The sequence below is a fragment of the Lutjanus erythropterus genome, chromosome 17 (assembly GCF_056507025.1).
Source record: "Lutjanus erythropterus isolate fLutEry1 chromosome 17, fLutEry1.hap2, whole genome shotgun sequence".
Taxonomy (NCBI): Eukaryota; Metazoa; Chordata; class Actinopteri; order Lutjaniformes; family Lutjanidae; genus Lutjanus; species Lutjanus erythropterus.
The window spans coordinates 14,691,443-14,802,029 of record NC_139333.1 but is presented as its reverse complement, the minus strand read 5'-3'; the positions used below and the strand labels follow the sequence as shown (position 1 = coordinate 14,802,029).

Sequence of the window (110,587 nt, the reverse complement as noted above, 5' to 3'; positions counted from 1 at the left end):
CATTGGCGAGTGGGAATTTGCTGTTGTCAGATGTCGAGTGCTGTTTATATTTTCTGCTACTGCAGTTGATTTTTTTACACTGTGAGCTCTGGAAGGTCCTCTTTTAAACAAGGTCTGTTTTCTAAACAGGTGTGATAGAGTCATGTTTATTTACAGTATTATATATGATCTGTATTCAATGTTCATTATTACAACAGAGCATTCACTTCACAGAAAGCCACATGACTCTTTATCCATCATTAAGCCGATGACGTTCCTTTTAATATCATTTTCATATTCAATATCGTTTATGTCTCAGCATGTAACACTGTTATGCAATTGCTATTACATTAAAATTGTGACTATTTTCCCAATTTATAGATTAATCGTTTGGTCTGCAAAATGTGAGAAAACAGTAAAAAGTGCCCATCACAATTTCCTAGAGGCAAGTGACGTCTTGTTTTGTCCAACCAACAAAACCCACTAAAACCCAAAGACAATCAGTTCACTATAATATAAGATGAGGAGAAGCAGAAATTTGTCACGTTTGAGGAACAAGGCTCAGTGGGCGGGAATGTTGGTTGGTCATCCACGTCTTTGACTGAAATACACCAACAAGTACTGGATGAAATTTGGTACAAACATTCATGCTTCCCAGAGGATGAATCTTCATGACTTTGGTGAACTCCTAGCTTTTCTTCACCAGCACAAGGTTCGTATTTTTATTTTTAATTTAGACTTTTCCACAACAGTTGCATGGATCATCATGAAAATGTCAGTCTCTCCAGTGCTTCGCTTTAACAGCATTCCCATCAGTTGCAGCAGAACCTTGTGTTTAGTGTTAATTAGCAGATGTTAGTATGCTAACAAGCTAAAATAACAGTGAACACAGTAAACACATTAGCATTGTCACTGTGAGCATGTTAGCATGCTGATGTTAGCATTTTTCTCCAAGCACTCCTGTACTGCACATTATATCGCACATGTGATTAAAATTACGACCATTATGTTAGCAAATGTTAGCATACTAGCACTCTTTTGCCTGTCTTACATTACACCTAATGTGATAAACTGATTTGGATTTTGGACTGTTGGTCAGATAAAACAAGATATTTGTGTCTATGTGACAAAACCATAGACAGAACATTTTACGTTTTATTAGAAATTTAAAGTACCAAGTTTCATTGCTCTGGCTGTTGACAGCTTAGCGTCCCTGACTGTTAACTCCCAGGTAATCCAAAATTTGGAAAAGAGGTGGAGCGTATGAAGCAGCTACATAGTGGCTAAGCATCTGTGACGTTTTACACCTGTCAGTCAAAGCGGTCGCTCCCCTAATTATGCATAACTTAAAGCCTGAATATAATTTAAACAGGTGAGTTATATAAAAGTTCACCCCCACACAGTTGTCATGAGGGAAATTAGCCAAACCAAAACTGCTTTTTTTGTAGCAGGATGTATTTAATATTTATGTCTGTTGTAAAGTTGGACGGTTTAATGTTGCGGTCTGTGGAGACTGACCCACTTTTGGAGACAGCCTCAACTGGCCATTTGATGAACCTGCTGTTTTTGAGACTTAGATGTTGGCTTCACTTTCAGCCCTGGAGGTTGCTGCTTGGTCTGTGCTCTGTGTGTGTGTGTGTGTGTGTGTGTGGTGTGGAGTAAGTTCAGTCGGATTTGGATACAAATAAATGATTCCATTTACAATATGGACTTTTATTATAGATATTATTAATGTATTTGCCTGCAAAAAAGTTCTACCCACCAAAAATTTAACCAGCAGACATCTCATCAAGAGTAGCCCACTTCCTCTGGAAAACCACAGACCTGGCAACCCTGCTTCTAGGAAATTATGATGAGCACTTTTTGTACCTTTTTCTGGTGTTTTATAGACCAACAATTAATTGATTGATTAATCAAATGAATAATAAACAGATGCATTAATTTATCAATAATGAAAATAATAATTAGCTGCAGTCCTAATTTTAATGTAATAGAAATCACAGTGCAGTGATGTACAGTACAGTACAGCAGTGCTTGGAGGAGTTTAGCATATTAGCTTTTAGCTCCAAGCACTGCTGTGTTTAAGTACATCCTCAATGAGCTGCTAGAATGGCTGTAGGCCTTTAAAGGGATAGTTCACCCAAAAATGAAAATTCAGTCATCATCTAAACACCCTCATGCTGCTATAGTTTGATGGGAAAACAGCATCGCTGGAAGAGAATGGTGACTAGTTTTCAAACTTAAAAAAACAACAGGGAGAGAGAAAAACAAAACAAAACATAAAATGCCTCCATATTGCTCATCTGGTGTAATCCATGTCACCTAAAACCCCAACATGCCAAGCTGACTTGAAAGATGTCATTTACACCATGTTTTAAGCCAAAATCTTCACTGTAGATCTTAAGCCTGGACACATTAACGTGTGTGTGTGTGTGTGTGCACTGTCTTAACAGTGTGTATAGCCTGACGTGGTCCAAACCACATGCTGGGACTGTGGAATATGCCAGATAAGCAGGAGGCATATTATGTGTTTTTTTCCATTTGAAAACTGGTCACCATTTACTTATATTGTTCGAGAGATTCTGTAACACTGTTTTCCTGTGAAACAAACTAAAAAACTAAACCCGACCTTCAATCGGCATAAGGGTGAGTAGATAATGACTGAATTTTCGTTTTTGGGATATTGCAGTGCAGAACAGCCTTCAAATGTTCATTACTGCTAGTTTGGATGCATAATTCTCCTATAAAAGCAATACTTAAAAAAAAAGATATTCCAAAAGAAATGGCTCTTGTTATGAACGCTCTGAAATAGGACAACCTGAGCAGCCAATAGTAACAGCCTCTTTAAGGGTTTAAAAGACCTCAGAGAAAATAATTAGGGATATTTTTTGCTTTGATTTTGCTGAAGTCATTGGAGGCTTTAGCTCTCATTACAGCCGATCACACTGTGTATTTCTTTGGCTCGAGGCCTCTCCCTCCAGTGTTTTGCTCTTCCTGCTGTCTCCGCTCCGCTGCCTGACAACAGCATGCACTTTAAATCCCTGCAGCTTACACACTATCACAGTACGGACAACTGCATTAATACTTCCTCTTATTTTTTTTCCCCCTCTCATCTGCTAAACGGAAAAACCCAATCTCTCCTCAGTGACTAAGCTCTCTGGATATCTCTCACTTTTGACACTCATTCTCTCCCCACAAAGGACAAAATCTCTTTAATCTCCACTGCTGCTCTTTATCTCTGCAGAACGACAATGAAAACATGTTGCATGCATTGTGTCTTTATTATGAATGTGCTGCAGAAGTATAATATTCCAAGTGCCAGCTTTTCTTTGTAATTTTTCAACTTCTATCATCATACATTAATAAAAATCCACAACATGCCAATAACCACAAAGATTATAGAAGCCCGGTGGTGATACAATGACTGTCAGGAGGCTAGCCGACAGCTTCTGTGCCTAACTACTTATAATGCTAACTCATATCAACTAGAGAATTATCACAATATTGAGATTTATATCTGCAGAATACATCAACCGTTGATTACAATTAAATTTACATATTAAGTACTAACAGAGGGAAAGAAATGCCATATTAATCATTACAGAAAATTGTCTGCAGGTGTTAACTCATGATGAGAAATTATAGTGTTTCTGTACATGATTCAAAATCCAGGATATAGTAAATAAATAAGGAGATAAATTGATCCATTCTTGATGAAACCCAGTTGTTTCAGATCACAGTGAGAATCACAGGTAGATAATAAAGATTAGAGGTTAGTTACGGATACACAGGAGCTATAATAATAATAAACAATCAACCAGATTTGAAAATTAGCTCTATTCATATCTCACACCCATAAAACCATGGTCCCCTGAACCAGTTCTACAAACTAACCATCAAAACATCCTACTGTGTATCACAACATAATGGGCATATTTTAAAGGGATTGTTCAGGTCTTTTGAAGTGGGGTCCAGTTCGGAGAAGCAGTGAGGGTCCCAGTGAAGGAAGCTACGCTGTGAACCACTGTGGACAGGGTCAGCAACTAAATGTATTTTAGCCCCTTAAAAAAAACATCCACCTAAAAAATAAATAAATATCAGTTCAAGATATTTAGATATTATCACCGCTTCACTTTGCAACTGATATATAAGCCAAATATTTAGGGATGGATCTAGTGAAATTTTCATGGAATGACATGTCGCCTTTAAAGGGTGGCAGAAATACATATATGCTGATTTGATTGCAACAAAATCACATAAATCAATATATGCTTGGAAAAGCCCACAAATGAAGACATTCTAACTCAAAGTGCTATTGTGGCACATAGAAATATCTGAAGGTGGCATTAGAAAATCAATTAACTGTTTTATTTCCAAATCTCATTATCCTGAATACATGCCCTTTTTCACTGAATATAAGCCCATCACTTAGCTTAAAATTTGGCCACAAGAGATCATTAAATTATATGCATTAAACTTGACAGCCCATAGATCCTCTATGCAGTTTTTTCCAACAGATTTCTGAAATACAATTTAAAGTGATTCGTATTGTCAAATATTGCTTTCTTTTAGAAGTTAGGAATTGGCTTTTGGACATCAGAGTTTCACTCTTGTAAATTTCCAACCTGATACAACTTTTCATTTTAAATATTTTTGAATTAGACTGTCCAAAACTTGGGTGGTAGCATTTTTTGAACCCAAACTATCCTTCTAATATACCGAAGTCAATCAATGACACAATTAAACTAATTGTTCTAAGCAGCAGTAGACCAGCAACTCCCATGTTCTGCGAGGTAAAATTACTCGGAGTCTCGTTGCTTTGAGAGAGCAACATTTGGCTTATAAAAAATAGTGGTTTCCCATCAGAAAAGGGTGTCTCAGCAATGAAAACCAATTTCTTTTGTTAGGCAGACCTTTTTTAAATGGCAAAAATATATTTAGCTCGTGACCCTGGCCACAGCAGTACATTACTTAGCTTCCTACACCAGCACTCCTGCTGCTTCTCCAAACTGGGGGCTTGTCGACTGCCATCTACTGTAGGTAATAGACTGACTAACGATAAGTACCTCATACAACTCCACTTCAAAAAATCCAAACTATCCCTTCGATGTGTTCAGTGCTGTTTAAGGAGTTTGTCAATGGTCAGAAATGCCACAGTTTGTTTGGTTTGAAAGTCCAGGCTCTCTGTGGATGCAGACAGAGGCTGCAGCCACATCTTTGACTGCAATAACAAGCTATTTAATTTGTTAACCAAATAGTGATGCCCGTATGCACACAACACTACCACCATCCGTCAACTGCGGCACAGCACTTCAAGAGTATCCCACTATGAAATGGTTTCTCTGTTTCAAAATTATGTTTTACAAACATTATCAAAAGAGGAGGTTATAGATGACATAGCATAATTTAAGTATCTTGCTACAGTGAACATGTACCCTTCCCCCCGGCTCACAGTGGTCAGTGGTGTAGAGCAGATAAACAGTAAAAGCGCAGCAGAGTACAAACATTTTTGATGTTCCTCTCTACAACAGCAATTCTGTGATCAGAGTTGGGTCTTTACAAAGCAAGAAAACTTTGCCTCTAAATTCTTTTTTGGCACATATTTCTTCCTTGCAGTGATGACTGTGCCGTCCGTGTGAGACTTTCCATAATCCCTTCCATTTTAGCACCCATAGCTAGTCCTTGGTAAGCCTCTTTTTCATCCTCTTTTTGCCACCCGTACGCTCACTCTCAAACACAAGATGTATGGCAGGGAGTCATGAGAACCACACAGAGGAGAGGAGAGAGTCTGAAAACGAAGAGGACATAACAGTGATTCAAAGTGTTTTCTTCTCTGTGAGGGTGAATTTATGCTCTGTGATTCCAACGCAACACAAATCCCAGAGCCTCTCCACACGTATCCGAGGGGATTTAACGGCAAGATGAAGCTCTGATGCTGTCCTGTCGGTGCGGTGAAGGGTGGACTTTTTGGCGGACATTTTGTTGGCGCTGAAGCTGGGAGGCCATCCCGCCCCGTTTCACGTTCTGTAACCATCTCCACTGGTCTCCCCCGTGCTCCAGTCCACCTTGTCTGAGTCAGTTCTGCAGGGTGATGATGGGTTTCTCTGAGAGTTTGTGTCTTTCTCGAGAATCGTTCTGAATGCGTTGACCAGAATACGAAGGGACTGATTAGACTCCCTTCTCCATCTAACACCAGACGGACATACCCCCCCACCCCCACCCTCCCCGATTCAGAGCAGCAGCATTTGCATATTTTATTTTCTTCCATTAGCAAAAGGGATTTATATAGATTACAGAAATATAAGTAAGCACTGTAATATCGGGTGCATATTTGTCACACATCCAGGTAATGACTAGGCGGTAAAGACGGTGGTGCAGGTGCGGGCCAGACGGTCAGTTGTCATATCCAGTTTCATCCTGGGATGAAACTCAGGTTTTCACATTTACTAAAAAAAGGAAAAGGAAGCGTATTAGTTGAAGAGTGATATATTACTGCAACTTAATATGGATGTATAAACTTTCACAGACCACAGAGGACAGTTACATAATGAGAAAAACAAGGATTGTCGAGTCCCAGAGCCCTTAAACTCAGCTTGTGTGTACAAATGCTCTCCCAGTCATTACGATAATTAGGACATCTCTTTGCTTAATGAGACCTAACAGGCTGTGTGCATTCAAAAACAAAGTACAGATCTGCTTGAACTGAAATGAAAAGGCAAAGAATCATTTAACTGACTGACCCTTCATGCTCATATTCAAAGCGACAGTTCAAGTGAAAATCAAAAACATATTTTTTACTCTAACTATTTATCCATCTAGATTGGTTTGGGGTGAGCTGATGAGTTTTGGAGATCTCTACATGTCTGCGTTTCTTGAATATAATGGAACTACATGGCGCTTCGCTTATGGTGCCCAAAGGTTAAAAAAAAAATACATTTGAGCCGTCTCTTTCCAAAAATCATGACCTGGTTATTCAAGCTAATGCACAGACCTTGTTGTGAGCAGTTTCATGAAGGAACTACTTTCTTTCTACCAAGTTCCACCCTCCAACCATATCACCATGGAGAAGGAAGCATGAATCTACATTCTAAAAATTACAAATCTAGAGGCCTACATAACTATAGTTTTCAAAGTCAAAGTGTCTTAGTGTTACATCTGATCCCACCCTCTCTTTTGATCAACATGTTATTGGGACATTGCTCCAATCAGGTCCTTACTGTTCACGGGAACGCAGATATCTTAATTCACGCTTTTGTTTCACCCAGACTTGATTACTGAAATACTTTGGTATCCGATGTGTCAGTACCAGAAATCTTCAAATGATTCAGAGTGCTGCAGCCAGAATTTAACTCACAACAATCTCAGCTTCACTTCATTGACTTCCTGTTCATGTCAGATCACTTAAAGACTTCCTATCTCTCTGGTCTCATTAAACTTTAGGTCCCATCACCCTTTAGGTGCTCTTCAATCTCAGATTACTGGCCTATAATATCTAAGAAGATGAATATTGTACTTGTAGTATTAAATTAAGTACTTAGATAAAAGTAAAACACAGTATTCTACATTATTACTACACTACTTTCCCAAATAATATTTGGATTCAGCTGCATTCCTAATAGATCAACACTTACTTCTATGTAGTGATTCGGTTGGCAGCTGCAGTTCAGTAGAAACAAAATAGTTCCTATATGAAACTGCTCACAATAAGGTCTGTAGATTATCTTGAGTAACTGGGTCATGATTTCTGAGAGGAGACATTGCTGTTGAGAAATACACTTTAGTCCCTGGCTTTTATAGAGCATTTGCCTGAGAATTCAAATGAAATGCTTTGACAATCTGTCATATCAAATATTATAGCCGATATTTATATTGGCAACAAATTTACAATATGTCCAAAATTTGACAACTCAAACAAAAACAATCTAGATGGATAAACAGCACTACAGTTAGGAGAAAAAAAATATATTTTTGATTTGGGGTCAACTGTCCCTTTAAATATATAATGCTGCAAAATGACAAATTACTATTCCCTGTCTTTACAAGTCACTAATAAGTAATAATCACTGATCTGTTATCAGAATCCCTTTATTTTCCAGGTACAATAAATGTACATTTATTTGTCTTGTGAGCATGTCAACAACTCACACACTGACATACATTATATATAAGATATGTATACATATGGTACAGGGACAACAAGACTTCACATATTGTACAAGCAAACAGGGCAAGGCATACAACAGACAACAGACTACACATATCACTCTACAGATACACACACAGCAATCTGAGGCATGCAGTCGGTTACAGCTCGAGGCTGGAGGCCACCCGTGCAAACGGAGAAAAACATGTCATAAAATGTAGATTTGACTGATGCAAATGTGATTAATATGTTCTGATCTTTGTGTAGCGCTGTCATAGTTCCTACAGGCTAAAGTGCTGCAGTGTATAAAGACGTGTGCAGGCATTGTAACTAGTGCAATGTTGTGCAAACATGGATGGCCAGAATCTCAGTGAATACAGTCAGATTGTGCAAACAGAGCTAAATGTTGTACTGTGATGGGATCAACAGAGACAGTAGCAGGTTTGTGGGCCAGGAGGATCAGGATTCAAGAAAAAACAGAAAAGGAGGAGTTCAGGAGGACAAGTCAGTACACAGGGGGGCAAAGAGGGTAGAGGTTAAGGTTTAAAGGTCAGATTTGGGACACTCACTGGCCAGGTTGACAATGCAGGCGATGATAATGACCGTCCCTCCTACTAGTGACACCATGGAGAGCATCTTCGCCACTCGTCCCAGACGTACAGCACCATCCAGGTTTCCCTGCTCGAGACTGTTCTTCGACTGATGGAGAAGATTGAACCATCTGTTAGCTTGGGTCTGACATGGATGCATATTTTAAAAAAAATCAACAAAAAAACCTGAAATTCAGTCCCCATTAAAGGACCAGTGTGTGGGATTTAGTGGCTTTAAGTGGTGAGCTTAGAGATTGCAAACATGTTGCCTCACCCTCCCCTTCCAACCATGTGGGAGAAACTATGGCGGCCGCAAAAACACAAAAGGCCGTATCCACAGTAGGGCCTGACCAATACTGTATTTTTGCATCACAGAATACAGAATATACAAAATAAGCTCTGTAGACTTTAAAAGCCAGACTTCATAAGAATTCTTGTTTCTTACAGAAAGTCTTACATGAAAGCAGCATTTTGTAAAATCTGGCCGGTCAATTTTCTTTTACGGGCAAAGGCAAAAAATAAGTGAATGAAAAAAAAAAAGAAAAAAATATCAGTTTAAGACAGAGTTAACGCTAAAGGGCCGAATTTATTCTTTCCTGACAATTAAAAGTAACATTAATACTGTTTTAGTATTATTGGAATAATTTTGTTGTGTTCATTCTTTAAATGTCACCAAAATGCAGGAAACAAAGTCTCTGAAACTCAATTTTTTTGGTATCAAAAGCAAACACAAAGTTTAATTTTATGTTCATCAATGCTAACAGCAGTCACAAATATCTCAAAACAAATAACAATAATAATGATAAAATGATGTTTAAATATAAAAAATGTATATGAATCAGTATCAAAATTTATGTGCATTACTGGCAATTTATGTTGCCTTGTATACAACTATATGGATAGTGATGTTGCACATACTAGTACGCTAGCTCACTGCATTTCTAATTCATAAAAACCTCACAGTTGCAAATATTTATAATGTAGATAATGTAAATACTTTTATATATGTATTACAATATATTCTTTATAGTGTATATTTTATAGATATTGTATGGATATATATATATATTATTATCTAAGGGTATATGTTTCTTGTACTGTTTTAGCAAGCTAAGAAGTGAACATTTTATTTTATTTTTAACTTTAACAATAAACTTTATGGTCCAAAATGACATCGGAGTGATTAAACACTAAACTTTCACTGTATTTTAATAATTTTAAATAACTATACACAAATAACAGATAATAAATGTAGATATATAAACCTGAAAAGGTTTAAAAGCATAAAATACACAGAAAATTCTGTCTGTAGAAGCAACAAATAAAAAGAATCTGCATGATTTTGTGTTTAAAAACTACAGTTTTCATACAGGCACATATGCTTATACCAATATAGCTGTGACAGAGCAGTGTGCAACATGGCGGACCCCATGGAAGAGGACCTGTGCCCTCTGTAGATACAAACAACACAATAATTCTTATATTTAGGTGATTATACAACGATTGAAAATATACTTCCCCCATAAATCTCCATAAATGTTACACACTGGACCTTTAAACAACAAATCTACCATTATTGAAAATATAAGAACAGTCAGAAATAACAATCCAAACAAACAATCTTGTTCTTACCATGATGGAGTAGACAAATCCCACGATGTTGATGGGCCACACGGGGCAGAAGCAGGCCAGCACGGATAGGAGGAGGTAGTCTTTAACTTTGGTCCGGTCCAAGGGCGGGTTGGTGGCGATGCTGGAGTGGCGAGAAAGCGACGGCCTGGGTGAGAAGGCGGTGTAGCCGATGGAGCTTGCCCTGCTCCCCTTCCTGGTCTTGCCGTGATGGGGGTAAGAGATGGAGTGCTGTCTTCTGGGAGGAGAGGAGATGACTGGGGAGGTGCTCTCTGCTGGCGCTGGGTGGATCCCGTTACCTACACAAGGGATGAAAAGGACGGGGAAATGTTTGACACGCTGGAAGAGGTAGATGTGTGTGCACTCTCTCTCTTTCGTGCACTGGAAACTGACTTGCCCGGGGTTAGCTGACTCAGCAGCTGTTTTACCCCCCTCCACCACCCTGCTGCCGTAATATGAGGTCAAACTCAGTCACTTACTGTTCTTCAGCTTCTCGTTGATGACTATGACTAGCTCTCCTTTGGATTTGCTGCGGGGAGGCCGTGTGCCGGCCGGGCTGCTGCTGCTGCTGCTGATGAGTTGTTCACCTCGGACTGGTAGGCACGACTCGGAGAGGGGGGCTTGGCTCGCCAGAGAGGCCTCCTGGTCCAGCAGCGACGGTTGTTCCTCCCCTGGCCAAATGGCAGGACATGCCATCATGTTCACAGCCATGCTGACAGCAGAATCAAGCCTCTCTGTTTGTGGTCCAGTCCTGTGTGTGCTGCCTGTGGTTACACCTGGGGGCAGAAAATGCTTTTAACCATCTTGGTAAACAGAAAGCTTCACACTCCAATCTGCTAGGAACCATAGGAAAATAACTGGGGTGGGTTGAAAAGGGAGGGGCTTGTATTTTTTCTTTTTTATCAGATAAAAGGTGTGTTTACCATGAGGACAACATTTCTCTGTAGATGTTTAAATTTATTAAACTAGAAGCTAAAATCATCAATGTGTCTGTTTTGAGAACCAAAACAGTCCTTGATCGTTTTCATTACTAGTGAATTAATTTGTATTGGTAGTGTGAGCATCCAGTAACTCCTAACTTGACTTTTGACACAGAACAGAGAAACAGTAAATCAATCTCAGAACCCATTGGCTATTGTTTGACATCTATTTAGCCTCTGAGGGCAGCGGCCAGTGTTTCAGGCTTCCAGCGAAGCCAGCAGATATCCCGGTAACAGATACCTAGACTGAAACTTCCTCTTGCGTTTACAGTCTGATTAACAACTTGAGATGCAAGAAGGGAGTTGAAGGCTAATCTCTATAAACAGATAATTGTATATAAATGCAAAAAAGCTAAATCATCATTAGGCAGTAGGTGTTAGATCCCAAGATTGCATTTCAGCCATTGTTCCACCTCTTTCGCTCTCCACGCAGGCTGTTTACCTGCATGTAACCAAAGCTCAGTCAAACATGATTGGTCAGTACAAACCAGAATGCTTCCAACAGGCTACTAAAACTGTGTCCCTTTCACACAGATTCTGCATTTATATGTAGATGTATAAAAAATGTTAAATGTGTTGTAGTAAGCCACAGCTCATGGTTCAAAAATAAATAATGTTGGTGGTAGAGGTCCATTGTGGGTAATGCAGGTTGCAGGTTTTGACCAAAGAAACTATAAAAAAAAATAATTTATTGTTTACTTGGTTTTGACAGGGAAGAAGGAATGTGTCTTATACCAAAATACAATATCTCTGGTTCTGCTGCATCAATTTTGAGCATTATTTAACTGTTCAGCTCGAGTCCAATAAGAATTATAGTAGTGACATTCTGAAGCATTGCTTTAAATCACAATACACTGCATGAAATTATCATTCAGTAATGTGGTGTTAGTTAGAAGTATTGGGGGAAGGATACTGCAGTTTTTTTATAAGTCAAGGGGATGTCCAAGGTTCAGCACTTGCTTCTCACTGTAACAACTGTTATACAGTCCCAAAACACATTCAGCTTTAGCCGATTTACAGTTTGGATCCAGGCTCAATATCACGATAAGCCTCTTTATAATCCACTCTGACTTCAGATAACATTTATCCTTTTTTATATATATATATATTTAAATCATTCCTTCTGTCTATTCAAGTGTAAATAAACAGACTCGAGGCAAACATAAAAAAACACGCATGTCTCACTGTAAATCAGGCCTCGGGGCTCTTATTAAAATAGCAGATGACTGGCTATATCAGGTAACACAAAAAAAAGCAGGTCACAATGACATGAGGAGTACAAAGGCATGGCAGATGGAGGCAGGTTCCTTTGAAAGGATAGTGGCGGCCATGGTCTCCGCGCAGGTGTGTACATACCATTATTCCTTCATGTGTACACAGGCGCTAACTAGCATATGGTGGCCAGGTTGGTGAAGGTAAAACAAAAGGTAAAAGGACAGAGCAGAGAAAGGAGGAAGACAAAGGAAAGATAGTCGGGTGGACGAGTGAAGGAGGAGGGGTGTTTATTAATTAGCCTGCTGCTGCTGCTGGTGGTGATTTGGATTCAGTGGATGTGAGCTGCTTCAGTGCGATGATAAGCAGAAAAATAACATGCAGCTGAGCTTGCATTTAAAGCAAACTATGACTTAATTGTAATACAATACACGATTATACAGGAGGGAAATAAGGTGGCTATGGAGATAACTCAAACTGACCTTTTTAATCCAGCCGGAGCGTCCCTGGATTTGGCATCGTGGTAACGATATTCTCAGGGGAAAAAACACACAATCAGCATCAGACACGACCAAACATCTCCTCTGCAGCTGAAATATGCCTGCAAACATGCGCCGTTTCGACAAAAACAAAAAAAAACAAAACAAAAAAAACCCCGAGAATATCCCGTGAAAAACTGGAGAAACGAGAGTGCGCTTCGGTAGCGTAGTGCGCCGTTGGGATGGATGGATGGAGAGGGAGTCTCCTGTTGGATGGCAGGGTGGATCAGGGAGGAGGGGTGTGTGTGAAATGAAAAGTGAAATCTACCAGACTACGTGATGTGGGAGAAGGAGGAGGAGGAGGGAGCGCTGGATTATAGCATCCTCCTCTTTCTCACCCCCCCGCCACAAAAATAGCTTCTAACACTGAATATTTGTCCAGTGATTCTGCAGAACAGTAGACTGTGATGCAGAGTGTCCTCCTGTCTCCGCCTCGCAGAGGACAAGAGTTCACAAATGAGCCCAATTATGTGTTCAAACCAGAAACAGTTGACAATAACTACTGTAGTCTCTACAGACGGTGAGTGATCAGAGACGGTTCAGTATATATGATGGTTCTGTCATATGAGAAACGTGTGCAACATTTATTTATGGTCATGAAATAAACACTCAAACATTCAATGACATGTGAGACATTTATTAAAAAGCAGTAGCGCGCCATCAGCTGGAACACAGAAGTAACTACAAAAATATCATAAAACCAAGTTTACATGACAAAAGCTTCTCAAAATAGAAATTATATACATTAAACATAGGCATGATAAAAACAAGAATTAAAAATCATTTCCCCATGGCACTCAGGATGTTCGCCTGAAAGAAAAAAAAAGAAAACATTAGTGCTAAGCAAAAGCAAGATAATCTGTAAAGCTGCACAATAAGATCAGTCTTTATTGATCCACAGAGCAGGAATACATACAGATATAGAAAAAAATAATGGGAGGCGTGTAAATACAAGAAAACAAACTATACAAGAGCAATTAAAGACAAAATCAAGAGGTAAAGTGATGTGATTTATAGCAGCAGAGTCGACAAGTCTAGTATATACAAACAACGTACACCAGACTATTAATTAAGCAAGTTCTGATACTTAGTGTTTGTTTGTATTAATATAGAAATATAATAAGGTAAACAATCGAATAAGGAGGTATAACAAGTATAACATAATACAGTATTATATAGTATGCTATACAGGATACAATATAAGTAAATGTAATATAGAATGACAATGTTGGGGAATTTAACATTTCATATCAATGATATTTAAGTACTATATAATATACTATAGGACAGTATAACAACAGAATATAATGTCCTAATATTGGCCATCCTCTGCAATTTCAGTATGATCAAGGGCAGGGTTTCTTAACCTTTTTTACACTACTAAAAATAAAAAAAATTAAAAAAATAAAAAAATCAGAGGACCACCGTCCCAAATAAATGTGAAAATAAACTGCACTGTGACAGAATTTCACCACATTCAACACATTGTGTTTTCTGCACATTTGCTCACCACATGCTTTGCAGCTTTTAATTTTGCAGGGTTGTCTGTCACATCCCTACTTTCTTTCAAAAACTGATCCATTTCGTGTCATTGCATGTTTGCATCTGAAGGTTAGCTCATTAACAGTGGCAAAACATGTTTGTCTCTTCCCAATGTGTCACAACTGGCACAGTGATATTCAAGTATAACTGGTCATAAATATTTTAAGTTATGCTTTCACTTAAGGTGAATTCTTCAGCACATTTAGATATAAAAAATAACCCTTTGCACAGAACCAAAGAATAAATGCTTTTTAATTTAACCATTTGGCAGTACCAGTGCCTCTGCAGCCCTCTAGATGGCGCTCTGAGACCCATCAGCAGGCTTAAGGCTATACTGAGGCATAGTGAAGCTGTAAGCTAATTGCCAACATACAGATGTCCAGCAGTTGCAATGTTTACCATCATAGCATGTTAACATTTGCTGCTTTACTCAAAATCAAATAATTTTTAACTGGATAATGGAAGATAAGAAAATGACAACAAGAGATCATTAAACGTATTACAATTCATTCTGTGGAGAACATGGATTTAATGTCTAATGTTTGAGACATTTCAATCAAAACCACAAATGTCAACCTCACGGAATTGTTACGGAAAAAAAAAAAAGGTAGGATTTGTTCAGACTTTCATGACAATCCATATGATAGTTTTTAGGAAATTTCAGTCTGGACCAAAAGTGGTAACTGACCAAATATCACAGCTAATTAATAAAATCTGCAAATATTTTCCTGAAGACCTGGCTTACCTTCATGAAGGAGGAAAATCTTTTTTGTGTCATACCCTCAACTTTTTCCAGATCTTCCACCTGCAAAATAATAAGTTACATATTAAGTCACAAGGAGTTAGTGAGTTACATGATAACACAAGATCTAAGCTCGACATTTTCTCTCCCAACCTTTGAAAAGTGGCCATGGATCTCCCTCCAGCCCAGGATGAGCTTCGCCTTCTTGTCACCAATCTGCTGTAGACCCTTCAGATCTTTGAGAGAGCCGGTATTGAGAATCTGCAGTATTTTCTCTCTGGACTGCTCCAGCACCGACGTGTCCAGCTGGGACTCCCAGCCATTCTCCATTATGTTTTCTTTACCATCTGGAGGCTGAGAGAGAAAAGAGAAATACAGAATATAGACTTGCATTTTATACAACTATACAATGTGAAAATCTATTTTTAATTGTCAACATTTATTTGTCTATATTGGTCTGGAAAAGGAGGTTAATTTTGACCTAATAAATTTGAGATCTTGCAGAGTCTGTTGAGTCAAAAAACAAATTGGAGCTAATGCACTACGTCAGCTTGTTTCTGATGCTTGCAATTCTGCAGATGTGTCAAGCTAAGCACAGCACAGTGGAGGCTTGGATGCTGACCTCAACCTGGTCTGAAAGCTTCCTCTCTTTCTTCTTGACGCAGACGGACTGTTTCTTGACCGCTGCAAGCTGCTGAAGAGGCTGCAGAGCCTGGACCTGCGACACTGATGGAGGAAACCACATATCCAATTAGTGTTTAATTAATGTAATGCTATACAACACAATCTGTTTAACAGGGAAAATTTTCTCACTGAGGGGAAAAACACTAAATTTTAAATCAAATTTCATATTTTACTTGGGGTTTAATGCCGTTTCAAAGCCAAATGTGTGAGTCAGGTACTAAGGATCTGGCTCACTCTTCAAGCTGCTGAGGGTATAAAAATAATTCCTCCTCATCGTCATTTGATACATTCCCTGGCTCCTATATTGTAGACTGAGGCCTCTTATCACATTGCAGCTCATCAATAGCTCCAGTGATTCAACATGACAGAATTAGTGAGTGACACAAACAAGAGGATTACATAATATGACAAAAGTTTTCCAAGGGCATTTTTAAATATAGCACTTTCTTATTCAAGGGTATTTTAAAGACAGTATCTCATACATCTGTAGTCTTAATTTTGTTGCATTATGTACCATTAGATGATGATCAGAGTCAGTTCCTACAAATAAATGTGAAAAGAAAAATCTATAAAAATTGAATGAACTCATCTATCATTTTTGAGTCACCTTGTAGGGGTTGGACCACAGCCTGCTGCTTATTGGGTTTTGTGGCAGCTGACTGTTTTCTCTGCAGAGGAGCCATGTTGTTCTTGAAGACAGGCTCCTGTTTGGTACTGGTCTTTTCTCCAGCCAGGCGATTGAAGAGCATCGCCTTGCTTTCAAACTCCTTCTGCTTCTCTTTGAGCTCCTGCAGGGAAAAAAAAAAAAAAAGCTATCAAATATCCATGAAGAGCTGATCAATCAGTGTGAAGATCAGATGCTGTCAGCATTTAGTACATCAAATGCAGCAGACAGAAGAGACAACAGTTGGAGCCAGGGCAGATATAAATGACCAGAACCCATATTATATGCACCCCCCCCCCACAAGTAGATAGTCAAATTTTGATGTAGAGGTGTGTTATTACCTTGATCTCCTTGCGCGACTGGGCCACATATTTCAGCATGCCTTCTTTGTCCTGGCAGCTCATCATCAGCTTCTCTAAAGCTATTAGTCTGTCCATCACTGACGGTTCTGACAGGCTGAAAGAGACAAGACAAAATCAAGACAGAGAAAAGGGGTGGAAGGGGTCGGTGGTATGGTCAGTTGCTTTGAAATGCACTCTGATTAACCCTAGGAAAAAACATAACTGGGGATATATTTTTTCAAGAACTGTGGTATCTGTTATTTCTTTCTTAGAAAGCTTTTCAAGAGGTGATCAATGATGGACTTGAGCATTTTCTGGCCTTGAGCCTTATGATATAGATATACCATAGATTATAGACATTAAATTATTATTATTTACAATTCTGTCACTGTTCTTGTTTTTCAGTGCAGCCTCAGAAAATATACTTGTTGTCTGAGTTTTGCTTTCTTGCTTGTCTGTCTGTTTTGGTTACTTGGGCGTAAGGAGGTGGTGGGATGGAAAGAGGGACATGACTAAAATCAGTGTATTGTGTGATGCTTTTACATTTACCCATTTGTACATGGTCTTGTACACTATTTGTAAATAAAATATGTTGAAAAAAATGCGCTCTGAAGTCAAAGGGGAATCACAAGTTGCCGAAATTCACAGTCCAGACAGACTTGTACAACTAATACCAGATGGCAAGAAAGCAGTGCTTGTATCTCTCGCAAGCAGATCCCAGTAGGCACAGCAGCTGTAGCCAATGGGAGCGCTGCAGAGAATTGCTTTCAGCACAACCTATAAAATCTTGGCCCACATTGCTTTAAGGCTTTGGTTTAAGTTGTTGTATGGATTGAATTCGATGTGGTAGCTCCAGGAAGATGCAGATGCATTTACTTCAGTCAACCTTCACAGACCCTCAGTCTGATTAGCCAGACAAATAAAATGTGTGTGTGGTCTAACCTGTGAAAATGTGCAGAGGGTGAGGAACCGTCTTGCTCAGTTTTCCTCTCCTCTTTCTGCCTCTTCTTCTGTGGCTCAGTGCCAGAGCCGCCTGCCTCGTGGTCTTCTCTGGCCCGCTTCACTGGAGATGAAGGCAGGAGAGAAATTAACAGTTTAGTATTCTGTGCACTCGAGCAACACTGTTTGTGGGGTTCTCTAGAGTGTAAAGCAATTCAGATTAAGATTGCACAGCATCAGTCGAGGCTGCATTGCAGAGACTGAATTACAGCCAAGGGAAGACCAGCATCAGGAATGTATTTAAGACAAAACTTTGGCAAAGAAAATGTGTCACAACAGCAAACTGTTACATTTTAAAAGGACAACTATCATCTCCAGAGACAGCTGGCTGTTTAAACATCTTCTGGGATGTGGCATTGGTGCCCCCTATTGGCCTTAGATCAAATTCTGTCAGAACATCCTGTCTCTGCCTGACATTTCTTTCTATACTGACAACAGTATTTATGTGGGTTTCAAAAACGTTTACATTAGTAGCTGCTGGTTCAGTCATTTAGTTTTGTTATTCATCGTGACCAATATTTTTTTCTTCTTCTCCAAAACGCATTTATAGGGTTCCTGAAGTCAAATTCAAGCATTTCTCAAGGTGCATTTTCAAGCTTTTCCTGTAGCTGGCGTAAAATACATATTTATATACATACTGTATACATTCAAAATAATTTCACTTCATCACATCAAATCACACATTGTGCTATAAACAACCATATTGTTTTGTGGTAGCATTCTACAGATACGACGAATTAAAGGAAAACAAAGTTTCATGTTTTAAAATTTGTCATACTCAACTTATTTCTAAAAAAAAACGAGGAAACCTATGAAGATAATGAAAGTTATGCAACTACAATTACAAGTAGTTTATCCAAAATTCAAGAACTTTTCAAACCTTGAAAACACTGTTAAAATGAACAGTTTAACTGTCTTTGTTTTCAAGGATTTCAAGCACCTGTACAGATCCTATACTTAATTTTACTTAAATAAAGTTGCATTAACTTCAGTCTCTGTTTTAAATTCATGATTCAATCAATTATTAATACCTGCAATAATCGTATTTTAAAATGTTTTAAGGCCGAAAATTAAGATAATTGGAATTTAAAAACCTGCAGAAGCCCTCTGACTGAAAAGTAAACAGCGCATTTCACACTAAATTTCACTCACCTGGCAGCACTGGCACAGCCACAGTTTCACGGGTGAAGGGTTTGTTCACAATGAGCTTGGATTTGGCAGCAAAGTTGAGAGCACTAAAGGTATCAAAATAGTATTTGTACTCTGGGGCAATATTGGTAATCATGACAGAGTGTGCTGAGCCGCCCAGAGAGTCCTGTAGCAATCTTGTCAGTTTACTGTCTCTGTACGGCACACGAACAGCAGTGCCCGAGTTAAGGGAGTCCACCACTTTGCTGAGTGTGAAGAGAGACAGGTTGATGGCACCACTCTCCTTCAGACGGATACCCTGGTTGCCCGTGCGGCGGTTGTCCTCGGATCCGGCCAAGTCAACCAAGTACAGCTTGCCTGTCTGCTGTCTGTGGGGCAGAGCACGCTGCGTCCGCACAACCTAGATCATAAAAATAGATTCCAATTTAAGAAGGTGCAATGACGCAGAGGTCAGAAATTAAAAACATACAGAGAGAAATTAAAGGTATGATGAGGCAGCAAGAGGCTTTCATGATAAACATGACAATGTATTCAGCAATACAACACAAGAAGTGAGAATGTAGAAAAAGGACAAAGTTAGTACAAAAGCAACAGACACTAGTTTGTTTCTCTCCCATTATAGTCCCAGAAAGCCCAGAATTTGCTAGCGGGAGTGTTGCAAGAGAGACTTGATTTTAGCATCAGCTACCAAATCCTGGCCTACTGCTCAGAGGCCACGACCCGTTTAAGATGCTGTTTGACCGTCCACTAGACATCCATGCATAGAACAACATAAAGAACCAATCAGATTATATGTCAAACCTTGATGAGGAGGACAGCGTGGCTGCGGCTGGAGCGCTGGTTTAGTTTGGTAGAAGCTGTTGTACGATTGAGGTTGGCGGGGACAAAGTGTTTATCAAAATCTGAGAAGGATGTGATGGTTGTGTGTGTGAGGCCAGGGATAAGGATGTTCTTGTCCTTGTCCTCTCTGATTGGCAAATCCTGAGAGTTTGGTGATAGAAGATCAAGCACCTGCGACAGAGAAAGAAGGAAGCATTGATGGATTGCACAATGTCAGACATGAACCAAAGACACATTAAAATAGAAAAACAATTAGATAATTAGACAGGCACCAATCCTAACAGCACAAATGTGGATATAAAAAGGTATTTAGTTCTTTAAAGGTCAAGAGACATTTAAGGACATAGAGAAGGGAGTAGTTATGAGAATTGTTTGAATTAAATTGAGGAGAGAGTTTTTTTTTTTAAGAACAGAGAGATAGGGTTTCAAGTACAGGAGGTGCATGAGCTGTAGAGCTAAGGAACTCCTGTGTACTTAAGTCTTTTTCATACATTAGTGGTTTGAGAACGGAAATGTGGAGCATTAGGATTTGCCTGTCATTTACATAATCAGGAATTCCGTTGTTAAACTAAAAAGGGATTTTAATCAGTGTTTATTTCGAATTTGTAGATGGCAGAGCATGCTGCGTCTGCTGCACAACCTACATCAAAGATAAGATTACGTTTTGAGAAGGTGCAATGACACAGAGGTCAGACATGTAGAAACACAGGGAGGACAAAGGAGAAATAAATAGTTAGATGAGGCAGCAAAAGACACATTTATGATAAATGTGACAATCATGTATTCAGCAATACAGTACAAGTAGTGAGAATGTAGAAAAAGGACAAAGTTAGTACAAGAGCAACAGATATCAGTTTGTTTCTCTCCTATTATAGTCCCAGAAAGCCCAGAATTTGCTAGTGGGAGTGTTGCAAGAGAGACTTGATTTTAGCACCAGCTACCAAATCCTGGCCTACTGCTCAGAGGCCACGACCTGTTTAAGATGCTGTTTGACAGTTTACTGGACACTCATGCACAGAACAGCGCGATGAACAAAGCAGAAGATGCATCAAACCTTAATGATGAAGACAGCTTGGCTGCGGCTGGAGCGCTGGTTTAGTTTGATAAGTAATTTCCCCCCAAATTCAATACAAAAACGCAGCGAGTTGAATTGCATTTACATTTGTAAAAAAAAAAAATTCTTAAGGTAATCCATTTCTTAACAACACATAAGAAAATGCCCCATTTTTACTTGAACGTTTATACCTTCTCATTGTAAATTTCCAAATAAGACATGCCAACGCTGTAGTCCCATCCTTCATCCTCTTCCTTAGCTTTGACTAGATTGAAGACCTCACGCACAGCTCGGGGGATCACACCTGGTTGTTCTGGACTGCCCAGCATGGTGTGGGTCTTACCTATGAAAAAGACGTAGTGAGTTAGCAAGGAAAATGTAGGAAACTTAGACATTTATATAGAAAGGAGTAGAGGAAGCACTTAAAGTACTCAAATACTGCAGAGATGCCCTGTCCTACAACTCCAGTCCTCCAGATATAAGAATTCGTGTTTGTTTTGTACAGAAAACAACAAATGTCACATCATGATTTTTGACTGAAAATGAAAGTGCTGAAACAAAATTGTAATTCCCACACAATCACAAGTAACATCTAAATCTGTCAAAATAATCACAATATGATTTGTTAAACCATATTGTGCAGCACTTATTCAACTTAATCCCATCTACTGAACAAGCCTGTCAATATCTCATACATTCAAAGCATTGACACAAATGTTAAGTGAACATTGGAGACTGTTGTGTCTTGATTACTATCTGTACCATGCCCCCGAATAAACAAGGAACCTGGACAAATACAAAAATTGGCTTTACATACCAGCTCCTGTTGGTCCATAAGCAAAGACACTGGCATTTTGTCCTTTCAGTATGTGTGGTAGAATGGGCTTCACTGATAAGAGGAAAACCTCTTGCTGGGTCGTTTGCTCCCCATGAAAAGCGTCGAAGCTGAAACGACATTATTCAGTACTTAGATGTTAACAACAAAATCGTTCAGAAATAACAACAGTAAAGTCATGCTGAGGACACTGACTGGTATTTGACTGATTCCATGGCGTTCCTCCAGTTCACTATCTCCAGGTTTTGTGAATCCAGGCCTCTCACACACGGCCCCTCGTCTTTATCGTCTTGCTTTCCCATACGGGGCCGCAGACGAACTGCTACACGAACCCTGGTCGTTTTCTTGTTTGAGCCATCTGGCAACGCCACGCGCTGAGCCATGTCTGAGCTCTTAAAAATAAGGCCTGGACAATAACAGAGGGAAAGTTAGCAAAGCAGAACTTAGCTTTTATAAAACTTAAGTTACATTAAAAAGTCAGTTAACTAATGCAGACTATAAAGAACTCGCTTAGAGCTAGCTTAGATGTCAATTGCCGATTAAACACAAACAACTGCAATAATGAGCACAGTTTTAACGTTACTTTAACGTTTGCTAACCGGCTAACAACAAGCTAGCTACCTAGCTAACATACGCCTTAACGTTAACGTTACTCTTGCTGATCAAACTAGCCTGTCGTTAGCTACGGTCAGTTACTAATGTTTCGTTGGTGCTTACCGCTATTATTTGCGGACTCCTCGAATAGTAACTCTATTATTTTCCAAGTTTCACTTTTCGCAACATTGCGGGTACCGTCTTTTAACAATAGCGGTCGACACTACTAAACATCTAACCGAACACTTTTCAAACGAGGAGCGCTGCGACAGGAAACGACCATTAACCAATCAGAGTCTCTGGCGCCTCTTTGGCGTCACCCGTCCGTATTTTTCTTTTATTTCTATTTTTTACTTTATGATCGAACATAGTAGTCAACACTATGCTATATGAACATGTATGTACATTTTTTAAAATAAGTAATCAACGTGAATAGTGAAGCAAAATATGCTTATTTAAATTTCGCCTGATATGCGCTTAGTCATGTGTGCGCTTGCGCAGTGCGCAGGAAATCAAGCCAAATGTAGATCTCTACTGCATAATTCTAACTGCTGTGGTCTGTTCGCATCGTAGATGGACTATCCATGTAATGTTTGATCAGTAGGAAAAGTGCAGTCTCGCTGAACCAAGCAGATCGTCACACAGGAGTTCTTTTCGTCCAAAATGGCGCTATGTTTACGTCTCTACATAATCGTTCATTATCCCTAGCAAGTCTCATGGAGAGGTTTGGTGATTTTATTCACAAGATTTAGCTACAGTACCAGTGATCCTTACTAAACGGGACATTCGGCAATGACAATTTAAGGTATGTTATTTATCTAACTGTATTTTACTGTGTAGAAACAGCTGCCGTTTAGGCCTGATGTTAGCTAGCTAACTTAGTTAAGTCAGATTAGGACAAGATCACGTTCAATTTGTACCTTCGGTTACTACTTACCATTTAGCAAGGTTAAAAGCTGTCTTTAAGTTATCTGTCTAACGTTATCGGCGTGATGTTATTCTTTGCTAGTGTAACATAGTTAAATACGGTTCATGTTAAATGTAATGTTTAAATTCCGCTAAATGGGAACACAGTGCCATCTACTGTTTTTCATCCGTACCTGCTGTTAATGATAGCAGCAAGGGATTATGGGTAATCCTCAAAGTAAGTTTAATTGTGTAAAATCTTTGTTGAGTTAACTACGGGTTTTTATGTGTTTTATGTCGAGTAAAAGTACCGCTAGCTTAAAGTAACGTATGCCGTCTTTCCAGAGAGAGAAAGCATGCGCCGTTATCCACAAGCAGTGGTGATTATGCTCTATCATCCTTTGTCTTAACTGCAGGTACGTGTGTCCCTAATTGTTTTATATTGTTGTTATTATATTTCATGAAATTAAGTAATATTTTTTTTAAGAAAATGTTGAATTTATTTTGTGTTGAAAAGAAAAGAAAGTAACAGTCCAGTAATGAGATCTATTGTAAATTGTATGTATGTTTTTAAGCAATAATCCTAAAAGTAACGGATGATTTGCACTGAGAGAGAGAGAGAGAGAGAGAGAGAGAGAGAGAGAGAGAGAGAGAGAGCATGCGCCGTTGTCCACATGCAGTGATGATTATGCTCTATCATCCTTTGTCTTAACTGCAGATAAATGGAATAAATCTGACTGTTACAACCAAAGAAACAGCTCCAAGAGATTTGTTAAGAAGACATCACACACAGAGGTCACACTGGTGCCATGACTCGTCCATGACTGCGCTGGACCAGGCTGATGTCTTCTGTCTTCTGCTACTGAATCCTTTTGGAGCTAAAGTTGTTCTTTCAGTGTATTTTATTGGCAAGTTTATTTAGCTTATAGTAGCCATATTCTGTTGTGATTGACATTTTATCTGAGTGTGAATTTTGATCCTAAGTATGAGTCTTAGTAAATATAGTACCTCTGATAGGACTCCTCTCAATATTGGTAGGGGTAGACGGCTTCATAGCACTCCTGTTCCTTTTTCATTAAGTGACTATCAGGTGGGGGATAAAAAAAAACATTGTTGGTGATGGCACTGTCCATTCAAGTATAGGGATGTAGTGATATCTCAAAGCCAGCCTACAGTTGAGTTACATCCACCACATAACACAGGCACATCAGCCCCAACCGCACCCCCCCCCCCCCCCCCCCCCGATGATGTGAGGTTAATTGCCATTACAGTCCCAAATGAGCGCTATTGTGCAGCAGATAGGGCAGCAGCTAGCTGACAGCATTATGTCTCACCTCAACACATCTAGCTCTCCAGCTACTGTACATACAAGTCATGAAGAAGAATGCATTAAAAAAAGACTCCTCCCCCAGCCACACACTGGATCTCTCCCAAATCCAGCTGGTCACTCAGAGAGAGGTTAAAGACCCACCTGTATTCCGAGGAGAGAGCTCAGATGCACTGATTGTTGATGAATGGGAGGAATCAATGAAAAATTACATCGGGAAAAGTGGTGTTCAGCTGGAGAATCAAGCAGAGGAAATCCTCATCCACCTGAGAGGCAGGGCAAAGGATGTTGTGAGGTGTGGATTAAGGAATGGTGAAATTGACGTCCAGCATAACCCACATGCCATCTATGGACTCCTTCGCAAACATTTCAGCTCCACCCACTGCTCATCTGTGCCTTTAGCTGATTTTTATTCCACCCTGCCAAAAGAACAAGAGGATGCATATGAGTACTGGCTAAGACTAAACAGAGCTGCTGATGTTGCTGCAAGTTGTCTTAAAGAGCAAGGTAAAGTGTTTGACAATCCCACTGTTGAAGTCACACGCATGTTCATAAGACACTGCCCCAGTAGAGACCTAGCTCTTACATTTAGGTCCAAGACAACTGATAAATGGTCAGCTCGTGAGGTTCAGGAAGTGTTAGATGAATATCATCTGGAGAAGGGGCTCAAATCTTCTGCTGAGAGGAGTAGCAGAATCAACATGAACAAAGCTGAGCTCAACTCTAATGCTGCTTCACCTCCTGAAATCCATGAACAGAAACAATCTGTGAGCCGAAGACACCTCTGCTCTAGAGAGGCTAATTGGAATGCTGGAGAAAGTGTTACTTCAGAGTCCAACTTATGCTCAGGCCAACAAAAAGCCGCATGTCAACAACAGGCTTCCAAAAATTGAAGGCTTAAATGACACACCATGTTCCATATGTAACGACAGTTCTCACTCTGCCCTCATACACTGCCGAGAGAACAGCCTGTGTTTTCTTTGTCACCTACCTGGCCACTCAAGACGTAACTGTCCACAGGGGGGGCGTCCTCCTCTCCATGGTCAGCAGGGAAACTGAATGATCTGCGTGTAGGGGAAGACAGTGCAGATCCAGTGAGTGAGCCTCCCACCTTGGATTTGACAGACATTGATGACTATGAATCATTGTGCCATACTTACCGTAGCATAGTACCATCACATAAAAAAACTGATTGTGCAGGACCTGCAGAGACTCTCAAAGACTGATAGCTTATTCTACACAGATGTGTCAACTGATAGTGCACATGTTCTCAGAGCATTAGTGGACAGTGGATCTATGGCATGCACTATAAGTGAGACAGCTGCCGCAGAACTTTCAAAGTCTATTCCTAACATTGAAAAAAAAATCAGCTGAGGACTTTGTCATTGTTGGCTGTGGGGGTCACCTTACCACACCCTCTGCCATTTATGACCTCGCTACAACAGTTTATGGCTATAAAATGATCATTCCTGTTTTAGTCGTGCCAGGCCAAACTGACGACATGGTCCTCGGCAGCAATGCCATTAAGTGGCTCATTTTGCAAATGAAAGAGACTGTTAGTGACCAAAACATCACATCTCCAGTGAACAATGCTCAGAGTGACAGTCTGCCCCATTTACTGTCTCTGCTGTCCAGCTCATGACTTGTCTGAAGCTGCACGCATTGCCCGGCAGAACAGTCAGGCAGAGCAGTCTCGCCAAGCAAAGAATTACAACCGCAAGGCAAAAGGTTCTCCCCTCATTGTTGGTGACAGAGTGTTGCTCGCAAATCGTGGTGAAAGGGGCAAAAGGAAAATTGCAGACAGATGGGAATCCACAGTTTATGAAGTGGCATCTGTTGCTGGAAGTGGACCATGTGAGCCAGCGGTTCCTGTTGACATACAGGACAATGAAACAAAGACAATAACATGGCTTCTGAAAATGAATGATGTAGGTGATGTGGACACTACAGCCAGTCAGCCTGATTGTTCCTCTGTTGTGACTGTGAGTGCCCCGCCCTCAGAGACTGAAGTGACTGCGGTCCCACATGCTGTGTTTGAGACATTGACTACCCCTGATTCTTCAGTACATGCTGCACAGTGGCCCTCCCCTGAACCCCCTGCTGAACATGTTATATTCCAGACTGCCCCCTCCCAGTCCTCAAGAGCTCACCAAGTCCCTCCCCCTGTACATGCTGCTGTCACACTGTCAAGTACACTCACACAAGACCAAGTAGTCTGCACACAGCCAGCCCCACTTTACACTAGGGCAGGTAGACCTGTAAAACCTCCAGCTTGGCACATTTGTGAAATGAATGAACAGATTGTGGATGATTCAGTGTCAGCAGTTGATTCTTTGTTTTCTTTTGTGAGGAACATGTTTTCTGGATAGATTGCCAGATGTTTTGAGAGTTTTTGCATTAGCCAGAGTATCTTGAAGTTATCTCTTTTATAGAGCGATGTTTACAATATCAGAGGTGTACACAGCATCTTTGGTGTCTTAGTTAGTATGGGGCTTGGCCAACCCCTTTGCTAGCTTATTCCCTAATGGAAGGTTTCTAACTGACTTAAACAGAGGTATGCTCTTATTGTCACACACTGTTTTGTTTCCATTGTGTTTTTCCATTTAGCAGAATTTAAGGGGGGGTGCACTTCAAAACTTAAAGCTGACTGTGTTCCGTTTAATATTAGATGTTTAATTTTAATTGTGTAAAATCTTTGTTGAGTCAGCTACAGGTTTTTATGTGTTTTATTTCGAGTAAAAGTACCGCTAGCTTAAAGTAACGTATGCCGTCTTTCCAGAGAGAGAGAGAGCATGCGCCGTTGTCCACGAGCAGTGATGATTATGCTCTATCATCCTTTGTCTTAACTGCAGGTACGTATGTCCCAAATTGTTTTATATTGTTGTTATTATATTTCAGGAAATTTAGTAATATTTTTTTAAAGAAAATGTTGAATTTATTTTGTGTTTACAAGAAAAGAAAGTAACAGTCCAGTAATGAGATCTATTGTAAATTGTATGTATGTTTTTAAGCAATAATCCTAAAAGTAACGGATTATTTGCACTGAGAGAGAGAGAGCATGCGCCGTTGTCCACAAGCAGTGATGATTATGCTCTATCATCCTTTGTCTTAACTGCAGATAAATGGAATAAATCTGACTGTTACAACCAAAGAAACAGCTCCAAGAGATTTGTTAAGAAGACATCACACACAGAGGTCACACTAGCACTTTCAAAGATCTCTTAGCCTCACATACTCGTTACTTTCATTTGTACTAAATGTATTTTCCACAATGCTTTTGTTCAGCAGGTTTGTAGTTTTAAAGTTCGGCAGCAGAAAGTATGCAGGCTGAGGCCACAGACTCTTCGCTCAGAGAGGACGTAGAGACTCTGGCTGTGAAGGACACAGACAAACCTGCAGCAGTCACTGAGGGAGAGGACAACACAGAGCAACAGGACACTGAGATGACTGCTGCCACAGAGGAGGAGGCAACAGCCAAGGATGAAAAAGGTGACTCTACTAAGAAACATAAACAGACACACACTTTGTAAGCAAACTTGGTGGGCAAGAGGTGTTAGCAAGAAGGAAAAAGTCTTTGTTCAGAGTCTGAAACATGCCCAGTACACATACACTGATTAATATCTAATGTGACAAAAAAAAAAACAGTAGTGATATGTAGGGAATAATACAAAGTGATTAACAGTAAATAGTAAGTAAGCTATAATTGTATAAATAAATAATATGCAGGCTAGGTTAAAAAAAAATGTGTGTTCAAGTCCAGCAAAGTACAGATGTATAATGAGCAAAAATTGCAAAGAAAGAAAGAAAACGGTGCACAACTGATGCATAAAAACACTATAGAAATAATGAAAATATAGTATTATAAATGAAGTAAGTTAAAAGATATTAATTATGCAAAAGACTGAACATCTAGTAAATAGCATACAAACACTGTCATAATGAAAATTAACAATGAACAACTATTGGAATATAAAGTAGAATTTCAAATTTTGTGCCTGCAAAAAATCACATTGCATTTATTTCGAGATATGCAGTATGATTCCTGATTAGTGCAAATGATCATTTTTGTGTTACAATTTAATTTAAATTTTCTTTAAATTAACTGACCTTTTGTACATTTTTGCTGCCTGTGCAGATGGAGACACAGATGCAGTGGAAGAAGAGGAACACAAGGATGAACCTCAGGTGGACACAGGGGTGGATTGTGAAGAGGGAAAGCAGGAGGCAGTAGTGGACGGCGAATGGGAGCTCCCATACAGTGACGAGGAAATGGAGGACCCCAAAAACTGGATGCCCCCTCCTGCTGAAATCAAAAGACTCTATGGGCTCCTCGCTAAAGGGGAGATGCTGGAATTGGACTTTGTACCCCTTCCGAGGAGGCCCCCTACACCTGAACGTACTCCGTCACCGGAAAGAGATGACGAGGAAGAGGCGGCGAAGGAAAGGGAGAGGGAGGAGAGAGAGCGCAAGTCAGTATTACTGTCTATTATTTCTCCTTATTTCATCTGTTAAAGGGATAGTTTGGATTATTTGAAGCAGCGTTATGTGTAATTTATTGATAATCAGCGTATAACCTACAATAGATGGCGATCGACACACCCCCAGTTTGGGGAAGTGGCAGGAGTACCAGCATGGAAGTTAATCAGTGTACTTTTGTCCATGCTGGTGCTCCTCTCTGCTTCTCCAAACTGGGGCTGTAGGTAATACACAGACTATGGATGAGTAGCTCACCCCACTTCAAATAATCTGAAAAATCCCTTTAAGGATGTTGGTTTGTGTACAGGTACTGTATATAAGAAGACTCATTACTTTGTTTTTCATTACTGTTTTTTCCCAGGCCTCCAACTCCAACTGAGTTTGATTTTGATGAAGAGCAGATGCAAGCCACTCCGAAAAATGCCTTCATCAACAGACGCAGAACACCGGGTATGACAGACAATAATTACTGAGATTTGAGCTTTAAAATATGCACTAGTTAACTACATTAGCTAATTATTTCTCTTTGCTCTTCTCTGTTGGGGTTTGTTACTTTATGAAAATCCGGATTTAATAATATTTTGGGTGATTTAATGGAAATTGACGTTTGTTGTTTATCTCCCAGGCTCCTCAGCCCGCTCCTCTGTGAAAAGGGAAGCTCGGCTGGACAAAGTGCTGTCAGACATGCAGCGCCACCGTAAAATCGAGGAGCATATCATGCGCACGGGTCGAGATCTCTTCAAGAGCGAAAAGAAGCTGGAGGAGGCTCTGTCTCCAAACAGCCAGAAGGAGCGGGAGAAGGAGAGGGAACGAGACAGCAACCCCAACACCATCTTCTCCCCAAGACAGAGGAGATACTGAAGTATTAAGAGATGATGAGGACTTGCCCAGAGGCAAATAAGGCCAAGAGTTTCTCTGAGGCTTTCTCAAAACTTGAATTTTTTATGTAACGAGTTTTGTATGTTTTCTATGTGTGTTTTGTATATTGGCAATAAACATTTTAACCCTGGAGAATGTTATCTCATCTGTTGTAATTAGTGTGGAGTACGGGTGTGGTGGGGGGGGGGGGGGGGGGGGGGGATCCTCTGCACCAGCATATGATCATGATATCAGCATTGTGAAACACTGAAGTTTGTGAACCTTCATGGATTAAATAAGATAAGGATATACTTTTCAACATCGGTAAAATGTAACATACACATTAAAACAGCAGTAATAGTAATCCACAAACATCACATATAACACAATGACAGGTATAGGGACTAAACTTGCACTGCTTCCTGACTCATCAGTACTGAAATATCTACAAGTTCCCTGACAAACAATACTTCTATCTGTATTTATGTAAGATTACATAAATAGCTGACGGTGTAACATTCAATAGTGTGGGCTCACTTTACTACATTTGATGAAAGTGCAGCTAAATGCAATAACTTGGGAAACAATAGAACTGTTGTTTAATTTTTCCACATCTTTTTATCATGTTTTATTTATTTTTTGCACCAAATTATGGTGAGTAGTATCAATAAGAGCACTGATAAATGTTAGTACTGATTATCAGTATCGGTTATTATTATCAGTATTAATAAAATTCAACAATACCCATTCTAACTGATAATACTTTAGTACTTTTACCCTAGTTAACTCAAGGTCTTTTACTTGTGGTGGAGTATTTTCATAGTGTGGTATTGCTTTATGTGTACTTAAATAAATGATCTGAGTACTTCTTCCACCACTGACTAGCACACCAAGAGATATTATAGGAATATCTATCACACTATAAATGGTGTGGTAAAATCCGACATAAGACATCTCTTTGTCTCACAGTATACGTATATATATAGTTTTATGCCTCAACCCAGTGTGGAGGCAGTGTCCCTGATGCTCCTAGTCCTCATTTCTATGCCATTTTTACAATAACGTGGAATACCCTTCATAAAACAGCCCATTAAAACCCTTTTCATATTGTAGTTAGAGCATCATCTGGGTAGATACTGACAGTAAAGTATGAAAACTGTTACATAAATTTGTGGATTCTGGTGCCCTCTTGTGGCTCACTTTTACTTTGTGATGGGGCAGAGACCTCCAAATTCAAAGTTTTATGACTTAAAAAGTAGTCTGATAAATTCTAACAGGTATTTTTCACAGCAGCCATACTGACATTAAAGAGTATGGTAATCACAAATGTTACCAATGATACTAATTAAAGTCCAGCATGCACAACAGCAGCAGCCTGACTGACTTGAATGGGATGGGACTTCAAATTAATATAACTGCTAACACCCGTATTTACTATTTTATGCCGAAGTGGCTGCTGTGACAAAGTCTATTTTGAAAACATTGACAGAATGTAAGTAAAAAAGACTCAAGACAGGCTCAGGACAGAGAAGTATATTTTAGCTAAGTTTGAGTAACAATACAGCCTTCACATAAGGCTCAGAAGCATATAGTATATGTATGCATAAATATGCATTCAAAACCACAAACCAAATAAATAAATAAATAAATACTTACAAATAAATAACGAGCATTTTGTGGAATATACAGTACATCATTTGAAATGTTTTTAGTATTGTCAAGAAGCAGTACCTTATGAATTAATGGAACAGGGGAATGGATATTCTGTGTTCAACATGCCCACAGTTGTCCAGATGTTTTGGCACACGCTGCCCTGTCTTATGGTTTCTGAGCTTTTTGTTTTAGTTATTTTTTAAGACCCATTTCCAGGACAGTGAAGCTGCTTTGAAACAGACATAAAAAGGTAAAAGTAGCCAGTTTGTTCATAGGTTCATGGAACCAGAGGCTCAAATAAACGGCTCAATGAATCAAAGCAAATCATACACTTGAAAACAATTTATAGACTCGATAATGGTTAAAAAGTAATCACCAAAATAAGTTGCCATGGACAAATGTGCTGCATGTCAATCACAAGGGAATGCTTCCCCACAAGATTATTTTTCACTTTTGTTTCCCTTCAAACTGCAACATTAGAAGTCCTCTAACAAAGCTAGAAATACTCATGGATCCCTTAGTGAAACATTCCAGCCAATCAAGTTAATATTGAGATTCACATCAGCACCAAACTTAACAAAAAAAAAAAAAAAAAACACATGTAAAGTCATTTTTAAAAGTGACTGCTACTGTGCATCACTTCCTTGAATGCAAAAAACACTTTGTGATACCAGTAAAATGGAATGAGGTCATATCTACACTGAAACGAGACGCGCTGCCGAAACGTTTGGGGGTAGTCTGCATACACTAAGCTGTAAAACTGTGAAATGTTTCAAAAATGAGGTGCAGAAATGAGACAAAACCTAAAAAAAGAAAGAAAAATCAACATTGACCTAATACTGACATGGAAATAAGGACAATTTTACATCAGCTATGTACACCCGTCACATGTTTCTGTCTGAGGGAGCCTCTTCCTTCTCCTCTGAGGATAAAAATAAATTAAAATGTAAAGAAACCGTAAAGAATGGGGGGAAAAAAGGGATAAGGCAGCAGAATACAGTCGTATGAGATTATCTCCCTTCTAAAGGTGAGTCAGTCTGCAGGTTGGTTACATTTTGTTAGAGTGACAGTGACTACATAGAGGATACAGATAATAAACACTAACAAGTCAAAATACTGCTTAGCCGGGATTTTTTTTCTTTTTTTGAAGGTCTTCTTCATTACTAAATTGAATCAGGCCTTCCATCTACAGCAAATGTACTAACATACAATATAATACATTCCTATTTTCCTGCTCTTCCTATACCGTGAGGCAGAGAGGACTGAATTTGATCTACATGAGAGAAATAGCCACCTATGCTCGCTATACATCCAGGCAGATTCCTCTCAGGTCAGTGCATGTTCCTATCTGTCACAGTGCCCGATGACATCTTTAAATACTGAGTGCACTAACACTCGTGTTTCCTACAAACCGAGAAGCTGAAGTGCTGGAAGCCCAGCGACCAAACACTTTAAAATTTGACTGCTGGACTCAAACACTTCAGCACTATCTGAGGCCATCGTCTGTAGCTTTCATCATATTGCTACTTTTTTCAAGTCTCACTTTTTCCCTCATTAGCTTTCTTTCCTTTTCATACTCATTGGTACATTCGCCTTCATTTCCCTCCCCCACCCTCCCCCACCACTCTTCTCAGTGAGTGGTCAGCTCGGGCTCTGTAGAGCGCGCACTGTAGCCGTTGGAAGGCTGGGGCAGTGTGTTGCCATCCGTCTGCCGCTCCTTGGATGCGCCTGAGCTTGCGCGTGGTCTCTGAGAGCGGGAGGTGCCCATGAATAGTCGCAGGGCGCCCCTGCAGATTAGGGAGAACCAGTAGAGCTGGGGGGCCATGAGCAGAGCAGCGCCGAGGTTACAGTGCCAGGGCACTGACAGGGGGACCATGTGGAAGGGAATGGACGCGTACCTGGAGTCAAACAGAGCGATACATGAAGGATTTTTAAATGCATTTTAGAGCTGCATCTAACTATGATATTCATTATCGATTCGATTCGAATCTGTTGTAGAACTTCAACAGTTCAACAATTGAATGAATTGATTATTAAATTAATCACCAACTACTTTGATAATCGATTAATAAGTCTGAGCAAATTTTTTTTTAAGAAAAAGAAGAAAAAAATCTCAGATTCCAGATTATAAAATGTAAACATTTTCTGGTTTCTTTCCTCTATGACAGCAAACTACATTTCTTTGGGTTGAGGGCATTTGAGGATGACATCTCTGGCTTTGGGAAACACTGCCATTTTTCACCAGTTTGACATTTTATAGATCAAACAATTAATCGATAAATCATGAAAAATGGTGGAAAATCTTTGCAATGTATATTGCTGATTTATTAAGAAAAATGAACACAAAAAAGGGGAAATGGTAAAAAAAATACTGATCACTGCACAGCTGAAAGTTAATATTTTTTTCAACCTGCCCAAGAAAATTAATATAGGGATGCAATGTCTACAAAATGCCAGAAAATAGTTTAAAAAAAAGTCCATCCCAGTTTCTCAAAGCCCAAGATGATACCTTTAAATTTACTGTTCTGTAAGTCAAAAACTCAAAAATATTAAGTTTATCATAATTAAAGAGGAAAAACAAGAAATTGTCACATTTGAGGGGCTAAAAACAGCAAGGTGACATCTTCAAATGTCTTGTGTTGTCCCCAACCCAAAGATGTTAAGTGCATTGTGATAGAGGACTAAAGAAATCAGTCAATATTCAAATTTGAAAAACTGTAATCTGATGATTTGGTCATTTTTTCCTCCAAAAATGACTCAAGATGATTATCAAAACCGTGGGCAACTAATAGGTTAATCAACTAATTGTTGCATCTCTAAAAACATATTCTGAGTCTTGGCTCCATAATCCATGAGATAAGAGATGCGAGTTAGCGATCCAAGCCCAGCGAGACAGCAGAACATGAGAAAAAACAGATGGAAAGACAGACATACCTTCCATAGACGTAGTAGAGGTAAGGGAAGAGGAGGACTCGACAGATGAAAAAAGTGATCAGCATAAGAGCCCCATTCACTTTGTGCAGGAGAGTGTGTTGCTGTTTGTACTGAGAGTGGAAAAAAACAGAGGGAGAGAGAGAGAGACAGAGAGAGAGGGAGGGAGAAAGAAAAGCAAGCAGCACAGTTTGGTGAAAGCTGACGGTGTTAATCTTTTTTTTTGCCATTGTTATTTTGTTAATACTAACATTGTTACACTCAACAAAAATATTTTTTAAATTCTGGTTTTTGCTCCCATTTTTCATGGGCTCAAGACTTCTTCTTGCACACAATATGTTTATTTCTCTCAATGTTTGTTCACAAATTTGTTCAAATCTGAGCACTTCTCCTTTATCAAGATAATCCATCCACCTGACTGAACAGCATGATTGTTACACAGGTGTACGTTGGACTGGTCACTCTGAACAGCCACTCTAAAATATCCAGTTTTATCCTGAAAAAAGACATTTATTGGGCTACAGATACCAAATATTAAAAAAAGAGAACCAGGAGAAATAGGGGTTGTTGAGTGTTCTTTCAATCTGCCTCCTTCAAAGTGGAAGACAACCCCACCAAGTGGCTGGAGGTGGTATATCCTCACACAAAAGTACTTCATTGGCTCTCCAGGTCATGTATGTCTGACATCTGTCACTATGGCCTTATGGTAAAATAATTACATTGCCAACATTAACATGCATTCTTATTTGTGTGACCAGGCTGTCCTACTGTTTAATTAGCATCTTCATATGCCACACCTGTCAGGTGGATGGATTATCTTGGCAAAGGAGAAGTGGTCACTAACATGGATTTTGATCAAACTTTGAGAGAAATACACAATCTGTGTGCACAGAAGAAGTCTTACATCTTTTAATTAAACTCAAATAAAACAGGAGCAAAAACAAAAATGTTGCATTTACATTTTTGTTGAATGTATACCGGTTACGAATATCTGCACAGACTAATCAAGTGGTGATGGGAGAGCACATGTTGCCATGCAGCTGGTTGGACCCTGGCTGGTTTCTACAGGAGGCAGGGAAGCAGTCCTTTTTTTTTTACATTCTCATTTGTTTACTTAATTTTTATCTTTAACAGTCCTGCTGCGGTGAGATAACACACAGGAAAAGCTTGCAGGCATTTCTCTAGGAGAGATTTTCCTCTTGTCCATTCACTAGTCTCATATCCTAGAATTACATGGCAATAAATACTCCATTGTTTCTCTTTGTTCTATTATTCTACAGGTATAAGAGGATGGTTCTACCAGGCCACAGCTTTTAGCCACACTGTTGTTTATCACATGCACTGTTGTCATGGACAGGAGGGGCGGGGTGTCGAGTGAGGGTAGAGGGACAAGCTGATATTGTATCTGCTCAATATCCCGTCTAAATACTAGCAGCTATATTCAGAGGCTGACAGCTGTGGGAGCCCCAGATGGGGGACAAGCAGAAGGCAGTGGAGGGGAAACCTTCACCCGGTCACTGAAACATTGTACACACACCCACACAGACCTAAAACAAATACAGGGACGGGGGCGCAGCTCCTACAGTGTGTATTCAAGCAAACGGTGTTACCAACTGATGTTTCTGACAGTGCTGTTCGTTAAGACAGTCAACAGGAGCTGATGGGCATGAACAAGCTGCATGCCAGGAATGACCGGAAATATATTTTCCATTGAAAAAGGGAAAAGAGAAGTGGAGAAGTGCAGAGGAACTTTAGTGCGACACATGCACATGCAACAAATGCAATCTTTGAGGCTCAACCAGGACACTTACCTGAATGAGTATTTTTCCTAAGCAGACAGATGGAGTGCTGAGCTCAGCCATGAACATTATACCCTGGAAATAATCTCCCTTTCCTTGTCGCCAAAACTAGAGAGAGAAAAAGAAGCAGGTTATTTGTCAAGAATGCAATTACAGCTTTGTGAACCTTTTGGTACATTTGCAATAAATGGTGCTCTGTAAATAAATATCTGGCTGGAGCCAATAAGTAAAATATTTTGAAGGCTTAATTCTAGAGATGCCCAATAATATAAGCATGTCACCAATATCAGCCAAGGACTGATGACTTTAAAACGGACGGTAAAGTTGCTATCTTAAGAACAGTCATTCTGATTATTCTGATGAATTAGTGAAGAACAAAGAGAAACAGGCATCAGCAAAAAAAGAAAAATGTATCAGTAGTAGTTACCTTATATTTGCACAATGTGTACATTTTGAAAAGCATTGTATTTTATGTTTGCATCTCCAAGTGAGCCATCACAATAAGGCTAAGCACAACAATAATATGTTAATTCCACTACAACAGAGACATGATGTTCTCTGCAATTAGGTGGAATAAAATGTACATATATTATGTTGGAAATTGGCCAAAATAAGGTGGAAAATATCTGCAACAATCCAAAATTGTGCATCCCTACATAATTCATAGTTTTCCAGTCAGACAAACCTGTGGATGGCTTTTTAAGTCATCTACAGGCAGTCTAAATGCTTATTGAACAGATGCATTTGCATAACTTGGGTTGTTTTAAACAGCAAATTAGCAATTTCTCTCAAAGAAGATAAGTATATTGTTAAACCTCTCCAAAGATGGAAGACTAGTCTGATGAGTTTATGTATAAATGACATTATATCACACTTCTTCTAAACCATGTGTTAATATGTACACACTGCAACAGTGCACTGCCACAGCGAATAAATACAATGGATATTATCATCAATCTATACATTATAGCAATACTGTGTATTCTATGTCTATACTGCTCTGTACTATTGCATCATTATTAGTATATTATTATCATAATGTGTATAGCCTATTTGCACTGTATGCAATACAGTATATAACTTTAGTAAGCATTGCTGCACTGTATATTATGTGTGTTCTCCTCTTCTCGTGTCATATTTACACATATTTAGTTTATTCCCTATATTGTGTTTCTTGGTAATTACTACTATAAGTGCATTTGTCGCAGCCCATCAAGACAAATAAAGTTGTCTGAATTTAATTTAACAATTTAGAACTGCATCAATTAGTCAATTTAAAGTACGTTCCAATTATTTTTCCATCAACTGACAAATCCTCTTTCAGTCTATCTTTCAGTTATTTTTAAGCAAAAATGCCAAAGTTCCCCAAATGTAATTTTCTTTTTTTGCTATTCCTTGAATTAAAGTAGAATAAACTGAATAGTTCTCTGCTGCTAACTGCAGACCTAATAATGCAATTATTTTGGAAAAAGTCATTCTGAATATGATGTGGTCTTCAAGTTCATTTCCCAGCTTCATTTGCCTGAGTTGGCAAGGTTAATTACACCACTCTACATACCTTCATACTGCACACTGAGACATGGAGGTATCCATTTAGTTTGTATCAATTTGGATAAAAATAGAAAAACTGGCACAATTTCCCTATAACCACATTGTTCCTTTAAAGATGATTAAAACAACCTAAGAGTGGGTAGTTGCATATAGATAATTCAGTGCTATACTTTCCCCTTGCCTCAGCCCAGCAGAAAGAGCAATGTGTGACAGTTACCACAGAGACGGGGAAGCAGACGGTGACCATGACAACATGGTGCAGCACCATGAGGAACTCGCGACGCAAGTAGCTGGTCAGTGCTGAGCTCATGTGCTGGGGAGCTGCCGAGGCCTCCTCGTGCCCTTTGACCCGGATCTTGTACCAGTAGCACATGAACATTGCGTAGATGTCGTACACGAAGTAGGGGACAGCGAACATGATGTAAGCGCAAGTCAGCCAATGCCTGTGTGGAGAGGAAAAGAAGCCGGCTTTTAAAAACATAAAGAATAGATATCATAAGAGCCTGAGCAGAGAATTCACTCAAAGCTCACTCAGCTTTCTAATCAGTAAGAACACTTCTCTAATAGCATGTTTGCCTGTTACAGCAGTAACTTAAAGCAAGAACATTTGACATAAAAACCAGTGCAGCTACTACTCTTAAAAAAGAACAGCTTTCCCCCTCTGCAATCCAGAAAAATCTCAATGGAATCCGTCTCACCGGAATTTTGAACCATCTAAAAAAGTGATAAAATGCTTGGGGCAATTTAAGGACCAAAGACTTCAAGTAAAGCTGAACTAAAAACTGCTTTTACACTCTTATACAGTGCTTGAAATTTGCAGCTACATGTCAAGTTTTGGCTTATATTTGTAGCTGTATATCATGACAAGTCCAAATCACAAAGTGCCTCTGCACGGTGCATTTTAAAGCCTTGGAAATCACATATACTGAAAGCTGGCTTGTTTCATAAATCAACAGACGGGACCAGCAAGCCGATTGGGATGGAAAATTAATCTGAGGTACATTTCATGACTTACTGGTCCTCGATGATGTCCTCGCAGGAAGAAGCAATGATGTAGCCAGCTGAGGAAGCCATGACTGCCTGAACTGATGACACCAACCTGGGAGCGAAGAACAGATTCAAGATTCAAGATGTTTATTGCCACACCAGTTGTACAATCGTATGAAAAACTTGGATGCTATGTTACATAAGAACAGCAAATTAAGTAGTATAAGACAGAATAAAAATAATGATAAAATATACAATAATAAAATAAATGTGCATTTATAAAATAAAATATGCAAAAAAAATGCTTTTAAAGAAGACATAAATACAAGAACAAGTAAATGTGAAAGGATATAAAAACATCATCTACAGTTAGAATATTGCAGAGGTTGGACTGCAATTGTGTGTGTCGGGTGGTAATGTCTGTGTGTGTTAAACTTTGCATACAGTTATTGGTTAGAATATTTATTTTACTTACTAGAATGACTAATAAGCAAATGCTTTTCTCATTAGCCAATGTGGTGAAAGTGCTGAGACTGCATTTAACACATGGTAAGAAAGTGGTGCACTTATGCAGAAACACCACAGCTGAAAGCACTTGGTAAAAATGACGTAACTACAGCTGCAACAACCTGCTATACTTGAGAGTCATGAAAAGGAAAAAAAATGCACAAGTTTAACTCTCAAACAAACTTAAAGGAATTTTGGAGTTCACAGTATTCAGATGACAGCATATAAAAGGTGCTCACACGTAAGACCATACAGAAACAGAAAAGCACATTTTTACAAGGTCTCACCTGGCAGATACAATAACTGCATCTCCTTCGCTCCACCTCAGTGCTGGGATTGACTTCAGGCATTGTTTGGAAAGCAGGAAAAGGCCTGGAAAGAACACAGACCCAGCAGCTAGGATGATCAGCATGGTCCCTGGCTATCTGTCTGAGAGGTGAAAGGTTTAGTGGGCAATCTGGTCCTTGAGATCCGTCACTCTTTCCCCTCTCTGAAAAACAGAAAGAAACAACTGGTGAACAAACAGTTCATATTGATGTCTATAGCGGACACTCCCATGGGCATACATTTGGCTGCAGTTACTGAGATAACAAACAAAGCACGCTATCAAAGTCCAACATATGTGGCAATATAGCATTCTAGCGTCATTAAAAGTCTTGGTACCTGCACTAAAGGTGTCAAAAGTATTGATAGAAAATACTTGCAAACTAATCAATTAATCGTTGCAGCTACAGTCATCATACCATGTACATTCGGATATCTATGGTATTATTTTAAGAAAAATTAAAACAGAGTTTATATCCAGTTTCACATCTGTCATACTCCAAAATCCCAAGATGATGCCCTCAAATGTCTTGTTCTGCCCACAACCAACAATTATTCAGAATACTGTCAAAGGGGAGTACAGACACCAGACAATATCCACATTTGAGAGGCTGAAATCAGAGAATTTGTACATTTTTTTCTTTAAAAAAAATAATAATATTTTTGGGGGGATTATAAAGATAGTTGATACTTAATTTATTCATGTACAAGAAATTGACTAATCACTGCAACTCTAACCAGCACTGTGCAAGTTATCAATATTAATAATAACAACGATGTCTTATTTTGTCTACCTGGAGAGAGATATGGAGTACAGTTTATTTAGACACGTTTAAAAATTCTGTTGTAGTGACACCTCTAATATGTATAACAAAGATGAAACAGGGTAGACAAAGCTGCTTTCAAAGACAGTTCAGGCACAATGTAGAAAACAGCCTTATATTAATGATGAAAGAGGGCAGTACATGGGATCAAAAGCAGAGACTTTATGAAAGCAGAGCAGTGTCAGGGGCAGAATATCAGATAGAAGGCCCTTTTGTGCAGCATGCTGCCCTATCCCTCTGATGACATTGTATGTGTTATTATTCACAGTCCCATTTATTCCTAGGGCGACCATGTGGTACTTGCATGCGGTTTAGCAGTTTGCTTACACTAGACTAGCTGACTCATTAAAAAGTTGGAAGTCCATTAGCAAAATACGCATTGCGCTATTTTAAAAACCTGAACGTCGAAAATATCGACATCGGCATGGGCTGCTGGTGCTCATAGTTCTTGACAACAACGCTAGCTAATGTTACCTGTCTGAAACGAGTTACTGGCCACGCTTTGGCAGGTGGCAAACCAAATAAGCGACTGCAGGTTGACACATAACGTTAACTATCTACTAAACTGTTAGCCTAACTGTAACGGTACCTTGGGCAACTTAGTCTAAATTGTGCAATATTAAACCCGGGAGCACACATGTGTAATTTACTTGGTAGTGACCTAACGCTAACTTAGCCAACATACATAACGCTTTGCATAATACACACCTACTAGTTAAGCTAAAATATAGCGCCAGATACCTGCAGGTAACCCAAACTAACGAGTTTTGTTATTTGGTTGTCAGCTTGTTGGCAAGAAAAACTGGGCCAGTCATAATTTAAGTATGCAGGTTTGATAAACACAGACGATGCTGCTAACAGTAAATGTCATCCTTCGCTTGGTAAGCATGACCAACTGTCTGCGCTGTGGTCATGTCTACAAGGGAACCCTTCATTTGCGTAACACTCGCGAGATTTTAAAACATTGTTACTTCATTGAGCATTTCGCACAAAATAATTAGATTTTCTGAGGCGTTAAATTCAAGTAGAGTAAAGGTCAACAGACACTTGTTTGGCGTTCGGGAAATATGGTGTTATGAGTTAAAATAATCATTCTCGCGAGATCTTTCACGGGTTTGGGGTTCCCACTAAACTTGACTCTGTACTGTTGAATCGCCTGCTAACAATGACGCTAAGAACGTTAGCATCTCCAAAACGTAGCGTTAGCTATTAGTCACCGCTGGCTTAGTTAGCAACCATTTCGTTTTAACAAAATTCAAATAGCAGCAGTTAGCAAGATGATGACACCCAATAAATGGCAACCAGTATTTGAATGTGTCACTAACGGTGTTTGTCACTCATTTATTCTAACGTTATGTTGACATTAAACTATTTTGTTAGCTTGTTATTTGTTTGTAGCAGTTAGCAGTAGCAACTAAGCTAGCTAACCAACACCGTGAGCGTAACCACAGCTAACTGGCTAACAGATAGGAGTTTGCACATGTTTAGAATAAATGAAAAATCTCAAGCAGCATTTACACAGAGACTCTGCAGTGTCCAGTCAGCGGCCAGTCGAACCCCGTGTCCTGCAGAAAGCGTTTAACGTTAGAGATGTCCCAGGGGTCTCCGCCTCGATGATCCGCATGTTTATGTGGCCACTTCGATGTCTGAAGGGTAGCAGCAGCGAGCTAACGCTAGCTTGCAGCAAGTTAGATCGACATCTATGTGCGGGTAGCTCACCAAGAGCATTGGTGATGGTGACTAGCCTGCGATCTAGCCAGTCTGAGCAAACAGCTGATTAAAACGAAGAAAACCGACGGAAAAAACAATGACACAGTCTAATCCAGGTGTCACGGTAACGTTAGCTGGTCCAGCCGCTATGTCATCTCGTCTGTCTCGCAGCAGCAGAGCTGTGATGCCGCTGCCTCAGCCTCGCAGATGCAACGTTGACTCAACGCTGTGGACTGCTGCGCCAGCTAGTTCCTACAGGTCCAGGCAGCAGCTCATGACATGACGAGAAAATTTGCACCAGTCACTGCACTGCATTTTAAAACTGGGGTTTGTTGTTTTTTTATGCAGGGAAACGTTGAATGGATTCCTCATAAGAAAGCCATCTATTCCAGCCGCATTCATAGTTTGAGGTACATAATCTGTCCACTCCAAAAATACAGTAATTTACATGAGAATGTAAAATGGCTCAGCATTTAGTTATTTAATTCAAAGGACCATTGTAAACCTGTTAAAATAATTTAGGACAGTTGCCTATCCATAAATATCATTTGCGATTGTAAAGACTTAGATAAGTGTTTATCTTTAACAGGTTATTTAATTGACCTTTGAATGGACCAGCATTTTCAGATAATCAGTTATCACTCCTTAGTCGCACATTCTCAGAGATCATCGGTATATTTGTAGTAAAGCTGTAACAATCAGTAAATTCATTGATTAGTTGATGTTAAAAATATTTGTTTTCCTACTATTTTGACAATCAGTCATTTTTCAAGCAAAAATGTTAAACATTTGCCAGCTCCATCTTCTTTAATGTGAGAATCTGCTGCCTTTCTTTGTTATTTATGACAATAAATGAAGAGTTTTTGGTTTCTGAACTGTTGGTTGGACAAAAGAATTGTAAAAATAACCAGCAGATTATTCGATAATGAAAATAAGTGTCAGTTGAAGCCATAGGTTGTAGGCTCTGGGTCCTGACATTTTGTGCCTTCAAACTGTGACATGTTTGGAGGCTTGCAGATAACATACAGATCAATGCAACACTGTTCAGGCTTTGCAGTGATAACTCAGCTCTGTCCTTAGATTTTAGGGCAGGTTATCTTTAAAAGAGGGCAATCAGCAGTTTGTTTGTTTATTTGTGATAAATTTTCATTGTTTTGTAACTTAAAATGGACCATAGGTCAGTAGAACCTATCTCCTTTTGGCTGGATTTACTCAATAGTCACACCAATTCAGTATAATTTGCAACACATACAGTGTCTGCATCTAATAGTTTACTCAAATTTTGTGCAGGGGAGTAATAAGAACTTAGTCAATACATGCAGACAGAGGCACATACTGTATAATGCAACACACACACATATGGCATATGCAAAGTTGAAAGAAATATGAATAAAAACGAAGACAAAGCAAAAAAACAAAAATCAATTGAGCACAAAAACTTTTGTTTTGTATAGTGGGATACATTACATCTGATATGATTGCAAGATCGAAGAGAGATATCATGTGGTATTATTTTAAAATAACTTAAATAAACAAAACAAAGGTTAGAAAACTTTGCAGCTTCAACCTCGTCCACTGTTGGTCTATTTATGAATGGCCAGTGATGTTGATGTGTTCCTTTTAATGAAGTCATTTAAACTTCAGTGAAGTCAAACCAGAACTCAGATGAACCAATAAAGTGCACTGTTACAGTTTTAGTCAGCAGACGTACAGCTCTGAAGTTGGAATAAGAGCAGTCTTGTATTGAGTGTAAAATTGAATGAAACACTTAAGCTCTCACCCTCCAAATGACCTTTTTAATTTCATTCCTTCCAACAAAAGACTAAGCAGCATTAAGATGAGAACATCCAGGTTTCAAATTAGCACATATCCTGAAGCTGCCTGCCTCCTTAACACCTCAGACATACTGTAGGCCACTCAGCAGGTTAAATAATTTGTGCAACAGGGCAGATGTTTTTAAGGCACTTGAAGCACTGATCTAGTGGTTTCTTTTATGGTGCTAAATTCCCGACAGGTGCAGGTGTTTTACTTATAGCATTCCTGTGTGTTGGATTTTATTCTACCCATTTTTAATGCTCTATGCATTTCTGATTATTGTATGGCTTGTATGTTATATGTTTTATGCATTATATATTGTGTTTGTGCTTTATTGAGTTTTACTGTTTTGTCTATTTTTGTTTTAAGTGAGTTCACCAAAGAAAATTCCTGTCTGCCTTGTTGATGTGGCAATGAAGTATTGAATCTTGAATAAATAAAGACCAAGAGAACTTCTACTACAACTGAAAAGAGGATTTTGTCTCTAAGAACAAGAAAGACAGCAGATGTTAAAGGGATATCACCCAGCTATATTTTCTGTTTAACTTTTTTACTTTATTTATGTTAGTGTTGTCATATTTTTTCCCATATTAATTTTCAACATTTTGCAGAGGATCTGTCTGAACTTATGTTCAGTTTGTTGTGATCAGCTTTACTATACAGTGATAACACAGTAAGAGCAAGAAAACAAGTTTGTGAAGTTAAGAAACAATAAGAGAGTTGTGTAACTTCCCAAACACATTGTATGTACAGTATCTCTGCTGCATTCCTTTGAATGCTCTATGGTGGTGTCTGTCAATGGACGATTGTGTGGTTTTTAAACCCAGGATTAAAGTTGTTACCCTAGACAGATGTCATACAGAAAGCGATCTTCGCACACACAATCTAATCCTGCACACTGTCAAAACTAAGTTTATTGGATAGCTGTTTTTTGTTCAAGCTTTATCAGACATCTCTTGGCTCAAACTAGTGTTGACAGTGTGCAGGAGCTGATCTTTGTATCTACAACCTTGTGGCTATCACTGATTCTCATAAGACTGCTGGGAAACCTGTAAGTAACTGTTGTATCTGTGCTAGAATTACATTGATGTTCTTCCATTAACAGTGTTAATATGTTTACAGATGGATTTGTTTCTTGTCTATTGTGTACCGGGTCAAGCAGCAACTTGTACAGGTATGCATCTGAATACCTGTGTGATGAAAAGACCTCCATATTTCTGTGAGGATAGGTACTGTTTCCTCAATTCACCGATTAGTTGTTTGGTCCATTAAGTGTCAGAAAATGGTGAAAAGTGTTGGTCATTGTTTCCCAAAGCCCAAGCTGACATCCTCAGTTGTCTTGGTATTCAGTTTACTGTACTGTAGAGGAGTAAAGAAACCTGATAATATTAAGAAACTGAAATCAGAGAATTTAGAAATGTCAAAAAAACAACAACTTGCAAATTAGTCAATTAATCGTTGCAGCTCTAGTTATCATACCATGTAGATTTGCATATCTATGGTATTATTTTAAGAAAGATAAAAATAGACTTTATATCAAGTTTCATGTCTGCCAGGACATAATACTTTGTGAAATTATATTAAAATGGTTTGTTCTACCAAAAAAAGTTAGTGTTGTCATTCCTTTAAGTGGCATTCTTACTGCCAGTAATAATTGTGAAATATATACTGTGAGCCTGTTTTTCCGAGACAGGTATCGTACCATGAAAATCTCATACCATGGCAACCTTAGTGGTAACAAGTATTCATGATATTGTTTCATGCGTTTAATCATACTTGAATATTGGGGTGAATCAGTTTTAAAGTAAACCATAATAAAATTCCTGACCATTAGTATTACTGTTTCAAATTTTGATTATCATTAAAATGTGTTTCATCATCATGCTTAGAAAAACTCACAGTAAACACTGACATCACAAATGACACGCCATTTCAAATCAGTGAGAGGTTTTCAATTTAAAACTCTGTGAAATGATTTCAGTGTGTGTATCAGTACTGTTTAAAAACATGTTCAGCACATTTGAACTGAACTGTGATCATTTTGGTCATTATAACCATGATATGAGATTTTAACAGCATTTCAGCTCTATGTTGTGGTTTGTTGCAAAGACTGTGGTGTAAAACTGATTATCTGCCAAAGCAGGTGAACAGATCAGCACACAAAACAAAGCCTGTTTACTCTTTTTACTTTAAATTGTCCAAATTACAAAATAATAACATGATTTCTACTTCATCTACAAAATAACATAATATTTATGACTGTAGTAAGCATCATTGATTTTTTTTGCTCTAACAACCTTTTAGACATGCATACTGTTGAGAAATATAAAAATATAAATATAAATACATCCCATTAATATTCTTAATGAATCCATGACTAAGATTTGAAATATTTCATCATAAAAGAATTAAAATGCAGTTGAGTACGATAAGGCATTAAGATGTATCACAAGAGCTGTACAGAATCCTAGAGTAGAGGTATTATTTTTTTCTTAGTGTAATGGAGAAAAAACTAAAATTAACTTTTTTAATAAATCACTACTTTTCTCAACAGGAAGAACACATTTCCAAAGGAAGAAAAAGAAAAGGAAGAAAGAAACAACTCTACAAATTTCAAGGTAACATATTAACACAAAACTGAAAAAGCACTCCAGTACAAAACCAGGATTTGTTTACAGCATACCACGTGGTGTTGTACTTATTTTGCCTGACTTATGACTTTATAAGCCCTTTCGACACCACATCACTCACAATATAACTCAAAGCAACCGAAAATATCCAACGGACAAGTGAGCATTCTTCACATGATTAATGTAGAATGATAATGACTTGCGTTCAGAACATTGTGTGCTATACAGAGTTAAATGACTAAATCTAATGCATAAGTTTCACTCATTGGACTGGTACATAGAGAAAACAAAGGGCTATGGCAATGACAGTTACAATCAAATGAATGGCCGACAATGTTAAAATTTTCTGAATAAAATCAACACTTTTTATAAATATTATTGTTTACAGCCAACTAACTTGGTGGAACTGCTAAGAGTTTCTTTTGTCATGACAGCTCCCTAACAAGAAGCATGATTGAGAGCGAGCTTATTTTCATGCAAAAGGTAGTTTTTCAGGTGCAAGAATCGCCATGTCAGAAGCTCAAGTGTTGATTAGCAGTCATATTTCTTATCTTTTTTTTTTCTTTTCTTTAATGGCCCTGACCCAGAGAGGAAGACTCAGAGCGTGAAAATCCAAGAAATCTCAAACCCATTTTGATCCTCGCTGAATCAAACAATAACAATTTTTAAGGTGCTTGACACTCCTGAACGCATCTATTCTTGTCTCTGTACCATTACAAAACAAATGAACAAGTACATCCCACAGTTTCATACTGACCACAACACGTATGGCCCTCTGTCCTAACTACAAACAGCCCTCTAGATACTTTAAGGGATAGTTCTGATGTTTTGATGTGGTGTTATATGAGGTACTTACTCATAATCAGGGTATTTTTCGACAGTAGATGCCAGTCAAAATGGCCCCAGTTTGGAGAAGCAGCAGGACTTTTTTTTATACTATATTTGGAATATATTCAGAACTTTTCAGACAGCTAAGCAACCAGGCTGCACTGGCAAAAACATAATAAATAAAATAACAATTAATTTTACCTTGCAGAACACAGGAGTGGCTGGTCTACTGCTGCCTCGATCAGTTAGCCAGTTTGTGTTATTGTGTGACTTTGGTGTTTTAAAGGGTTAGTTCTGATTCACCAAAGTCACACTATAACACAAACAAACTAACCACTTGAGGCAGCAGTAGACCAACAACTCCTGTTTTCTGCAAAGTAAAATTACTGTTTTTGCTAAAGGAGTCTGGTGGCTTTGGAAAGAGAGGTATTTGGTTTATATAATGGTGGCCCTCTGTCAGAAAGGGCTGTCTGATGGAAAAGTAAAGCGTATACAAACTGTTCATGATTTTTTTAGGTGGGTATATTACATTTTGCTGCCAGCCCTGTCCACAGCGCTATATTGCTGGTACTGTTTTACAGATGCTTGCAGAAAGATGAGCATATAGCAGTAAATACACACCTTCAAGTGGGTGAAAACTCACACATGGCGTCAAACAGCTATGTGAATGATAAGGAGCAAAACCGTTGCCTCGGTCAAAAAGGGGTTGAAAATTAGTGTGCCCACCCTGGTGTCGTGTTTACATCACTGCCAATCAGAGCTGGAGCCAATAAATATCTGTGACTACAACAGAGTCATTTGACTGGGGAGTGAATGTAGACCGTACCCTTTGCCACTGAAGAAAAAGGACAGATGCTAATGGGTGTTCAGTGTAAAAGCGGTTTTAACTTCCTAAACCAGAACCCTTCCTGCTTCTCCAAACTGGGGGCTTGCCAACCGCCATCTACTGGAAGTAATACACTGACTGTGGATAAGTACTCATTAACCTCACCACAAAAATACAAACTATCCCTTTATTAAACTGGCATTACAGCTTTGCAAAAATCAAATGCTGATTTTAGTTTCGTGAACAAACAAGCTAACATGTTAGAGGAGCCCTGACTTAAATGCACACCCAAGCACACAACTTCCCTTCTAATGTCGTTACATTTTCTGAGAGCTATCCTCTCTCTACAACTTCTTAACGCAAAGCCATTTGGATTCTTAGTAAGTGAGCTGCTGCAAAATGGAGGTAAGATCAGAGCTGGTGTGAGATATACAGTACTTGGTGCACTTGCAGAGAGCAGCCAATGCCAGGGTTGAGGGGAGGGAGGGACAGAGGGAGAGGGCAGAGAGGGGACAGTAATACAGTAGATGCTCACGATACCACAGTTTCATTGGAGTCTTAAATGCACAAGAGCATTCAGAAATATTCGGACAACACATCCATGTTTGTCGTTAGTGTCGATGAACCTGCTGCAGCCACGAAGGTCCCTCTTTTTTATCACTTTATATTAATACAGCTCTTCCTATTTCTCCTTTTCGCTGATGCTCCAGCTCTGCAGCTTGGAGGTGAAACTGCCCTTGACTGGTGTTAATCTGCGCCATCCTTAATCCTAACCTTACCTATAAGTGGGTACATTACAAAACGGAAACTGGAGCAGCATCTACGTGTCACTTTAACCTCTTCTAACCTTGCCCTCTGTTAGGGTACTGAGGTTATTATTGCTGAGCTCTCTCCTGCTAACTGTGGGGCTGTGGTGCTGCAATGCTAGAGCAGTCTGTGACGAGCAGGTCCACCACCGTGTTGCCGGTGACGTACACAGTAGGCGCCGTCACCATGTTGCTAAGGGAGACAGAGCTGCTGGCAGCCACGTTGGAGCTGATGGGGCTCGGGGCACCCTGGTTGTTGGTGTGGGTACCCATATGGCCCTGGAGCTGGGTGGGTGTCTTGCAATGGACGCCGCACAAGTGGCAGACTAGTACACCGCCAGAGGCTGTGCCGCCAAAGCCACCCGGACTGTCCTTCCACTCCTGGCCGTGGTGCTTCTGGGCATGGACACGTAGGTATGTCAGTGTGGTGAAGCCTGTTAGAGGAGAGGAAAAAGTGAAAATTACACTTAATTATTTCAGAGGTATGTTATAATAAAATGTCCTTCAGCACTAAGCTAAAGAGAGACTGAAGCAAAGCAGCAAAGTCAGCAGTATAAAGCAACAACTAATTCATCTTGCCTAGGCAAAGTATCTGGCCACAAGTAAAAGGCCATCCAAATGTCAAGAAAGTTTTAGATTAAGCCACAAAAACTGAACTCTAAAGGAAAGAGAAAAACTCTCAACATGTGACTGCAGCAAAGTTGCATCTTGTATCATTAAACAGATAATAAACCATGATTTTTACATAAAGCTACAAGCTGAAATTACAGGTTGAACATGATGTACGTGGCTGGATTAGTTTAAAAATATACTTGATTTATATGCCACTTTTTAACTTGATATGGCAAACTTATTAGCAGATAGTTACCTATTAACATATTCCAGTATATTGCCATTTTTATATATTATATCATCTGTGCATATATTTTAGTATAGTGTGTTCTTGCATATTCTCTGTATTATCTATCTACAGATATTCTATAGATATTTATCTTGTAATATTTCTAGTATTTCTAGAGTATGCCAAGAATTTTTCTGAAACTCCATATTGAGCTATTTAATTAATTTCATTATTTGTTGGGTTTATTTTTCTTTTTATTTACTTTTCTCTTCTAGTGTGCATATTTACTGTACATTTACTGTCTCCATGCTATGACTGATAACTTGCTGCTGTAACATAAAAATTTCCCAGTTTGGACTCAATAAAGAACATCCATCCATCTATCATACTCATTTGGAGAAAATAAGTCCAACATTAACTCTCCTTTTAGCCCCTGAGGGAAATATCTGATTCTTTAGCTGCTAAATGCTGCACTATGTTCACCAGCAAGTTGCTAACTGTGTCTGCCTGTTGTTTGGTGCTGGGCAGGTAGTGTGCAGTAGGTTTATTGGAGCTCTTTTATTGAGTGCAGCTGCCTACTGCAGCTGGAAATAAGTGAAACAGTAAATTTGCAAGTGGGTTTATCACTATTAGAGGCCCTATTTACAATACATGTGGTTATGTTTAAGTCCAGATGAAACAGCATTTCAAGAGTATCTAACTTCTGTATTGTGACACATTTCTGAATGAAATAAGAGTGGTAGGCAGGACATAACACTCTGTGCCTCTAAAAGAATACAACAATTTTTGGTGGGTATTTTTTGGCATATATTGTTACACAGGGGCACAATATATTTAGGGATGTGTTCTAAAATGGTAAAGAAAAAACATTTTTCATTACAATTCAATTTAAACAACTGTTAATATAAAAATATAGATATAGCCGTTTTAAAGTGAACTAGTAAATCAAAGCATCTGTACGTACTCCGGTTACAGAGATGGCAGGCGTGGTGCTGTGACTGGTTGTGCACCCTCATGTGATCTGTGATGTAAGCAGCTGACAGGAGCTTGCCACAGATGTGACAAGGGACCTTCTCCTCGTGGCGAATCATATGCGCACGCAAACGATCCTTTGTGGCAAAGCTTGACTCACAGGTCTGAAAAAAGATGGAATCCATGAGTGAATACTGAGAAACATGTACAAGTAAAATCCTATGCACGTGTGTTAACTTTTAACATCTGTGAAGGTAATAATGTGACAGATCTATATGATTTTGAGTTTCACACCTTGTCATCTTGTAGTTATTAAATCTAGTAACATCAATCAGTGTTCAATACCCAACTTAAGATAACCTATGTTCTACACCTTTGTGGAAAATAATCTAATTTATGTATGTGGTACAGTGAGTACAGTATGTGGATGAAGTGTGTTTGTCATGCTCATGTAAATATCAGGCTTTGAGCAGCTGCATGTAAACAGAACAATTACAGTGCAGTGAGCTACCTGCTGCATAATCTCTGTTTCTAAAAGGCATGTACTTTATCTAGATCAGTTTCCATGGTAATATCCTCAATGTTCATTTACTCATGTCAACAGATATCAGTATGAGGCAGCTGAAGACACAGATGAAAGTGCAGTGATGTATAAGACCTCGGCCCGGACTCATCTGGAACACGTTGCATGTAAACATCGTCATTGTCGTCAGGGATGGACTGAAAAAAGATCCTGTGTACAGCTGCTAGATGAGGATATTACACAGGGTAAACATGACGTACCGGACATTTGAAGGGTCGCTCTGAGGAGTGCACCTGTCTGACATGACTATTTAGATGGTCGGGCCTTGGGAAATAAAGAGAGACCACATATTAGGATGTTTCCTATAAAGTGAGACTATGTAATAGTGGAAAAAGTAAAGTTGAATTCATAAGCAATAAACCCCTGCTCAGTTCAATACACTTGGTGGCTAATGTTTGCTCTTACTAACATTTTTTTCTATATATACACTATATATCTGTGTAGTCCTACCCTTTACATAAGACTTCACTTTACAGACTTCTGAAAAGTTTTCTATTCACTATATGACAGTATCACGTGTATGAGTATTTTGTGTCACATTGTTCCAGCATGTGATATATGTCATATAGTTATACCAATAATTCCATGTATTTTACTTGTGCACCATTAGCTTTAGCACATTAGTTTGCAAAATCCTGTTATGCAATGGCTTGTGCAACATTTTAAAACAAGTTTCCCTGTAATTATGTTTGACAAATTTGGTATCTTTGAAAACTTTAGGATGTGGAATACAAGTCTGAACTCAGCTGGCTTAACATTTATAGAGCTGCAACCATTAACTTAGTAATCAACTTTTAAATTTAGTAGCAGTTATTTTGATAATTGATTAGTTTGTTTACTCAGTTTGAGTAATTATTTTGAAGATAATTTTTTTTAAAAAATCCTCTGATTTCAGATTTTTTTCATTTCTTTTCACTTGTTTCTTTAAACTGAATATCTTTGGAGTGTGGACAAAACAATATATTTGAGCACGTCATCCTGGGCTTTGGGAATCACTGATCAACATTTTTTTTTTTTTTACTATTTTCTGACATTTATTAGACCGAACAACTAATCAGTTACTTGAGAAAATAATCATCCAATTAATCAGTGACGAAAATAATTGTTAATTGCAGCCATACACATTTGCTTGTACTGTTGGACGCAGTGTTCGGGCTGATGTTGTAGAAGAATAAATGGGATGCTAAGAGCCTTTTCGATTTGAAGAATGGAGTGTATATTATTTCTTTATCATTTACAAACTATTTAAGAGATAGTTCCACATTTTGGAAACGCGCTTTCTTGCCAAAAGTTAGATGGAAAGATTGATACCAATCTCATATCTGATGTAATTATGATGCTACAGCCAGCAGCTGGTTAGCTTAGCTTAGTTACTGGCCACAGCCAAGACACAGTCGGACACAAAATGGCAAATTATAATGTTTACATCTTGTTTTTTGTATGGCTTGAGCTAGCTGTTTGCCCCTGCTTCCAGTCTTTATGCTAAGCTAAGCTAAGAGGTATCTTACCCCTGAATTAACTCAGTCCTGACAGTGACGTATATTGATTCTAAACTGTTCCACGATATCACCTGGAGAAAGCCTTGCCACAGTGGGGGCAGACGTAGGGTTTTTCCACACCACCCTGGTGAGAGCGCACATGGTGGCTCATGCGGTCCTTTCTCTTGAAGCGCTGCTGGCAGATGGGACAGGAGAACGGCTTCTCATCTGAGTGGGACAGGCGGTGGCGGTTGAGGTGGTACACGTCACGGAAAGCCTTCCCACACGTCTCACAGGCGTGGTTCTTCCTTACTGGGTTGGGGTTGGGATTTGAGGGCCGCTGAGATGAAACAGACAAGCAGATAAACAAACTAAGAGGTTAAATAGAAGAGGGAAATAATACATTCACTGTCAACTATTCTTACATTTTTCTATCTTTTATTGAAACCATGCAGATATTTTTGCCTAATTTGTACCAAAGCTGCATCTCATCACTTATGCAGAACATTTCTGACAGTTGAGTTGCTGTTAAGTTCACTTCTTCCCCTTGGGGGAAGTCTATCTGCTTTTACACTGTTTGTGTTACAGAGAACATGCAGGGGAGCGTGGGGTGGCTTCTAGCATGTTGTTCCTCAAACTGGGGACCAGTGCCAAACTCTAGAATTGAATTTACTGGTCCTTCCACCGACTATTTTACACAGGCATTATGTCAAATTTCACACCCAGGAGAGCTTCAGTCCTATATGAAGCAAGTGACACAGTAAAACAGGGGGCTGGCTTAAAGGGATGGTTACGGGTTATTTGCAGTGGGGTTGGATGAGCTATTTATCAATATTCAGTGTGTTACCTACAGTAGATGCCGGTTGGCAGACCCTCAGTTTGAAGAAACAGAGAGAAGCACAGGCACAGAAGCTATGCACTAAACTGCTGTGGACAGGGTCAGCAGTGAAAGGTATTTTAGCCACTTAAAAAAGGTCAGTTTAAGTCTATGCTATATTTAGAATATTTTTGCCGCTTTACTTTGTCAGCAGACAGCCTTTTCTGACAGGAAATAAATGAATAAGCTAAATAATTCTCTCTCCAAACCAACCAAACTCCATAGGCGAAATCAGTATTTTTAACTTGCAGATGACGCTGATGCTGGCCTACTGCTGCCTCATTCTGTTAGTTTGCGTTATTGTGTGACTTCTACATTTTAAAAGGTTAGTTCAGATTAATCAAAGGCACACAATAACGCAAACAAACCAACCAATCAAGGCAACTCTTATGTTCTGCACAGTAAAATTACTGGGTTTTGCCTATGGAGTTTGGTTAGTGTAAAGAGAGTGATATTTAACTTATACTTATCAGTGCTTTCCCACCAGAAAAGGCTGTCTGATGCCAAGGCAAAGCAGTGAAAACATTCAAAATATAGTGTACACTTAAACTGATATGAATTTTTTCATGTGGAACTTTTTTAAGTGGCTAAATATTTTTTGTTGCTGACCCACGTTGTGCATGTTGACCACCGTCCGCTGTAGGTCATACACTGACTATCACTAAGTACCTCATACAACCCTACATCAAATAATCCAGACTATCCCTTTAACCATCCCTGTGTCCAGGCAGCTGAAGAAACAACATGCTTGAAGGTTTGGGGTTGACGACAGCCATCTCCACAAGGCCCTGACCCACCTGTACTGTCGCCCCTGTGGCCATGACGACAGCAGCAGGAGGCGGAGCATGGGGGTTAACACTAGCCATTACGTTTGGCATGGCAACCCCTTCACCATCCTGACTACCCAAGGGAGGCTGCTGGGCCCCCGCCAGCACGCCGGGAGGGGCGAGAGGGGGAGGTGCGGAGAGGTGTAGCAGGGAGAGGGGAACAGTAGGCCTCTCCGCCCTCCCTCCGGCCCCCACCGCCATCGCCGACGGGGCCGCCACCACCACCTGGCCGGGCGCTCCCTCCTTTGCCCCCTCCGCCTGCTCTCTGGCCCTGTCCTTCATGCGTACCCCAGTGTGGACCGACTGGTGCCGCCGCAGGTTGTAGTTGTTCTTGAACTGCTTGTTGCAGATGGCACAGATGTGGGGAACGCGGGCTGGCCGAGACACTGGCTTCACTGGACCACAGGGAGGCAGGGAGAAGATAGAAAGACAGACAGTTGTTTCAATTCAGTTCAAAGAAGGTGATTTTGTATTTTTAAATAAAAGATTTAAAATAGCAGTTAATCATGTAAGTCATTTAACTTAAATGAAAAACATTCACTGGATTCAGCTTCTAAAAAAGTTGCTGCTTTTCTGTATTTTCCATCAGCATTAACTGAATATCTCTGAGTTTTAGACTGTTGTAAGTAAAATAAAAGTGGTAATAAAGGTACCACCTTCATTAAACAAATAAAAGTTGAGGAACACTGAGATGCTGCTGAGGATGTTTTTGGCTTGTCAACTGCTCCTACATTTGGGCTGAATGATTTTGAAAAAAATATCTAATTGCAAATATCTGGCTGATACTGCAATTGTGATATGATTTGTGATATTAGACGGTAAGATGGTATTTACATCGATGTTCTCATTTTCATTGAAAAACATACTGAAATGTGATTTTTGCAGGGATCTGTACCAAACAAAGATGTTTTCTTTTGTAGGCAAGGACATCTCTGCAGCATGAAAATATTTAATTTAAGATGGTATTCGACACACATTTTTGCTTTTAACAAATATTGCCCCAGCAACCAGATTTTTGGACTTGAATTAATCTTCTAGATTGTTTTGTGAAAGTGAAATATTTCAGTGCTATTTACATTTCCAAAGAAAGTATTCAGTAGTGATCAAACTGCTCATTTAAGCATTCAGCTGCATATAAGACAACATCTTTATGGCCATGATTTGCCTCCATGCATCATGTCTTTTCACCTGCAAATCGCCAAAATAAATGTCACAGGGTTTTTATCATTTTACTGACTGTAATTCTGGCTGTGAATTAACCAAATTAGAGTTTAGTGTTATATTTCTGAACTCTCAGCAGCTCCACAGGTGTGTGTAGAGTGGTGCGGTGTTCCTCACCAGGCAGGGGGGGTTCCTCACTGAGGGCAGCAGTGTCCACAGTTGAGGGAGGCTGTGCTATGTGCTCTGTGGGTGGGGTTTGGGGAGAACTCGTATGCACTGGCATGAGCTCTGATTGGAGGCTCCCCTCCACTTGGTTTTGGGTGGGAGTATTCTGGAGAAGCAAGTGGAAGGAAGGCCATCACCAAATGTAAACACAAGTCACAGCATTATCTTGAGATGGTAGGTTGTAATGCAAGATTGTGAGGGCTATAGGGCACACATACATACACTGCAGTGGTGAGAATCAGTGAAATGAGAGCAGAAAGAGACGCCATGCTCAACAGCAAGCCTACCTGGAAGAGAAAATTGCTCCAAGCAGCATCCATTTTGCGCCACAGCGATGGAGATTATAAAGTCAGCTCCTGATTGAGGTCGAGGAGAGCAGCCTTTGCATGGTTCAGAGACAGGCAAGAGCAGCCGCCTATCTGTCCTGCAGCACAAACGACGGGCTTCTGGATTTTCTCGAAAAACGTGAATAAAATCGACTGCAAAAATATGTTTTTCTCATTGAGGTAGCCTAATGCTGTCCATTAAAATGCACGCAGCTGCTGCAGCACACACACACATAGGCAGGCAGGCAGTAGTAATGGAGCAGGCCAGGTCCAATAATGGCCTGTTTCTATTTCACTTTGGTTTCTAACTTTAATTCACTTAACATTAATCTCACTTAAACGCATTATCACACAAGAAAACTCTTTAAAAGACAAAATCGCATATTACTGTTACATTTTAGCATTAAACATAAATCATTAAACGTGAAATAAATGTATCTTTACGCAAGAGAACAATATGGGCTATTACAGACGTATCTGGCAGCACAGCAGGTCATGCTTTGTTTTTAATTTATGAATCTATTTTTCCGATTTCCCCCATTAGGCCAATCGGGTGTTTGTCGAAGCCTCGATGTTGAGTCAAGCCGTGACCCCGGCGAGCGGCGCTCTCGCCGGGCCGCAGCCTCTCGCTCCACCTCGGCCGTTCAGCTGCGAGGATGTCATCTTTCTTTTTTTATCGCCCGCTCTCCCTCCTCCCTCCCTGTCTCTTTCTTCCTTTTCTTTTTTAATTCCTCTTTCTTCTCCCCCTCCTCTCCTTTTCTCGCACCGCTATGTCCCACTTGCTCTTAAAGGGATAGGGATTCCTCTCTGGACACCCCCCTCTCATTTCCGTCTCCCTCGGCAGCAGGAGCCCGTCCTCTCCCCTTCCTTCCTGGCTGTTTGGTCGGCCAACACTAAATGCACCACAGTGTTGTTTTTTTCCCTTCCTCCTCAGGCCAGCTGGAGCAGATCTGCTCCTGCTCCACCGCAGAAAACAGCCTCAGCGACTTTCCATTAACGGAGAGATGACAGACGCATCTTAAAGGGGAGTGCGCGCAGATCCTCCCAGTCGGCCTATAATAATGATGTCAGAGTCAAATATAGTACACAGCTCAGGATAAACACACAATAGACGAGAAATAGATGGGAATAAGTGTCAGCATTGTTGAGATACAGACAAACTATCTGGTTAGGACAAAAATATACATATTGGCGCTATAATATGTAACATCACCTCAAAGTAATGAGAATCTATAATTATAAGAGCTGAAGCAATTACTGGATTAATCGCTTAGTGGATAAACATGAAGTATCAATTTTAAGTTAAAATACCCACAATTTACTGGTCTAGCTTCTCAAGTATGAATTTTAGTGGATTTTCTATGATTGTAAAGTGAATATTTGAGGGGTTTTGTCTGACAGTCAGACAAAATAAGACATTTTATTATCATTTCGTGTATCAATAAACCCTGTTTCCTCCTTTTAATTGCTGGGTCCATAAAATATTAGAAAGTAGTAAACATCTATTTTGTCTGAGAAACAGTCAATTCAGTAACATTCAGTTTAATGTAATATAAGACACAGAAAACCAGCAAATATTCACATTTATGAAACTTTTTTCTTAAAACAAAAACAAAAACACTTAAAATACCCCAAATTTATTGACCCAGCTTCTCAAATATTAATATAAATTGTTTTTCAGTGATTTTCAACTTAATATCTTGGGTTTTTGACTGTTAGTTGAAAAAAATAAGACATTTTAATATGTGAACCTGGGCTGACATTTTTTGGGCCAAATGATCTTAACAAAGAAAAGATTATTTGTTTCTTAAACCAATAGGGCTGCAATTAACAGTTATTTTTCTCATCAACTAATCTGTTGATTAGTGAAACCATGGGACCATGTTATGGTAAATGTTATACGTGTTTGTCAGTGTGACTGAAGAGTTGGTCAATCAACTTAATATCTTAAGCTTTCTGAATATGTTTTCTCGTGTTCAACTGAATTACTTTTAATTATTAGTTTATTTGACAAAAAAAAAATTCAAAATCCAGTAAAGTCAAATTTAGCCAGCCCGGACACTAACTTTTTAAAGTTAAAACAAATTTTGTTTTACAGTGTAATATTTTCTGACAAACTGTAAAAAACTCAAATAGAGTCAGTTTAATGTCATCAATGATAAAGAAAACCAGCAGATACTCACATCAAAGAAACTTTTTGGCATTTTTGTTCAAAAAAGACAGATTTAAGTGTATGGTTGCCACATTATTACAACATAAAAACTTATCATGTTATAATGAGCAACTTATATGATGTGAAAAGCTTCATGTTATCACATGATATAAAATATTGTTATTACAAGTTTTTCTTCTTATAACAATATAGTATTCATGTTATAACTTGATAACTTGTATTGTTATAATAAGTTATCACACTATAACGTGAAACATTTCATTTTTATAACAAAATAAAGAGTATATTGTTATAATAGAAAAGTTTCTTTTTATAATGCAATAACTTATGGTTATAACATCACATTATAAAAATGTTGTTACAATAAGTTACCATATTATAACAAGGTAATATATTGTAACAAGAAAAGTTCCTTGTTATAATGTGATAAGCTTGTATATTATATAATGTGAAAAGTTTACTGTTATAGCAATAAACTTTTCACGCGATAACATGATTGTGATCCGTTTTTCTTTTTTGCAAGAAATTCAAATTCAGATTAGCTGCTGATTGTTTTTCTCTTGATTGACTAATCGTTTAATTGTTTCAGCTTGTTGCAGCCCTGCAATAAACATCTAAATAATAAGGTCATCTGTGTGAAGTACATCAAATCAAGACGAGTTAATGTGTTAATATCAATTTATTATCTTTTTTTAAATTACTTTTTAAAGCACCCCATTTCTTTTCCAATACATGTGTTAAGACCCTTCTTCCTTCTCCTCCTCAAGCTTGGAGTTGCTTGATTTGAATATTTAATAAGGATTTAAACCCCAACCCCCACTCCCACCCCTAACCCCACCCGAAAACTCTGCAAAACACAGATGAGCCTGCGTTGCTTCTTTGTCTTCATCTTTCATCCGGGCATGATGATGATGCAGGAAGTTCCTGCTCTCTCGCCACGACCTTTGACACTGACAACAACCCGTCTAAAAACACTACCTACCACACTGATTTCCCCCAACACAAAGGCCGTCCTGAAGCCGCCAGTCTTAGTTTATATAAGGAGTTTATGCATGCACTGAGATTCCAACCAAGCATAAAGTAGTAGGTTATACAGGGAATTGTCTTGAGCTGGTGTTTCTGAGTCATACAAACAGCAGGGTGATTATCTTTTTTCACTATTTTTTGCAATTAAAATAAAAAAAACAACAAAACAGTCCAGTTATTTCTGGTCTCCTTCAAGTAAATGGCCCAAAAAAAGGGAAAAGGGACCTTCAGAAGCTCATGAAACACTGATTGGTGTCTGCGATCACGCCCTTCCTTCTTCTTCTCCTTCTTCTTCTTCTGCAGTCAGATTATAAACTAGGATTGTGCACATCTCTTTCCATCTCTTGTTTTCTCCATGCTTCCTTTGAGAGGTTCTGTCTGTGTGGAAACCTGAACTGAAAACAAATCAATAATAAATTAAAAAAAAAAAAAAAAAAAAAAAAGGAAAACCAGCATTTACATTCCAGTGCCCAATTGTAAAACTTTTTTTTTTTTCTCTATGAGAGTCCAGAGGAGGAGGTCAGAGTTCAACGTGAACAGTGGGGGGCGTTGTTGCTGTTGTAGGAGTGTCTTTTAAAATTGTTTTTGTCTTTAAAAAAAGTGGCAATAGAACCAGACTTTACCGCTCGACACACACACATAAATCATTAACAATTATTAATAATAATCCCTTATTAATAATCATTAATACCTTGAACACACACCATACCTGACAATGCAACAGTTTTTTATCGTCTATTTTTTTTTTGTACAGTAAAAGTGGGCCCTTTTCTTCTTGCGAGAAAAAATGTGAACATGATTACAACAACAATTATTACATCAGGATTAGTTATGGTAATATTGACACCTATAGAAAATGCAGTTGGAGTCGTCGTCGTCGCTCTAAACCTTGAATTCAATACTCATTTGAATATATCAAAATTACTATCGTTATCTTTGTTACTCTATAAAACCAATGACTTGTTTTTGTTTTTAATATTCCCATAAATATGTACAGTAAAGATCAAAAAATGTGGGACGAGTGATCTTTGAATGCCAGTGAAACTTGGACAGGTACGGTACATTTCAAATGTGTTTGGTCATGTTTACAAATGTTTTTTTTTTCTTTTTTTTTGTACATCTATCTCATGCATTGGAGTGACTCCCGTAGTAGACACCTATGTTGTTTAGATACTCAATATGTCATGGATGCCAGAAAGCTTTTTTTTTTTCTTTCGTTCTTTTTGTTTTTGTACATGTCCACACAAATGTTTCTCCTCATCCCAGCTGCATTTTTTTTAGAACAGAGTCTCTTTGCCTTTACAAACATTCTGCGTATGCGTGTTTTAAATCATCTTGCAAGTCATCAAATAAAAACTTTGATGGCACGACATCCCTTTAAGAACCCCTTAAAGGCATTGGTGACGTTCCAAGCAACTTGTTTTTGTGTTTTTTTTTTTACACTTAATACAAAAAAATCAACAAAACATCAACTTGTAAATCAATAAAAAGTGTTTTTTTTTCCTCCAACCCTTCTTTTTGTGATTCTCCCCCTTTTTTCCTTTCTGGAGCAGAAGTTACGAGTGCTTGCTAGATATATCTGGACACTACAGACTACATACAATTACATACACAATGCAAAAAAACACAATTTTTCCTTTTTTCCCTCCCCATTGTCCTCTCTCTTTCTCCATTCCAGCATAGAACATCATAGAAGAAGACATGGCTGCCCTCTCTCTGCAGCTCCGGGAGGGAAAAAAGGCCTCCTTTCATACTTCTGGTCTCACTTTTATACAGGCGGTAACAAAGATAAAAACATTAAACACAAACCTCCTCTTTTTTAAACTTAATATCACCTTAATCCAGTGGTATTACAGGTGGTTACATTCCTCCCGCCCTCTTTGATACCTGTGAGAATGGGAGAAAACCTCTCTACCCACCCTGAGTCTGAAGAAGCAGGGAGCAGCTCAATAATGTCAGTTTGGTCTCTCATTACATTTCTGTGCATTACAGGGAGAGGATGAAATTCCCAAACCCTCTGCGTTTTAGCTATAAACTCTTAGAAATAAGGGCTCCTAAAGGGTTCTTTCTGAATGGCTGAAGTTCTACCCGAAACCATTTGCTTCTGAAGAACCCTTTTTGAAGTAGGGGTTTGTCAAGGCTTTTGTGTGAGACTAAGAGTTCCATTAAGAACCCTTTTCATCCAAAAAAAACGCCTTCTGAAAGAAAAAGTTCTTTACGGATTGTGGAAATCCTTGAGGAACTCATTTGTTTCATTTGTCAATGGTTCTTTGTACCATAATATATAATGGGTCATGGTAGAACCCCTTGGGTGGGTTCTAGATAAACCCCTTGGAATAAAAAAAGGGTTCTTGACAGAAGTCACAGGGTGGGTTCTTGGTAAAACACCCACCCCAGGGTGGATTTCTTGGTAAAACCCTTGGAATATAAAAGGGTTCTCAGTGGAGCCCTGTGGGTGGGTTCTTGTAAGCACCTTTAGAAGGTGGAAATGTTCTGGATATGACTCCCAGAAAGGGTTCTATGTAGAATCTCTCATAGGAGGAAACCTTTCACAGATGGTTCTCGGTATAACCCTTTATATTGGGTTATTGGTAGAACTCTCTGAAAGGGTTCCAGGTGCAACCTTTATAAAAGATTCTACCAGGAACCAAAAAGGGTTCTCCTATGGGAACAAGCCAAAGAACCCTTCATGTTTCTAGTTAGCACCTTTATTTCTAAGAGTGTACCAAGAGATCAGTCCAAGAAAGGACACAAGGCAAGGTGGCAAGCTGAGAGTATTGAGATGCAGCCTGTGATAGCTACCTTCTTAAATCACTCCCACCCTTCGTGCCACCACCCTGTCCGCACTCTTCCTCCCGCCATCTAAGAGTAGGAGAGGTGGGAGCCATTAGAGATGTGTGAAGTGACTGAGGTGCTCCGGCTCAGGACGCCGTCGCTGCCCCCGGCTCCTCCGGGTCCTCCGCCGGACGCCGTCCTCCTCAAAGGCTGGGGGCTGTTCCTCAGGGCCATCAGGCTGGGAGCACCGCGCACGCCTAGCCCACCGCCACCGTAGATTCCCCCCTGCGAGGAGGAGGAGGAAGAGGAGGAGGAGGATGGGCCGGAAATGGAGGGTGGGGCAGGTGGCGGGGGAGGTAGCATGGCCAGGGACTGAGAGGAGGAGCGCGAGGGCAGGTGATGGGAGAAGGGCAGGGGGTGTGGGTGGGCCAGGTCGCCACCGGAGCCTCGCACACCAGCCCACTCCCGCTCCCTCTCCTTCTCCCGCTCCCTATCTCGATCTCGATCCCTCTCACGCTCACGGTACAGCTGCGGTGTGCTCTGGTGGTGGTAGTGTTGGGGCAGGTGGTGGCGCTGATGGTGTGAGGAGGAAGAGGAGGAGGAGGAAGAAGAGGAGGCGGAGGAGCGGGACGAGTGGTGCACCTCCCGCCCATCTCGGCTCAGCCCCAGGGCCAGTCCCAGGCCATGGGAGGAGGAAGAGGACTCACTTCTGCGGTCTCCTCCTCCGCTGCCACTGCCGATTCCACTGCTGCTGCTGCTGCTGTTGTGGCTGCGACGTGAGTGTTGCGGCGGCGGAGCGTTCTGTGGATGTATGCCATGGCTCCAGTGGCTGCCGGAGCGGGAGCCAGAGGGTGGGGCGTTGGAGTAGCCTTGCATGGGGTAGGCTTCGCTGGGGATGCCTGACAGTGCCATGTTACTAAAGCCCAGACGCAAACTCTCCGAGTCAAAGGACTCGATCTCGCTGGCCTGCCGCTCCAGGAGGGTGCGGATACGTTCTGAGCGCTCGTTCTGCAGGGACAACATCTCCTCCTCAATCTAGAAACACAGCAGCAGAAAACACATGAAAACACGATGTCATTTTTCTTTAAATTATTGTCCATCATAGTACCAATTGGTTATCATGTGATGCCAATTTAGCCACTGGGGGGCAGCAGCTGATGTTTAAGGATTTCCATTGTGACATATTTTTGCCCTAGATTGGTGAAGACATGACCTGCCCTACTCTGCTTCTGATTGACTTACCTTGACATTCTTAGGGCTAGGGTTAGGGCCACAATCCTTGTGCCTAAGCCTACCCAATCCAACTGATCCAACCAACGAAGGCAATAAATACTAGCATTCAGAGTCAAAGGGGGGTTTTCACATAAGGTATGATTACTTTGTACCATGCCTGAATACGATTGCCGCCCCCTCCACTCTCCTGTTGATCAGCTTTCACATAAGTAATGTTGTTTTGTACTGACTGTGCTTGCATCTTCACCCACACACCATTTGTTTGTATTATTGCTATGGTGTAGAAAAGACTGCCAGTCACAATATCCCAAAAGCAGACCACTTCCCTGTTTTGGTATGGTTAGTTTTCACACCTTATGTGAACTGTACCTGAGTACACATGAACCATACTCAAGACCACCTTTTCAAGTTGACCCAATTTGTTGAACCATGCCAAGACTTCCTCTTCTTTTCTTCTGTCATTGTTTAGTCTGATTAACAACTTGAGAGCTTAGAATGGAGTAATTTAGCTAATTTCTTCAAGCAGATATCTGAATATGAATGCAGATAAATTTTAAAAAATTGTCATGTGAGATTGCATTTTGGCCAATGCAAACTCAAACTCAAGTACAAATGGAAACCAGAACACTTATGCAGATATTTGTTGATAGTGATTATATTTTTGGAACTCATTTTGATTACTCGTTTTAATTGTTGTAAATATGAGATTGAATGTTCATTGTTTTGGAGCTCTTGAGCTTGATCTTTCCTAGCAGACAGAGTTGCCCAGTTGTTGTGGAAAAGTACGAATTTCCATTTCTCTTGGAGGAACATATGCAATATGTTCAAAAGCTCCAGGGCGTCTGCGGAGTAGACCCCATGGTGGGATTGTTTTTTGTCATCTGCTGTTTCACAAGGTCAAGAATGCACCATCAGTCTCAACTTGCAAGCGAACATGGAAGAGAAGTCCATAAATAAGACAGTTTGATATGGCTGAAAGCTGCAGAAATGCTAAGAGAATCTTGCGATGAAAATTATCTTTAATGGGGCTGTTGTTGCAGAAAAGTTCCAGGCATATTGTAAAGACTCAACGTAGAACAGCAAAAGTTAGATCTGAATCTTGTAAAAGCTGACAATGCCACAGCAGCCCACTGTCACTTTACTCTCTACAAGCCTAACTGGATTCCTTAAACTCACCAGAGGCTTTTACTTCAGTTTAAGGAGCTTTTCTTTCATACTAAAGTGAGTGCCAAAAGGACACTTACCCTCTGCTCTAGCAGGGCACGACGGATAGACACCCTCTGTTCCAGGTCCTTGACCTCTCTCTCATGCTGCGTGTCGGTGTGGATCTTGATCTTGCTCTGGTAGGCGTTGAGCAGCTCCAGCTCTTGCTGCAGCTGCATCCGCAGCACCTTGTACTCCGCTTCCTGGGTCTCATCCAATCGCAGCTGAGAGGAGAAAAAAAAAGATGGAGCGTGATGAAAGATGGATTTGGAACGACTGTATGGGCTAGAAATTGTGCTTCAGTGTTGACGAGGGAAGAAGACGAGAAGATTAGAGACATAAAGAAAAGAGAGGGAGACAAGAGACAAGACATGAGAGCAGAGGAGAAGTTTGTTTAATCAGTGTTTGTTTGATCAGTCTGGGCCTGAATATGATGTATTTAATATGATGAATTGTCAACAATATTACAAATACGAATTCCAAAAGGGTTCTTCCTGAAGGGCTGAGGTTCTACACAGAACCATTTGCTTCTGGAGAACCCTTTTTTGAAGACTAAGGGTTCCATAAGAAGCCTTTTTGGAAGAAAGAGTTTTTCAAGGATTGTTGAAATCGTTGAACTCTTTTGTCAACTCTTTTTGTTTCCTGTAGAACCTTAGATGTGTTCTAGATGAAGCCCTTTGAATATAAAAAGGTTCTCTCCAGAACACCCTGAATCTGTTCTAGTTAAAACCCTTGGAATATAAAGGGATCTCAGTAGACCCCCTTGGAATGTTCTGGATAGAACCCTCAAAACAAAAAACGGTTCTCAGTAGAACCCTGTTAGTGTGTTCTAGATAAAACTTGGAATATAAAACCTTCTCAGTAGAACCACCTGGGTGTGTTCTTGAGAAAACCCATGGAGTATGAAAAGGTTCTCAGTAGAACCAGCTGAGTGAGTTCTTGTTAGGACACTTAGAAGGTGGAAAGGATCTGGATAGAACACCAAAAGAGGGATTTGGGTGTAACCGTTATCTTCTCTATAGAACTTCTCATAATGGGCTCTGAGTCAAGACTTTCACAGATGGTTGTAGGTATAACCCTTTATGTTGGGTTTCAGCTAGAATACTTGGAAAGGGTCCCAAGTGGAACTTTTATAAAAGTTTCTAGTGGAAACCAATAATGGTTCTTCTATGCAGAAGCCAAAGAACCTTTAGGGTTCTAATTAGCATTTTTATATCTAACGGTGTAAAATCACAACCAGGTAATATTAAATACAGATTTCAGTCCATATTCTATTGATGGAAAAAGTTATCATGAAAAATATATAAAAGTTATCTAAATAAACGTGTATTGTACGTATTATAAAACGTTGCACAACAGTTGAACTTCTTGACCTGTCTGTTTTAAAACCTGGTTCCAGGAAACAGATTAAATCTTGTTTCAAAAGACATTCTTCATTTAAAACATATATTTCTTTCTTTTTTTTTTCCTCTGACCTCAGGACTGTGTTTAATCAGCGATTGGGAAACCTGCCCAAAGAGACTTTAACCACAGTATGGGTAGATGTGCGGACAAACAAGGGCAGCAGGGATTTGGCTTACTGGGCTTACATGGCACGCTGCCATGTGAGGTAATTAAAGTAGCACAGGGCGTTATGTCATTGGAATATGGGAACGTTTTGTCACGTCCATCCTCTTGCTACTATATTTCATTCATTTAAAAGCCTCGGATTTGTGCGTGTATGAGTCTGATGATTAGAGGTAAGTGAGTTTAGCCATAAGGCACTGTAAAAAATTATTTGACTATGTACAAAGCGACTCAACTCATGTATGGTACTCAAGTACAAATTTGAGGTACATGCAGTTCACTTCAGTATATGAAATGGTTCCAGCTTCTCAAATTGAGAATTTGCTGCTTGTCCTTTTAATTATTTGAATAATATTAGTTTATTTCTAGTTCATGTCTGATTATTGGTTGGCCAATCGGTTACTGTGATGAGCATTTCTCAATATTTGTTAAGTTTTACAAAGCAAACAGTTTATCGAGGAATCCAAAAAATAATCATCATATTTATATTTAATGACAACAGTAATTAGTTGCCACCTTATATAATTATATTTGCTTAAATTTCCCCCCCCCAAGCTACTGAATGAACACTTTATCACTCTCTCAGGGGACACAAGCTTAAGAACCAAAATATGCTAAAATGCTAAACATGCATTTTATCATAGGCTAAATCAATATGATATATTTAAAGGTGCAGTAAGTGATTCTAGGGAAAAATAGTTGATTGTTGAGTCTCATTCCCAGGTCGTCAAATACCAAGGCTTTACACTGGTGGCCGTGCGACAGACTCACTTACTACACCTTTAAATTTACTGTAGTTCTATTGTGGTGCAGAAAAAAGTGACAACAAATGTCAGCTGATGAAAAAATTGCACATATTTTAAAGAGACCAGCTATACTTGTTATAATTGTGAAGTGTAAAATAAAACCCTGATACAGAGATTTGATTCTTGTCTTCTGCATTATGGCTAAATGCATATGTTTAGATGTTTTTAATGCAAGTGTTCAGTATGATTTGTCAGTTAATTCCATAAGATGTTAACATTATGAAGTCTTACTCTGGAGCAAGAAAAAGTTAAGCTTCTCCTGAAACAATCAGACCGCCCCACATTCAGCAGAAAGAAATCATACGTAACACTCCCACTTTTCCAACCAGACAGTAATTTCCATACAGTCCCTAAGAGGACTGAGGTAGTGTGACAATCATATATACCACAGGTCATGTAACAATTGGATTGGAATAATACTTTAGACCTATTTAAAGGGAAACTCCACCAATTCTACACATTAGAGGTCAAGTGATCATACAGATCAAGTGATGTCACTTACGTCAGATGAGTTGGTTTGGGCTGAATACTACAAGACTGAAAATGAAAAAAACTGGGATGTGTGGAGTTTACAGACTGCCAGAGGTTGGGTTGCATTGTGGGTGAAGTAGGTGCTTGGTTCTGACAAGGAAGAGGAATGTGTGGAATAACAAAGATGATATCGCTTGTCAATTTTTTCTATAAAATAAAAACTGTCCATCATGAGTTTGACAATGTTTTAGGATTATAATGCTACATTGGTGGGGTATAATTCTGTGTACATTTGTGACTCTTACTTTGACAAATCTTTATTTTTATAAATTACATAATGCTGCATTTTATTTATTTATTCATTTAAATTTTTATTCAACTAGTTACTTTGACTAGTACTCTTACGGCTGAGCTGACCTGTTTTTCTCATCCTACACATTTCATTGGGCCATTGACCCCAAAAAACTGGACCTTACTTGAACGTGACTTAATTTTCGAAGGATAAAACAGATTGTATGAAGTAATTAAATGGTTGAATATCAGTGTTTTTGCTCCTGAAGTTATGGCTCAACCTCATTTTCTTTCTTCAAAGTACTAACAGTAACTTTTATCCTTTGAACTAAGATGTCAAATTTATTTCATCACAGCTGTCATCACTGCTTAGTTGTCTTTACTGGAGGCAGGACAGATAAGGATCATGTGTCCCAAAAAGTCAGGGAAAAGGATGCTCAGAACTAACTGCAGGGGAAACAGGGTGGTGTACATCATTCAGTGTAAAACTGGGGAATGTGGGTTTAGGTGGAGATTAACACTTAAGGAGCAGGAGGAGGCTTGTTGGTGGGCAGGTGAGCAGGCAGGCGGGCAGGTGGACGGGTGGGCAGGACGGCCCCCAGATCGGGCCCCAGGCAGTGGTGGTGTGGTGCGAGTGTGAAGTGAACGACGTCTCCTTGCCTTACTCACAGCCTGTGTGGACAGCATGTCATTGATGGAGTGGTCATACTGCTCGGCCAGGATGGCCAGCTTACGGGTCTGCTCATCCTTCAGCCGCTTCAGCACGGCCTTGTGGTCCGACTTGGGCGTGTTCTCCAGCAGGTGGTTGCGCAGCGCCTTGTACTGACGGGTCTGGATCTTACAGGTGTCCTGGAACTGACGCTTAATCTGTAGCTCTTTGGACTGAAGGAGAGAGAAGAGAGACGGAGGCAGCTGGGCTCAAGAGCTCCTGTGGTTTCATACACGAACATGGTGAAGGATGGATTAAATACAGAAAATCAGGACACACAATGGGACTTTACACAGATTTTACATTTTTTAAAGACATTTTTGCATCAGTTTTGTTAGTTAAGGGAGTTTGGTGGAATCAACTAATCTTTTCTCATTAACTTAATGTAAATATACATTCTTTAAAATTCAAGTTAAACTTAAAATTTCTAGTACTTATTTTCAGAACTCTTCAGAATTTATAGACGAGTTCTTTGAGGTCAATCAAATCACTAAATTACATTTATCAAGAAATATCATCAGCATATCAGCAGACTTCCCAGCATGCATTGTGTGAGTTCAAACTCACTGCTGAGACCCTTCTTTTTTTTATAATTTGAACACATATATGATGAATACTCGTGTGTCTTGAATACACTTTAAGATTAGTCATGTTTTTTATTATTATTATTATTATGTTTATTATGCTTTTGTGATCATTAAAAATTGCCAATCTTTCAAATTCAGTACACTTAAAGTTTTAAGAGGGCCTGGACTTTAACTTCATTAAAACAAATAGTTCATTTTTACAGTGCATTTATGCTTATAAATTTGCTTTTCTTTCTACATATTTTCTCTGTGCATTGTTTATTGATACGCACCAAGTAACCAAAGAAAATACCTCTTGTGCACAAGTCTCTTGGCAATAAACTGAATTCTGATTAAATATTAGTTTGAAGATTGTTTGCAGTTGCAGATTTTTTAACTGTAGAATCTCTGGCTGTCAGCTGCAACTGAAGATATTAAGTATACTTGAGTTCAACTCACAAGGATTCTGAATCTATGAATTAATCAGTTGAGTCAGTGTTTGATTACTGTGGATTTATCCAACAAATATGTTTGTAATAGAATGAGAATAAAAGAATGCATGCAATGATTTTATAACAATGCAGACCTTCTTCAGTCAATTCCTTGAGCATAATTCATAATTATGTAAGATGAAGTGTTGAGAAAAAATGTTTCCTGATTCTTAAAGGTATTTTCAAACATTTAACTAAAGTATTGATGAAAAATGTTTTTAATATAACCAGATAATAAAATAGTCAGTCCTTGTACCTGTGGTTTACCCTTCACCAGCTCACATCCAGAAAAGCAGCACACACGTGCCTGTGGTATCTTCAGTTAATCTAATTAAAGAAGTCGGCCTATAGATGAAAAATAAGCCTTTGTGTGAATTATCATGTGAAATTACTGAATGGAACAAATACATTTCTGATGCAAGCAGAAGACATGTATAACTTTAGAACAACTCACAATAAACTGCTTGGTTTTCAGTCCAAATATTAACAGACCTGAGTACATTAATACAGGATCGCAAATTGTACCTTTAATAGAAGTGGGATTAACCTGTACTGATATCTAAAGTGAGTGACTCAAGTTTTAATTATTAAGGACGCCTTAATAATTGACCTTATTTTAAGATATTCAGATTCATCTATGTAATGACTTTAGACTGAACATTTTGACTGAAATCTACAGAAATAAAATCTAGGCATTATTTAAAAAGACTATTCCTTACTTTAGTGGAGTCAAACTTAAACTTGCGATTTGGCAAATAGGACATGGATTCAAATAACAGGCTAGTTGTGAGGCCTATGAATGACTTTGTACCCAGCAGTTAACATCCTTACACCTATTTTAACCTGTTTACATTATTTTGGGTGGATTTTAGACAAAGGGAAGGGCACAACAGACGACAACAGAGATAAAATGTGTGATGAAACAGGAGGAATGATGATGAAAAAAGGGATCTTTCTATTTAAGTTTGGCTGATAAATCAGGGGGAAAAGCAAATAAATGAAGACGTGGTAATAATGGAAACAAAAATCATAAAAACAAACAAGACAATGATTTTCACACAAAAGAATTTATTTTTTGTGTAAAGAAAAATCTGAAAGTATGACAAAATATTTTTTTAATCTATGCTTGCGAGCACGCAGCCATACAGTACGCCAACACTCATGCAGCTAAAATAAGAATAAAAGGACAACAAAATGGCTGCCAAACATAATGCAGTACTAAATCTGATAAATACTGCATAAATTAAATATATATATATATAAAAAAAAAAAAACTCAGGGTGATATAAACTCTCAAGACGGTGTCACAACAACAAAACTGAATACAAACATGTAAACATACACAGAGGAACAGGAGATAACTGATACTGGAACACAAATGTAATTCTATGGCAAATAAGTTACATTCAAATAAAACAATGTTTGATGTGAAAAGGTCTTTTTTTAAAGCTAGACTTCCCCAGATTCAGGTCACCCAAAAGATGTGCCCTACTTCTTTGTTCCCCCTGGGTCAAATACAGTTAAGACTGAGTTTTCCTACTCAGCGATATTCCTCCATGTTAATGGCTCAAATCTCACCGTTTGGTGACATACAGGGCACGTTTTCCTACATAAAAACCATTTTTAAGCACCCATCTTTAACCAGACTTCCCTCACAAATATGCAAATGCTAGAATCCTTATACTCTCAGATTTATGCACGTCACAATCTACATTTGGTTCTATTGTCTTCATGTAATGAAATGTACACATCAGAGCATTTTCGTGTTAAAATCCTCAAATTTGCAAGAGCACGAGATAAAAAAAAAAAACGGCACCGTTAACTGTCAAGTTTCTTTTTGGTCCGACTGAAGAAGAGATGAAACGATTCATCGACTGGGTGATTAACAGAAAAATTATTGAAAACTATATCTCGATTTATCATTTCAGTCATTTTACAGCAAAAATAGTGAAAAAATGCCAAATATTCTCTGGTTTATATTTGCTGCTTTTCTCTGTTATCTGTTATTGTAAACTGAATATCTGGGTTTTGGACAGGGGTGCATGATATGGATACCCAATGTTAATTGGCTATAATTTCCCATAATATTTATCATGCACCCCTAATTGTGGTCTTTTGGTCAAGCAAAAGAGTTTGGGAGACATCCTCTTAGGCTCTGTACATTTTTCCATTTTTTCCATTGTGTTTTTTGACATTTCATCGGCTGAATGTAAATGAAGGAAGCATTAATGAAAATAATTGTTAGTAGCAGCCCTAAACTGAAGCGATCTGTTCTCCCACATTTGTTTTTTTTTTTTCTTATTTTTTAAATAGTCTTTGGGACAGTGCAAAATTAAACAGTTGTCTGCTATTTCTGGATATCTTCTCTTCATAAAATAGTCTTAATCTTAACTTTCACATTCAGTAGTTGCTTCAATCTTTGGACTTATTTTTTGATTGTGTGTCTCAAAAGACTGTCTATATGGCTTCATATAAATTAAGCTACATTGAAATATTAAATAGGTTTTTATTATATTATACTTTTACTACTCCAAAGTATATCCTGTGTTCTTGTTTTATAGTTTCCACTATCAATTTAGGATATGTCACTTCACAACAGGCTAATAACATTTGTGCAAACAGCTGTAACTAGGCACTCAACTGGTATTTATATGATTATCGAGGAACATATCTAAATGTTTACATGGTAAATCATACGATTATTGCGTAACGTGCAATAAAAATACTATATCTAACTAAAATAGTAATTTCACCAGCTGTAAATAATATTCAATGATTAACATTAAACAATGAACTGAATATGCTTAACGTTGCAGCTACATGGCCCCAAATGTTATTTTAAGTCTTGTAAAGTAAGACCTGCTAAACATTAGAACTAAACTTCAAAATGATATCAAATGTGTTACAATGGTCCCAGATTTTTCTGCTTTGTTTATTGCACTTTTATACTGACTGACAGCTAGTGTTAAGGGTGATGTTAGTGGAGTATTTTTCTTATTTTTCACAGTATTCAGCTTTGGGGAGTGAAATTATAGCCATGAAGCTACTCAACACTGTAATATTTGTTCTGAGCACTGAGATAACAGTGCAGCCCTGTGAAGTAAGACCACTAATGAAGAAAAACAAAAGATTGCACAAAACGGTCTTAAAAATAACCATAAAAATATTTGTCTTACAAAATAAGAGCAAAATAATAAAATTAAAGAAACTTAAAGGAACTTTTACAAAAAGCACAATAATGAAATGTTTAAACTTCACTGGGTTTGGGGTACAGTAACTGTGTGTTCAGCTTTGGGCACACATGTACGCATTCAACAGCCAAAATCACTTTCAGCCAGTGCACACAGATGTACAGGTGCAGGGTGAAATATGTCTCATCTTGAAGAAATGTGACCAAAAACCAGTTTGGGAATCATGTAACAAGAGAGACATGTGGGCCGAAATCAAAGACACACAGACAATGGTCGATCAACGGATCATGATCACGCTCTCTCTCTCTCTCTCTCTCACACACACTCACACACACATCCCACTGCCACCAGCACACACGTGCCACTCTTTTCTTCCATTGACCCATTTTCTGTTGCTAAACATTATGATGTTTACAAGCTTAGTTGGAGGCAAAACAATTCCCTATACATGTTAGCAAACACTAGTTAGCAAGTTTTGTTGGCCTTTTCTTAACAATGGCTGAAGAAAAATACGAACTCCTCTAAATATATACGGTTACTCACCCTGCAGGACAGCAAGTGTTAACTTGAAAAAGTTCACTTTAACCAATGACAGGTACACATTCACTCAATGGATGGACCATCTTTCTACCATAAGGTGGATGAATATATCAGCTATTGGCAAATGGCTATGTCCATTGCCATTTTTTTGAGCCTAAGGATGACTTAGGTGTCAAATAGTCTGACTCTACAGGCTGTTTTCCTAACTCCATGAAGTAAGGATTTATTTAAACCAAACCTGAGTTGGTGATTGTGGAAAGAGTGGAAAGACCAAGACGGTTTTGGTGAGTTTTATTTTGTTTCTGTCTGTTGAGTTTATATAAAGTGTTTTTCCAGAGTTAATAAGGTAATTAAATCCCTATTTAACCATAGCTGTCTTTAGGACTGGGTGCTTTCTACTCAATACCTTCACGGTATACCTGCATTCAATCCTTGTTGCACTCAGATCTAGGAAAAAAAGGACTAGTTGTTGAATGCTTTTGCCCACATCCAATCATTGCAAATCACATGCTACATGTGATTGGCCCACTACTGTAGCTACAGCTAACAGCTACTTACAGTCTGTGGTGGTCAAGCATTGTGCATTTAACAGAGTTGGCAGTTCAGCATGCCGAGACGCCTGCAAAACTTCAAAAACTTCAATTTGGAGCCGTTACTACTTACTAGCAAAATGAATTTTTTTTCTTGGTTATGTGGTCTCCTACTCTGAGGTGATTCTTGTTTGCCTCCAGATTTTCCTTTGTTTTGCCTCCAGCTAACACTGTGACGTGATCATGATGTTTGCACTAAAAGGGTCTATTTGTCTCATACTCCTGCTATCTCCATGGACGAATCTTCCCCCGGACGAATCTCCCGGATGAAGTTCGTCTCAACCCACACTCCCACCTTGTTTCCTCGCGAAACATCTTCTCCCTCTCTACCCTCCTCTGCCTCTCCCTCTCCCTCCTTCTCCTCTCCCTCTGCCTCCTCTCTCTGACCTCCCGGGGCAGCAGTCGGGGCAGCCTGCTCGGGATCTCCTTCTTCAGGAGGCCCAGACTTTGGAGTTTGATTCTGACAGCGAGAGGCAGCTTTTTAAGGAGCTGTCTGGCTAGTTTCAGCACTACAGAGTTAGCCAGGTCTGCCAGGACCCCGAGGGGCCGTCTAGTGAAACGCTTCCCCCAAAGAAGGCCCTTGGCTAAGGGGGAGGTGTAGCTGCAGTGAACCTGATACTCTAAAGGTAAGCTCTTCAGGGGGACGGGTATTTTGGACTGGCGTACACCCCAGTTGCGGCCTGCCTTGGGAAACATCTCATAGAGGTTTCGCTCAGCCATGCCACCCAGGACTGACTGACACATGGCAAACAGCGGCCGAGGCAGCCGGAAAAGGATGCGCATGCAGAGGCGGTTGACTTTGCGGGGTGCGTGCTGGAGGAAGTCGCGGGCCGGCCTGACAATCAGCACCACCACCAAGTAGAGAGAGAGGAAGAGGGAAGGGGAGCTGAGGAAAGAGGCTGAGATCAGAATCATGGGGATGTAATAAATCCCCAAACTGAAGGAGAGCCCTAAACTGAAGAGGCCGCTGGCCCAGAGGGTGAGCGACAGGTAGGTGGAGAGAGACAGAGAGCAACAGGAGCGGAGGAAGAGGTATGAGAAGAAAAGCGCCAAGAAAGCGAGCTCGGCCGAGAGGAGGACAGAAGCCACTGAGGGCAGAGGAGGGGAGCGGCGGAGGGAAAGGAGGAAGATGGAGAGCAGCAACAGAGTGGGGTTGGAGGGCTGGGCAGCAGCGGAGAGGGAGAGGAGGAGGCAGATGGCGTGAGAGAAGAGCGAGGGGAGAGATGTCTGGGCGGGCGGAGTGGGAGCAGGGGGTGAGGTGGGGATGGGCTCCAGCTCCTCGGGAGCGTCAGGGAAGTAAAACTCGGACAGCTCGTCCAAGTCTCGCTCACGGAGCCGTCTCTTTTCTGGGGACAGGGAGGAGATGAGCTCTGACGGACAACCATCAGCCACGCCCCTGCCCTCTTCTTCCTCATCATCAGTGTCTAAGTGTGTGGCTTTACTGTGGTCTTCCTCATACTCCCACTGCACACCTTCTACTTCCCTCACCTCTGTGCATTCCTCATTCATTTTCCACTCCTCCTTCTCCCTCTCCTCATCCTTTGGTTTATCCTCATCTTTCCTTTCTACTGCAGGGACACTCTCACCCTCCACCAGATCTCTGAACACTACTCCATCAAGCTCATCTTGATCATCCTTAGCTACCATCTCCCTCTCCTTCTCTAACTCCTCCACCTCTTCTTGTACCACCCCCGCCTCCTCTGGTGTTGTCTGGCTCTGTCCCTCCTCGGGAGACCCCTGGCCCTGGGCGCTCTCACTCACTTTGAGGCTCTTGGGCTGTTGGCGGACCTCCACGGCGTGTTTCTGACGCAGCTCCTGCTCGCGCCTCTTGTTATACTCCATCTGGTTGGTGAGCTCCGTCTGGTGCTGCGTGCGGATCAACTCGGCCCGCGTGTGCTGCACCAAACCCAGCTGGCGGAACTCCAGCTCCTGGGTGGACTCGTGGTGACGCAGGAGCATGGCACACTCCAAGTCCTTCAGAGTCTGCTTCTTGTTCAGTTCCTACAGAAGAACAGAAGATGATGAAGAGGCAGAGAGACGATTTTTCTACAGATGCATGAGGTTTTCAAACCGAGACTGTTCCAAAGTACATTTAAATATCTAAGTAACTAACAGAATATTTCACAATAAGTATATTTCTTACAGTGTTGTAAAACCATTGATTTTTCATAGATTGTGAATATGTGAAAAAATTTCAATACTCATGTTCTAAAATAATGATACACCAGTTTCAGCTGTGCTTTCTCACCCACTTTTCTCCCCGACAGCAGCAAAAGAGATGTTAAGAGGAGGAGTGTTGGAGAGTAAGCTGATAGCCAGCGTTAATTAAAAGCATTAAAGGACTGTAAAATGAGATTGCATACTCTCCGTGACTGTGTGAATACTAATCAACTCCTGCAGTAACCACTATCACCATAATTTTACTCAGAAAACACGTTAACTGTGTGTTCACAGTTATGTAGGCCAAGCTAGATAGGCTAGCCAGTTAGGTTAACTCTTAACTAGGGTATTTAAACAAGTCTTACCAAAATTACAGTGGTACAATGAACGCACTTCACAGCTCATTGCTTTTTACATTTCAAAATAGAAGTTAAAAATAAAAGGCCTCCCAACATAAATGTCTGAATGTGAGGAATTCCCGACCTAACATTCCCGAAAAAAAGAATAGTAAATTATATTTCATCCAGTTCTGGCTATGAAAGGTATTGATTGAACTCTATGGCCATTTTTAAAGGAAAGGGCTCTTTTCATGTGGATGTCCAGTCAGTGTTGAGGGTGAATGTAGAAAATTTAAACAATAAATCTCTCGGTGTGTGCTATATGGATCAACATGACCAAGTTCCCCGGCCTGCAGGAGACCAGACATCCAGGCTGATATAGGCTCTAGGAAACACTGAAACCCCATTAAATCTGTTTTATTTGATAGTTAAGTAAGAAGAAACAGTGTTTATGACAACTCAATATTGGCTTCACTGGTTTCTCTGTAAGACCAGGTCTACGTTTGTCTGTGTTATCAGTTAAACTGATGAATTTTACTGGACTGCTGGCTACTTAAAATATGTTTTTAGGAAGAACTGAACTGTTGATCCAACCTTCACACACCAATCAAAACTAAAAACACTACCTCTCGGAGCAGATCCTGCTCCAGGTTGTGGCGGGCCAGCAGCATCTTCCTCTTGTACTGGCGACACTGTAGCTCATAATACTGCCTCTGCCGTCGCAGCAGGCCCGCCTCCTCCTCTGCCTGCAGCTGCTGCAGACACTCCTTCTGATGCACCAACCACTCCTGTTTCTCCCGCTTTGGCGTTGACTGGTTTTCATTCAGTTCCTTGAATGGAAATAAAGAAGAGAAAGTAGAGCAGCATTAGGAGAAAAATTCAGGCTGTTAGTGCGATGTTAGCATGATGCAACCTAGAAGCACCTCTTTGAGCTGCTCTTTGCGTTGTCGATACTGTCTTTTCTGGGATTCCAGCAGACTGGTCAACTCCTTCTTCTGCTGGGCCAATATGTGCTGCTGGAACTTTTTCTCCTCAGCCAGGACTGCCTTTGTCTGGAAAACAAAACAGCATACACTGTCACTACCATCAGGGTCATAAGAAGCACACAAGTGGTACTTTCACTCCTCCACTGGCTCACCTCCTTCTCCAGGATAACCTGGTGCTTCTTGGACAGTTTCTCTCCCTCCATGGAGAAGCTGTTCCTCTGGTTCTCCAGCTCTTTGTCAAGTCTCAGCTGGTGCTCATCCATCTCCGCCTTAAGTTTGTTCTCCAGGCCCATCAGCTGCTTCTGGTGCTGCCGCCGCATTCGCTTGTACCTGTGAGGAGACACAGGGCATCAAGTTAGCCAGGAGGAAGAAGTGAAACTCTCAAGAGACACTGACACATCAAGACCGGCTTTTATTTATAACAAGGTTTTCACTGAAGGTTTACTGTGTGAAGTTCAGAGTCTGTTTTATTCCCAGATTTTAAGCCCTTCAAGCTGTGAGTATGAGTAAGAGCTACACAAATAAACTTGACAAGTGTTTGTTTTCTCTTCTTTTTAAAGCAATATATGGCATGTACAGTATACCAGCTCTAGCAGCCAGTAATGTAACAGCTACTGTTAATAACCTCCTTTTTAATGCATGAAGAGTTATAAAGTGTGAGTGGCTTTAATGTAATAACTATCCAATAATGTAATAAAGTTTCTGAATTAATAACAATGACTTTTTGCCCATGATGCAGTAAGTTATTACATTAGTGACTGGATATTCTATTATTTGTGGGGTTATTTTTTATGAAAAGAAACTGTGGTCTTTTTTTACTTGAGATGTAGCATCTTCAAGTATCAACTTTTCTTACATTAATAACAAAAAAATACATTACATTATTACATGGCAGCTATTACATTAACAGTTATTACATTTTGGCTGCTAAAAGCCTTGATTGACAATCACCACCTTACCCAGACATTTGCTCTCTCAGGGCAGAGCCCTGCTCATGTTCCTGGATCTGCCGGGTGACGAGCGAGGCTGTCCTGATGGTGGCAAAATGGTCTCTGCCTCGACGGCGCCTCCCTCCTCCCCCTCCTCCTCCGCCGCCACCAGCAGATGAGGCCTCTCGTTGTGAGTCGACCTCTGGCTGATAGGGATCATCATAGATGTTGTCATGGCTCTACACAGTGGAGACCAAGCAGACGGGGAAAGAGAAAAGAGGGGAAGTGACTAAGGATAGGAATTTTCAACTGACTTGAGTCACCCTTTAATTAAATGTAATCCTGATTTTGGGGTTTTGTCTCAGTGAGGATTCACTAAAACTTGAAGCTTTGGCAGCTGGTCTGCTGTGTGGAGATTTTCTGCTTCTGCTCTGCAGGTGGCAACACTAACATGTCTATTGTGCATCTGCAGGTCTAAACTGGAGCTGCTATTACCTTCCATTTCCTGTGGATGGTGCAAGTTTGCATGTGTAAAACTGGTCTGACAATGGAACAGTTTCTTCCTTGGACATCTGCAGTGACTATACTGTATACAGTAGCAGGGTGTCTACATGTATCAGCAAGTTAAATGTAAGACTTTTAAATGTCACAGTTGAATTAAATCTAAGGCCAATTTGGCAAGAAAACTAAACATCAAATGTGAAAGTATAGGTGTACTTTTCTGAGTGAATTCATATACTGTCAGTTCAAACCTACAAGGCATAATGACAATAACTGGTTGAGTTTAAGAGCGATTGTCCAAATGTCTATATTCACAAACCTGAAAGAGTAACAGAATAACTCTTGAGCTCAGCATGAATTTTCAACCATTTTAGACCACCCTTACAGGCCTTTTGGTTTTCTCTTTTAAGATACACACTTGGTTCTATGAGAAACGGATGGACACAGCGGGCTTAATGAGGGACAGGACCCTTCACACTCCTCCTCCTCCTCATTATTCAATTAAACATTTGGACTGACCAGGGGTTTGTGCAGGACAGAGCTGTTGGAGGTGACAGTGTGCTCGCCCTCCTGCATCATGGCCATCTCGCCGCTGTCATCAGAGCCGTCTGCCAGGCTGTTGACCGAGCTGCTCTGCGAGCTGGCGCTGATTGACATGGACGGCAGAGAGTGGGAGCTCTCCATGCTGTTGACTGTGCCTGTGCGCAACATATACTGCTCCACATCCTGGTGGAGAGAAAAGAAAGGAAGTTTAATCAAAACAATTTAAAGATTCTGGGGAAAGAAAACACACTGACAGGATGGTGCTTTTTTTTTTTTACTTGATATGGTGAAAGTAGCAGTGGTAGCCGTGTACATAAATGTGCTTATCCTATGAAAACCTTTCTGAGCACACAGCAAAATATGAAACATACTAACAGTGACACACAGGCCAAGTGCAGCCACACATTCTCTGAATTCCTTCATTTCCTTTTGGGAGGGGGGCAACCAACTAGAATTAAATGCTGATGGAAACAAAGGCCTTTGTATGGAGAGGAAGGGGTCCTAAGTTCACAATATACATTGAGAGGTAAAATACAAAGGCAGGATGGATGTTAAAACCAGCTGTTTTTCCCCTACAGACCCTGATACTTCTTTCTACAAACTTTGGTGTTATTACAGGGACTCGGTTGTGAAGTGTTTGTGGTATTTCCTAGTGAAATGTGAAGTGATAAACACAAGACCTCTGTACAGTCTGTTCATTGAGTCTTTTGACAAAATTTCCCAAAAACCATAATGGTCAAATATGACCTTACTGTATCCCACAGTCCTTCTCGACCCCGATAAAAGGTATAAAGTCTTCCAACCAACTGGTCAAGCAAAAACAGGATGAAGTTCTTATCTTCGAATTCATAACAATTTTCAGTTTAAAAGTGACACAACCCAATGTTGCACATCTCATTTTCCTCACATGTAAAATATCTATCCCTGGTATACACCATACTGGACATTTGGGACCATCAACCTGGAGGATCTCTGTAAAGGAATTAGTCACCACTTTTACAGAATGCCAGCATTTATCCGAGACTGTCATTCATTTTATTGCATTTAAATGGTGTTTTTTTGTGACTGACATATTTTGATATAGTTTTAGTATCCATATTCTCTGTAATGTGGCTATGAAAATGGGGGTAACCCACAGTAGAGAGGCGCACAAATTCATATATACTAGAAACCACCTTTCCTGGTAACAACAGCCCATAACATATACATCCTTCTCTGTCTGCATCTCTTTATGCATTTTAGATTTACTTGTAGAGTTTATTTGTTGGTAAGGCAGAAAAAACATAATTCAGGTTGCACTGTTCCTAGAAATTAATATTAATATAACTATTTTCCTAACCCCGGTTCTATCTCCCAGACACTTAATATTAGAGCTTTGCCATGTGGCTAATGGTTTGCCAGTGCTGAAAATAAAATTCTCCAAGAGAAATTAATTACTGGATTATCAAGTTCTTCAGGAGAATTTGGATGAAACTACAAAGAAGTCAAAGATACCTTTTTGCTGAGATTGTCAATAATTTGTCTCTGAAGTCATTCTCGGCTGCCTTTTAAGTAGGGTTACCATAACCCCTAGCAACAGGATATCTGGCATTGTAAGATAAATAATACTGGTAAATGTTTGGCACAGTGAGGCCACCCTTATTCCCTGGCTTTGACAGATCCTTATTTTGGGTTTCTTATTACATCACAGAATGGCTGAAAACACAGAATTTAACTCCTTGAACTAACTTAATGGGAACTGCATAGCTAGGGCGGATATAATAAACAACAGTCTTGGGGGAATATTCATTTTCAACACCTCAGCCCTCCCCCACAGAGACACTGGCAAAGAAGACCATCTCATTGAGTCTTTTCAAGTGTGTTTTTTAAAGTGTTCTTTCACGATTGTCGTTAACAGGAAATGCAATACATGGCAACACATTGCACCATCTTTTGGTAATGCAAGCCGGTTTCCCTTTCCAAAAGAATAAAAAATATACCATTCAAAGCAATGAACTGTAATGTTAAGAGTGGAGATGACCAGAGCTGATCCCGAGGATCAGTATCAGTGCTGACCTGGGCATATTTAAAAGGATTGGTATCGGCTAAAATAAAGCTGAACAAATGCAAATCCTTACTTTACTTAACTCTACTGTTTTGTCCACCTCGCCTGTTCTCATTTATGACAGCCTGCATCCACTGCAAGCATTTTTCTTGCATATGCAAGGGAATATTTAACTGTATGACTGTATTTGGCGCACTAGGGCGACTGACTCAGAGTTCTGACACCCAGATTGGCAAAATACAAGATTGGCTAAATTCTGACTCCAGCTCTCTCTTTCTCATTAGCCAAAAGCAGAGTACAAAACATCCAGTACATCCAGATAGTAGCTGGATGTTTTGGCGCCAGTAAAAGTCACATCAGTTATCGCTAATTAACATTAGTGATAACTGATGTGACTTCTACAGGTTGCCACTCTGTTACACCAATGTACAAGAGTGTTTCACACCAACAGAGTGATTCGTATTTTCTAGAGTCGCTTTCTCCACTTAAACTTTTAGTCATATCGATAATTTAACCATATAAACTTTAGTTTTCAACCAGGTCCTTCAGTATTTAGACAAATTAGGTGTGTCAGATTAAAGAGGCTATAGATTTTATTTCAGTGTGGCAGATACAGATTCAATAAACATTTAATTTAATCCAAGTATTTGATCTGACTCAGTAAGGGCAGATACTCAGTGTTAAAGGACTTTGATCAGGATCAGGGCCAGAATGGCTTGATGTGGACATAAATCAAGAGCTGAAAGCCTAAAGTAGTCATTATTTATTCCATCAGTCACTGTGTCGCTCACCTATCGACTGCCCTGTGTTTTTAGCTTCATGTCTCTTCATCTCCCTCTGTCCCATTCTTACCTCTTCCTCATCACCTCCTTCTGGCGCGGGACCGTTGTGTGCCTCATGGAAGAGGATTTTCTTCATCTTCCGGTACTGAAGGTTGTCCAGCTCGCGGACAGCATCCTTGGTGCGGGCAATCAGATCCATCACAACCGTCATGGGACGCTCTCTGCATAGGAAATGGTGCTGGGTGGACAGAAAGGGCGAGAGAACGGGGGACAGAGACAATGTGAACAATTCAATAATCACAGGATTCTGTGATCAAGGTCAGCTATGGTTGGTGGTTAAGATGTTGATTATTTTCTTTTACACTGAGATTTTGCTCATCAACCAAAACAGTTGGAGGCACTTTCTGTAAAACATCTATTAATAACATAGAAGAAAGGAGACGGGGCTCCTACAGTCTGCTCTTTCATGACGTGATCATTCCCACTGTGACTCTCAGGGCTGAATTCAGTGGTTGTGTAACTTCTTACCTATTATATTGATCTGGCTGGTGTGTGGAGTTTTGTCTCAGCTCAGCCAGCAATACTGTGTTAGAAAGTGTGTATTTTTTTATGACAAAATCTGCAGCATACTGCAGCCACTATGGATTTCTGTTTGTTTACACTAATTCAACTGACCAAATCAGAATATATTACACAAATTAAGCACACGGCCATCATCACTGGCAGTTGAACAGAATGTGCTGTGAGCTACTCTGCCTACTTCCTGCTGATGATCACACCGATGCTCACACATTACACCTCCACTCAGTGTTTCGCTTTGATATTTCCTTTTGAAGCTCAAGTGCTCAGTGAATGATTTGTCTCCCCAACAGCAACAGCTGACCTGCTTGTTATGCCAGCGCACACTTGAGCCAAAAGTAATAACAAATGTAAAGCGAGACTACTGTATTAAGTAACGATGAACAGCTGGTTGCAGCAGGTTGTAACTGAAGATAAAAGGGGAGCACTTTATTTTATTGTACTATATTTACAATTCAGATTTCCTCTTGCATGATCACAAAGACGGTCTCTGACAAAGAGGCAATCACATGTCTCTGCCAGCCTTCATGTACAACATCAAACAATTCTTTTGACGCCCTGTACCTTGAGCAGCACATCAGAGGTAGGTCTGTCCTGGGCGATCTTCTGCAAACAGGAGTCCACAAAATTGCGGAAATAATCCGACCTGAAAATGATAAAAAAAATAATTATAAAAACTCCCTTGAGACAAATGATGTTCTAATAAATGAAAATAGCTTGTAAGTGTTGTTCTAACTGTAACATAAATTCATGAAATCAGGTGGTCTAATTTTTATATAATGTTTTTAATAGTTCTTTGAGGTGACTTTCTCATAATAAAATATTGACTTTCACTTCTTTTTTTTTAAATCAATGTTGTAGTTTATTACAAGATGTCACAAAGCAATTAGCTTAAGAGCCTGTAAAATCAGCCCTTTCTTACAGCACACTATAAGAGTCTTGTGGGTTTTGTTTATACTGAACAAAAATAAAACTTAGTTGTTACCATTCGGCATGTGCTTCTTGATTCACTGAGATCTGCAAGCATCAAGTCACAAACGCTTACATAGAAACTACATCAGAACAGACTGAAGCTGCAAATGCCCTCTTCTGACAAGCATGTCATAATTGTTACAAGTTGATCTAATTTTTAATTGCTTAAAGAACCAATGTGTAAACATGGCCACCCGTCTAAGGTAACTCCAAACAAACAGGGGGTAGCATATCACCAGTAAATGCTGCTCACTAAACTCTCTGCTGTAACAAGCTAGCCTATTAGCTGCCATTAGCTCAGTCAGCCAGCCTCCTAGTGAATTCAGCTGCTGAGACTGACAGAGGCCCTGTACTGAGGTGATTTACAATGGCTCCGAACAGGACTGTGACTCCAGGAGCGATGAGGATCGCATGCGGGGACAGGAGGGTACACGATGGATAAGGAGTTTATTTTCAGCAGAACCAGGATGTTTTTGGAGAGTTGTATTTTGTTTCTGTCAAGTGTGTTTTATGAAAAAGCTCCTCTTAATTAGGTTAAAGAGAGAAACTTGTCTAGAACATGACAGTTTCTTACAGGCGATAGGTGTAAAAATATTTCCTTTGACATCCTGTAAACATATTAAAATACTTATGGTGTTATTTTTGCAGGGTTCAGTATCAAACATAGGTATCTTTATAATACAATCTAAGTGGTAAGTCTTTGTAATATGATGCATTGGCCAGGACATATCTGCAGCATGCTATAAAATGCTATTTTAACACACATTTTGTGTTTAAAAATACTGCACGTCCTGTGATGCGAAAATTGCAAAAGGCTATATTGGGATTTTTATAAAATTTCAATTAACTGTTCAGTCCTGGATTGGACTTCTGCCTCTTGAGGCATAAAGTGGTATTACTAGACAGGGCAGGCCAAAGCTGGCTGGTCTGCAACACAATACACAAACATCTGTGACATACTTCATACCTCACATTCTATTGATAATGATAGTTCATCTTTTGATCATCTTAAATTCAAGTTCTGGCCAAAGTTTACGCGTTGCTTCTTTAATCAGCTCTTGTCAGCCATGGTTTTACTAAAATCCATCAAATTTATGTCATAAAATCAAAAACTCAATCCGTACTCAATCCTTTAAATAACATTATGTTAAAAGAAAAAAACATTAGAAGCTCTTTCATAAAAGCAACATGTATAACATAATCTCAAGCAGCATAACTCAAACTCATGGTGCAACATAGGTCTTATTTGCCTAAAAGGACATAGACTGGTTTGGACTGACTCTCACCAGTGATTAGACTGCAACACAGGGCTCTCATTCTGGGCGATGTGGTATAAGGCACTCATAGCATTCATGTTGAACAGAGGAGGCTTCCTTTCCGCTAGAGAGTGACAAAGCACGACATAGCATGACAGAGACACAGAGTGGCAGATAAAGAGCAAGAACAAAAAAAAGAAGAAGAGAGGAGAAAGCAAAGAAAAGGGTTGGATGCTTTCAGCTTTGTGAACACATAAAAACACATTTGTGGGCCATTTTAGGGCCATCTCTTACCCAGCTCTATGCAGGTAATGCCAAGTGACCACACATCCACCTTCCCGTCGTACTGACCCTCGTCCATGGCCAGGATCACCTCAGGGGCCATCCTGCATGGAGGATACAACAAAGCAATTCAGCCATTTCCAGCTCTTTTCCTTTGATCCTGGACCAACAGAGAACACCGCCTCAGGGCTCGCTGTCCCTCCCGACATCAACACCACATGAATAGACATGAACATTATGAGGGTTAGACTGCCTCATGTACAATAACAACAGCAACCTGTAGATGATGAATAGTGGAATCTGATGCCCTTGTGAAAGAAATATGCCTGTAGTGCTACTGAAAGGATTTGTTGACTGACAGTAAAATACTAAACACATTTCACAAATACGAATAAATTATATGTAAAGAGACACCAGTCAGTGAAAAAAAACAAACATTAAACTCAGTTACTCTGCAAATCAATGTTGTTAAAGTTTGAGCTTTACTCTGCTGCATGTTTTGAATGAATTTGAATCAGACTTTCAGGCCACCACACCTTGTTGGAAACTTTTTCCTTCATAAGTGTGACAATACATGAAGGACAACCAGAGGACAGTAGTCAGCTGTTTGAAGTTCAGTGTATCGTTCATAAAACTGAAGCCACCTACATGATCAGATACCATTTGGGCTACAAGGAGAAAAGTGGTGCTTTTTGTGACTAGGGTGAAGACAAAGTATTTTCTCTGAAGTAATATGAGTTTATATTTTGTTGATTTTGGAGGACTGTCAGCAAAAGCAGAAGTGTTTCCACCATAATAAAATATAACATCAAAAATTTAGTTATGTAAAAGTTATATAAATAAAAATCTCCTCCTAGCTAACATACTACTCATTGTAACTTAAGCTGGGAAAATGCAAACATGGTATCATCCGATCTGATTTTAAGGAGAATCCAACACAGTTGAAGAATAAGAATAACTATAGAGAAATAGCTTATCATCTTATGGATGCTCTCGTTGACCTATCTAGGTTATATAGAGGCATCAATATTAAATTGTAACTGTTTCATAACCAGTTCAAAACTCTGTGAAGTAGCTTTAATGTAAAAAAATAAAATAATAATAAAAACAATACATTTATAAAATTCTTTGTTTTCATTTCACTTTGACTAATGTCTTGGTTTCAATGCGCCGAAGTCGATCGCAGCATTTGTGACATACACTTGTGATTCCATCAGAAACACTGCAGTGAATTTCAGAGGCAACCCAGAAACCTCATTGTTCGCTGTTAAATCTTTTACACTATGTCTGCTTCACAATAAAAGAATTCCAGTGGCGAAACATGGAGTACCTTTTATTGTGACACAGTCAAAGGAAATACAACGCATTTGTCATTGTGGCACAGCACCAATTAAAACTCATCAAAACGGCACCAACAAAACAAGACAGCGGACAGCTTGAAGTAGCAGCACGAGGAGTGTTTGTTGTCCCAAGAATTCTGGGACCTGAAGTATTAAACCACACGTGCTGTTACCATGGTAACCAGGACCGTCTCTAAATCAACCAGGACTCTTAAGGATTACAACTTTAAAAATGGCTTTCATGTGTACTGTAATATATGAACATGCTTGAAGGATACCTAATCTGGTTTACAACTGTTTTTGGCAGGGCTTAAGAAAATCCTGAGGGTTGATGACATTTTTTTTAAGCTGGGACAATTTTTTTTTGTAAAAGTCTACTTGGAAAAGCAGACTAATACTGACATGAGTCAGGTGCAAAGCTTTGCAAGATCATAATTTGGTGAAATTCTTATTAATCCAACAGAAGAAACTTCTAAAACCATCATCTAATATAAAGGATGACAACATTATGAGTAAGAAGTCTGACATCTTACCAGTAAGGTGTTCCCACAAAGGAGTTGGCAGGGGCAACAATGGAAGCAGAGCCAAAGTCTCCCAGTTTGACCTGACCTGGCTCTGTTAGCAAGATGTTTCCTGCCTTCACATCCCTGAGAGAGCGAGAGAGAGAAGTGATCAGATAGGAGAAAATGACTGGTCAGTAGAACTGTGAGGGAGACAAAACAAACAGTGAGACATATAAAAATGTATTGTCAGAGGCTGGGGAGCAGCACGATGCGCTAAAATGTGCTGCTGTAACAGTGTGTGAGCACATACACCATTGCATAAGCTTATCTTCGGCAGCACAGTTTGTGCTTTTCTCCCCTGTATTTGTTTTGTCTCTAGTCAGAAGTGTGGGCGAGGAGAGCAGAATAGATCCAGATAGTGAGAAAAGGAATGGGGGTTACCTGTGAATCATGTTGTGAGAGTGAAGATACACCAATCCCTGCAATGCACCATGGGTTATGGCAGCTATTTCCACTTCCTGTAGGGGTTTCTTGTGGACTGAGAGGAGACATTAGGGGATATCAGGCATTGTTTACATGAAATAATTAATTAACTCAATAGTACTTCTTAATTACTCATTTTCTTTCCTACATACCTTCTAAGAGGTCAGAAGCTGAGCCCAGGCAGTACTCCATCACCAGCTAGGAGAGAGGCAGAAGCGGTGTTAAAATCATGCTATTTTAGGGAGCCTAACCCAGGAGCACACTTGACGTTAAGAACTTTTTCAACACTTGACCCAAATGGAAAGCGTTTTTGAGAGTTCAGTACATTTATTAAAGTGTGAGAGCTGAACTAAAGGTAAAGCTCAGAAAAGTGTTCTTATGTCCAAATCAAAATGGAGGTCTGAAGCCAACTCCTACACACAGTAGAAGTTGATCAACGTGAGTGGTTAAATGTATTACATTTGGGTTATCTGTCATTGGGTACTGTAAGAATAGTAATTAATTAAGAGTATTAATACTAATAATAGTACTGTATACCAGGGATGTCATGAGATACTTCAGCATAAGTCTATACAAAATTCTCAAAATGTGATGGTACCCCTTTTTTCCAATTCTTCCGGACCTGAGACGGCATAAACCACAGCCTACAAGGATTGTAGTCTGCCATTAAATGCCAAAGAAAGAAGAAAGCTGCTGAACAAGTGCAGCTGCAGCAACAGCTCTGCTTCGACTTGTTGAAAAGAACAGTAAACCAAATTTAAAAAGGTATGCAGGCAGTAGCATTGAACTTTTCAGATGAAAGGAGGAAACAGTGAATTTCAGTTCATGTTGTGTCATTCTGAAATGCACAACATTTGCAGGGTTCAAATGCTAACAGCTAAACTGTTTAGGCTAATATAATGTAACCATAACTCGAAGCAGCAGGCTACCAGGCAACACACTTATACAACACAGCAGATAGTTGCAATCAGTTTATGTTTCAGGGTATCTCTATTACAGCAACTTTCCCAGGGTACCAACAACTTTTTGAGGAACTCTTGAGCTAAGCCTCTGTTTCAACCAGAGGAACCAGTGACTAAATAGGTTTCGTACATTAGCTCCAGGTTCTGTTGGTTCAGAATGTTTGCTGGGATGATTGTTAGCCATTTGTCACACAGATTCAGTGGCAATTACAACTTTTGTATCAATTCAGTGAAAAAATAATATCGATATTAGGATGAGGGGCCAGCATTTCTTTTTGTGATATGATTGTTAAAAACAAGGTTAAGTTTTGTTGTTGAGAGAGACAAAAGACAAAAAAAGGAAAGGAGAGAGTAAGGGAGAGAAATAAAATTTGATTTGATAATGGTTTCATAGCAGTTATGTTCTAAAGCAGAAATAAATAAACATAAAACACTCAGCAGATCGTTAACTGTGGAGACAGTCGTTCTGGAGTTCTCCACTTTTTCCATTGATTACATTCAACTCAAACATCAGAGTCACGCAACAATAAATACAAAGAACATGGGGACTTTATGTTGTTGTTTCATCGACCAAAGTAACAGGTTTCACATACTGAGAAGAAACTTCTGTACATACAGAATAATGCATTTCATGAATGTGATGTAGATGGTGTAAAGAACTGCTGTAGATGTGCACCGCTCTATCAATTCACAGTTAACACACACAGAAACCCACCCATGCCGTGTGCTCTCTCAGGTAGCAGCCACGGTACTCAACAGTGTTGGGGTGGCGCAGCTTCTGGAGGAACTTCACTTCCTTGACGATATCCTGCCATTTCTGGAACACAGGCAGAGCCACAATCATTGATGAGCAAAGCTGACCGATAAACTGATCTTTGATATGGGTGAAGGATAAGAGAGTTGCCAGGTCTTACCTCATTGGACTGTTTGCCACTATAGGACATCTTCTTGATGGCAACCACCTCATTGGTGCGGATGTCATGGGCCTGATGTAGAAAGGGTGACGAAAAACGATAAATACTCCTTTGAAGTCTTTACAGTATAGATGACCCTGCTTTATTTCTGAGCCAGTTTCAGTAAAAACTCTGAGATTCATCAGCATTTTTTTTCACATCAGAGCCAACAAAGAGATCACCATTATATAAAACAAGGATTTCTGCTGAGCTTCCTTCCCTCGTCTCTTCTGCCCTCTCCCGTTGATGCCTTCATCCATGACTAGCTCCTTTTCACCCTTCATTAAACAGGCCTTTTCATCCACCACTTGTGAGTTTGTCCTTTGTCCTTGACTCGCACCATGCTTTTACCTCATTCTTCTCTCCTGCCACCTTTCATCTTTAGCTGATATGTTTATTGACAGTACCATCATCATCATCACCACCACCACCAACACCACCACCACCTTCCTTCCTGTCTAACAGACAACATCTCTGACCCACAACATCACTCTTACCATTGTCTGTCAGCTATTCTGCTCTGTTATGATTACTTTCCATACAATTAATCACTTTGACCCAGCCTAGACTCACCGCTGTGACTACACAATGTAGGGCATTGTGCAGTATTCTTGGTGTGTAAGGATTTGGGCATCACACTGTATGCTGCTAACTGTAGTGTGATTGTCTCTGTGTGGCCATGTTATCCATGTTCTCTCAAATGTCCAAGACAAACTTCAGGGATGCAATAAAGACTAATCTAATCCAATCTCAATAATGGGCTGTTTTTTTCAAGCTCAGAGGAAGAGTTTTTGTGTTGTATTATCACTTGTAGCAACGATTTGCTATAGCCTGAGCTGGTACAACTTTTTACTGAACTAAATTTGATTTTTTTCTGTCTATATGATATCAAAAATAGTCACAAGGCAAAATTCAAATCTAACAGGGTCAGTTTACCCCTAGTGTTTTGATTTAAAGAGTAACTGATTAGAGTAGTTTAGATTAAGTGATTAATAACAGTCAAAGAAATCCTTTCTATGATGCAGACCACATTCAAAAGCTTCCCACTACAGTGTGTGAGTGTTATGTGACTAAACATCATTTTCAGATGGGCTGTTTATCAGTTGCCTAAAAATTAGATGCCAATATTCACATTTTACACATTTATTTATATAGGCACACTGTTAGCTGCTAACAAAACCTACCACCTACCACTACTAAATTACCCTGCCTGATAAATATTCAAACATAAATCTGCAACAATTCTGCAATTCATACAGCTCAAATTGACAGAGATGAAGGACATACAATTTACGTCACATATGCAGCATACATTATGTGTATTGACAGAAAAAAAATACACTTAAGGACTCTAACACATACATGCAAACTGTGTCCACAGTGGTACCAATATCCCATTACTTTTACAGAGCCAAAGAAGGAGGAAGGTAACTTACGAAGTAGACTGCTCCGAAGCTCCCATGGCCGATCTCCCTCAGGTCTGTGAAGAGCTTCTCGGGATCCTCCCTGAAGAACAGCTCAGCCACCTCCGGGTCCTTCAGGCTCCCGGCCCGCACACTCGACGGCATGGCCAGCGCCTGGTCAGCGTGGAAAAGAGACATACTGGGTGAACATCTGTTATTTGGGGGGGGATCACATTGGTGTTTGACATTGGTGTTGGAAACATGAGCCACCTTGGAAATATGGACACTGACTTCTTTGTGAACTTTAAATTATTAATTGCATGTGTTTTTGCATTGTATGTATTTAACATAAGTTTTGATTTTATAAAATACATACTGCACCGTTCTAATCTCACTTATATATTATGTTTATATTAATACTGAATTACACTTTCTAATGTCAAAGGGCTGCTAGCTCTGCTGGTCTAACCAAGGATCAACATGCTTGTCTGCAGCTTGTCGGCTTTTCCACTGCACAGGGTCGAGTCTCTTTGATTCATGTTTAAAAAGCATCTCCTACTCTACATTTGCATCTTCACTGTCTAAGACTACAAAAATGATAATCTGTGTTGGCTCACATGGGTGGAAAATATCAAAGTGCCCATCAGCTTGAAAATGACCATCCATCCACCCACCCATTCATTCATCTATCATCATCCATCTGTCTCTCCACCAGGAATATAAGGCTTAACAATACTGGGAAAACACACTGCTGTATTGCTCGTTTTCACAATTAACACTGAAGTATTCACAGTAAATTACAATAATTTCACCAGATACAGTAAGCTGTATGTAGGTTTTTTGCTTGTGGAGATCCAATTGGAAATTATACAGTTTTCACATTGTATACTGTTTTTTTTACAGATACAAAATATCTTAAAATGGTACATATAGCTACTGTGTTTTAATGGTTACTTCCAGCTTCCTCACTCACCATGGTAAGATTCAAACATCCACACAAAACGCTTCATATTGCCATTGTATGCTAAACAAAACAAATCTATCCCACAATGATTTTGACAAGTCATTCACTGGTCCTTCACCACCCGCACACTCAACGACGTGGCCATGGCAGTTTGACAGCGTGCCAGTCAACCAGTCAACGAAACACTCTAAAATCTGGCTACAAAAACCAGGTGGACAAGAGGCTTTGTATTTAAGATTAGTTATGAAAAAAAAACTTCTTTCCTATAATTTTCTATCAAGCAGTGATATGTTTAATCTGATTTGCGTTCTTACATTGCATGTTTTGTTATGTGACCATTGTATATGCTTACATTGTGATGTTAATACTAAATACATTGTTATGTCCAACAGAAACTTATCAATTAAAGGTCCACTGTGTCAGATATACAGTGATTTATTGGCAGACATTTAATATACTATTCATAAGTATCTTTTCATTAGTGCACAATCACCTGAAAATAAGAATCATTGTGTTTTTGTTACCTTAGAATGAGCCATTTATATCTGCAGAGGCGAACATGGCAGGACCTTTCCACAGAGGCTGCCACCTTGCACAATCATGTATATATAGTAGCCCAGAACAGACAAACCAAACACTGGCTCTAGATACAGACATTGTGGGTTTACATGGCCACTGTAGGTTCTCCTACATGCTTGGAAGGGAAGAGTAAGATGAGGTGTTTGCAACCTGCAAGCTCACTGTTAGATGCCTCTTTAAAGTCAAGCTCATGAAGGAAATCTAATACTAAACAGACAAAATAGCTTGCTTACAGTATTGCAATATATCACAAAATACTGAATATGTATTGTATTGACAGAGTCTTGCCAACACACGAGCCCTACTATGCAGTACAGTATATACCCTGGCTGATACTGATATTTTTGAATTTCAAAAATTAAATGAAGATTTATCAACTCAACAATCTTGATACAGATTCCTTGGATTAGCCTTGTTTTTCTTAAAGGACTGTGACCAACATACATACATACAGAGCAACAAGGCGTGTTACAGCGTCAATCTGAACAATTCATCAGCTTAGCTCTCATACAGATATCTCTGAAAAAAGCAGTAGACAACAGCAGGCCAAATTTCACAAGATAACTAAACTGCCAACCAGTTTAACAGGCTCATGATTTGCCTACTTTGTCGGAACAGTGTTACCACATGTTTTACCTTTGCTTTTAAAGCATATGGTCCTGTATCCACTACCGAGTGTGATAACTCTCTAAAGGTCATCAGAGGTTTCCTGACCAGTTATGGAAATACAGCCAAAGGAGTGGTGTTCGTGATAGGATGAAGCATTATGTAATAAATATTCGGCTTTGGAGACTCAGATAAGGGTATTAAAGGATGAAACTGATCACTGAGTCGATCAGTTTTGTATGATTCCCTATGGGGTCAGGCGATATGACACTATAAACCCTGAGACAATGGATTTGTCACATGTGATGTCTGCAATTGTCTAAAATCTACCAGGAAAGATTCGATCAGGTATTGTCTATAGAAATGCTGCCATATCTCCTATTATTTCAGATTAGCTCATTTATAGTTTGTGTTTCTGAAGTCTTAAGTAAAATTAATTTATTTTGCATTAGAAATCATAATTAATAACAGGATGACTGATTGGAAACCCATCATTAAGATAGTTGATTATTAAGTCTCATTCCCAGGATGTTACATACTAACACTCTGAGCTGGTCAAGTGTCCAAAGCTCAGCAAAATAATAAGAAAATAAGAAGATTTGGGTGGTGGGTGAGGTCTCTGCAGAAGCAGGCACCGCCATACACTCCTGGTGGGTTGTGGGTGATGATTGAGAGGGATTATTTTTGTATGCGTCTATGCATTATTTTTAGGGAAAATCCAGCATATTTTGCCTTTAAATAAAAGCACTGTGGTTATCATATTAGATGTGTACTGGTGCAGAAGGCCTACATAATAAAATTATAATTTTAGCCTTTTTAACCTCAACTTCACATAATTTACAAGAATACAGCTTCAGAAAAACACTAACATCAGCAAATAAAAACACTCATTATTCTGGTTCAGTGTTAGTGACACAGAGTCAGACTGCTTATGAAGGTTGTCTACTGAAGTCTCTCATTTTCAAAGAGAAGAATGACATTTAAACTCAAACAATTTCTAAAACATGAATATTAACTGCAAATAGTTTATGCTTATAAATGAAGCTGTAGTGCAGGCAGCAACTCCTCATTTGCGTGATGGACTGTCTGTCCAGTTACCAGCCTGGCACAGGGTATATAATGGGATGCATCATGGGATTAATGTGGCAATGTAGCATATGCTCCATACTGTGGTGCAACTTACCAGCTGGGCCTTCATTTCAGTATTTCAAGGCACTTCAAAATGACCATGCATCACTGAAACATTTCTTTTATGGTCATGTTGCTGCTGTCAAAGGGGAAGCATGTGGTTCCCTTTGAAAATGAGAAGTTCTCAAATCTTGCAACCAAGCCTAAAGAAATCTATTTTTTAAGAAACCATCCATGTCATACTCTGGCACACAAAGGAGGCAACATTATACTACAATTATGCGGTTTCATCCGAGATGATCTCTCTATGCTATAGGCGATTTTACAGCGTTGGAGCACCCTGGACATATTTTAGAAAACAAAATACACATTGTCCTTGGCTGGTGAGACAGAGAAGTAATTATGTAGATAGGTGCTTGCCACTAGTATCATGTACAGTGAGCATCTCAATTGAGCCAAGCTACATGGCTTTTGCACTTCGCTGGTCAATTAGGGTAGCTTTGCTCTTGCTCACCAAATAAATGCATGACATATATTCAACAGTACACAACAACAACTCCAACTGGCTGGGTGTTCAGGCTGCAGGCCAACAACAAGCCTACATGTCAATGTCAACGTCTCCATGATGTGAAAATGAGGTGGTTAATGATGCTAGCTGCTCCTTTCCCTGCAAACAGAGGCAGAGAAGCGCATTCGGCTGCTTTAGCATGCTGAATGATTTATAACATGTCTTACCGTGGCTTTTGGGATCCACTGTAGCTAGCTCTGGAGCTAGCTAACTGGCCTGGCTGGAAAATATTGGTCTCACTCCCCTTTCCTCGGCACTGATGTCTATTCAACACGAACAAACCACATTCTGCCTGTTGATGCTTTTACTCAAACGCCTCTCCATCCTGATGCTCCCAGTCAATTGGACAGCTCTGCACGACTTGACATGAGTAAAGTGCCAGTCAATTAAAGTGACAGCTAGCTGACTGACGCCTGCCAGCTAAACGAGCCAGTAGCCAGCTAGCTAACAGTAGCAGAGCTGTCTTCCAAAGAAAATCAGAGGCTAGCTCTAGCTGCTGTTAGCTTCACGGCTAACTAAATAACGTAACGCCAGGAGCTGCCCGGGACGTTTTCAATGGGACACTGGTTCATTAATTTCCACGGCTCCGCTCCGTGCTCCACTGTGTGCTGTCATTACGTTAGTGTTGTCGGCGGATTTCATCTCCAGTCCGTCTTATCCCCATTTTGCTCGACTCTCATCCGTTTTTGTTCAGGACTTCATGATGGCGGAGCGGGGCGGGAGCCGAAAGGAAAACGGAAGGTGCTCTTCTTCGACGCTTCAGAGGCGGGCGCACAAGCTGCAGCGACGCCCCCGTGTGGCCGAGGAGGTATGCGTCAAAACTGCAACTTGGTTCATCAAAAAACTTAAGAAATCTAACCTATTTATAGGAAATTTTCTTTAGTATTCTGAAGTATTTTCTGAAGTATTCCGATGTATCAGAATAATAAATAATAATATAAATTATCTCATTACCTGCAGACAATTTTTACATTAATATTTTTAGAGTAACCAAGTCAAGTCAGATTTTATTTATATATCCCAAAATCATGAATCACAATTTGCTTCAGGGGGCTTTACAGTCTCTACAGTGTACAATACCCTCTCTCCGTAGATCTTCAGTTGAGAGAAGGAAAAACTCCTGCTTTTAATAGGACAAATTGATTTACTGCTTTTAACAGGACAAATTGATTTACTGGTTTGTGTAACTTGTTGAGATAGAGGTAATTTTGGGCGGGTTAGTTTAATCTATAATAGGTCTAAATCATTGTCATTTGTAAGAGCTGCACCTGGAAAGTAAAAAGTAAGATAACTGTAATGGTGTGGTAAAAATATCAATATTTTCCTCTGAAATGTAGTTCAGCAAAAGTATAACATTGCATAAAATGGTAGCCTAATAGTTAAGTTGACCTACATGTATGTCAAAATTCTACTAAGCAACTTTCTGCTTCATCAGCAGACCTGAGTCTAATTTGCACATCATGATGAAAATTGTTATGGAAATTAGATGAAACATGTCAGTTCGGCCTTTAATCCTGTTCCAAATCAACAACTGTTGACTAGTTCCCCTCAGTTCACTTACAACAGCTGTCCTCTGAAACAGACAGACAGTGGACAAAAAGTTTTGCTGAGATCAGATTGTTCTGGTTAAGAGGATGCTGCAGTAATTGTCTGATGCACTTATACTGATTACTGATGGAAAATATGGATAAACTATTATATGTAATCGCTATTGCAATATTAATATTGATCCTGATGTAACACATTTCCTGGAACATTAATTAAAAATTTCTATAGATATAGCAAGAAAATCAGACAGGAAATCTGCTGTTTGCCTAATCCAGAAAATTAAAATCAAATACATGAAACAGTCCATTTGATTGCACATGTTCAGAAATAAAACTGCTGTTTATGGGTGCAACTTGGTGATCACTAAAATTTTCTACTAAATATAAATTGGAATCATGTGTGTCAGGCACCCATTCATTTTTGTAAACATCTGTTTATTATTTTGAAAAGCAGTATAGAAAAAAACAGAACACACAAACACCAACAAATACATAGTGAAAAATCAAAAATGATTTTGGGGAGACTATTGGCAGTAATTCAAAAGAGGAGAGGTTACCTATAATTCATTATAATTCGTCATATTACTATGACGCAGTTAACCTGTTTCTATCAGACTAATGGCTGATTGCCAGATTTTCTGGAACACTTCCTCTCTGTTTGACATAGTGAATCTAATTTTGTAGCACCCCATTCATTTTAACAGTGACCGATATTTGGGATGACAGAATATTATGTAATCTGTGCTCAGAAATAAAAATGTCATAGATTTCTGTTAACTATTGCGTAATGTGTCAGGAACTAAAGGCAGAGGCTTGTGTCGATCTTCCTATTTTACAAATTGCAGTATAAATTTATTAACATTTCTCTGAATCTGACTTGGAGATTTCACTAAATGCAAAAAATTGCATATTGCAAACCAACTGAGGGCCTTTTCCATTTACCACCTGCCATAGATGACTGTATATTTATTCAACTCAGTTCAAAATTTATTTTAGACTCACATTAGGATCCATGGCTGTAATAAGAAAACAAGAAAAAGAAGACATATTAAATATAAAATCACAATTTATCATTCAGTTTAAAGGGCTCATATGAAGGCTATCACACCAGCTCTTTAAGGGCTGGTTAAAGCCTTTGTGATGCTGCTCTCTGACTCATCCAAGCAACACATAAAATTGTACATCCGATGTCTGAGAACAGCCTCACATAACACCATGCAGAGAACACAAACACTTGACTGGCAGTACGCCATGATCTGGGAACTTGAAGCAGCAACCTCATTACGTCATTTTAATCCACTGTGACCCTCTGAATACCACTTTTCACTGGAAAAAACTCATATAGGAATTTAGTGAAATCAATTAATCTTTCATTAACTTGGCATAAACATTTAAGTTCTATATATTCAAGTTAATTAAACTTAAAATTTCTAGTATTTACCTTATAAACCTGAATCCTCATTGTGTGTTGTTTGAGAGTTAAGACTCTCCTCAGACAGGGCGTCTGGGTGGCTTGGTTGGTGCAGCGTGCACCCCGTGTTTGGAAGCTGTGGGTCCTCTGCAGTGGCCATGACCTGCCTCTCCTCAGACTCTTCTTTTTATAGCTTGAAGAACATATGCAAATGTCAAATCCAAAAATGTTGGGATGCTAAAATGTAAATGAAGCAGAATGCAAAGATTTGCAAATGTTCTTGACTTGTATTCAATCAAATACAGCTCAAAAACAAAATATTTAATGCTCAAACTGATGAACAGTACAATCCATAAAGTCAATAAATGATGTGGAGAAATCTCTGCAATCTCCGTAGTGGCAAGGCTGAAAACCAACAATAAATGCCTGTGACCTTTGACCCCTCAGGCAGCACTGCATTAAAATGCATCTACAATTGCGAGTTAAGACTCTACCATGCAAAGTGAAAGCTACATATCAGCAACATGCAGAAACGCTGCAGACTTCTCTGGGCCCGAGGTCATCAGAGATGGACTGATGCAAAGAGGAAAAGTGTCCACATTTCAAATTGGTTTTGGAAATCATGGACATTGTGTCCTCCAGGCTCAAGAGGAAAAGGATCTTCAAAATGTATTACCAGCCTGAGGTTCAAAAGCCAGCATGTGTGATGGCATGGTGGTGTGATAGTGTCCATGGCATCATGGGTAACGGTCACACCTGTGAACACACAGGTTCTGGAGCAACATACTGTGTGCTGCCATCAGGACAACGTCTTTTTCAGACGTCCCTGCGAGCAGTTTCATATTTTGCCTTTGTGCCAGTGCTGCATACAGCTGTAAAAAGAAATCATAGTTGTTTGTAATGTTCACAGTGTGACTTGTGACCTGTTGATTCAACCCAATATCTTTAGATTATTGAACATGTTGTCTCAAGTGCAGCAGAATTAATATTTTATAGTTTATTTGTCCAGAAAAGTTTATTTGTTTTTAATCATTACAAAATTGCCTCAACTGGTCTTTTCAAATTTAATCAACTTAAAATTTTAAGGCAACCTTTTTTTTGTTAAAACAAATTTATTTAATTAACAGTGTTCCTGCAGCTACACCAAAGAACGTTTTAAATAACGAACATTTTACATCAGCACAACCCATAACTTGCGAAGCAACATATTGGCCTGAGCTTTATTTTACACTGTCTGTAAACATCTGTCATCAGTCAGGTGTTTTATTTTCTTGCATGTTGAGAGGAATATATAATAATATTTTAGGGGTTTAGGTTTTTCTTTTTTACAAATATTTCATGTGGATGGATTTGGATGTTTTCCTCTTGACAAGCTGGTTTGATAGCAGACTGCCTCTGTGCACACAGACACACGTCACCACAATCACACATATGGCCTCTTTGGCCCTGCCTTTGCTCTCATAATCCACTCAGTATAATCTCTGTGTTGTGCACTTTTAACTGACACACCGCACACACAAAAACACACAATAAAACCTCTGCATATTATCAGTTTAAATATATAACATTCTTAAGCAGCTGCTGATCTACTGAGTTTTTCATACCCAAAAATAAACATCCTCAACCCTCTCAGTCAAAGAAATAAGTGACTAGATTGACCTCTGTTAAATTGTGGGCAGGATTTCCATCCATCAACTCAAAAGTGCATCGCAAGTTCATAAAAATAAAGATTTCAAGGCTACTTAAGGCAACAGATTTTTTAGTTTTGATCCCAAATCAAACTCTTAAGTTTAACCAACTACTAATCTTTTGTTGAAAGAATTTACTTTCCTTCTTCAGATGAACTTGAATCTCTGAGTTTAAAAACACAAAAACAAAACTGTATTTAAAAAAATATTGAGTATGATGATGGTTAAGGATATGAGTTTAATGGTTAGTATCTCAATATTTTCATTTAAAACCATTTAATTTCCAGGCACCAATACCATTACAAATAAGGTGCACTGGAACCAGTTTTTGAATACACATCATTTTTCTTCTAAAACTCAAAGATTCAAGTTTATCTAAAGAAGAAAAGTAAATTATCTCAACTAAAGATTACAAATTAATGAAATCAATAAGTGGATGAAATCAATTAAATTGGATTTCCATCCAATAAATACACATAAACCTTATTTAAATTAAGTATATATCTATGCAAGATAATTTCATTGAAAAACTAAATTATTATTAAAGGTTAATAAGCCTGGCAAAACTTTTTGGAGTTCATAACTAAACTTAAGAGTTTGAGTTGGGCTCAAACCTAAAAAAAATCTATTGCTGTAAGTTGCCTTGAAATTTTGAGTCGTCTCAACTTTTTTTTTTTTAAAACTGTGTAATTGTTATGAAATGCAGCTAAAATGAAAAATTAAGTAGGTAAACTACAACTCATTTTTATGAAATGCCCCCCCCAGCCTTCCCTTCTCCTCTTCCCAGTTTTCCTACATATTTTCCTCACCCATATCCCTCCTGCTCTCCTCTCCACAGACATCTTTTCACAGCCGTGGTGGGTGTGGCTTTGCATAACCCTTCAACTGGGAGGGAAAAAAGATAATAAAATCATTACTAGCTCCCGCTGCATAGCCCCAGCGGATTATGCCTCTTATGCGAACAGATTTTTGATGAATTTACATAACATGGGAGCAAGCAGAGGGGAAGAGGTCAGAGCAGAGGACACACACACTATCAAGAGCGGGTGCTGAAGTGGTTCAGCTCAGCCAGTTAATTCAGCGTTTACATGCTCGCTGCAGGAAGTGGAGATTGTCTCAGAGGCTTTAATCCTGGACATTGTCATTAGGGAATTTCACTGAAAAAAAATAATCCTTTTCCCTTTTGTCACGCAAGTGTAACCAATACTCATGCTGATTATCACACAGCGGGATATTAGCTGTGATTGGCCTGTGGCTCTCTAATGCATCATAAATCTGTTTTCGTGTCTTTGAAAACAATACGGGCTAAAACAACAGACAGATGATCCAAATGAGCCTCTAACACAGTGTCACTGTCTGTCCTACGATTTTCAACAGAGAGAATAAAGCCTATAACATGGAGTGTTTAAACCTGACACAATTTATCAATGTTTAACATGCTATGGTAAATTAAAAATGTTTATTCAGAATGATTTTCACAGTATATTCAGTTGACCTAATGAGAATTGACATGAGTGGCCTGATCCAGAAAAAAATACTGACATGATATAACTATTGACAGAAACATTGGCTGCAGCTGAAGACACACCTATAATATTTAATTATGTGTCTATTTATCTAAAAACATGTTTACATTTCTTTTACATATGAGCCTCTGCAAAAAAAAAAATCAAGAAGGAAATTAACACTATGATAATTACCTGCCATGCAAACTGTGCTGGGAATGTAGACTTACTGTATTTCTGAAGTGGAAACAAATGCAAAACATATAAGGCATTCGTACGCTTGCATAAATGTCATGTCCTGTGGTTTTTGTTGGAAAAACTGCCCTGAGCCCTTAGAAATCAGTCCACGGGCTGTTAGCTGTAAAATGAGAAAAGTCAGGGAAGGTTTAATTTTTTCAGATGCACTACAATCTGCTCACATAATGACCATACACGTCAAGGCAAATGTTATTTATACTTATCTTATCTTATCTTATCTTATCTTATCTTATCTTATCTCTCATATTATATTACTTGTACAATTATACAGTCAGATTCAGTCTTTGCATTTAACTCATCCTAGTATTCAGAGCAGTAGGAAGCCTCTGTGCAGCACCTTGGGACCAACTGCAGATCTAAACAGCACCTTGGGCTAGTTATACATGTTTTTTAATCGTTCAATCATCATTTATCAGGGAAACATATCAAACATTCACTTACTCTAGCTTCTCAGATTTTAAGATTTGCTGCTTTTCTCTGTTTAGTGTAACTTAAATATCTTTGAAATATCTGACTAAAATGTATTATTCACAGAAATAACTAACAGACTAATCTATAATGTTCTTTTCTATGGTAATTAAAGCACTCAGCTTTTTAAGTGTTGACTCTGCAGTGACTTAGAAAACTACTGTAATTAAAAGAAACTGTAAACAAGAAACTCGACCCCTGTGAACTGACGGTGTCCTGTTTCTGGTGTCAGGCGCCTTCAGATGGCAGTATAATTTACCATATGATGTCAACACTCTTTATCCATGAACCTGCTGTCCCGTCATCACATCTCTGACTCCTCCCCCGCCTGTATACAACCCTGGATGCAGCCACACCCACCTTCATACCATCTCCCAGCATCCCGTCCGGCTGGGTAGTCAGGGTCACTGCACGCTGAGAGGAGGACAGGGGCTGTCCTGTGTGAGGAGGGACGGACACCGATACTCAGAGGAAGACTAAGAAGCAGAAGACAGGGAGACAGAGGGCTTTGAGGACTGAGCAGGTCAGCTAGTTGCTGAGTCTTGGCAGCGGCGGTCGTGTATGATGCGTTTGGCTGATGACAAGAAATCAACAGATGAAGGTGAGCACAAGTTACACTTTATTCAAATTTTATTACAATTAGCTCAAGACAAAATGGTTTATAACATTTAAAGAAGATTACAAAATTCTGTTTTTGACAGAAACATTGAAATTAATGCAGATTTTGTTGGGGAAAAATGTTTTAGATGGTTTTTTATTGAATTGGACAAGTGTTTTTGCAGTGGCAGTAATGATGTCAAAATATCAATATTATCCTATTATAAGTCAGAATACTTATACATAACGTACTTATATAATATATTTATAATACTATCATTTTAACAAATGGTTTAACAATGTCAGAAAATAAACATGCAGTTCAGTTCATTAATGTTGTGTCTGACCTGTTCGATGTTAAATCCCTCAGACGGATTACTCAGTCTATCTTAATCTTGATTTTTTGGCTTTGACACACAACTTCCAGCTACGTATCATGTGTCAGAAAATAAAATTTAAAAAAATTAAACTTCAGAACTTTTTATAGTTACTCATCAAACTCTGTTTTTCCTCCTGCAGAAATGAGTTTTGGAGCAGCGTGCATCTTCTTGCGAGGAGGGAAAAATATTGTGAGTACACTTTTGATGGGTTTTTGCTGGTTTGTTTTTTTGCAAACTAATATAAACAGTTGATTGGATTGATTGGATTGGATTATGATCCAAGAGGCAGCAGGATAAAAGAAGAAAGAGATATAGACTCACAAATAGAGAATCTACATCTGTTCTTTACTTTTGCCAGTGATGATAAAGTGTAAGTCATAATTTACACTTAATGCACAGTTTAATTTCTTTATTCCAGTGTTATTTAATTACAAAGGAACATAAATAAAACATGCATGTTGTCCAGTGTGCAGCAGATCATTTCCTTTCTGTATGTTTACTGCAGCTTTGCATTACAGGACACACTGTCCACACTAAAATGGACCTAACCAAACTTTTCCTCTCCTTGCAGACACGAGAACTGGCTGATGACGAGATTGATGGTGTGTTAAATTCTAACCATCTAAATCTTTGCATATTCTCATGTTTTCATCAGGAAATACAGATTAAACTCATTGCTTTGACCTACAAAACCCTTAAAGATGTTTTTAGACACTCACTCATCCATTAAACACAATTCTTGCTGCACAATCTTCACTGATGATCTAGCTGACTGAGTGTTTTGCTGCACACCTCTGCAGAGCTGCGTGATGCATTCAATGAGTTTGATAAAGACAAGGACGGACTGATCAGCTGCAAGGATCTGGGGAATCTGATGAGGACGATGGGCTACATGCCCACCGAGATGGAGCTGATCGAGCTGAGCCAGAACATCAACATGAACCGTGAGTCCCCACTGTACACAATATATGGAAAAACATTGTTCTTGACAGTACAAATTGCTATTTTTTTGGATACAGAATAGATTAAACACAGGACTTCGTCAAAACTGTTTTTCTTATAAAGACTGAGTATGTAATTCCTGCATCTGATATTCTGATTTTCCCTCCAGTTGGTGGTAGAGTCGACTTTGAGGACTTTGTAGAGCTGATGGCCCCAAAGCTTCTGGCAGAAACGGCCGGGATGATTGGTGTGAAGGAGCTCAAAGACGCCTTTAAAGAGGTGAGGGTCAAACGTTGAATGCAGTTGCTTCCCCATCAGATTCTATCCTCAACTCCCTCACTGTGGTGTCCTTACTTTTTTATTCTATCTTCCTTGTTTCTCTGGTTAGTTCGACATGGATGGGGATGGAGAGATCACAACAGAGGAGCTGCGGTCTGCTATGACCAAACTGATGGGAGAGCACATGAGCCGAAGAGAGATAGACGCCATAGTAAAAGAAGCAGACGATAACGGAGATGGAACAGTAGACTTTGAAGGTATGAAACCGTCTTTTGGCTGCATCAATAAATAGATTCACAGCAAATAGTTTTGCGGGTGAAATACTGGCATTAATTTAATTTCAATCAGCATTTTAGTAATGAGTCTCAGATTATATAGTAAACTAATTAAATTTCTCTTCTCCTCTGCAGAGTTCGTCAGGATGATGTCCCATCAATGACAGCCGAGGAGGCCGTCAATCAAGAAAAGCAACTCTGCACCTCTACAGACATGCATCAGCATCGACGCTGTCTTTCTATGAAGCTCTTGATTCACTTGTACATATTAAGATCAAACAGGTAATAATGTTAACATTCATCTTAAAGTCGAGTCACTCTCAGAGAGAATTTTATGGCTATGCAAAGACTGACAATCGTGCAATGAGACATTTTTTAATGTAATATTATTGAACAGAGTGTGTAAACAAATGGAACTATATTGATTTGTTTGATGATATTTATATTTATTGTATATATAATGGAATTCTTTTTGGATTGTTTTGTTGAATTGGATTGAATTTTTTGACATGTATGTATTGCTAATGGAAGATATTTATTCTTTATTTAATTTTCTGACAGTACTGCATCGTTATCACTGAAATAATGTTATAATCAAGCATTTACCAGCAGTTACGCTACTACTGTGTGTAGTATATGTACAGCCTTGGCTTGTTGTAATGTTGAAATGTTGGACCACATAATTCACTTATGAATGGAATCCACTGAGTTTGATCCTGGTATTTCCAGATACAAAATAAAACAAAGCATATGTAAACTTTGCACAACAGGTTTGGTTTGAGTCAATGCAACATGAATTTGACTTTAAACTGTTTTAAAATTTGGCAGATTTCACAGAAAGTAACAGAAAGAGGCTCAACAATTTACATGTGATAGAAAATATGTGATGTCACATTGTTATTTAAGCCAAACATCTGTCTGACTCAAATGTGGAACACATTCTCAGCATGACTTCCATAATAAATCAACTTGCATAATAACACAAAACTGGCTGCTTGTATAATACATCAAAGCAATGATCTATGTATTTCATGTGCCAAAAAAGGGATTTGGAAACCAGACACATCAGCGATGCTGCTGCACTGTGGGTAGAAATGTTTAGGACTGAGTAACTTCCCTGTCCTGGCTTTGAAAGGACATCAGGATAAAGAGATTGTGTGACCAAAAATGGACAGGCTTCTGATTTAATAAGAGTGCCACTCATAAAAAACATCATCTCAAAACTATGACATCACGACATCATATGTAACAGGTATTAAGAGCAAAGGATGCGCATGCAGAATTTGGCCTTTTAGTGAACCGTTCGCGAACTGAATTTGGCAATTCTAAGTAGAAGTTGTAAACATTCGTGGAAATTTGGATACTGAGATACAGAGTGGGGAAGAATTTAAGAGTATTAGTTTTTATAAAAGATCTGAAAAGAAAACAAACACTGTGTGCCCAGAGAGAATCATAGAAAATCACTTCTAGCTACTTTAAAACTAGTAGCTGTAACACTTTATAATAAGCGTTCAAATTATATACTTAAGTAAGGCTTAACTAATGCGTGACTCATGATGATTTAATGCAGGATGTGTCTGCCCATTTGAACTTCAGTCCAGTTTGTCCTTCAACAACAGTTCAGGCTGATGTGACCCAACCATAGGGGTGCAGTGTGTCCCCGTCAGCATCCCTAAATTCCCTCAGCACAGGTGTTTAATCTCAGCTTTGTGTCAGTTTGGCACAATATACTGGAGATAAACCACAAAACTAATTCTGCCCACAGGTCTGTGCATCATGGTGGGAGTTGAAATCTGTGGCAATTTTGGTGCTGACTTTGCGTGTGTGCGTGTTGAATGGTAAAATTTACATAAGCAGCTAAGGCAACGCTTACACTAATAAGGGTACAAATCATACACATACGTAATGCTTAACTAATGCATGACTCATGATGGTTTAATGCATGGATTAATGCAGGATGTATCATGAAATCCTGTTGCTCATCATTAACAAGTCAAGTCACTTTGACTTCAAAGCTCACATTTAAGAGCTCATCAGTTAAGAAATGTTAATTAATAGTTACTTCATACATTAATTGATATGCAACAAAATTAGCTGGATTCTAGTTACGTAAAGTTTTATGTCAGACCCATGCATTTTCTCAGCCTCTCTGAAAGCAGAGCAGTACCTGTTCTCATAAAAAGTATGACGGTTAAAAAAAAAAAAAAAAAAAAAAAAATCAAACTGGACGTCAGATGCAAGCATTTACATGATAAATATAGACATGAAGATTATTTATGTAACTGTATTTAAATCCAGTTTGCTTTAATGCTTTTATGACAGCAGGTACTGTTCTGCTTTCAGAGAGGCTGAGCAAATACAGAGCTCTGAAATAATGTTTTATGAAACCGAAATGCAGCTAGCTTGATCGCATGCCAATTAATGTATGAAGTAACTGTGACTTAACATACCTTAACTGATGGTCTATTAAGTGTGAACTTATCACATGAAATTATAGTGACTTGCTCATATGTTGATGAGCAAGAGCAATTCACAATACATCCTGCTTTGATTCATCATGAGTAATGCATCAGTTCAGCATATAACACTTTAATTGAGGAGGTGTGCATAAGACTGCCACACAGATAGCGAGCTGACTTTAGCCGGACTGGGATCAGTGAACATGTCTGACAAACACAGCCTCTTTGTTGGGTTTGGCTCTAACCGGTTATGAAAAAGTCTCAATTTAATACTGATGCTTCTACATGACCTACATAAGAGTAAGAGACCATCCCTGAGAAGAACAGTTATTTCTGTATTGTTATTCTTAATGCCTGCCACCTGGTTGGATCCTCCTTAAATTCAGATTAAATGAGCAATTTTTCCAGGCAAAGTTACCGTGAGTAGTATGTTAACCAGATAAAAGGAAGAAGAAGGAGATTTTTCTTCAATAATTTTTATTTTTGATATTATATTTTGAGGTTATTATGGTGGGAATGAGGTCTCCAAAATCAAAATAATATGAAAGTTCCTTGTAGTAGCTTTAACAGCAAATAACAGTTAACCTACGTTAGGAAAAAGTAAACTATTAACCACTATCTGCCCATCAGTTAAATCACCTCAGTACAGCACTCTGTTGTGTCGTCATACTGGCCCTATAACATTCAGTGACATCTTTATGACAAGTCCAAATGGTACCACTTTAGTTGAAGTCCAGGAGATTATTTATGACACTGATATAAAATCATTTGGCAGTGTAAGAAAACTTAGTGACATCTTTATGAAAAGTCCAAAATGTATTACTTTATTTGAGGTTGAGGAAAATATACATGACACACTTATAACAACCAGTGTCAAAACCAACAGTACTATTAAAACATAAAGCTAAACAGTTTCTTTAAGTCTGTTAATGTCAAGTGTCATGACAAAGACAGTGTTGGCTTATGTTGTCTTGGTTGATGTTATGTTGTCATGACATTTCAACACATTTTTTGTTTTGATTAATGTCAAGGTGTCATAACAAAGATATTTCGTCTCGTTAATGTTAATGTCATAGCGAAGACATCTTAAACAATGTCACCTTTGCAGTAAAAATGGCCAAATGATACTTAATGACAGTCATAAACATAACGACTCCTTGTTCATCACAGGTGTCATTACATAGTTATGACAGTGTCATGACAGCCTTATTCGCATACATTTTATATACTACACGTATAATTTATAGCCTAATAAAAAGAATTACCTTAGCAGCCAATGCTAAATTTATCCATCAACACAACAATAAAAATTAACAAAGTTTGGACAAAATGTGCGCCAGAATTTCCACAGACTTCCCTCCCCTGATACAAAGACCTGTGAACAGAATTTGTCCTGTGCTTTATCTCCAGTACACTTTGGCAAAGCTGAGATTAAACACCTGTGTTGATGGAATTTAGGGATGTGAACGGCTGGGGACACTGTACCCCTACCGTCAGGTCACATCAGCCAGACAGATGTTATTGAATGACAAACTGGACAGAACTTCAAATGGCCAGACAGATGGGGCAGGAGGGCTTATAGTACCAATTAACAAAAGTGAAGCTGTTCTCTTTCTGAAAATGCAGACCTAATAACTAAACGCACATCTGTCAGCGGCACTCCACAGATTAGATACAAGGGGGTGAAAGCTGCAATATGCTTAATGAAGAAGTGTTGTGTCGTGTTGTAGATAGCTGCTCTTTTGTGTGTGCAGTCAGAGTGTGACTGTGGTAGAAAGAGACAATTAAGAAGGACAGACATGGCTTCTATAATACAGGCCTAAAATGAACTGTGTGTTTTTGAAGAGGGGGTCCCATATGAACTGGGGGGTGCAGTGCACAGAGAGGCTGATGAAGCCAAAGCAAGAGTCAGATGATGTAATGCTTGCTGCCCAGCCTTTACCCTGATCCTTCCCTGATCCCTCCAGCATCGACCTTTATTGCATTAATCCACAAAAATCTCTCTCTCCCTCAGTCGCTCTCTGACTCGGTGGCCACTCTGCCCAGCAGCTTGCCGTCGTGCACTTAATGAGAACTGGTGGGTTTTAAGACTTTGCAATCATCTCCCAACATTGATAACCATCCGCTTTGTTTTTGTTTTGTGTGCGGATTTAATTTATTTATTCCAAAAGTCCTGGTAATCTTTCTGAGAAGTGGCGGATGCACCCCGGGTATCTATGGCTGCACCACCTGCCCTGTGAAAGTTAATACAGCTTATCAAAGTCATCTAGTCTTTTCCTGTTCAAATTAATCTGTGTATTTGTTGTATAACATAGACTATATGAACAGTATTACATAAGGTCAGCAGCTAGGCTACAGGTCTCTATATTGCCTCTGGTTTAACATGTTTGTCATGAATTGAGTTGAATCTGAAAGGACTCTGTGGGACTAAAGTGTTTTTTAATTACGATAGGCTGACTATCAAAATGTTTACCACTACGGACTTAAAGAACTGACTATAGGACACAGCTGCTGTTGTTGGGATAAGGAAACTTGTATTTGTGCCACTGTCAGCCCTGATTACAATAAAAATCAAATTGCTTCAGCTTCATCTGATTAAATTCACCCTCTCAAGTTCTACTTGCAAAATGTCAGTGTTTACCAAGCCTACAAGTTGAAGTAATACTGTTAGGCACAGTAGGGCACACTGGGGGCAACTGTAACATTTTTGTTTTCATGTCTTCACAGGCTGCTTGAAATACACAGGTCATTTTCTGATAAAAGAAACGCGTATATATATACACACGCCTATGTATTCAAAGCAAAAGTCTGTTTTGCAGAAGACCTGACAACTATTCTAGTTTTAACTAGTTTTTAATCATTTGAATTTAGTTAAAAGTAATTTTACATATAAATTTAATTAAATATGTTTCTTTCATAACAGAAAACTATGTCAACACAGGCAAACAAGGTGCTTATGTATATTGGGCCATTTCTCCTGATCCTTCAGGCATTTCTGCGCTGTATGTGTCACTCTAGCTTGTTATTGAGGGGAGGATTGAATGTGTTACAGTTCCAGTCTCCCCTATTTACCAAAAATAAAGTTTTGTTCCAGTCATTTTGAAGTGATAACACTGAATTTGTATACTGTCAATCTGGGCTTCATCTTTCTGAGACCTAGAGTATATTACAGAGAATTAAACTATTTTAATCTGTTCCAGCAAGAAGATGATCTGTCTCCATTCGTGGTCTATTGACCAGAATTTGAACTCTGAAGAGCAATGCAGATTACAAAAAAGAGGAGTCTGGTCAGAGTTAGGGGTCGAGAGAATATCCTGCCTCTGTGTTGCTTCTACAATATATTTTACCCTGCTCTAAAAAGTAACATCCAAACAAACTGGAAACTGATTTTTTAAAACTGATTTCTTTGTGAAATTGTCCAGTAATGGGTTGGCAGATAAATATAAAGGAGTATTGTCTCTCAGAAGGTCTTCTGAGTAGGTGTGATGAATCAGTCTTAAAGATCTGCCAATACTTATTATTTTCACTAGTTTGTGTAATATATCACATCGGCTTTTAACATTTTTAAATGCAGTTTTCCAACAAATCATACTCAGCGTGACACATGAAAATGGCAACAAGTAATAGTAAAGATATTCAAACAAAATAATGGAAATAAACAATTCACAAATGTGGGTTCGGAGGATAAATATAATGGTTTATATGGTAATATGTGTATGATG

The 110,587-nt window shown here is 39.2% G+C and overlaps 7 protein-coding genes across 16 annotated transcripts; 2 read left to right on the top strand and 5 right to left on the bottom strand.

Annotated features, from left to right (window-relative positions):
- Window positions 1-5,687: 5,687 nt before the first annotated feature.
- Window positions 5,688-13,442, bottom strand: prrt2 (proline-rich transmembrane protein 2). Of its 2 annotated transcripts, XM_084740312.1 has the most exons (5): window positions 13,016-13,432; window positions 10,821-11,117; window positions 10,345-10,640; window positions 8,692-8,821; window positions 5,688-6,425 (listed from the first exon to the last, which is right to left on the bottom strand). In XM_084740312.1, the coding sequence occupies exons 2-5, from the start codon at window positions 11,050-11,052 to the stop codon at window positions 6,409-6,411; spliced, it is 675 nt and encodes a 224-aa protein (XP_084596438.1). In that variant the 5' UTR covers window positions 11,053-11,117; window positions 13,016-13,432; the 3' UTR covers window positions 5,688-6,408. The 2 variants fall into 2 exon arrangements, with proteins under 2 accessions (XP_084596438.1, XP_084596437.1); XM_084740311.1 differs by lacking the exon at window positions 5,688-6,425 and having other exon boundaries at window positions 7,847-8,821; window positions 13,016-13,442.
- A 251-nt stretch (window positions 13,443-13,693) lies between these two features.
- kif22 (kinesin family member 22) lies at window positions 13,694-23,635 on the bottom strand. Of its 2 annotated transcripts, none has more exons than XM_084740285.1 (13): window positions 23,454-23,635; window positions 22,118-22,328; window positions 21,905-22,032; window positions 21,279-21,430; window positions 19,995-20,204; window positions 19,197-19,593; window positions 17,988-18,108; window positions 17,046-17,160; window positions 16,648-16,828; window positions 15,979-16,082; window positions 15,510-15,710; window positions 15,360-15,419; window positions 13,694-13,882 (listed from the first exon to the last, which is right to left on the bottom strand). In XM_084740285.1, exons 2-13 carry the CDS (start codon window positions 22,303-22,305, stop codon window positions 13,853-13,855), a joined length of 1,887 nt encoding a protein of 628 aa, XP_084596411.1. In that variant the 5' UTR covers window positions 22,306-22,328; window positions 23,454-23,635; the 3' UTR covers window positions 13,694-13,852. The 2 variants fall into 2 exon arrangements, with proteins under 2 accessions (XP_084596411.1, XP_084596410.1); XM_084740284.1 differs by lacking the exon at window positions 23,454-23,635 and adding an exon at window positions 22,640-22,797.
- On the top strand, window positions 23,050-30,239 carry pagr1 (PAXIP1 associated glutamate-rich protein 1). Of its 6 annotated transcripts, none has more exons than XM_084740308.1 (7): window positions 23,050-23,321; window positions 24,072-24,305; window positions 27,799-27,869; window positions 28,040-28,238; window positions 28,885-29,218; window positions 29,587-29,675; window positions 29,851-30,239. In XM_084740308.1, exons 4-7 carry the CDS (start codon window positions 28,070-28,072, stop codon window positions 30,084-30,086), a joined length of 828 nt encoding a protein of 275 aa, XP_084596434.1. In that variant the 5' UTR covers window positions 23,050-23,321; window positions 24,072-24,305; window positions 27,799-27,869; window positions 28,040-28,069; the 3' UTR covers window positions 30,087-30,239. The 6 variants fall into 6 exon arrangements, with proteins under 6 accessions (XP_084596434.1, XP_084596436.1, XP_084596433.1 ...); XM_084740310.1 differs by lacking the exon at window positions 27,799-27,869 and adding an exon at window positions 27,533-27,601 and having other exon boundaries at window positions 28,038-28,238; XM_084740307.1 differs by lacking the exon at window positions 27,799-27,869 and adding an exon at window positions 27,533-27,601 and having other exon boundaries at window positions 28,035-28,238.
- Window positions 30,240-31,601: 1,362 nt separating this feature from the next.
- Window positions 31,602-42,636, bottom strand: tlcd3bb (TLC domain containing 3Bb). Its single transcript, XM_084740302.1, has 7 exons — window positions 42,178-42,636; window positions 39,799-40,001; window positions 39,033-39,116; window positions 38,235-38,460; window positions 36,479-36,574; window positions 34,671-34,780; window positions 31,602-33,634 (listed from the first exon to the last, which is right to left on the bottom strand). Exons 2-7 carry the CDS (start codon window positions 39,921-39,923, stop codon window positions 33,367-33,369), a joined length of 909 nt encoding a protein of 302 aa, XP_084596428.1. The 5' UTR covers window positions 39,924-40,001; window positions 42,178-42,636; the 3' UTR covers window positions 31,602-33,366.
- A 5,983-nt stretch (window positions 42,637-48,619) lies between these two features.
- On the bottom strand, window positions 48,620-57,624 carry mazb (MYC-associated zinc finger protein b (purine-binding transcription factor)). Of its 2 annotated transcripts, none has more exons than XM_084740288.1 (7): window positions 56,526-57,624; window positions 56,191-56,344; window positions 54,823-55,247; window positions 53,241-53,488; window positions 51,871-51,934; window positions 51,080-51,251; window positions 48,620-49,708 (listed from the first exon to the last, which is right to left on the bottom strand). In XM_084740288.1, the coding sequence occupies exons 1-7, from the start codon at window positions 56,556-56,558 to the stop codon at window positions 49,365-49,367; spliced, it is 1,440 nt and encodes a 479-aa protein (XP_084596414.1). In that variant the 5' UTR covers window positions 56,559-57,624; the 3' UTR covers window positions 48,620-49,364. The 2 variants fall into 2 exon arrangements, with proteins under 2 accessions (XP_084596414.1, XP_084596415.1); XM_084740289.1 differs by having other exon boundaries at window positions 55,141-55,247; window positions 56,526-57,620.
- A 1,100-nt stretch (window positions 57,625-58,724) lies between these two features.
- On the bottom strand, window positions 58,725-95,795 carry taok2b (TAO kinase 2b). 2 transcript variants are annotated; one of them, XM_084740280.1, is made up of 20 exons: window positions 95,224-95,795; window positions 91,245-91,385; window positions 89,770-89,841; window positions 89,571-89,672; window positions 88,046-88,091; window positions 87,852-87,948; window positions 87,441-87,554; window positions 85,580-85,671; window positions 85,316-85,409; window positions 83,622-83,703; window positions 82,549-82,716; window positions 79,629-79,835; window positions 78,639-78,847; window positions 77,832-78,009; window positions 77,617-77,745; window positions 77,320-77,523; window positions 75,957-76,196; window positions 68,778-68,990; window positions 65,016-65,198; window positions 58,725-63,573 (listed from the first exon to the last, which is right to left on the bottom strand). In XM_084740280.1, exons 2-20 carry the CDS (start codon window positions 91,374-91,376, stop codon window positions 62,626-62,628), a joined length of 3,510 nt encoding a protein of 1,169 aa, XP_084596406.1. In that variant the 5' UTR covers window positions 91,377-91,385; window positions 95,224-95,795; the 3' UTR covers window positions 58,725-62,625. The 2 variants fall into 2 exon arrangements, with proteins under 2 accessions (XP_084596406.1, XP_084596405.1); XM_084740279.1 differs by lacking the exons at window positions 58,725-63,573; window positions 65,016-65,198; window positions 68,778-68,990 and having other exon boundaries at window positions 74,027-76,196; window positions 95,224-95,794.
- A 7,241-nt stretch (window positions 95,796-103,036) lies between these two features.
- Window positions 103,037-105,393, top strand: cabp5a (calcium binding protein 5a). Its single transcript, XM_084740636.1, has 6 exons — window positions 103,037-103,099; window positions 103,482-103,512; window positions 103,711-103,854; window positions 104,022-104,131; window positions 104,241-104,388; window positions 104,542-105,393. Exons 1-6 carry the CDS (start codon window positions 103,052-103,054, stop codon window positions 104,568-104,570), a joined length of 510 nt encoding a protein of 169 aa, XP_084596762.1. The 5' UTR covers window positions 103,037-103,051; the 3' UTR covers window positions 104,571-105,393.
- The last annotated feature ends 5,194 nt before the right edge of the window (window positions 105,394-110,587 follow it).

Excerpts from the sequence above, each read along its gene's own strand:
- prrt2 (XM_084740311.1), bottom strand. The coding sequence starts at position 11,052 with ATGGCTGTGAACATGATGGCATGTCCTGCCATTTGGCCAGGGGAGGAA. Across the intron at positions 10,641-10,820 it reads CAACGAGAAGCTGAAGAACA|GTAACGGGATCCACCCAGCG; the intron begins GTAAGTGACTGA and ends TCCCTTGTGTAG. Across the intron at positions 8,822-10,344 it reads GATTTGTCTACTCCATCATG|TCGAAGAACAGTCTCGAGCA; the intron begins GTAAGAACAAGA and ends CTTCTCCATCAG.
- kif22 (XM_084740285.1), bottom strand. The coding sequence starts at position 22,305 with ATGGCTCAGCGCGTGGCGTTGCCAGATGGCTCAAACAAGAAAACGACC. Across the intron at positions 22,033-22,117 it reads ATGGAATCAGTCAAATACCA|CTTCGACGCTTTTCATGGGG; the intron begins GTCAGTGTCCTC and ends ATGTCGTTTCAG. Across the intron at positions 16,083-16,647 it reads TGTGGTCCAACCCCTACAAG|TGTCGCAGGTCCAGGCTCTG; the intron begins GTGACTCAAAAA and ends TTCCTCCATCAG.
- pagr1 (XM_084740308.1), top strand. The coding sequence starts at position 28,070 with ATGCAGGCTGAGGCCACAGACTCTTCGCTCAGAGAGGACGTAGAGACT. Across the intron at positions 28,239-28,884 it reads AACAGCCAAGGATGAAAAAG|ATGGAGACACAGATGCAGTG; the intron begins GTGACTCTACTA and ends CTGCCTGTGCAG. Across the intron at positions 29,219-29,586 it reads AGGGAGGAGAGAGAGCGCAA|GCCTCCAACTCCAACTGAGT; the intron begins GTCAGTATTACT and ends GTTTTTTCCCAG.
- tlcd3bb (XM_084740302.1), bottom strand. The coding sequence starts at position 39,923 with ATGCTGATCATCCTAGCTGCTGGGTCTGTGTTCTTTCCAGGCCTTTTC. Across the intron at positions 38,461-39,032 it reads GAGGACATCATCGAGGACCA|GCATTGGCTGACTTGCGCTT; the intron begins GTAAGTCATGAA and ends CTCTCCACACAG. Across the intron at positions 36,575-38,234 it reads TCTGCTTCCCCGTCTCTGTG|TTTTGGCGACAAGGAAAGGG; the intron begins GTAACTGTCACA and ends TTCTCTCTCTAG.
- mazb (XM_084740288.1), bottom strand. The coding sequence starts at position 56,558 with ATGGATGCTGCTTGGAGCAATTTTCTCTTCCAG. Across the intron at positions 56,345-56,525 it reads GGAGCAATTTTCTCTTCCAG|AATACTCCCACCCAAAACCA; the intron begins GTAGGCTTGCTG and ends TTGCTTCTCCAG. Across the intron at positions 49,709-51,079 it reads CTGCCATCTCTGTAACCGGA|GCTTCACCACACTGACATAC; the intron begins GTACGTACAGAT and ends CTCCTCTAACAG.
- taok2b (XM_084740279.1), bottom strand. The coding sequence starts at position 91,376 with ATGCCGTCGAGTGTGCGGGCCGGGAGCCTGAAGGACCCGGAGGTGGCT. Across the intron at positions 85,672-87,440 it reads TTTGTGGGAACACCTTACTG|GATGGCCCCTGAGGTGATCC; the intron begins GTAAGATGTCAG and ends TCCTCCATGCAG. Across the intron at positions 76,197-77,319 it reads AGCAGGATCTGCTCCGAGAG|GAACTGAACAAGAAGCAGAC; the intron begins GTAGTGTTTTTA and ends GTTCTTCTGTAG.
- cabp5a (XM_084740636.1), top strand. The coding sequence starts at position 103,052 with ATGAGTTTTGGAGCAGCGTGCATCTTCTTGCGAGGAGGGAAAAATATT. Across the intron at positions 103,513-103,710 it reads GGCTGATGACGAGATTGATG|AGCTGCGTGATGCATTCAAT; the intron begins GTGTGTTAAATT and ends ACACCTCTGCAG. Across the intron at positions 104,389-104,541 it reads TGGAACAGTAGACTTTGAAG|AGTTCGTCAGGATGATGTCC; the intron begins GTATGAAACCGT and ends TCTCCTCTGCAG.